At 50.6% G+C, this 144,179-nt stretch overlaps 1 protein-coding gene across 2 annotated transcripts; it reads left to right on the top strand.

Moving 5' to 3' along the window:
- Nucleotides 1-62,868: 62,868 nt before the first annotated feature.
- On the top strand, nt 62,869-139,127 carry LOC138528288 (pepsin A-like). 2 transcript variants are annotated; one of them, XM_069639751.1, is made up of 10 exons: nt 62,869-62,921; nt 66,487-66,643; nt 112,335-112,452; nt 115,379-115,497; nt 115,612-115,808; nt 119,740-119,856; nt 129,633-129,777; nt 132,097-132,195; nt 132,765-132,770; nt 138,919-139,127. In XM_069639751.1, the coding sequence occupies exons 1-10, from the start codon at nt 62,869-62,871 to the stop codon at nt 139,045-139,047; spliced, it is 1,140 nt and encodes a 379-aa protein (XP_069495852.1). In that variant the 3' UTR covers nt 139,048-139,127. The 2 variants fall into 2 exon arrangements, with proteins under 2 accessions (XP_069495852.1, XP_069495851.1); XM_069639750.1 differs by lacking the exon at nt 132,765-132,770.
- Nucleotides 139,128-144,179: the final 5,052 nt, after the last annotated feature.

Below are 144,179 nucleotides of genomic sequence, written 5' to 3'. Positions count from 1 at the left end.
GACGAACAATGTCGATGCCCACCCTCTCAAGCGGTGTGCCAACCACTGGCAATGACTGCAGTGGGGCAATGACACTGCCTCCAGTCTTGCCAGACAACTGACAAGCTGGGCAGGTCCTGCAGTGGGACTCCACTTCTGCTCCCATCCTGAGCCAGTAGAAATGGGCAGAGAGCCTCTGCTTAGTCTTCTTGGTACCAAGATGACCAGCTAAGGGCACCTCATACGCCAACTGCAGCAGGAAGGGCCTGTAAACTTGGGGTACCACCAACCTCTTGAGGGTATCAGGTTCAGGCTTATTGGGCTCACTAACAAGGAGCTCACCCTCCCAATAGATCTGGAATGTCCTAGGCACTTCTCCTTGTGCCTGGGACAGGGCCTGTTTCCTCAGACCCGCGAGGGAGTGGGACTCTATCTGTCCCTTAAAGAAGTCCACCCGGGAGGGTCCCCCTTCAGCCAACAGGGATTGAAGGTCGGGGTGGTCCTCCGGGTTGAGAACCTCTCCCACAGGAGAGTCTTATGTCTCTTCTCCCTCAGGAGTTGAGTTTGAGTTTTCCACTGGACCCCGCCCGTCTGGAACATAGATCCCAATGGGTGCTGTAGGAACAGCAGGAAGAGAAGGAGCCCCCGTCACAGAGGTAGCCTTCTTGGTCTTCCGTCTTCTTGCCTCTTAGTCCTCACCTTTGGCTCGGGTACCTGACTCACAGCCAGATCCAGTGTCACCTGTGACCTAGTGACTGCAGCAGCAGTCATGGGTAGACCGTCCGAGATCAACCTCAACTCTACTAGATCGTTCCCTAACAGAATGCTAGCAGGGACGTTGTCCTGAACCAGGACGGGAAGCTTTGCTGTCTTGTCTCCAATCATGATTGTGATTAAGGTTACAGGTGACAATTTGGGAGGTCCACCAGCTAACCTGTTGGTTCTCAGAGGAGCACCTACATAGTCCTCTGGCTTGAGCAGGGTCCTGTCCACCACTGTCATGCATGCCCCAAGCCAGTAGAAGGCTGGCCATTCAAGAGGACACTTCTCAAAAACCTACGGGTGTTCTGTGGGATAGTCGCCAGTACTTCTGCATACTGGTCCTTGGCCCCAAGGGACAATAAGGAAATCTCTACAGGAGCACCAAATGTGATCCCTGTAGAGGAGGGGACGACAGTGTCCTCCACCTCAGACATGGGGTAAGGGTAGGTCAGGCTAACAGCCTGGACTCCAAGTGCCTTACCTTTACACTTGGGGTCACCCTTCTTGTGATCCAGAGCCCCACATTCCCAAAAAGTGCCAGGAATGCGGGGTATGGTACTGGAACCACTGGGAGCCTGCTTTGCAGCACGTGGACCACTACTCTTATTCCCACCCACAGATGACTTATCCCCACTAGATTTTTGGGTCTTAGGAGAGGTAGGTTTTGGTTTACTCGACTGTGATTGCTTCTGGGACTCCTCAGCTTTCTGAGAGGGCCCCTTTTCTTTGTCCTTGTCATTCCCACTGGAGTCCTTAGGGGACACCCGGTGGGAGACCCACTTGTCAGCCAACCTAGCCAGCTTAAAGGGATCCAAAATGTTCTGGTCAGCAACATACTGACGCAGGCTTCCGAAAAAATACTCAAAAAACAAGAGGTGGGACAATTCAACAAACTTTTTCACTTTGTAACCATCAATCCACCCCATCATGTTCATCTGCGCAGCACTCACCGAGTCAACCCAAGACACATTCTCTCGTTTCATAAAATCCCTGAAACTTTTAATGTATTGGGTAGGTGTCTTGCCAAACTTGGCAATCAAAGCAGACTTCATGCACTCATACTGACCCCGTTCTTCCACACTCAGTTTCAGAATACAGTCATATCCAGTCTGAGGCACTCTGCTTAACAAACACTTAGCCCAATCTCGCTAATCAACATCATGAATTGCACAAGCCATCTCAAATGCTTCAATCCACTGGAGGATATCAGAACCCTCCACAAACACACCAACCACATCTTTCATAAACTTGGTGGCTAGAGACCTGCCACTCTCAACTGGTTTAGCTGAATTCTCCACTCTAGCTTTCTCTAGCTGGATTCTTTGGTGATCGGTGTCCCTATCTTTGAGTATCACTTGGTGTGCCAACTCCTCTTTCTTCAACTCAGCTTCTGTTGCCAACTTTTTGTATTGAAAGTCTAACTGTTCCCGTTGTAGCTCCAATTTTAAAAGTTCAATCTTCAAGGCTTCCCCCTGAAGAGCAGTGCTGGGGTTTGGAACAGAGGCATCAGGAATGGTGGCAGTCCCAGAATCAGATTCAGCAAAAAAACCCAGGGGCAGAGTCATCATTGTTTGCATCCCCCCCTTCAAGAGTTTCACCATCAGTCTGGTAGGGCAGCTATAAGCTCAGCCCTAGACTTATCCACAAAGTCTAACTCCCCGGCTTCACAAGCACTCTGGAGAGCCTCTAAGCTCATCCTACTCAATTTACCATTTGCAATAGACTCCATTGTTTGTAATGCACTTATCATGTACACAACTAAACCTCAGTTTAACAAAGTGCACATATTTTGTAAGTGGCACGGTTATACACTGATTCTTAAAACCATGCGCATCCCACCGCTGCCACCAGTGTAAGGAATGGAGGGGGGGTCTGTACTTCTGCTCTCTATATGGTAGAGGAGAGGCACAGAGGAGCCCAGGCAAGAATCTCTATAAGGTAGCAATGAAGAGCAATCAAGGCCTAGCTTCTCAGGAGGTGATGCAGGCTGGATCTTAAGTACAGTGTAGTCCCCAAGCCCCCACAAAGGAATGCCCACACACTGTATTAGTTGAAACACAGTCTTTATATAATTAATATTCAAGGTTATGTACACTATCACAATAACTCACTTTGTGCTCAGAAAATCCACAATGGCAAATATATACAGTTCTACAGTGGTACCACAAATATTATCAGATCTCATTAAAGTGCATCAACTATACTCTGGTCAAATGTCACACAGATCAAGGAATACAAGTAACCAACAATAGATATAGGACGAAAGCAGTTGGTTAGAACAATTGGCAGAATAATGACCCCTACCAACTGGGCACAATTCTGTGTGGAGATCCCTGCACCTGGGCAACCTGTAAATAAAGATATATCATACAAGCCCAGTCCATATATTGTTCAAAAGAGTCTTATTTCCTTCTAAAATAGTTCTACAACCCCAATGTACTTAGAATAGCAGAGTTTGTTATCGGGTCGTTGACGGATCTTTCTTGAGCGGCTCCCTTTAAGGCAGGAGCCATGGATCATCGAGATCCCATGAGGAAAAAGGGATGAACGACGACGCCGAGGCAGCAGCTTCGTTCCTAGCGGTGCTCGGTGATGAGGGAGCGTTGGCGCCCTGCAATGAAGAGGTGTGCGGAGCACCTAGATGACGATAGTTCAGGACCAAAAAGAGATTGTGAAGAACTGTGGCCCAGCAAGGGCGTCGAGTCGTCCGCCGTCTCTACGGTCATCAGGTGGTGGGAAACCCACCGGCGATGCTCCTCAGCGCGTCGGCGGCCTCGACTTTCTCCGGAGGGACAAATCGGTCGACGGTGCAGGCGAGAGCATCCTTGGATCAAATGTTACTTAGGCAAAGGGAGCACGGTGGCTCCGGTCAGCGACGGCGGTCGTTGACGATGATGGACAACAGTGTCTGGGCGCTTCTCCTTGTGATTCCGCAGCGGACCCGTCTCCGGTCATCAGGCTGTCACTGGTCTGTCTACCAGGGAGCTTTGGCAAATATCAGCTGGTGCACGATGGTCCCTCGTAGCTCGCGAAGAGGGCACCTTACCAGGTCCTCTCTGGGTCAGTCCTTGGAGACACAGAAGCTTTCAGATTGATGAAGTAGCTCAGCATCAAGACTTCTCTTCCACCGGGGCTTCAAGGTTAAGCTTCAGTTTTAACTCCAGTTTCTCTTCAGCTTCTGAACACAAGTTCTAGCAGTGAGAGTCCCCCAGATATACTAGTTGATATCCCATTCATTCTGCTGGGTCACACTCAGACAACCAATCGGTCAGAAGGGCACTCATGCAGGCAGGCATCCAATCAGGTGCATAGTGCATTCAGGCCATTCACTTCCCTCCGGACGCTCACAACAATGTATGTGTATTGCGACAAGTACCCAGCCATTCAACACTCCACACTGCATTCATGCCAGTTTCGGGCAGGGCTTTCTCAGTCATTGGCCCTCATTACGACCCTGGCGGTAAGGGGTTTGCGCCAGCGTTAGCTGCGCCGACCCCTTACCGCCAACTACGAGTTCCCATAGCGCCATGGTCACTTTTCCGCCCGCTTTTTGCGGGCGTAAAAATCCATGGCGCTATGGGACCTTGGTGTTAATTACGCCACCTTAATGTACGGTGGCGTAATTAACGCCTTCCCCACTCCCATTGAGCCCTATGGGGCCGAAATGGGAATGGGGAAGGGTAAATGGGTCAATGGGGACTTACCGCCCCGCCGACCTCGGAATGGGGCGGTAAGTCCGCCATCCGCCATGGCGTAAACGGACTTTACGCCATGGCGGAAAAGTCCGCCGATGGCGGAAAAAATCCGCCAGGGTCGTAATGAGGGCCATTGTGTCAAACACCAGATACTAGACATCCACAACACAGTATTTGTCACACACTCCATTCACCCAGGTCCCACCCACAGGGTGTACCCACAAAATACAGTCACTGGGAAGGCTCCAGCCATAATGGGCTGGACTTCACAACAACATCATATATGGAAATTCCACCCAACAGCCAGTCAGGGGGTTTGGACAGAGTCAGAGCTTCCCATGACTTTGGGAAATCAAGGTAACAGGAAATGGAAAGCAAGAGACGACAGGGGCCATCTTGTTTCCCATCAGGAATCAACTGATTCCAATGGGAGGGTCCCAAAATGGAGGATACTCAGAGCACCTGTCAAATTCAGCATGGATCTGCCACCAGCCCATACCCTGCTCTGTGGGCCACACACAGGTGTCCAAAAAGATACACGAGGGGCACAGGGTTGTACCCCCACCCATGGGTGCCATAAGGGTATCCCATGGGTCTGTACACCAAACCAAAAGAGAGAGCTGCACCGCCAGGAGTCCCACATTAACTCCTGCATGGAAAACACGACAGAACACACAATAAAAAGCAGTTAAGGACAAGGATACGGAGGCCCTGTCCCTCCGATGCATTTCCAGCATCACAGTTACCTCTAATGAGATGACCATCTTCTGGAAGAAGATCAAGGGTCATTCCAGAAAAGTGGGAGGAGACAATGACCAGGCTGACCAGTTTGCCAAAACCAGAGCCATCCATGGGGATCTCCTAGGTATCGAGTCCTTGTTGGGGGAAATCCAAGTCGCTGCTGTCACCAGGTTTCAAACACTTGCCCCAAATGAACTCTCAACTGCTAGTCGGGTAAGGAGAACCATGATGCTTATTTGATCATGGCAAAAAAAGGGGAATCCAATAGTTGGGAAATATTATCAACATGTTGAAGAACCTATGAATGTTCCTCTGACCAAAACCGATTAGATTGGGAAAGAGGATCTGCAGGTGTTGATGAAGTTTCCCAAAATGTTCTGAATCCAAGACAGGAAGTTGGTACGGAGATCCACCTTTGGATGTGACCAGTGGGTAGTACCTACCTCATTTTGCAGCCTGATGCTATGTCTTGCCCATGACGTGGCCACATCTGGTCATCAGGGGTTTCATACTACTTTAGAAATCTTGCTAGAGGTCGCATGCTGGCCACACATGGGTCAGAACCTCGACCAATACTTGAAGGGGTGTATTGTGTGTGTGTGATTTCAGCTAAACTCTCTCACACACTGAGCTCCCCTCCAAAAAAAGGGGGATGACACTGCCTTGGTCAGATTTACAAGTATATTTCATCGGGCCTGTGATTCCCTCCTCTAGAAGAAACAAGTACATGTTAATGGTAACATGCTTGTTTACCAAATTGGGGGAATGTCTCCCAGCCCCAAACTGCAAGGCAGAAACAGCAGCTGCCCTGGTGATCAACCACATCATTTCTCATTTTGGCCTTCCCCAAAGGATTGAGTCGGACCGAGGAAGACACTTCACCAGCGAGGTGATGACAAAGATGTGGGAGATACTTGGGGTAAAGAGGAAACCCCATATTGCCTATCACCCTGCCTCTAGTGGGGAAGTTGACAGGTACAACTAAATGATTGTAGGCATCTTAAAAGAGTTTTGTGGCCGACTCTTGGCCTAGTTGGGACATTTGACTACCGCTTGCCCTGATGGCCATCAGGTCTAACCATCTTCTGCGACCAAAATGTCTCCATTCGGGCTAATGACTGGACGAAAAATGGTGCTACTGCAGCATCTGCTCTACAGAACGCAAGAGCAGACCCTGATTAACGTATCCACGACACATGAATATATTGAGAATCTGAGAAAACACCTTCAGCATGCTTTTGCATATGCTCAACACAATCTGTAATAATTGGCAAAGGTGATGAAAACCCACTAGGATTTAAAGACCACTAAAAAGGAATATCAAGTAGGAGAAAGGGACTACTTGTACAATTTTCAGAGGAACCAGACAAAGGAGCGTAAATTCCTTCCCTCCAGGTGTGGCCCCATTTGAAATTGTAGAGACAGTCTCATCTATCACCTATATGATCTGCATCCCTAAAGGAGAACAAACGGAAGAGAAATGGGTGCACATCAATCAGTTAAAGTGCTGTCATCCCAGGCAGAACTTGCAACTGATTGAAGAACCCAGTCAGGGTAGAGCCCAGGAATCCTCAGAGGAGTACAGGTAAGGAATTTGAACCAAGTTGAAGATAATCATACATTAACAGGGAGTAGAACAATTATTTTTATTTTGAAAATATTATGAAAAGGAAAAATGTGAGGATCGACAATGTGTCGTTGTCATGTGTACTGTATATGTGTCTCTCCTGCTGTTTCGATATCTATTTTCATGTCCCTTCCTGGGAAAATGGTATTGTGTAAAATACTTAATCTCTCAAATCTTTTGGTAGATGCCCTTTTGCCTCTACAGGCCAGAGGAGAGGTGCTGGAAGGGGAGAGGCCCAGGACACAACCTAATAGAGAAATCAAAATCCGAAGAGAGTGGAGGCAAACCAGTGTACGACTCCATCATGGACCAGGAATAGAGCAGACGCACCCAGAGGAGAGTCCTGGAATGAACCCCGGAGCAGGCACACTCTGAAGGGGATCCCTGGGATGAACTCAGGTCCTCACCAAATGAACACCCCACTCTCTCCTAGCTCTTCTCTCTAAATAAAGCACCAAAGAGCTGGGGGGATTTGAGTGGTGAAATAGCCCTGAACACCATAATGAAAGGCCAGAGTCAGTATAAGTGCTCCACATAATGAAAGGTCTACTGTGAATCCACATGGATCTAAGGTCCTGCAATTGTAAAATGGAAAGGAACAAAATTAGGTATCAAAACGTGGAGATGCCTATTAATGTTCATTACCTCATCGAAGGGACAGACACATGGCATAGTTTGCCAAATCATTAGAAAGCTGAAATGATATCCTCCAGAACTACAATCCACAGCACCCTAAATGGGATGGCTGTTACAAGAGGGATTAGAAACCCATGGAGAAGATGGAAGCTACATCAACCACGATATACTCAATGGAATCCTAGATGGCGGCTCCTAGATACTGTTTCTATCAACTAACAAGGCCGGTCTAGTCTTTTTCTTCCACCTTAGTCCTTCCTCTCTTTCCACCATTATTCGTACTTGTACACCGCGAACTTTCAGGTAACTGCGTTGCTACTCTGCTCTTCAGCTCTCCCTTGTAGCTGCTCGCTCGTAAAAACTTGCCTTGCCAGTTTTTTCTCCTCCTGGAGCACCCCCTCGCTCCCTCCTTCCTTTGCCGCTCCGCGGCTTATCTAATTTTCCGCTTGTGTTTCCTCCGGCTACGGTCTCCCATGGCCGGCAGCTTCGTTTACTAACAGCCGCCAGCGGCTTTTCTACGTCTTCCTTTCCACTCGTTCTCGCCTTACTTACCCGTCCTCCTTACCCGATTCTTGCGGTCCTCTGCTCTTTCTCTCCTTTTTCTCCTTCGTCTCCCTTTCTCCTTTCTCCTGGTACTCACCTTTGCCTCCGATTACTAATTCAGTACCATTCCCTCTGTTGGCATCAGTCGGGAATTCTTCTTCATTTCACCTGCCACTACGACTGGAAGTTCCATCCAACACAAGACCTGCAGGATCTGGGTTTTCTTCCCCAAGAGGGTTTCCCAGGGGGCGGCCCCCTGGGAGCACAGAGCACAGATTATCTGGTCTCTGGACCTCTGGGGGGACGCCTCTTACCTCCTCTCATCTATCAAAACCGAAGAGCCGTGAGTACCCCATCTGATCACAGAGATTATAAGAGATAGCAACGCCCGAAGATATTTGGAATAGAAAGGAAGCATGGAACAACAAGTCCAGCAGCTGATGGATGCCGTGCAAGCCTTGAATACTGAAGTACAGGGATTACGAAACGAAAACACCCTGCTTCGCCAAATGGTACACTCCAGGACTGAATTACCGCCCGGACCACTTCCTATGGGGAAGTACGAAGGTAACCCTAGGAAGCTTAAAGAATTCATAGATTCATGTATTGTACAGTTTACGCTCAAACCAATGTTCTTCCCTACTGATCGGTCCAAGGTTAGTTTCATCATAACTAACCTCTCGGGCAGTGCTTTGGCCTGGGCTACTCCTTTAGTGACCACTAATAACCAACTCTTAGACAACTTGGCTGGGTTCCTGAATAGTCTACAGGCCATGTTTGGTCGCAGAGAGTTAGTGGTTACAGCCCAGGAAAACCTTCTTGATTTAAAGCAAGGAACCATGGAATTAATGACTTTTATAACCCAATTTAAACACTTGGCCACTGAGACTGCATGGTCCGATGATGCCCTTTTGACCATATTCAGAAGGAATGTCAATGAAGAATTAAAGGACGAATTATCTCGTGTTCCCCGCCCACATAATCTTGCAGAGATGATCACCCTTGTCCTCCAAATGGATTATCGCATCCAAGAACGAAATTGGGAAAGAAGGAAAGGAAAGGCAAAAGGGATACCAACTTCTTTTAAAAGTGAAACAGTTAAGACATCCCGAGTAGCCGAAGATTAACCTATGCAAGTAGGCACCACCCGAGGCCCTCTCACCATTGAGGAAAGGAACAGGAGACGTACTCAGGGATTGTGCATGTACTGTGGTTCCAACAAACATGTACTTAAGGACTGTAACCTGATACCTCCACGGCGATCGGGAAACGCCGCCACCCGTTCATAAAGGGAACTGTGAATGGGTCCATTTTGAAAAGTTCCCTCAACTGCGTCACAAACGCCCTTCAAATGGTAGTGGTACCATTAACCATTCAATTTCAAGACTCTGTGATCGAAAGGGTACCGGCTCTGGTGGACTGTGGAGCAGCGGGTCTTTTTATGGACATTGATTGGGCATACAAACATAAGATTCCTCATCTAACTAAGACCACCGCTATACCTGTCGAAGGAGTTGATGGAGAACCATTGTCCTCTGGCTTCATAAAAGAAAACACATCTGTCCTTACCATGAAAATAAATACACATAAAGAAGAGGTGATCTTTGACCTTATCAAAGCTGCTCATTATCCTATTATCCTAGGAATGCCTTTGTTGTCTAAACATAACCCCTACATAAACTGGAAGGCCGGAACTATGTTTTTAGGATCTGAATACTGCACTGCTACGTGCTTACCTAACTCTGACAATGGTGTACACATCTCCCAAACTCAATTGCCGCTGCAGAATTCCTCGTCTGTAGTATTGAATCTAAACCTGCTACCGGAGATCTATCATAAATACCATAAAGTGTTTTCCAATGAGGAATTCAAGGAGTTGCCTCCCCACAGAAGAGACGACTGCGCAATTGATCTATTGCCAGATGCACAGATCCCTTTTGGAAGAATGTATACCCTTTCTAACCCAGAGAAGGAAGCCTTACGAGAATATCTACAAACCAATGTACGTAACGGCTTGATTACCGAATCCAAGAGCCCAGCTGGAGCTTCATTATTCTTTATTCCTAAGAAGGATTGTAAAGAACTCCGACCCTGTATTGACTACAGGGGATTAAACAAAGTTACCTATAGAGACAGATACCCCCTGCCTCTTATTCAAGACATTCTAGAAGCAGTCAGAGGTGCCTCAATCTTTTCAAAATTAGACTTACGTGGTGCATATCATTTGATTCGGATAAAGAGCGGAGACGAGTGGAAAACCGCTTTCCGCACACCATTCGGTCACTACGAGTATCGGGTGATGCCATTTGGATTGGCTAACGCTCCTTCTGTATTTCAGAGGTTCGTTGATCATTTGTTCTCAGATCTACTCCTCCATTCATTAATCGTCTATTTGGACGACATATTGATATTCTCAAAAAATCTACAAGAACACATGATTCATGTTTCCGAAGTCCTCCACCGTCTCCAAGACAACCACTTGTTTGCAAAGTTGGAGAAATGCTCATTTCACCAGACGAATATCCCATATTTGGGCTTTATCCTTTCTGCCGAAGGGGCTTCCATGGATCCTCGAAAGGTAGCAGCCATACAGCAATGGAAGGCTCCCCAAGGGGTAAAGGAGGTCCAAAGGTTTTTGGGATTCTCAAACTTTTACCGAAGATTTATCCCTAACTTTTCAAAAACCATCAAACCTTTGACATCTCTTCTCCAAAAAGGAAAAAGGTATGCATGGACTACCGAAGCACAACAAGCCTTTGATAACCTCAAGACGGCCTTTTCCACTGCACCTATCCTTAGATTACCAGATCAAACAAGACCTTTCATTCTCGAAACTGACGCCTCGCATTCTGCCATTGGAGGTGTGTTAAAACAAGCATCCCTGTCTGGCGTTGAACACCCCATAGCCTACATGTCCAAGACTTTACTTCCTTCGGAACAAAACTATACTGTCCTGGAAAAAGAACTACTCGCCATAAAGAAAGCATGCCAAGAATGGAGACATTTGCTGATAGGAACAAGACATCCCATCACCATCAGAACTGACCATAGCAACCTGAAAGTACTACAAAATTATGAATGTCAAAACAGTCGTCAAGCCCGCTGGGCCTATTTCTTTTCTTCCTTTGACTTCAGAATCACTCACATATCTGGAACTAACAATCTATTGGCGGACGCCTTATCACGAAGTCTACAGACAGAAGAACCTTGCATTCAGCAGAAGATATTGCCTCAAGCTACATTCATCTTTTTGATATCCTCTTTTCTTCAGGACATTCGCAAACAGCTCTCTGAAGTCAATGATATAGACACAAAAGAATACCAACTCCAGGAAGAACAAGGCTTGTTCTACCACAATACACAGATATATGTGCCTACCGAAAATCTCAGGAAACAAGTATTGTACATGTGTCATGACCATAAGACTGCAGGACATAGGGGAATTGCCAACACCCTCGAATTGGTCAACCGCCACTTCTGGTGGCCATCTGTTGCCTTAGACGTCAGAGACTATGTCACTGCATGTTCCATTTGTCTTCAAGAAAAGGTACCAAGAAGACTTCCAATCGGAAAGTTAGTGCAACCTCCCCTTCCTAGTCAACCTTGGGAAAGGATTTCGACCGACTTTATAGTGGAGTTGCCTCCTTCCAATCGCAACACCACGATTATGGTGACTATTGATTCTTTTACTAAGATGGCACATTTCATACCCATGGTGAAGCTTCCTACGGCATCTCAAATGGCATCCTGTTTCCTGCATACAATTTTCCGCTTACATGGTTTACCTAAGAACATTGTCTCTGACAGAGGGCCACAATATATTTCAACCTTTTGGAAGAATCTATGCCAAGCCTTAGGCATACACCGGAATCTTACCTCAGGATACCATCCACAGGCCAATGGCCAAACCGAAAGATTAAATCAAACATTGGAACAATACCTCAGATGTTTTGTTTCCGCTACACAGGATAACTGGACTGAGATGTTACCATATGCCGAAATAGCGTACAACAATGCGCAACATTCCGCCATCAAGATGTCACCTTTCTACTGTAACTATGGTTTTCATCCTGAAATATTACCCATCACAGCCACTCGAATAACTAACTCCCCTTCAGTAGTTCTATCAACTAACAAGGCCGGTCTAGTCTTTTTCTTCCACCTTAGTCCTTCCTCTCTTTCCACCATTATTCGTACTTGTACACCGCGAACTTTCAGGTAACTGCGTTGCTACTCTGCTCTTCAGCTCTCCCTTGTAGCTGCTCGCTCGTAAAAACTTGCCTTGCCAGTTTTTTCTCCTCCTGGAGCACCCCCTCGCTCCCTCCTTCCTTTGCCGCTCCGCGGCTTATCTAATTTTCCGCTTGTGTTTCCTCCGGCTACGGTCTCCCATGGCCGGCAGCTTCGTTTACTAACAGCCGCCAGCGGCTTTTCTACGTCTTCCTTTCCACTCGTTCTCGCCTTACTTACCCGTCCTCCTTACCCGATTCTTGCGGTCCTCTGCTCTTTCTCTCCTTTTTCTCCTTCGTCTCCCTTTCTCCTTTCTCCTGGTACTCACCTTTGCCTCCGATTACTAATTCAGTACCATTCCCTCTGTTGGCATCAGTTGGGAATTCTTCTTCATTTCACCTGCCACTACGACTGGAAGTTCCATCCAACACAAGACCTGCAGGATCTGGGTTTTCTTCCCCAAGAGGGTTTCCCAGGGGGCGGCCCCCTGGGAGCACAGAGCACAGATTATCTGGTCTCTGGACCTCTGGGGGGACGCCTCTTACCTCCTCTCATCTATCAAAACCGAAGAGCCGTGAGTACCCCATCTGATCACAGAGATTATAAGAATGGCACAATTTAGAGCTATAGTTATTCTGAAGCAGAATGCATTTCGGCAGAAAGATTAAAGGACTGTTTGTGTGCAGCCATTTTTTCCTTTTCAGTTAAAGACATGCTCCTCAAAATGTGTGCGAAAATGTCAACATAAGAGTTTGGCTACTGTAATGTTGGGAGCCTGATTTGGGTTAAACTGCTGCAGTCAAATGAATGTCTTTTCCACGACTGATACTACAAAAGACATTTTGATTTGTCCTTTAAGTAACACTTTGTAAAACAAGATGTTCATCAAAGCCTTGAAATGAGTATTTATGTTGCCCACATGTAACCTCTGTAAGCCGGGAACAATGTTGCAGTGATCTTTTAATATATTAACGGAGTGCATTTCCAGAGTTCATGTCAAAGTGAAATGCAAGCTCAAAAGGCAATTTCAGCTGAGAAGGAAAGGTTAAGGGAATTGCAAGTCTTAAGTTTCAATTTCCTCCACGAGTGAAACTGGATTTCACAGCTGTGTTGTCAAGGGAATGAGTTGAAGAATTCCCCTGCTCACCAAGTTTTATGACCAAAAGCACTCAGGCCATGGTAAACATGGTCAATTAGCCTTTGAAGCTGTAGGCTAACCTAAACAAAAGTGTCCCTCTTGACGTCAGAGCTAAAAAACAGATTTCTGATATGAGAGGGGGGCAGAGTGAAGGCAGAGCTTCACACCCATGACACACAATAGGAGATAGCTATTTTTACGGATAACCTGGGAAATATTAATCGTACACTATTCATGTTCGGATTTAGGAAAAGCTGTCTGCAAGCTGCATCTGGTGGGGTGAAAACTATTTTTGTGACACCTACACAACACAAGTTATTTGGGAAAATAATATGGGGCATTCTTGAAGTTTCTCTGCGAAATATGAAAAATTGAGGGAATATGAAGAAAGTGATCAATATTCTGCACACCGAATGCCATATTCTTCATGAATATAGTTGGGGAGGAAATCTGGAAAAAACATAACTTTGCCATAGAATAACCTACAAACATCTCGGTAGGATCATTTGATTCACAAAAATATATATATATAGTGTCTGAAAATGCTGGCATATGTGGTGGCATAATCAGATGAGAAAGGGCATTTATCATACTGTGAGATTTCCATGTTTAAAGTCCAGATCCAACCCCCTGTCCCAGTCAGCTGATTGATGGGGTATCCTCCCATGGCTTCTCAAATCACTCCCCTATCCTCTGGACCTACCGGCTCTCAGAAGTGGAGGGACCCCTGACCACTGCCCTATCAGTTGTGTCAGAAGGATGACACATTTGTGATGTTATTTACCTTATAAATAGGCTACTCCTCCTCAAATGAGGATTCTCTCTACAAACCCTGAGGTGTGCAGCTGACCAAAATTTGTATCTATCCTTGCAGGAGTGGGCCTAGTCTTGGAGTGAAGCAGGGAGCTGGAGAAGCTGATTTGGAGGACAGAGAGAGGCCTTGACTGGCCCCTTTGATGGTCCTGCAGTGAAGCCCTGGCACCCATTGATGACCATAAAGCCCTTTTCACTTAAGTATAGACCTCCCCAGCCATAGATTAAACAAGTCTTATCTTTTAAAGCAGTACACTAGAGAGAACCCAGAAGGAACAATCCTCTATCTTATCTGTTTGTGTATGAAATATTCCCCGGGAAGTCATTTCATTGAGAGCTGAAAACCCATTTGTCCATGTGTTAAAGTGTTTTAAAAACAATTCCCCTTTTGCATCTGCCATATTCCACCCCAACCTTTGCCCAAAGTCTCCCGATTATTTTCCTCTGTCATTGTAACTGAAAATTGATTTCCTATGTAAGTTTCCCATTGTTTGAAGCGTGTGTGTAATTTCCAGGCCCAGTAAAATTAGTGTGATTTGCATTTTCCTTTTACTAAAAATGTCTGTTCGCTTCCCCTATCATACTCTGAGCTCGGATTGTGCATTGCCTTTCCTTCATTTGTCATGGCTTAGAGCTTTCCTTTCATTTCCTTGCTCCAGCAAACATGAGAGTGATTTCCATTTTCTTTTATGAAAATTTTTTTTAACCTTTAAAAACTTGTTTTTCCTACTCTATCCTTCTTCCCTTATCATACCCTGGTCACGGATTTGAATTGTATTCCTTTTTACTTATTTTATATTTTTCTTTCTCATGTGTTGCCTGTGTTTAAATCGAATTTCCTATGTGTGCTAGCTAGTCTGATTTCAAGCCCTAATTCTCCACTAGCGTGAGCAGCCCTAAGCAGCCCTAAGGACCCTTGTTCCATAGCAATTGTATTTAATCATTGAAAGCCCATTTTCCCATTGTCACAGGAGGAGCGTTTAACCTTCCTTCAATCAATTGATTTGAATTGTTCTGAACTGTTTTTGTTAAAACAAAATAGGAGTGGCATCACAGTGGGGGTCATTCCGAGTAGGGCGGTAAGGGTTGACGGTCACCGGTAACAAGACTGGTGCCGTTAAACTCTTACCGCCCTATTCCGAGTTCCCTTTGCGGGTTGGTACTTAACGCCTGCTTTTTGCAGGCGTTAAAAAACCAACCCACAAAGGGACCTAGGAGCTAATTACGGCACCGTAATTTACGGTGCCGTAATTAGCGCCTTCCCCATTCCCATTGAGCCCTATGGGGCAAAAATGGGAATGGGGAAGGGCCAATGGTGAATGGGGAATTACCGACCCCGCCAACCTTGGAATGGGGTGGTAATTCCGCCATTCACCATGGCGGAGTCGGAAAAATAACGGCGTCAACCAAGGCGCTAATAGCGCCTTGGTTAACGCCAGGGTGGGAATGAGGCCCAGTACCTCTTAACCTGGTAACCTGGTTACTTTCTAGAAGTCTGTGTATTTGTGTTGCCCCAACACTAGTGGCTGCTGTAATATGTTTGTTCTGATTGGACATTAAAATAATAAATGATTAAAAGTATTTATTGACAACACAACAGCCTCCTTCCTGGTCTAATATGAAGAAAGGGTGAGTGTGGAGGTTGGGTGCGAGGTGTTTTATTGTGTGCCACCTTCATTTGCAAGGGAAGAGACCCCTGACTTGCTGGTGCTGCATAAAAGGAATGAAGCAGAAGCAGCATTGCTCTAAAACTTGGACCAGTTCCTCTTATATGGAGTAGGTGGTGCCCTCTATCTGTTTCATACTGGCCGGCAGTGAAGAATCTAGCTCCCATATCTCAAGTAGCAGGTCATTGTCGTAGAGCCACATTGGACACCCTGTATTTCCATTTCCCATCTAATCATCATGGCCAATGGTTCCATTGCCTGTACGAATAGCAAAGGTGAGAGTGGAAAGCCTGGTCTAGTACTTGTCTCCAGTTCCAAACTTTCGGAAGGCATACTATCATGTTGACCGCAGCGATCGGCTTAGAATACACTAGTGGTATCTACTTTCTTACCTCTAGCCCAAATCCAAAGCATTCCAAAGATGCAGAAAGTAAGTCGCATTCTATCCGATCAATTGTTTTTTTCAGCTTCGAGGGAAAGAGCAGCTTCATCCAACTCCTGCTTCTTACTCTTCAGCCATGTCAAGATCAGTTTTCACATAATGGTAGAAGGATTCCATCACTTTACAAATACTGACTGGTTCCGATCCACAGGTTGCATCAACGCTTTGGCAATTATCGTATTATCTGTGTTTATAAGAGCGATCGGTCTGTAGCGTTCCATGAAAGGTGTGGGTGTGTCCTTTTGTTAACAGCAGAGACATTTAAGTGTGTCTTATTGAACTGGAATACCATTTCTTGCATGATCCTATACAATTCAGTGGGGAGACCATCAGGGCCAGGCCAGTTCCCACCATTCAGACAACTGGTCGCTCTCTTCAAGTCATCCACTGAGAGTGCCGAATCCAAGTTAGTGCTTGTGGAATCTGGCAGACACTGCAAACATCTTTCAAGATATCTCTCTAGGTCCACCATCGCTGGCTTCACATCAACGAATATAAAATGATGTAATAATCAGAGTATTCCCTGTTCATCTCAGCGGTCTTATATGTCCTGTCCCCAGAGGCACGCGTGTTGGTGCTTATGGTTCTTTCACTTTCTTGAATCCTTCGGCGGTGTGCAGGTAACCTATCACATTACTCCCCTCCCTAGTAGTAGCTACATGTTGTCCTAGAGAGGAGGCTGTCTACCCTCTCGGAGAGCCGATTACTCAACTGATAGTTTTTGTGCACAAGATCCTCTTTCATTTCGGTGGAAGGAGTTGCTATGAAGTCACTTTGCAGCTTTTGAATCTCCTCTTTCATGGGTCTCGCATCCCTCTCTTTGGCTTTGTATCTCTTGCTAGAGAGCCCTATCAGGAGGCCAGGCATATAGCACTCAAGGGCTTCCCACAGAGACCTCACACTCACTTCCTGGAACCATTATGTATTCTGCTCACTGTCTCATTATCATCCAACTGCATAGTATTACTTTTCCAATCGTTTGACCGAGGAACGGAGGATACTAATGAGATCTCGATCGAGACGGTGCATGGTCAGATATACGCGTAGAATGGACTTCTGCAAGAAGAACAGGAGCGTGAGTAAACATGGTGGCACCCTGGGTGGAAAGTGGAGCCCTTATCCTCACACGTCTATACATTCAAACTTATCGAACGGTGCATGTCATGGCCTGAGGTTCGCTCCTTTCACTGAGTGAGGAGAACCACTACTCCTGCCCGAGAGCGGGTCCACAGTCTCATTAAAATTCACCACCCAACAGCACATTATTCTGGGAAATTCTCTGAAGGAATTGGACAAGTCACCTGAAAAAAGAGCCATCCCCACTGTCCGTGGCATAAATGTTGCATAACCCAATAACAGAATCATAGATGATCTGACTTTCATTGCCTTTGCGAGCGAACGAATAGACAGAGGCAACCCCTTCCTAACCAAAGTGCCAGACACCTCTTGAATTCGGACAATAGGAGAAAACTGAAGCCACCCATCCTCTTTCCGATTGGTCCTCATTAGCGTCCAATAGAAAGGACTCTTGCAGGGGGGCACACCTGCTTTTAATCCATTCAGAGGGTCCAGAGTCCTTCTTCGTTTGTTTGCGTTGTTGATACCATTTACGCTCCAGGAAGTTACTCTCAAACTTTGCTTAACATTTAAATTGCCTTATTTCCCCAGCCAAACAAACACAACAAGGACGAAAACATACAAACAAAAAAATACCGAAACAGCTGCACATTTCCTGGTGTATTCACAACCTTGATTGCACTCTGAATACTCCAGAGCTCACTCCCCCTGAAACTTACCACCTAAAAACCATCTTAAATCTATCATCATTGTTATAATAACACTATAATTAAATGCAAATGATGTCACTCGAGGATGCCCATTCTTTAATTGGGCTCCTCCGATAAGCCAATAGCAGACAGCGCGAGCTTCCAACCCCAAAATATAACACCATCTCACCATCAGTTACAGGAAACAGGCGAGATATTAAAAGACGACTCTTAATCAGCCCTAAAATGCATTCGTGTGTGCAGCCATCTGTCACGTGATCAAAACGTCCCAAGTCAGAGGACATGTGATAGGTTATTTATAAGGCGCTCACTTAATACCCAGAGGTTTCTAAGCACGGACCGAGGATCAAACCGGTGTTGCTCTGTGTCGTCTTGCTTCCAAGGTGAGCACGTTGCCCCTGAGCTATCCTCCCCAGTCAAAGAGGTGCAGTGCAGCCACATCCCCGTCCGATCCAACGTACTGATAAAAATGTGTCTATGTGTAATGTGGCGTGAGGCCTAATGGGCAATGTTGCACTCCAGGGGTGTTGCTAGGTCTGGAAAAGATCTGGGGCTATGATAAAGTTGTGATTCCGGGTTAGCTAGCCTTTTGGTTGTAGCTCCTGAGCATTTATCCACCCCACCCTCAGCACCCCCCACCCCTAGAGACGCCTCTGCTGCACTCATCAGCTTAGCTTTGCACGTTATGTGTGTTGCAGCGCATAGTACAGTGCAGTGGAGTAATAGCGTCCTTACACTCCAGCCAAAATGTTATGATGAACTGAGCAGCATAATTGTTGTTTGCCATTTTGTAATGTTGTACCACAATTTCTTCATAATGCATTTGAGCTGTGGATGGTGTGTACTTGTGACGAATCAACCTCCGGGGCGCCAGTGGTGCAGGGATGAATATCGGTTTCTAAACCATCAATCAGCCCCACACCTCCAGTACTGTCCAGTCGAGGTTGTATACAAATATCTACTCCATTAATACTACAACAGACAGTTCTAGCACACTACAAACAAAATACAACCCACCCTGTACAGGAACGCAGAGGACAGTTTCACAAAGTAAAAGGATGCACTCTGGATACTGACAGGAGGGTAGTTGGTAAAGTAATCAGTCTTACTGTTCAAGGTTATTTAGTTTCAGCACCAAAGGGGCAAATGGTCGTAACTGTCTCTAGGGGCCTTCGGAGAAGAACCAGGGGGGTAGGACCAAAATGTACCTGGTGCTGAAGAAGTTATTGGTGCTTGACAGCATCAAGGCATTTCCAGGGTGCTTCGCAGTCCTTAAGACAGAGTTGGTGATGGGAGACAGCTGTGGGTACTAGTCGGCAGGCAGTTCAGCAAGCAAGCCTGGACGGACGTCTGCAGGCTGTCCGGCCGGATGACTCGGGGCAAGAATCGTAGACTCTGTGCTCTTTGGCGGATCTAGAATGCTGGTCGAGGTGGCTCTGATAGCTCTTGTGACTGCAGCTTGACAACAGTCAGCGGTGCAGCTGGATGCAGTTTGAGGATTCGGCTGATGTCCTTAAAAGATGGAGACTGGATGATGCGTGTGTGGCACTCCTCCAAGCTTCTTCGCAGGGCTAGTTTCCTTTCAAGGCGGACAGCCCAAAGCTCAGGAAAGTGATTGCAGGAAACATCCTTGTCCTTTGTCCAGAGATTCTCTGGCACTTCCCACCTAGGAAGCTTGCTGGCAGAACCTAGCAGAGCACGCTGTGTGCTGGCTGGTTACTAGTCCTGGAGCTGCTGGATGAGTCCTGTGAGTCCACAATCTCCCCCTGTTCGCTGGGTAATGTTTAAGGGAGGAATCTTGCTTCCCTCTTGGAACTCCTGGACTTCCTTCACTGGTGGAAGATGTAAGGTAGACTGTACCTTCAGCTTGGGTCCTTCTTCTTACTCCTTTCAAAGTCATCTGATGATCTGCTAAGTGGACCCTAGTGATTGGTGCAGGTTAAGCCTACCCTAATGAACCAATCCTTGGTCCCCACCAACAATCTTCTGTTAAGCATGAGGTCAGGGCCAGAGTGCTCTGCAACTGGACAAACAAAGGGTGACAACATATACCTAAGTCCCACCCATCTTCCTGTCTGTTGTAGATCAAAGTGTCGCTCTGACTAACTGAGCCCTCATTGACTCTTGGTCAAAGTGCAGTTTTCCCATGAAGCATGTGGTGAGAGCAGCCTTCTTGTCTGCCCCAAATCCCATACTTCACCCCTCTGAAAGGTGTCAGCTCTGCAGGTTTTTGCCTATGGTAAATAGTGGACTCACAAAATGGTAAATAGGGGACTCAGACATACATTTCACTGCCTTTCATACAGAGGGGTGGGAACAAGCCCTGCCTTTCCTGTTGTCTGTCTGACAACCAAGCCCCTTCGAGCTTGCTTCAATTATCTCGTGAGTATGCACTGCCACCAGCCAGGCTAGACAAAAGAATACAGATCCATGGAGCCTTTGATATTTGAATTAGGCGGCCCATGGCTGGAGGAAAGTGTGCCTTTCCTCCTTCTTGAGATGCTTTGATGTACCCGAGGCTGTCACATTCTAGCTGAATATGACAGGGAAAGACGGCACCTGTAGGCTGTGTCTTCCCAGAGTACACGTGACTATTCGTTTTGTGCAGGAAGCAGATGAAATGTGCATGGAATGGCCTTGCACATTTCTCAGAGGCTGATCTCCCATCATTAATTTTCATTTAAAAATCAAAAAAGCCCAGGTGAGACAATCTCACCATGTGGATGGTCCAATTCCTCACATGCCCCCCAACCTCAACAGGTGAACCACCACCCTACTGAGGGTCTGTTCGTCATCAAGGCGAAAGTACCAGCTGAGGCCATCTGAATTTCCATGCTGGGAGCCTGGCTTCTGCTGGATGTCCATGTCTAATCCCTTTAGGGATATGGACCAACGCAAAAGCTTAGGGTTCTCCCATTGCATGCCCATTAACCATCGCAGAGGCCTGTGTTCCATCTGGTTCGCAAAGTGAGACTCAACGAGGTAGGGTTTTAGCTTCTTTACAGCCCATACAACCGCATACCCATCTTTTTTTTACAACAGCCCAGTTCCTTTCCCATTTTGTCAACTGCCTGCTAATGTAGGCAACAGGTTGCTCACCTCTTCAGAGTTCAGCTGAGCTAACACTGCTGCAATCCCAAAGTCACAGGCGTCTGTCTGGATAATGAATTCCTGACCAAAGTCTGGCACTCTCAGAACTTGGGCCCTGCACAATCTATCCATTTTCATTAAAACAATCATAAAGGCCCAGGTGAGCGCACTCTCCCCTTGTGGATGGTCAAATTCCTCACACCACCACACCTACACTAGCGACCAATGTATTCCCAAAGTGTTACCCACATGCTGAACTTGTATCTACTTGCCCCACCATTGTTAGACCTGTGGTGAAATCCCTTAAAACTTCCTAAAATATCTGCTAATGATCTTGGCATACTGCCTCAAAACACAGTGCACATTCACATCCTCATCACGCCCACAGCGATTGCTTGACATAGGCTTGATATCCTGCCCGCCCTTAGTGCAGTAAACAAACAAACCTGCAATCTTACCAGGAATACCCAATTTGCTCGATTGAGATGTCATCACTGGATAGCAACTTAAATCTAGAAAGCGGATATGTCTGTACCATAGATATACATGGCGGCTAACACACCCTACCATCCCGTTGGTCACCAAATGAAGCCTCTCACCGCTAGCACAAAGAAACTAGCAGGTCGCACCAAGATGCAAGACTATTGCGGCGCAGTTCGTCTGTCTAGAGAGAGAAAGCTCCATTCACAGCTACACCAAACCTGACCACTTCCTTTCAGAGGAAAGGACCACCCAGCCAACACGCCTTCCTGCCGAGTTCCGGCTAGAAAAGGGGACCTGCACCAAAGCACGAGACAGCAGGGATCGAGCAAAACAACACCGAAACACTATGAAATAAAACAGTAATTTCAGAAATAGATTGTGCTACTGTAATATATACATTATTGAATATGATATGATATGGTATGGTATTTGTAACGCGCCTATGCACAAGTGTTTCAAGGGGCGATGGAATCCATGGAATGAGTATGGGAATACATTCCATGGATCACCAGGACATAACTTGACAAAACAAAACATCAAAATTAACAATAAACACATTAACATCAAAACTAAGGCCAGAAGTATAGCTATTCTAGGTCAGTCCTGTAAGGTGTATTGTGGATTTTCAGCACTCCTTATGCCATTGTTGAAAGAATTCTTTAGTATGACTGCCTTCACCAAAAAGGATGATATGTTTTTCTCCCGGGCTATGGTTTTTGCTTCTTTGAAGGTTTTTTTTTTCTTCTCCATGACCCCTTCGGGATAGTCTGGGAATACTGAGAGAGCAGATCCCTCATACATCATTTTCCTTTTGTCCATTCCTGCCTTGAGGATATTTTCCCTGGAACTTGATTTTGATATGTTGGGGTGTGCCACTAACATGTCTGTCAACCATGTAGGTACACATAGGATCAATTAACTGCTAATCAAAAACCTTGCTGAACATTTTAAGGAGCCTGTCCTTTTGATTATTCTCCAATTCAGGGTTTTCAGAAAGGCCCACCGGGTGCAGATGGAGACTCCTGGATGTCATTGCCAATGTCATGTTCTTGGCCTTGAATGAGGACTCCTCTCTCTGTGAGTCCATATGGACCCTAAAGCTCCCATTGACCTCAGATGTCAAGCCTGAAATGCCAGCTTCCACTTTTGACATCCTTGATCCAAGTGGCCAACTTGAGCAGTGAGCTCAGAAAAAGATAGCTTAATGTCCCCAACACCACTGGCCTCCTTCAGGAGAAGGTTGTACATGTCCCAGACTCCATGAGTCTCTTCATCATCTGGTGACTGCTTTGATTTTCTGGGGATGGGGTTCTATGGAACAACTCTTTTCTCTTTTGTCATTATGGGTAAATTCTTCAAGCGGGGAAGGTTGAAATGCTGCCTCGCAGCATTCAAAATAAGCATGTTTCCTCCCTTTAAGTCCCCTCACCCTTTTCAGCCTTGCTCTAATCAATGTGATATACATGTAGAATTTCAAGGCCAACATTAGCAGTCTACAAAGAGGCTACTTCTGTCCTAGTAAAGATACAGGACATTTGTTATCAATAGAATCCGGGAAGGTATGCCGTCTGTAGTATTAATGCAGGACCGTATGTAACAGGTACATGTAACCCAGAATAGACAGAGAACTCACATAAGCTGCCTCACAGAATGCAAAGGTGCTCAAGCATGGATAGAGGAGACCAATTGGAACTAAGGAGAAAGCTACACATACCATAGCATGGATGGTGGGTGCAGATTAGAAGCTACCAGGAAGGTGTCGAAATCCAGACAGATTGAGATTAGAAGTGGTACATGGTTTTCAAATAGTGCTGCCATTAGAGATCAAAGGAACAAGTGCCTGTGGCGTGCAATATATCAATGCTCACTGTTATAGTGGAAGCAACACTATAGCCACTGAAAATATAAGTGAGGCTTTTTTGAAGTTCACACCCTGAGAAGGAAATCACTCTGAAGGGCTGACAATTTTGAATGGTTTAGGGACTGACAATGTTGAGAGGTTAGGCAATATAAGATAAAATGAGATGCCCAGGATCACACATTGGTTTAGGGTTGAAGCTGCAATTTCAGCCTTAGAGACATAAGAAGAAAGATCAAATAATGGTCTAAACGATACCACCAGCATGCGAGAAGGCAAACTTGACAGAAGACAGCAGAGTAATGTACGAGATATTAGATGATATGACAGGAACTCTGTATTGTCTGCTGGATTAAAGCATTAATACTTTGGTTCCAAATGTGGATACTTATTCACCTCTTGGACTAACAGTTTACGCTCATGTTGGAGGTGATTGCCTAGGTTTTACAGCACTCCATCAAAACAAACCAGTTTCTAGACCTTCACCATACAGCTGACATGTTAGTTTTGATAGCAACCCCTTTCTGGTCCAGGTGCATTGCAGATAATTGCACCTGTTGTGCTGCAAAACCAAGTTCATATGCAGGCAGGTTTATAAACATCAGACATAGGAAAGGCTCAGCCAGCCTTACAGGAATGTGTGATTCTAATCTTGCATAGGAACACATATCTCTGCAATGAGTGTGTAACAACACACTGAGCTAACCTCTAAACCATTGTGGCACTAAAAGTATCAATATGCGTTTAAACGTTGACGACTGCACATAATCAACATCATTCCCACATGAAGGAAAGAATACTACAGGGGTTGTGCCATAAGGAAGAACACACAGACTATGTATACCATAGTGAACCCAAAAAGCATTGCATAATGAACTGATCAAGGCAGAATGTACTTGTCAAAACAGACAGGTGCTAGGTTTAGAGCATCGGCAGCACCCCATAAAATATCCTGATGAGTGCTATTTAAGTCTGGTGAACAATTGAGTCTTAGTTCTTTAGATCGGGCAGCCTTTGGGGCCCCCCTCCAAGGTGGGGGCCTGGGGCAAGTGCCTTTTTGCACTCCCATAAAAACGTCTCTAGCTGACATTCCAGAATCCTACATTTCATCCGATTGCTTTTATCCTGCTGCACATTTCAACTGATTCCTTTTATCCTGCTGCACGTTTAAACCTATTGCTTTTTATCCTGCTGCACGTTTCAACTGATTGCTTTGATCCTGCTGCACGTTTGACCCGATAGGTTTTTATCCAGCTGCAAATTTGAATCGATTGCTATCCTGCTGCACGATTCAGCCGATTGCTATTTATCCTGCTGCACGATTCAGCTGATTGCTTTTTAGTCTGCTGCATGTTTCAGCTGATTGCTTTGATCCTCCTGCACATTTTGAGCTGATTGCTTTGATCCTGCTGCACGTTTCAGCTGATTGCTTTGATCCTGCTGCACATTTCAGCTGATTGCTTTGATCCTGCTGCACGTTTCAGCTGATTGCTTTGATCCTCCTGCACATTTGAGCTGATTGCTTCGATCCTGCTGCACGTTTCAGCTGATTGCTTTGATCCTGCTGCACATTTGAGCTGATTGCTTTGATCCTGCTGCACGTTTGAGCTGATTGCTTTGATCCTGCTGCACGTTTCTGCTGATTGCTTTGATCCTGCTTGTTGGGGGTCGGTCGTGGCCCCCATGCGGTCCCATAAGCCCCCGCACTAGACAGACACTCCCACACATGTTTTGCCAGTTTGGGCTTCCCGGTCGCTCTGACGTGGCCGGGAACGCCCCGTTTATTTATGCAGCACGCGGCGGCATGCAACGTCATGCCGCCGCATGCGAATTACATCACAGGGCAGCGCCACACTCCTCCTTTTTCCAGGAGAACACAAAACTACTTTGAACAAACACTGCAAGCCACACAAACACACACTGCTTCACTTAATAACACAACTTGCCCAAACCCCTTTATTGTCAACCACCCGGATCCCCTTACTCAGGTTGGTTAACCAACAGTCCCAAAATATAATCGCTGAGGTAAGCGGGTTTCCCTCGGCCAGCCCTCTGGGGGTACCTCCTGCTCACCTCCGGCACGTGAAGTCTTTCAGCAGGCGTCTCCCGGGCAGGGGACGCAGGGGTGCTGGAGGGACCTCCTCCGTCCTCCGGTATCTCCCCCACGTCCGGTTCCAGCAGCGGTTCAGTTCTTGAGTCACCCAGTTTCTTGAAGAAGCTGACATTCCGGGTGACAGCAGACCTTCCGTCGGTTGCCGTTACCATGGATCCCTTTACAGCCACCACATCCAACAGCTCCAGCTCGTAGGGGAGCGACAGCTTTCCGTGGGGGTGTCAATTACGGATGAGGACCTTGTCCCCCGGTTCCAACCGCTGGGGGCGGAGCCCTCTTCGCAGGTTTTCCTGCTCAGTCCTCACCCGCCGGTCTGCCTCAACCTGTTGACTGTCAATCACCCCGGGTTCCTTCTCTCCGACCTCGGTAGTAGACCCCGGGGGCACTGCTTGAAAAGGGCCTCTGCCGGAGCGACCCCCGTGGATGCTTGAGGGGTGTTGCAGTACACCCTAAGAAACTGATACAGAGCTCGCTGTAGTGACTGTCCTTGTCCCTGGGCAATCCTGAAAGTCTTGTTGAGCGTCCGCATCAGTCTCTCAGCATCTCCGTTTGCCCTGGGCCACAATGGCGATACCTTCCGGTGCTGGACCCAGCAGCTCTCCATGAGTTCCGCAAAACGCTCACTCTGGAACGGCAATCCGTTGTCTGAGCACAAGGTGTGGGGAAACCCATGAGCTGCAAACACCTTCTCCACAGCCACAACCACATGCTCGAAGGCCACCGACCCGACAAACTCCACCTCCAGATATCATGAATATTCGTCCACGATTGCCAGAAAGTGGGTGCCCACAGATGTCGACCCAACGTCTGCATGGACGACCTCCCACAGCCGCGTGCCCCGGGGCATTGCTTCAAATGCAGGCTCTCGCTGTAAGAGAGACGCCGCTTGGCACCATATGCAGGCTGCCACAAAGTCGTCGACCTTGCGCTCCAGTTCAGGAAACCAGACCTTCAGACGCAGCCTGGCCTTAGTCTTGGCGGCACCCTGGTGCCCATGGTGAGCCAGAGCGATCACGTCTTGTACCTTGGACTGGGGAACCATGATCCGGTCACCTCGCAGCAGCAGGCCAGACGCCGAGAACGAGAGTTCTTCCTTAACCTTCCACAGCTGCTCGAGTGCTGTCTTGGCCTCCTGGGTCCGTCCCGCCAGGGATTCTAGGACAGACTTCCAGGAGCTGTGCTGCATGGAGTGCTGGAGGATCTTGAAGCACTCGTCTTCGGCAGCTGCCGCTTCCAGCTCTGAGAGAGGCATTGCGTTAGGCGTGGCTGCCTCCACCACCATCGTCGGCTTCCTCCTCGCAGGTGTCGTACTCGTCTCCCCCACGCACTCCCGGATGTCGTGAGAGATAGTCCGCTGCGTTGTTGGCTCCTGGCCGGTACACGAGTGTCACTCCGTATTCGAGAAGGGCGAGCATCCACCTCTCGATTCTGGCCGGTGGCTTGGAGGATGACCCTGCCAGAATGGGCAGCAGGGGCTTGTGGTCCGTCACCACTGTCACTGGACGGCCAAAGACGTAGAGGCAAAAGTGTCTGAAGCCCCAGAGGACCGCCAGAGCCTCACGCTCAATCTGCGAGTATCTTTGTTCAGTTTCAGAGAGTGCCTTACTGGCGTAGGCCACTGGCCGGATGCTCCCGTCCCAGTCCACCTGAGTTAAGACGGCCCCTAGACCAAATGGACTGGCATCTACAACGATCTCCGAAGTTAGCGCCGGATTGAAAAACGCCATGGTGTCCTCCGCTGTCAGGGCGCCTTTGATGTCTTCAAAGGCCGCCTGCTCAAGCGGGCCCCAGTGCCAGACTGACTCCTTTTTCGTCAGAGCCCTAAGCGGTTCTGGCCTTGAGGCAAGGTTCTGGATGAAGCGCCCACAGTATGTCACCATGCCAAGGAAACTCCTAATGTCCGACGCCGACTCTGGAGGCTGCGCCTTCTTAATGTCCTGGACCTTCCTCTGGTCTGGTGACACACACCCTTCTTTAAAAACAAATCCGAAGAATTCGATGGAAGGGCGCAGGAACTCACACTTGTCCCTGTGAAGGGTGACACCTAGCGATTGCAGTCTCTCAAAGGTCTTCCCCAGCTTTCTCAGATGGTCCACCTCGGTCTTTGCGAACACCAGAATATCATCGCTGATGTTTAAGACGCCCTCCAGATCTGCAAGGGCTCCTCGAATAATATTCTGAAAAACCTCTGCAGCCGATGATACTCCGAAGCTGAGTCTCTTGTATTGGTAGAGCCCCCGGTGAGTGGTGAAGGTGGTGATATACCGAGACTCCGGATGGAGAATGACCTGGTGATATCCCACTCAGAGATCTAGTTTGGAGAAGAACCAAGCCCCTTGCACTTCCGCAATAATGTCATCGATGGTGGCGGTGAGATGCCGCTCCCTCTTAATGGCCTTGTTGGGGAGCCTCATATCTACCCAAATGTGGACAGAGTCAGGTTGCTTGGGTTTCCTAGCCACCACAATTGGGGCTACCCAAGGAGTGGGGCCCTCCACCTTTTCAATAATGTCCAAATTCACCAGATTGTCCAGCTCCTTATCTACCTGCTCCCTGAGATGGAACGGTACCCTCCGGTGTTTCAGGGGAAAGGGCTGCACAGACACATCGATGTGTAGCCACACCAGGTCACCAATCATCCTTCCAATGCCTTTGAAGAGGGCGGCATATTTATCAAGCAAGTCATTGCGCGAAGTTGACAATTCTGAGGGCCTCCACAGCCGCACAGCTTAGCAGAGTGTTGTTGCTCACGGGTGTCACGTAGAACCGGGCTTTGATCTGCGAGCCCTCCTGCTCCACCTTCGCTACGAAGGCACCGTCCAGTGGTATCGGTTCCAGTCCTCCAAACGAAAATATGCGGGCCCTCAGTGTGAGCAGCTTTGGGGGGGTTTCAAGGGTATCATAGTGCCCCCTGGCCATCACATTGACCGAGGCTCCCGTGTCCACCAGCACTGGGACCGGCGAATGATTGATCTCAACCACACACCTCAGCTGCCTTCTGTTCTTTCCTTTTAGGACCTCCACACTGGAGACAAAGAAAATGTTCTCTTCATCCGCCTCTGCCTCCTCCTCCTGGGCATCCTCCCCGCCCTGGTCCACCTGGGCCACATTCGGTGGGCGGTTCTGGCGTGGGACCCAAACTCGAGCCTGTCCTCTCGGAACCAACACGGGCAGCCCTGCATACTCTCGAAAAATGGTCAGCAGGCCACACCTTCCACATGTCTTTCCAGCTGCCGGACACTCTGTCGGGTGAGGGAGGTCGTATCTGCATTTCTGGCATGATTCCCCCGCTCTCCCTGCTCTGTCTGGGGTCCCACCCCAGGTCTTCTCACTCCTCTTCCACCACGCCACATAGCACACACCTCTTCAGACTTTACCGAGCGGTATCCCGTCTCCATCTTAGTTGCTCGAGCTTCTACCACCTCATGGCAGAGGCCCAGTTCCAGGATGTGGGGCAGAGTGATACCCGGCTCTCTCAGGACCTGCCTCCTGAGTTTGCCTGAGGAGCACGCCTGAATTAGCATTGTGCGAATCATGTCCTCCGCGTCTCCCCACGCACAGCCCTGGGAGAGGCGACGCAGGAGTCGATAAAAAGTGTCCAATGTTTCATCGTACTTTTGCTTGGCCGACAGCATGACAAACCTCTCATAGTCCACGTTGGCAAGGGGCAGGAAGTGGGCCAGGAGTGCCGCCTTGGCTGCATCATAGCTGCCATCCCCCGCAGGAAGCGACTCGAAAAATTTCCTGGACCGACGGCCCAGCGGAGTACAGCATCGTGGCCACCCTGCTGTCGTCATCCGTCACCTGGGCGGCCCGGAAGTACATGTCGAGACGACCGACCCACCTCCTCCACCTAGGCCCCATGCTGGACGGCGGGCCCGATGCATCGAATTCTGGGATGGGCTGCAGGGCTGCATGGGCTCGCGCTTGGGCCATGATGGGAGGAACCTGGCTGGGCAACTGGCTGCACGACCGGTGGCCCCTGAGGTGCAGGAACTTGACCACCTACTTGGGGTTGAGGGGGTAGCTGTGGAGCAGACACTGGCTGTAGAGCTGGAATCACTGGAGCCTGAGGAGCTTGTTGTTGACCTCCCGCTTGGCCACCGTCTTGGGGAAGTGGTGCGGCTGCAAGGTGCCCCCCGTCTTGCCCACCAGCGCCACTCATGGGCCTGAGCGCACAGGCACCCCCACACTAGGACCTGGGGGCCGCAACCCAGTCACCCACCACACACCTGGATACCCCTTCCACAGGCACAGCGACAGTCCAACCTGAGGAGGGTATGGTGGAAACTTGCCTTCGGCTTTGATGAATTAGAAAAGATGACTGCCCACTTGAGGATCTGCCACTGCAGTACTCCGCCCTGGTGATGAAGAGGACGAAAAAGAGGCCACAGCAGCCTGATGATGAAGAGGATGAAGAAGCACAGTGCCCCTCCACTGCAGCAACACCAGTGGTGTAAATGTTCCAAAAATTGGCTGAAGGACAGAAGAAGAAAAAAACTGGGCTAGGCAGGCCCTGCCATTTTAGCCCTTCTCCTTGCTCTCACTCGACGTAGGAGGCCCAAATGTGAAGTAAAAATCAAAAATTGGGCATGTATATGCAGGTTAGACTGCCTGCAAGCAGTTTGTCCAAAAATTAGACCTGGATCACCTTCCCCATCCAAACCGGAGCTTGGAGAAGTTCCACGATCGTGTTGACAAAATGGCCGCCAGCCGCGTGTGCGATCCGCAGCAACGGCGTGAAACGAAATGTCATCCGTTCTGTTTCCGTGTAGAAAAAATTGTGACATTTATCACCGCCGGGCCCGGGCCTATGCATCCACTCGTCGCCACTGTTGGGGGTCGGTCGGGGCCCCCATGCGGTCCCGTAAACCCCTGCACTAGACAGACACTCCCACACACGTCTTGCCAGTTCGGGCTTCCCGGTCGCTCTGACGCGGCCGGGAACGCCCCGTTTATTTATGCAGCACGCAGCGGCATGCAACGTCCGCCGCCGCGTGCGAGTTACATCACGGGGCAGCGCCACACTGCTGCACGTTTCAGCTGATTGTTTTGATCCTGCACGTGTCACTGGATTCTTTTGACATCCAGGTTGCGATCATTGGCAAGCGAACGTCCAGAGTAACTGCTGCGAGCGGTGCAGCACACAGGTCTTGTAACTCTGCAGCACTATTGCAGGATGAGACGGCACCACTCTGGAAAGCATTCAAGAAGACTAAATATGTATTAGCAATTGCTTCAAACTGGATGGAAGCTCTGTGTAGTACAGCCAACACCGATATCAATAAACGCAAGACATGAAACCTCAGTGTGCAGCTATTTTTGTCATGAACACTTACTGCCATCTAGTGGCTGAAACGCAAGCAGCAGGCAGGTTAATCAAAGCTTCTCTATCGAAAGCAAACTTCACAGTTCCGTCTTTATTGAAGAGTACCCAAAGTACTATTGCAATTTGCGAAATGATTATCACAGAAAGGTGCTTAAACATGTAAGCATCTATGTTAAAGTGCTCAGAGTGTAAATGAGAAGTTCATGGTAAAAAATATAAATAGTGTACACATGACCTTCTCGTCCTGGCAGGATGGGTGGCAGTGTGGGTGGCAGGATGAGCAATGGGATGGGTGGCAGGGTGGGTGGCAGGATGGGTGACGGGATGGGTGGCAGGGTGGGTGGCAGTGTGGGTGGCAGGATGAGCGATGGGATGAGTACAGGGATGGGTGGCAGGGTGGGTGATGGGATGGGTGGCAGGGTGGATGGCAGGGTGAGTGATGGGATGGGTGGCAGAATGGTTGGCAGGATGCGTGGCAGGATTGGTGATGGGATGAGTACAGGGATGGGTGCAGGGTGGGTGATGGGATGGGTGGCAGTGTGGGTGGTAGGATTGGTGACGGGATGGGTGGCAGGATGGGTGACAGGATGAGTGATAGTGTGGGTGGTAGGATGGGTGACAGGATGAGTGATAGTGTGGGTGGCAGGATGGGTGACAGGATGAGTGACAGAGTGGGTGGCAGGATGGGTGGCAGGCTGGGAAGCAGGTTGGGTGGTAGCACAGGTGACAGGCTGGTTGTTAGAGTGGGTGGCAGGATGGGTGACAGAATGAGTACAGGATGGGTAATGGGATGGGTGGCAGGGTGGGTGATGGGATGAGTACAGTGATGGGTGGCAGGATTGGTGATGGTATGGGTGGCAGGATTGGTGGTAGGATTGGTGACGGGATGGGTGGCAGGATTGGTGATGGGATGGGTGGCAGGGTGGGTAGCAGGATAAATGACAAGCTGGGTGGCAGGTTGGGTGGTAGGATGGGTGATGGGATGAGTACAGGGATGGGTGGCAGGGTTGGTGACGGTGTGGGTGGCAGGGTGGGTAGCAGGATGAGTGATAGAGTGGGTGGCAGGATGGGTGACAGGATGAGTGATAGAGTGGGTGGCAGGATGGGTGACAGGATGGGTGGCAGGCTGGAAAGCGGGTTGGGTGGTAGCACAGGTGACAGGCTGGTTGGTAGAGTGGGTGGCAGGATAGGTGACAGGATGAGTACAGGATGGGTGACGGGATGGGTGGCAGGGTGGGCGATGGGATGAGTACAGGGATTGGTGGCAGGGTGGGTGGCAAGGTAGGCGACGGTATGGGTGCAGGGTGGGTAGCAGGGTGGGCGATGGGATGGGTGATAGAGTGGGTGGCAGGGTGGGTGACAGGATGAGTGATAGGATGAGTGATAGTGTGGGTGGTAGGATGGGTGACAGGCTGGTTGGTAGAGTGGGTGGCAGGATAGGTGACAGGAGGGTTGGTAGCATGGGTGACAGGTTGGGTGATAGAGTGGGTGGCAGGCTGGTTGGTAGAGTGGGTGGCAGGATGGGTGGTAGGATGGGTGATGGGATGGGTACAGGGATGGGTGGCAGAGTTGGTGACGGTGTGGGTGGCAGGGTGGGTAGCAGGATGAGTGATAGAGTGGGTGGCAGGATGGGTGACAGGATGAGTGATAGGATGAGTGATAGTGTGGGTGGTAGGATGGGTGACAGGCTGGTTGGTAGAGTGGGTGGCAGGCTGGTTGGTAGAGTGGGTGGCAGGATAGGTGACAGGAGGGTTGGTAGCATGGGTGACAGGTTGGGTGATAGAGTGGGTGGCAGGCTGGTTGGTAGAGTGGGTGGCAGGATGGGTGGTAGGATAGGTGGTATCTGTCACCATCTGAATTGGAAGATGTTTCATGTGCACTCTTATGCCTGTCTTGACATCATGAGTCAAACGACTGTACTGATTGGGTTTGGTTGCAGTTTGGCAGTATTGAGGGTGGGTCCGGTGGGGGGGTGGGGGGTCTGTTGGGCGTTGCCTGTCTTTAGGCATAATCATCCATGGCTGGGGGCTGGGCCCACCTACTAGAGTTCTGTGGGTGCTAATGTTTCAGTTGCCCTCTCGTGTTCAGCCCCCTGGCCTCTTTCCCACCTCTGACCTGCTCATCCTGTTCCTTCTTAACCCCACTTCTTTCCCCTTTTCCGTGGACTACTTTACAATGACACTTACTGTGGAAGCTGAAACAGTTTGCAAAATGCGCTTGTTTTATTTATTGTGTCCCAAAGGGTTTGATTCTCTATGTAATGTGTTGACTGACGGGCTTATTAAAATGATCGGAAACAATTCAAGTGAGGTAATGAGAACAGTAGGGGTGTGAGTGGGGGGTAGCGGTGGAGAGCCGGTACAGAAATGGCGGAAGTGAGGAAAAGGGGAGATGTTAATGGAAGAGAAGGGAAGAGGTAGAGGAGGAGCCGATAGCTTTTTTCTTATTATTCTGGGTCAGCCAGGCACACTTTTGCTTTTCAGAACATGTCCCTTATTGATTCGTTGACCTTGGCTTTGCGAGGACTGCGTTTGACCTTCAGATATATGTGTTCTGTTTAATGCCAAGGTCAGGGTGAGATTCAGTGCACAAGGCAGCACCAAAGAAGCCAAACAAAACATTGTACTCCAAGCGCTGCCAACACAGACAAGGAGTTCCATGTCTCATGGGCGATCACCAGAAGAGAGAAGGAGGTTGCTTTCAGGTGATTGTATGTCCTTTAGGGTGGTTAGTGGAGGTTGGGCACTGCCAGGCTCAGACCGTCTTATAGGGCATTAGGGAAATGCTTTAAGAGCCAGCCCTACATTATAGTCTGGGTTCGTTTGTTGGGGTCTAAGTGCATACGGTTGATGAGTTTCAGAAGTGTCCATCTGGTAGTTTGGGCCAATGTTACTGAAGAAATGTGTTTTTTGACGTGCAAAGGCAGGGCTATGCCAGTGGCATCCCTCTAAGTCCTTCCCCGCATCCCTGATGGTTGTTAGGACTGTTGCCAGCTTGTAAATCAGGCCAAGGCGTTCATGTCGGTACAGCACATTCTTTCTTTGTCAGAATATGGTGTGTTTAAGAAGTGTGTTGTTCCTGCTTGGAGCAACACATTTCTTTTTTTACACTGACCTCTGAATGGGCCCCCGAGTCATCGAAAGTGAAACATTTGATTTCACGATTGTGGGCAATTATTGCATTGCTGTCTCTGCCTATTGCATGGCCCTGGTCACCAAAGTCCTTGACATCAGAATCACTTTGATAATAGAAAAATGTTATATGTTTAATACAAAATAAGCAGGATTGCTGCTCAGCGGGACGCAATGTTGTTGAAGGACACATGTTTTCGCACTCTGACTGTAGGCGCCCATCAGAGTAATATGCCCAGAGCGAGTGTAAAGCCCCACTGTCCTGGCATGATGGTGAGAGCAGACTAGAGGAATGTTCGTACCCACATGTACTGCTTCTCCAGTGCCTTATCTATCTTATTACCGGTACAGGTATAGTTCCTGCTGGGGACCCTTTAGTAGGTTTATGGGGACGATAAGATGAGTTGTCGCTCCTCAGCACTATGCATGGCCACAGCCCTTAGATACAGGATATTTTCGAAGGGCTGGTACACCTGGGGCAGTGTCAGTCACTTGTTAGGACTGGCAGAGGTCTAGTACTGTCCAGTGTAGCTGCTAAGAGCTGCTCAGTCTCCTGGAGTTTTTTATAAAGATTGGCGTCTTTGCCAACACGTGGCGCTACTGTCACAGCCAGCACATGGCAGCCCCCACTATGAGAAGTGGCACGTGGAAGAAGTAGCTCCCAGTAGGATTGTTCCATGGCGTATTTGTCACTGATCCCCTTTGGGATTTGAAATGTGTCTTGACAACTATGGCGGACAAACAGAACAACACGTGATAAGGTTCAAAAACATTATTCATTCCAATGGATTAACAGAAAATGTGGGGCCCACATCGAGCCGTGTTTAGCCCCCCACAAGCTTGGCAACAAAGCCTGGGCCATGGCACACTCCGGGCTGGCCTGGAGCACCACGCATGCGCACCACAAATGATGATCATGCGGTTTCAGGGGCGTGTGGTGCTCTGCACTAGGTGACAGATGTAAATATGTGTATTAATCAAACCTTAAATCGTTCACCTAGTGTTAAAACAAGGGTGGGTGCGCGGGCTTTGGGCACCCACATGTATCAGTAACTCTCTGCATGGGCAGAAATATTACGCACAGCAATGCTACCAAAAGAAAACCAATACATTGTGGCTCCGCCTGGACAGGCCAGTATCCCTATGGACCCACATTCTCTTGTTGACTTTGCCCTTAATGCCAGTAAATGCTCCCGCCAAGGGAAAAAGAAACAGGTTATTGCTGGCTGCACAAATGCCTCTTCAATTCCCACATAACCATGTAAGAATACTCTTCAAGATGGCTTGGCCCTCCACGCCGGTTCAACATGCAATGCTCCAGTAATGAAAGAAGTCCTTGTTTGGCTGCACAAATGTCTCCACCAACCACGTAAGAACGGAGATCATAGTGGTCATGCGCTTATGTCAATAAAAAATGCCATGCCACGGAAAATATCCAGTCTACCTGCCACCGTGCACTATAAACTACCTACATCAAACCCCTCCCATGTAATAACATTCATGAATTTGACTTTACCCAAAAATGCAGCAAAACATGTAAGCAAACATACATGTTCCAATGTCCATTCCCCTGGCCCAACCACACTGAATGCACACATTCATACCTATTCACCCACCTGTCACTCAACTACTGGCCGCTGCTGAATTATTTAACGGTCATACACATTTCCTGCAAATATCTCGCTGGTGTATCACTCCTTGTAGGCTTCTCTAGCCTCATGTATGTCCCTACCCCCCCAAGTGTTCTTAGGAAGATCGTCTCACTGGGGGACCCGGGATTCCCCCGGTTTATCACTTCTTGCAGGTTTCTCAAGCCTTAGGTATGTCCCCCTTCCTTCCCAAGTGTTCTTAGGAAGATCGTCTCCCTGGGGGACCCGGGATTCCTCCGGTTTATCACTTCTTGCAGGTTTCTCAAGCCTTAGGTATGTCCCCCTTCCTTCCCAAGTGTTCCCAGGAAAATGGCCTTCCTGGGGCACCTGAGATGCCCCTGGTTTATCATTCCGCGCAGGTTTTTCAAGCCTTATGTATGTCTCCTTTCTTCCCAAGTGTTCACAGGCAGGCCGTCTCCCCGGGGCCCCTGAGATTCTGCTGTTGGATCATTCCTTGCAGGCTTCTCATGCCACTCAGCTCTTGCGGGTCACTTTGCTCCCTTGAACTATTCAGCTCTGTTTTGCCGTGCAACCGTCTCAGGCTTCACACACGCACATCTCAGTTTTGTCTGGGCCTCTCACGTCTTACAAGCCTTATATAGCAGAAATGATGCTTTAATCAAATGGGGGGGGGGGCGGGGTGAATCTAGAATGTCCCTGACCTATTTCAGTTAGCCAGGGAAACAGCAGGGCTGTGTTCTGGATCCCCTGTTGTTCTCATGATATACTGGGGTGTCTCGTTATTTGCTGATGTCACAGTTTTAGCATCAGAAATGCCCACTAGGCTCCAGTGTCAATTGAATGCCTTCTCCACATGGTACCAGGTAATATTGTCCCCTTATGTAATGTGGCCATATGTATATATAGTCGCGGGTTAAACAGTATAGGCGACGTTATATAACGAGACAAACTATGGGTAATTGGGACCGAGGGTTGAGGGGATGTCCCCTGCTCCCTTTTTTTAAAAAGGGGTGGTTGCTGGGGTTTCCCCTGCAGGTTCCATATGATAATGTCACTGCAAAAAACTGCTCCATTCTTGCATGGCAACGATTTTGGGGGGACATTGTCACATGGATCCTTCCACACTTTGCAAAGGTAAAGGCCTTATGATTAACATCTCAGAAACCAAAACAATGGCCCTCATTACAAGCTGGGCGCAAAGGGACTTCAGAGCTAATAACGCTACTGCAATTCACAGTACCGTTATTAGCACCTTTCCCATTCCCATTGAGCCCTATGGGGGCTCAAATGGGAATGGGGAATGGTATTTTCAATGGGGACTTACCGGTCCCGCAAAGGTCGGACTAGACCAGTAAGTCCCCATTGAACCAGGGCGGACACGGTACCGGTAATGGTGTTAGTCATGGCGCTAATAGCGCCACGACTAGCACCAACCTCGGAATGAGGGCCAATGATCTGCAAATCACCAAGACGTCATTCCTACCGAAGACTGAGCTTCACTGTTGATGAAAAGTCCCTGCAATCTGTGCAATTATTTGATTATCTAGCGACCCGCTTCCACAGGACCTCCAGCTGGACTGGCCAAACTTAGAAAAAAAGAATTAGTAACCCTAAAAAGAAGGGGAGAGGCAATAAACCAATTTTCAAAATAGTGCAAGGGAAAGACAATGGGGGTCATTACGAGTTTGGAGATAGCCATGCTGCTATTAGCGCCATTGCTGCCTCCAAACCCGTGTCCGGTCTGGCTGAATGGGGACTTACCGGGACATTCTGACCTATGCGGACCCAGTAAGTCCCCATTCAGTTGACCATTCCCCATTCCCATTTGAGCCCCCATAGGGCTCAATGGGGAAGGCGCTAATAACGGGCCTGCAAATTGAGGGCCTGTTATTAGCTCCAAGGTCCCTTAACGGGACCTGCAGAGAACGGCTGGTCAGACCAGCTGTTCCTGCTGGGACCCGCTAAGGGACCTCGGAATAGGGCGGTAAGGGTTTACCGGCACCAGGATCATTACCAGTGACCGTTAACCCTTACTGCCAAACTCGTAATGACCCCCAATATCTCATGCTCTAGAGATATAAAGAGCACAAGTAGTTCCAGCTGAAACCTACGGAGCAGCAGTTTGGGCTTTATGCCACTAAACAAACTGCAGATAAGCAAGAAAAATATTCTTAAACAACTATTGGGCTTGTTGAGGTAGTCAGTAAAGGTCCCCATGATTACGAGGGGTTCCTGTTGCACGCACCATATTTCTAACTGGGAGTGGCGGCTAACTGGGGGTCATGTTGCAATTTCATAGGTATTAAAGTTTAGTTAATTCTGGATGGGATATGTTACTGTAGTGTTATTGTTTTGTTTAGAAATTGATACATATCATAGAAATATGAAATGTAAAAGCCACCAAATGTAAAAACATACCTGCACATTCATACATATACATGGGGAATTCATACATCTCAATATAGTGGGCTTTTGCAAATAAATTGAACCCACAGTAGTTGGTATTGTCTGCAAGGTCGACTTTGACTGTTCTGTGAGGTTTTATAAGCAAGGAGACTGGCCAAGGTAATCACTGATTGCCTTCACTGAGGAAGGTATTTTATGCTTGACTCCAGGGTTGTATCCGATAAGGGAAGCAGCACATTTTCAGAGCTATCGCAGAAACAGCACTATTAGGGGGGTTCCTGTCCATGCAGCATTGTGTCTTTATGGGGTGATGGTTTTGTTGAGTTGGGTTCCCGGGGATCTGAAATCAGGCCTGGCGGGTACCATTTGAGTTTTTATTTCGCCTGATGTGCCATAGGAAGTAATGACAGGCACTATTCTTATGATACTCTTAGAGGCCGTAGTGATCACGAAGGACAGGGTGGTTCTCTGAGGCACAGATGAGGAAGGCGGAGAATGGTGCATCGATCCAACATTGTTGTTAAGGTTGTTAAGGGACGTATCAAATGCATCAATTCATCCTCTGCAATGTCACCTTGTAAATGCTGTGACATTTGTAGCAGAGCCAGTGCAGCCTGAGGATATTGTTCATGAGTGTGCTACATATGAGGGAGAAGAGGAAGAGAGGGTAATGTGAAAGAGTATGCCCTGGAGTGGGGTGAGGTGATTTTTATTGATTGTTCTTTGATCATCAACCAGGAGATGGGTGAGAGGCATACCAGTGCAGCTGTCATGGGTCTTGTGGATGGGGAGTACCGGGTCAGACTGAAGAAGCTGTTGCCTTCTCATTGCTCTGCACAAGCAGCGGAAACAGTGACACTTAAAGAGGCGCTAAAAATGAGTAAGGGGAAGGCAGGCACTGTTCATTCTGATTCCGTGTACATCACCCCCACTGTCCATTCTGGGTAATCAAGATGGCAGAGAAGAGGGTTTAGGAGGTCTGACAGGTCCCCTGTACAGCATGCTGCGCTGATATCCTGGCTAATTGAAGAGTTAACCATGCCAGCAGAGATAGATCTAGTAAAGTACACTGCCCATACTAACTGGACTAATTCAATAGCTCTCAGAAATGAGGCTGCAGACACGGCGGTGAAGGAAGTGGTTTATTTCCCTTTCACAGATTCCCAGAAAATGGAAACTGTGTCCCAACAGGTACAGTTAACAGTTCTTTACACTACAGAGTGCTCCAAATAATAGAAATACAAGTGAAAACCCCTAGAGAATAACAGGAGCTTTGGAAAAAGAGAGGATCTGTTCTCTCACCCACAGATTTGCTTTGGAGACAGGAGGTGATGGGGAAGGTAGGATTGCCTGTAGAGCTGCTTCTTTTAGCTCTAGAGCAACTACATTACCCATTGCATACTTCTGAATGACAAATCACAGCATTGCTCCAGGAGGGCTGGTATATCCTGAACTTCCAACCAAGAACAGGTAAATAGATTTGTAGAGAATTGAGCAGTGTGCCAAGAGTTTGATCCCGAAAATACAATGCGGTTGGTGAGGGGGTCTTGCCCAGCCCATCTGGTCCATTCAATGAGCTCCAAATTAATTCAATTCTGTGGCTATGATTACGAGGTTCAGTAAATTCAGATATCTAATTATTGTAACTTGTCCATTCTCCCGGTGGCTTGAGGTTGGTCCCTGCATACACCCTGAAGCTAAATTGGCAGCAAGATTTCTGGTGAGAGAGGTATTTCCAAGAGGGGGAATTTGTGAAGTCCTAAAATCTGATAATGGAACCCACCTCTTTAATGCCTTGTTCAAAGAAACCACTTTGCTGTGAGGAATAAAGCATAGGTTGTACTCTGTGTACCACTTGCAGGCCAACGGGAACATTGAGAGGATTAATGGGTTCCATAAGGCATATTTAGCTTAAATATGTGAAGAGTTCAATACATTGTGGTATATGTGCCTCTCACTAGCACTGTTTTATTTATGCAGTCAGCCAGGGAGGGTCCACCACTTGAGCCCTCACAAAATTGTGACTGGGCATATACTACATACACCTCTCTCATCTGCACCTATGACCTCAGATGCACACAAGACCGCAGCGGTCCTAGGAGAGGAGTTTAGGGAATACCTCAGGTCGTTAACGAAAAATATTAAGATTATATCTTCACGGGTTGTTCATTCTCACCAACAGAGAACAGGAGAAAATGGCAAGATTACCGATGACAAGCACAAAACACAGCTTCTCCCTTTGGACCATAGCTACATCCACACCTTTGTGCATCGTTCGAACGAGCAGTGTTTCCATCGCTGCATAGAATAATCTATGCGACTCCAACTGCTGTGAAGGTCAAGTGCAACAAGGGTTGGATCCACCTGAGTAACCCTTGAAGGGATACCGACAGCCCTCACCGGAAGAGGAGCAGGCATAGAAGTAAGTATGCCCTCAAAATTCAGTGCAAATGGGGGGTACGAATAGAGATCTGCAATTTAAATCATTTTGATTTAGGAAAAGAAATGTCTAATCTTGTAAATTGTGTGTAATGGAATGTGTTTATGTTTTTTTTGGTCCTTGTCTCATCATATTTAAGGATGACAATCAGTGAATATATAAACAATTCAAAATTGGATATTTTATGAAGTCTGAGGAGAAAATGTTAGGAGGAAAAATAAATGTTGACAATTATCTTTTTGATAATGGAGTTGATGAACTAGGTTCCACTACGAATGCACATAGTTTCAAGCGGATAACATATGGTAGAGCCATATGAACAGGATGGGGTAAGCCAGATCCGTAGGGTATTGCTACATCTGCTCACTCACACCCCCCCATGCTTCTGGGTGTTCCTATGGTATTTATCTCGAGTGAGGTAGAGGTAGCAGAGGTGCTACGTCTGGTTCCCCTAGACCTGTGCAGGGCTCAGGGGCAGATTAAAGGGTAGTCAATTAGGGCATCAATCAAACCAAGTGATGATGATTGTTCAATTGCTCAACGTACGGAAAACACAAATATTAGGTGGGTTCAAAGAGTTCAGTTGACCTTGGAATGAGCTATTGTTTCTAAAAAAAATAGTGGGAGCAAAGGGTGAAAAGATGTAGAGCTGGAGGAATGAGGGGATTTTAAGACGAAGGGATGGCACAAATAATTCAAGAGTGTGGGGCAGTAAGTAGATATTATTTGCAGTATCTGATGTGGCTCAAAGAGCCAGAAAAACCTGTTGAGATACAGGCAAAACCTGTTGAGATACAGGCACCTACCCAATTTTTCTCTGTGTTTTAATGGCGATGGCATGTTGCCCATTGGCACAAATAGGAACAGCAGCCGCATGCTTCGAAGCATATTTCTGGCTGGAAGTAGGGCTGCTCTTGTTGATAATAGTTGGATTTGTGGATCGTATGCTTGTCTCCAGCCTGGCAAGATTTGTGCAGTCCCTGTACTCTTCATGTGCCTGTCCTCGTGATACATGAAGAGCACCTGATTTTGGCCAATGCCCAAGGCTAAATTAATAAAAAACCAGGAAATGCTAGTTTGTGTTATGAGTGAGAGTATGGTGATGGATGCTCGTGTGAATGATACAGTTATTGCTGTGTGTGTGTGTGTGTGTGTGTGTGTGTGTGTGTGTGTGTGTGTGTGTGTGTGTGTGTGTGTGTGTGTGTGTGTGTGTGTGTGTGTGTGTGTGTGTGTGTGTGTGTGTGTGTGTGTGTGTGTGTGTGTGTGTGTGTGTGTGTGTGTGTGTGTGTGTGTGTGTGTGTGTGTGTGTGTGTGTGTGTGTGTGTGTGTGTGTGTGTGTGTGTGTGTGTGTGTGTGTGTGTGTGTGTGTGTGTGTGTGTGTGTGTGTGTGTGTGTGTGTGTGTGTGTGTGTGTGTGTGTGTGTGTGTGTGTGTGTGTGTGTGTGTGTGTGTGTGTGTTAGTTTGTTTTGGTGCATTGAGCTGATTTTGGCAAGTGGTGGATAGAGGGGGAAGGAGGGTTGTACAACAAAGGTATTTTAAAAATGCCTAAATGCCTTTGTTGCAAAAACTACCCACCTGCCAAATTCAGCTCTCCTTCGGAGGTGCTGTGGAGCCAAGGGGACAGGGATGGTATTTTTTACTGGATTTCTATCATAGATGTCCAGTCAAAAATGCCATGCTTTCTCCCTTGGCACCCTAGCGCCTTGTATACGCACATAATCATGGTGATTGTGTTAGGCCCAGTGGGGCCCAGGGGACAGGGATTGTATCTTTTTACTGGATATCTATCATAGATGTCCAGTAAAAAATGTCATGCCTGCCCACTGGGCCCCCCAGCACCAATTGCAAACTCTTTGGCAATTTACTCATTTTTTTTAAAGTATGCTTTACTATGCAACATTTGAACCCAGTATTTCAAAATAGATTCACAGGGGGGGGAAACCCCCCGAACCCCTCTTCATTGATTCGGGCTCCCGTTCTTCGATCGGTCGCTATGTCATTTTTGGGAGGAAATAGTTATGCCCCTCCACTTAAAAAATTCACCAGCCACCACTGGTCCTCAGACTGTGTTGGGAACGGGATGGGGGAGCACAGGAACTGTGGTGGGAGCAGGATGGGCGAGAACCATGGGATAGTGGTGGAAGCCGGGTGTGGAGATCCCAGGGTGTGTGATGGGGTGGTGAGACCCCAGGGACTGGCTAGGAGTGGAATGTGGTAGCCCAGCAACTGTGATGGGAGTAGGTGGGGGAGCCCAGGGACTATAGTTGGATTAGGGGGCGGTGACGGCGCGCAATACATACTGTCCATTTGGCATTTTTGGGGGGGCCCGGCCTGCCCAAATTTTGCTCAGGGGAGCCCAGGCCAAAAAAGTTTGAAGAAAACTGCTCTAGTCAACCTATGATAAAAAAACATCCTTCATTTTCGAAAAATACCTGCATTATCCTGAGGGGAAGCATACAAAGTCTCTGTATAACAGAATGCATCTCAATATTCTCCCTGCTAGTCGCACAGCCTGTTGCGTGGAGAATAGATTGTCGACTTGTCCGCAACGCATGAAGTGGGCTGAGGATATTAAGCATTTTCCATTCTTGTGCCCAGAGAACCAAAGATTCAGAGCTATGTGGCTCAACCAATCCTGATTAAGTAAGGAATTAGGGAGAAGAATAATGCATGTTATTCCTCTACAATCAATCATGCAGACTAGTCACTCCATGACATGTTAACATTGTTAATCAGGTGTAATGCTGTACCTAATACTCAATGATGTCATGATCCTTAGATGTATCATTTACTTTTTTGTTCAGATTTGTTTACTTGAAATTGATAATACTAGCAATTAGCCGACCTCTTAGTGTCATGTGTCTTGGTAGTGATGAATTGTATCTGTATCTGCTCGGCCTAAGCATGTGTTATTATGTTATGATCTCAGTGACATATTATGACCAACTATTTTGTTTCAATGTCTATTCATGCAAAATATTGGCCGAAAATAAAGCACATTTGATGACTCACCAATTTCATTGGTTTTTGAGTCTCTCGGGTACCTTAGGCCACTCAACAATTCAGGACCACTTGACTCTGTCTTTGAACTCTCTTGAGCTTCATACATCGCTTGGCCACTTATCTCTCTTTGGTCACTGCACTTTACCTTGTCCTTTATCTTCTTGCGTCTCTAGGATCGCTTGGATCACTGACCTTTCTTGGGCCTCTCAGTTCTCTTTGGACTCTGAGCTCACTTGGATCACTGAACTTTCTTGGGCTTCTCAGTTCTCTTTGGACTCTGAGCTCACTTGGATCACTGAACTTTCTTGGGCTTCTCAGTTCTCTTTGGACTCTGAGCTCACTTGGATCACTGAACTTTCTTGGGCCTCTCAGTTCTCTTTGGACTCTGAGCTCACTTGGATCACTGAACTTTCTTGGCCCTCTCAGTTCTCTTTGGACTCTGAGCTCACTTGGATCACTGAACTTTCTTGGGCTTCTCAGCTCTTGCTAGTCCCTCAGCTCGCTTGGGCCACATAACTCTCATGGGCCTCTCAGCTCTCTTTGGACTCTCAGCTTGCTTGGATCATTCTTGGTCCGATCCGTGCTCTTTGACTCTGTCAGCTCTTCTGGGCCTCTTATCTTTGTGAGCTTTTGACCTCTTATGGACTTCTCCTTTTTCCTGTCACAGGCTTGCATTCCCTGTTGGCTGGTGCCTAACAAGTGCCACCAGCAAACCAGTTTCTCTCCTCCGTTTTTATGCATGTGTTGGCGGTTTTCCTATGCCCTGTGAAGCTTCTCAATGAGCAGCATGTGCGATGAATTAGGTAATGGTTTTCAGCTGTAGGCCAAGTACCTACCTCTGAGGAGAGGAATCAAATGCGCCAGTGTCTATTTTGGGGTCAGATGCGTTCTCTGCCTTCTTGGTCCTGGCTTTTTGTCTGTTCGGAGTTGGGTTGCTGCCCCTCTACCGTGCTTCATTGCCAATTCACAGGTCCATCTTTCAAAGGAAATGCGGGCTGAGGAGGTAAGCGTTGTCCTGCGGTTATATGGAATGATATTTTATTTATATCGCGCCCATAGACAAGTGTTTCAGGGCGCAACGAGGCAAGGGATGGGAACAAGGGAGGACACAACAGCGATCTTACTAGGCCCAGTGACGTTGAGAATGTGCAATTGAAAGGGAGAGAGAAACGGAAAGTGCAAGGGGCAGGGGAGGAGTGGAAAGTGCTGAACACGTGATAAAACAACAACAGGTAGTGCGGCCAGCCGGTGGTAAGTGCATGAAGAAGGCGCAGACAATGGGGTGTCTAATAAGTGCAGGAGGGGGACTGTAGGGTTGCAGGTACAGACCCAAGTGCAGGGGTTGCCAGGAGGCAGGGTATGCAGCTGGGTGGGCAGAGATCTGGGCCCGAAATCAGAAGGTAGCCAGGTGCCAAGCGCTGAAGCACACAGATCAGCAGGGGAGAGGAAGAGCAAAGGCAGAAGCAAAGAGGAAGGTCTTGAGGTGCTTCTGGAACCAAAGATGGTTCTCCTCAAGTTTCAGAGAAGCAGGGAAGCTGTTCCAGACGGAGGCCCCAGCTGAAGAAAGCGATCTACCACCAACTCATGACTTGGAGAAGTGGCTGACCCTGAGAGAGTTGGAGGTGGAGGAGGGCAGAGCTTGAGTAGTAAGGTATTTACAAAGAGAGAGTTGGAGGTATTGAGGACCCAAGCCCCAGAAGGCCTTGTGGACAATGCAAAGGGTCTTGAACTTAATCCTTGCAGCCACTGGGAACCAATAAAGAGATTTCAGGGCTGGAAAGATATGACCCCTGGTATTGAGGCCAAGCACAAGTCTTGCAGTCCTGTTCTGGATGAGTTGCAGAGGGCGGTGAGTACAAGCAGGCAGATTTAGAAAGAGGCTGTTGCAATAGTCCAGCCTAGAGAGAACCAGAGCTCGATAGACAGTGAGCTTCTGGGGGAAGGAGAGGAAAGGAAGACTACCTCTGAGGAGGTGCAGCTGGTAGTGTGACTTCCTAGAGACGTTGGAGATGTGAGGAGAAAAGGAAAGTGTGGAGTCGAAGATGACCCCGAGGTTCTCAGCCTCACAGGTGGGAGCAGGGAGAGGGCCAAGGGAGGCCCCCCAGAGAGTGAGGGGAAAGATGGGTGCACCATCCTATATTCCTCCTTGATTCCCTTTTTCTTCCGTCGTTCAATGGTTCTTGCTTTCCACCTCAATGTGTTTTCTCCTTTCACTTTCTTTTCCCTCTCTACTTTCTACCGTCTTTCGTTCTTGATCCCTGCCTCATTGGTCCTTGCTTTGCCTCTTCTTCACCCAGTCTTGCCTGCTCTTGGTGTGACTTTTGTTGCTTCGTATGCCTCCAAGGTTTCTTCCTCCTGTATTTGACTACCCTTTGATGTTTCTAGGAATTATCCCCCCGGGTCATTGTTGACCCTTCCTTTGGGGGCTTGCCATGTCATTATCTACCACTAATGCCAGGTAGTGAGAAAGAGGTGCTACATCGTGGGCGTTTGGCACTATCCAACACCTCACCAGCTCTGCGTACGCACTCACTTTCTCTTGGGTGCTGTCTCTCTCTATCTCACAAACCTAGACACAAGATGCCTCATTACGAGTTCGGCCGTGACGCAAAAAAGTGGTTGGAATTCTGTTACTGCCAATTTTGCTGGACCACCGAATACGCAGTTGGACCTTGAAGCGGCGCAAGATGCTGGAGGTAAATCATCCACTTTGATGGATTTACCATGCGGAATTACTGCTTGTGGTAAATCCTGTGAAAATGTTCATGGATTCCTATGGACTCCAAAAATGGAGACTAACATCACCTTGCCAGCACTAGGAATCCTGTGGTAAACCCACAGGTCCAAGTGGCGGTAAATCGGTGGACTTACCACCAAACTCATAATGAGGCCCTATGATCTTTTGCACGCAGTCACTTGCTTGTGCTCTTAATCGGAACATCTCTCTGGCACATTCGTGGTCTCTCTCAACAGTGCATAAGTTGTGGAATGATAACATGTGAAGCATGGGGGGGTCGGCGTTCACCACTGCTCGCTGAGCACAGCGGTGGGGGTAAACGGAGGGCAGGAATCCTGCTGCTTATCTCCAAGGAACACCATGGACCAGGGAAATTCCGCCCTCTTTCTCCTTTCCTGTTACTTTCTTAACCTGCTGCTACCCCCGGGACGAGGCCCGGTCAAACCTGTAGGCAATGGACTCTCAGTTTAAGCCACTCCCTGTTATACAGGAAAGCTGTAACAATTATATTATTGAATTCTACACATCCAGCCCCTCCTTTTCTGCAATCTACCCATTGCTGGTCCTATGACTTTGCTGCACGCCCACACATCTACATACGACTTAGTTTGCAGTGTTGCACGTAACAAAATTAAATAGAACCAATCAAATCCAGGTGCCATTACATCACCAGTCGCATTGTGGATGGTCAAACGAGTGCACCCTGCTTCTTGCCACAAGGTCTCGGCTTCACCCATTCCTGGATCTGAGTGGGAATGGTGACTCATTTGCATGAGAAAGGGCAGTGGGAAGAGACATCTACAAAGCCAGAAGCAGCCCATAGCTACTCCCACTGCCGTCCACAACAGTGCCCGCGGCACAGTGTTCCGTTTGGAGCCAATAGGAAACAGAGGGCAACCAGGTGATTTTGAGCAGTGGAAAGTGTTCCTCTGACCTTGAATGGTATTGGAGAGAAGGGCTGCCAGCTAAATATTTGCAGTTCTTTTCCGGTTATCGTGGACATTGTGCTTGGCCATGGTGTGGAGCTGAGGTGGCATTCATGCCTGTTGACAGACTAGACCCTTCGATACCCTTTGCCAGGACTGTAGATACCGTACAAACATTGCATGCCAGTGCCGAGATGTTCCTAGGCATCGCTGCAAGCCACGACTAGCGGGAGGGTTTCCGCTCCACGAAGACGAAGGTCATGGCGGCCGGTTAGAGACACCGGAATCCTGATTTTACTGGGGATCTAAGGACATGATGCTTCAAAAGAGTAAGCATGGACCCAGTGTGACCACACCCATCATTAAAGATACATGGTCTCGGAGGTCTGGAAACAACTCTGCTTGGGTACTCCTTTTAACTTAAAGGTCTTGCTGAAACACTTCTAAATATTCTTTGGGATGATTTTAACAGTGTTACAAAGGCATGTTAGATGTCTTAAATAGCAAATTGCGAGTTTTAGTTTTTTCTCAGATGTTCGAATTTTGTTGCAAAATTAGTTTAGTTAATAATATTGCATCAGAGTTCCATTTTCAAGCCTTTTATGGGCCTCATCAGCCATGTGTACCTTTGGTCTTTTGGCTCAGCAAGCTCTAGCATTATTATTACTATTTAAGTAATATATTGAGTGTAGACTTAGCTTCGGGGAGCAACAGAGTGCTTTTCAATCATAGGAGGAGGGACCCAGTGAGCTAAGTAGATAAACACGGGGGGCAAGAAGGGGGGGGGGGTTGGGCAATTTGGCAGCAAGGGGTCCACAACCAGGTGAGGAAACGGTGGGAAGCAGATCACCAAGTGTCAGGTGGGGTATAGTGTGGAGGGTGTGTGGACATAGGTGTCAGGGAAGAGGCATTCCTTGAAGAGGAGGGTCTTGGGCTCCTTCCTGAAGTCTAGAGGCGATGGAGTGAGTATGAGGTTGAATGAGAGAAGGGTCCATAGCATTGGGCACAGACAGAGAAGGCCTGCCTTCTGGTTCCTTCCTTCCTGCACCGGTGGAGTTCAAGTCTGCATGAGTCCCTACTTCTGGTGGATCGTAGGCCTTCCAAGATGAGCTAGCTTGGGAACTTCAGGGCAACAGCCTTGTAGATGTTGCAGCAGGATTTGAAGATGATGCATGCTTGCAGAGGAAGTCAGTTGAATAAAATTAGGGTCACTGTGCTAGGTCCGGGTATACTCATCTCACTAGGGCTGACTAATGCAACACTGATGACCGCTGGATGGAGGGATTGCAATCAATAAAAACCCATCAGCAAAACTCTGGGTAACTCTGCAGACCATCTAGTTGGTAATTTCGACAGTAAAGTATTTGTACGGATCTATGTCCACGTGTTGGTGGAATGACGTTGCCAGAATAATCACTGCTTCCTCAGAAATCTGAAGCTAAACACCAGCGAGTCTCTCTGCTCCAGGCGTTGCATTGGAGCGCTTGCTGATTTTGGAGGTTGCCTCATAAACCCTCCTCATGTTCCCCTTTTCTTCATGCCCAGTTCTCCTGATCATGTCCTAAGCTTTTCCCTTCTCTAATCCCCCCACTTCATATACTTCTCTGCGTTGGGGACCCACTTCTTCAACTGTTGTGACAGGTCTTCTGGGTCCGCAGCATTCTCTTTGTGTGCCCACAGGTGCAGCTTTCTTCAGACCGGCATTCTCCTACCAGACTTTCACACGCTGGCATCTTGGCAGGAGTGTGGACACTGGACATGATTTCTCCATAGCTTGCAGGTTTCTTATCTTTCAGGTATTCAGTGTTCAGAGGGGAGAGACTTGAGGGGTCTCAACAGTTGAATTGCTGTGTTCCTCCCTATTGGACCCCGTTTATAGAGCCACCGTAATATTAGGGCACGTATAGGGAAAACACTGTACCCCATTCAACATGATGACACGTTGTGTGATCTATTTCCAGAGCTTCTCCATTGATGGAGGGTGAAACAATACAAGCACAGTCTCTGAGATCGATAACTCTAACCTCAGGAGGTGCCCAATAGACCTGTATAGAAATCCTTGCTGGATCAGGAGATATTTAAGTCTGGGTCATCCTTTTTCTCCTTTGCATGAATAGTCCTTTAGATAGTTTTCTGATTCATTTCACTGTTTCGCTTCAGAGGACAATGACATCATAAGCCAACCAGGCAGAGAAGGTGGCACCTCCGCCACGAATCATCTCTTCTCGAAGAGGGATCCGTGATCATCGATTCGTTCACATTTTTAAATCGTTTCAAATCTCTCCGCCTATGACTGAATTCACGGTGCACATTGAGACGCACTTCATTTTCTGATAGGGTAACATTTGGTCCACTCATGGGAAGAGATTTCCATCCAAACACTCATTGAAAGAGCATTTACAGAGGCTTTGATCTAGAAAGTATGGATAATCAGATCATGTGGTAGTCTTGACAAGATATGCTTCAGGGTGGCCCAATTCTTCAGAAGTTTTTTCGTGGCCAAAAATACTTTCCAACGGGGCTGTGCAGTGATTGCCAATGGGGATGGTATACATTGTATAGGGTGCCCATACAGTATGGTAGATTTTTTATTTCTCCCCATCCCGGTGTGTCAGGAGCCAATGGGAAAAGTTATAACGTCATGTGTTGTGAACTGAAGGAACAGTGACTGGGTTTCTATTCAAACAGGACCTGTGGTCACCAATGAAAACTTTATTCGCAGAGTAGAAGGCTGGCTGACTCTCAGCCAGTCAGGATCCTTGGAATATGGGCACTAACTGCTGGTATTTGACTGCAGCTTCCAGGATCCTTTTGGTTGTCATTGTCAACTGGTGCTCTGGGTCTCTTCTCATTCCAGATCAGCTCCCGTTCTGTTCAGCCAATCAACTCCCCAATGTACCTGTAGTTCCATTTCAGAAACAGTGTTCCCTGGCCGCCACATGTTGCGGATGTGCCTGCCGAGTGCCTCCTCTCTGCACACCCCCCTCCAGGCATTTGCTACACTTGTGAGTCATCTATTACTACAAGGCATCCTCACCATCATTCCATGTCGTCGTCCACCTCCCTTCTGAAGCTTGTTTAACAGCACCCGGGTTGAGGTAAAGTACCGCGGTTTGAGCACTGACCTGACCAGACGACGAGAAACCAGCAATAAGCACCTTCACCACCGCTCCATCCAGCCGCCTCCGTCCGATGCCAAGGTCCACCCGGGAATAGTGCTGGGCAAAATTCCTAGATTCTGCTCCGCCACCCGCGGAAATGAAATCTCTCTGAATTTTATCTGCTTGGCCGTTCTTCGCCATTCGGCCACAGCCGTGTATTTGCCCAAAATATTCATACTCATCCGGCGGGGCGTGAAATGCCAAATAGTCATCGTCGTTTGTTGAACCGTCTCTGAAACCACACCGAAACCCGCCGAAACCGCCGCATGCTGGCCAACACTAGCCTTTGAAAATGTATTTTGTTATCAGTGCGTACCCATGTAGATATATTTTGACGGGCACTGCCAGGCCATGTAGAATTTATTTCATGGTCGCTACAGCTTATTACGATGTGTTTTGCTGGTCACTATTGAGCTATGTAAATTTGATTTTGGTGATCGCTCCAGGATTACTGATCTGTTTGGTTGTCATCACCAGCCTTGCAAATGTATTTTCTTAGTCCTGACAAGTCTGGCGACTACTAACCCTACCTGCACCTGTGCAGCCTTACTTTCTACCCCCAGCCATCATCATGCTTCCAGCTATCCTTAACCTCCTCTTAGTCACTCTATCCCTACCCTTCACCTCACCAAGAGCCTCAGCCGGCCATCTGCATGAGCTCTCCATCCTTTCATCGCCTTCGATGACCATGGGATTACACTGATTATTCTCACTGTAGCCTCATCGATACCTCTCACACTCTTTATTGCATTCAGCCCTCCCCTCTCAGATCATACCCCCCTACACTGAACTTACCACAGAACTCTGGAATTTAACAAGACCCTCACGGACCACTTTCAGACCCACATCGATCATCTCTTTATAAAGACCATTATAGAAACCTGAATCACTCCTCCAACACAGACACGACAGCAGCCCTCCATGCACACTCTGCGACATTCTCTCACTCCTATCACCTATCAAGGAGGGGCGGGTGGGGAGGCCCTTCTATAACACCTTCTCCTTCCCCCACTTCTCTCACTCGACTTCCTCACTCCTGCGCTTCTCTATTACTGCTCCCAACCCACCTTGCTCGACCTCCTCCCTCAATGCAGAAAATCCAGTTCCATCCTAACTCAACGACTCCCAGTCCTGGCCAAGTGAAATCCATTCTCTGGTGGGAGCCTTAATCTCTTGGCAACTTTCTCCGTACACTTTAACACAGCGTGTACTGCGCGCTCTGGGACTACTATCTCACCTGCTTGTTTGCCCACAATCTGTAACTTGTAATTGCATTGCTGCTGCAAAGCTCACTCCCTGGTACTATGTGCCATCTGCAAGGAATTTCTCCTCACGTTGCTCCTGGCTCTTGACACTCCCACATGACACTCCTTGCATCAGCTCACTCCCCCTCAAGCCTTCAAGGATGATCCAGCCCGCGCTACCCCCATGGCACATTGGCCGTTCCCCTTCTTCTATCTGATGAGGACTTTGGCTGCCAAGTCTCTCTACTAAAATCCCAACAACCTGACACTGATTGATGGCCATCTCCCCCCTCCTCTCCTCTCCTCATCCACCTTCAACTCCTCCTCTCTTGCTGGTTTTTCATTCACCACTCTAGCTGAACTGGCACCCATCCTCCACTCCAGCAAGTCTTCCTGTGCTACCGCTCCCATCTCTTCAACCCATTGGTACCTTCTGGGATCTTCCATAACTGCAACAGTATAAGCAACACCCACCTCACTATGCTACTGTCTTTTCTCCTCTCTTCCCAACTATTCCAAAATCCAGGAGGGTTGCATTGGCACCCTCTGGAGCAGCACTTATTTGGAGAACCTTGGGCACAGCAACGGGCATCTAGTCCAGGCTCGGTGCTGAACGGAAACAGTGTTCAGGCATCTCTCGAGCTGTCCAAGCGCCTCGTCCTCATTGATCTACTAATCCATCCTCCTGATTATCTCACACCTTGGCTTCCAGGTCAATGCCCTTCCCTGCATTGCCTCAACATGTCTAGTCACTTCTGCTCCAAGATCTGGAATGCCGTGACCCCTCGGCGTTCCCCGCTTCTCCCATTCTCCTTCGGCCTCTAGAATGATCCACGTGCTGATGGCAACTACATCTTTTCCATGTATCCTCCTTCACCCTGGAGTTTTCTTTCTGGATCATGGATTGCCTGAACATCATTCAATGCTGAATGGTCCTTCTTTGCAGGCTGGTCAATTAAGGACGTATACCTCTCACCTTCGAATGCCTCAATTAATTTCCCTTTTTCTGTGTGCTTTCCCCTCAGGTCATCACCCTGTAGCCTGTGGCCCATAACTTCTAGGTACTACTTCCATCTCTAAAGCAGCCAGGGTCAACTTCCTTAGCATGTGTGAAATCTACAATCTTTCATCTTCCACCAATAAGACTCATATCCAGCCTTGTCGTCACCCTTTTAGGACTCCCGCATCACTCATTTACCCCACTTGACAAGTTACTGATATTAGCCAACCACAAATTGATCCATGGACTGATTTCCATACTCTGCTAACTCCCTCGCTCTCTACCCTCCCCTCAAACGCTCCAATCCTAACCTCAACTTAACTTTGTGTACTTTGTGTTACCTTGCCCACTGCTGTGCTTCCTCTTGCTTCTGTTCCCTTCACTTACTTGTACTCCACCAGTAACACTCCCTACCATCCAACATCAGGCCCAACACCACTGTATTGGTTTGTAAAGGTTGCACTTAACGGGCACCTGCCCTCACTTGAAGGAGCAGCTGAGTTGTAAGCTGGTGTCCCCATACCCATCTAGTTTTGTATGTATGTAAAAGTGTGGGTCCTGCCTGTGCTGCCCTCCCTCTTTCCCATTTCCATCATGCTACATTCAGTTAATATTTCTGCCACTGCATCTCTGTAGTACTGAAGCGACCCTGCACTGGGAATGTCAATGTGCGACCCTGCATTGGGATTTCAATGAGCGACCCTGCTGTGGGATTATCAATGAATGACCCTGATTTAGGAATGTCAATGAATGACCCTGCTGTGGGATTGTCAAAGAGCGACCCTGCATTGGGAATGTCAATGAGTGACCCTGATTTAGGATTGTCAATGATCGACCCTGCTTTGGGAATGTCAATGAATGACCCTGCTGTGGGGTTTCAATGAATGACCCTGCTGTGGGATTGCCAATGAATGACCCTGCTGTGGGATTTCAATGAGTGACCCTGCTGTGGGATTGACAATGAGTCACCCTGCTGTGGGATTGTCAATTAGCGACCCTACATTGGAATTGTAATGAGCGATTCGGCATTGGAACTGTCAATCAGCGACCATGCATTTGGATTGTCAATGAGCGACCCTACATTAGGAATGTCAATGAGCGACTCAGCATTGTCATTGTATTGAGCGACCCTGCAATGGGATTGTCAGTGAGTGACCCTACATTGGGAATGTCAACCCAGACATACATGTATGTGTGTGTACAAAGCTTCTTGCTGTTGCTCTCCTTTCGACTGAAATAATCTCAAATACAAATCGCCCTCTTCTGTCCCATCTGCATTCAGCAGATCTCCCGCCCCACCACGCCCTCCAAGTTGCCAAATCCCCACTTGCCTTGTGTTAACATGGCAGCCATCTTAGCAAAGAGTGTTTCCTGATTGTTTTTCTCGATTTCTCAGCAATATCTTTGCATTCAATGGGCGAACGTGGTACTTTAGTATTCAAAGCTGTCACCTGACCCCATGGCTGACCTCTACTGACGTTAGATGCCGAGAGGTGTGGCCGCAAACAGCACTACATTTCCAGCAGCCCTTATTCATGGAATGTAGTTTGCTTGGAACTGTTCATCTGGTTATCCAGCAAGTAAGCACATTTTGGCCTGCACCCATTGGCCCTCAGGCTAAACTAGACATGGAATATTTTGCACAGTGCAAAAAGACACTTTGCACTGTTCTATGAATCAGGGTGTTGGCAGTGCAAAATCACTTTGCACAGTGAAAAGTACTTTGCACTGTGCAAAATATTCCACGAAGTAGGCCCATAATGTACATTGGCTTCAAAAACTGTGACTTCCCATGAAATGAAGTCCAATCTTATGGAGTAGTTCGTTCACAACAGGAGATCTGACAACAAGCTCGTCTAATATACCCAGTTGAATTTCAGAACACAAGACCCGTTCGGGGTGCCGTGAAATCTTATAGTAAAGTAGAATATGTTATGTTATGTTATGTTATGTTATTTTGCATTTATATAGCGCCTTATATACCATTGGTATGGTGTGAAGGCGCTGGTAGGTTGAACGCCCTTGGGAAACGGAGTTCGTGTCAGTAGAGAAAGTAGAGAGTCCAAAGGTGCGTGTGCGCACCAGGTACGTGTGCAGCTGGTGCGGAAGTAGCCGCTTGATAGCGGTAGGTGTGGTGGTTGAGATCAGGAGTATGTGTTCGCTCTGGCAGGATTTATCCAGACCGAGTGTGGCTGCGTTAGGCCTGAGGAGAACGCCTGGCTGGGGGGTGTGAAACCAGCAGTGTTTACATAGAGTGTTGGGGAGTGAGCGCGATGTTGATATGAGAACAGTTATACCGAATGGTGTCATACTATCTCTGTATTCTAGTTGAGTGGTGATGTAAGGAGAGAGTAAGCGTGGGGTGTGGTATGATGTGATGTATGCTCTTTCAAATGTTCCCTGCATTCCAAGGCATATCATGTATGTCACGCAATTCTATGCGATCAAGTCCGTTCTATGAACTTTTATTCGTTTCAGGCGTTCGAGATCAGACGTTTCACTCTGTACACTCATCTGCTCTGTACGCTCATCCAGTCTACACACTCATCCAATCTACACGCTCATCCAGTCTATACATTCATCCAATCTACACGCTCATCCAGTCTACACGCTCATCCAGTCTACATGCTCATCCAATCAACACGCTCATACAATCTACACGCTCCTCCTGTCTACACGCCCATCCTGTCTACACACTCATCCTGTCTATACACTCATCCATTCTACGTACTCATCTGCTCCGCGTACTCATCCGCTCTGCGTACTCATCCGCTCTACGCACTCATCCGCTCTACATACTCCTCCGGTCTACATACTCATCCGCTCTACACATTCATACATTCATACCCTCTACACACTCATCCCTTCTACACACTCATCCGCTCTACACACTCATCCGCTCTACACATTCATACCCTCTACACACTCATCCCCTCTACACACTCATCCGCTCTACACACTCACCCGCTCTACACACTCATCCGCTCCACATACTCATCCGCTCCACATACTCATCCGCTCTACATACTCATCCTCTCCACATACTCATCCTCTCCACATACTCATCCTCTCTCCACACTCATCTGCTCTCCACACTCATCCGCTTTCCACACTCATCCGCTCTCCACACTCATCCGCTATCCACACTCCTCCACTCTCCACACTCATCCGCTCTACACACTCATCCGCTCTACACACTCATCCGCTCTACACACTCGTCCAAATCTACATATTCGTCCAAATTTACACACTCATCCATATCTACACACTCATCCTAATCTACACAGTCGTCCGGTCCTCACACTCATCGGGTCAACAAGCTACTCATCCACTCTACGTACTCATCCGCTCCACATACTCCTCCGGTCTACATACTCCTCCGCTCTACCCACTCATCCGCTCTACCCACTCATCCGCTCTACGTACTCATCCGCTCTACATACTCATCCGCTCTACGTACTCATCCGCTCTCCACACTCATCCGCTTACACACTCATCCGCTCTGCATCCTCATCTGCTCTGCACCCTCATCCGCACTGCTCCCTCATCGCTCTGCACCCTCATTCGCTCTGCACACTCATCCACTCTGAGCACTCATCCGTTCTGCTCACTCATCCGGTCCAAACGTTCATTTGGTCTATACATTCAATCCTGCGTTCTATTTGCTTCTCTGTATTTACGCAATCATCGGCTCTACACGCTTGTCCGCTCTACACACCTAACCACTCTACACACTCATCTTCCACTCATGCACTCTTTCATTCATCAGTTCGAAGTTCTATACGCTTCATCCATTCTAACTATTTCATCCACGCCATTCACTTCGTTCTCCCTCATTTATTATGTCCATTTCAGCAGTTTAGATCTCCTTACTTTCTCAATTATTTATTCATATTATTCACTTCACTGTTTTGATCTACCTTACTCGTTTAATTCTGTTTGTCTTTCTAGTTTACATTCGAGTTTATTAGCTGTCAATTTCTTGCATCAGGTAGTTTGTTGGGTCGGTGTCATTGTGATGCTGTTAGTTTGGAAAACTGGATGGTTTTAGGGAAAGAGCCAGGTTTTCAGTAGTTTGCGGAAGGACGCTAAATCCTCAGTTAGACGGATGTGGGGTGGGAGCGAGCTCCACAGGGTTGGGGCCAGGGCTGAGAATGATGATCCGCCTAGCCTGACTGAGTTTGTATTGGGAATTACTAGGAGGCTGGCTGAGCTTGATCTTAGGGTGCGAGTGGGATGATAAGGTTTTAGTTTGTCTATTGAGGTCCAGTTATATGCAGTGCTCGATGGGAGAGGCTTAAGGATTTGAAAGCCACCCTATGGGCCACAGGAAGCTAGTGCAGTGTCTTAAGGGCTGGGGAGACGTGGTCTCTTGAACCGAGCGCAAGTAGCCTTTTGGCCGCCGCGTTTTGTGCTCTTTGGAGTTTATTCAGTTGATAGGCGTGGATTCCAAGGTATAGGTTTGCATAGTCTAGTCTTGATATAACGATTGATTGGACCGCGGAGAGTCTGTTGGGAAAGATGCGCCTAAGGGTTTTAAGGTGGTAGTGGCAGGACTTTGAGACATTGTTGACGTGGCGTGAGAGTGTTAGGTCAGAGTCAAGGGTGCATCCAAGATTTTTCACTGAGTTGGAGGGGGTCGGTGAGTTGCCCATGGCGGGTGGCCAGGTTAGTGGGTGCGGAAGAAGTTCGGGGTTGCCGCAAACCATGATTTCTGTTTTGGAGGGGTTTAACAAGAGGTGGCTTTGGGTCATCCAGAGTTCTATGTCAAGGAGGCAGGATGCCAGGTCCGGTCGGGAATTGGGTTTCGAGTTCAGGAGTTTTAGAATTAGTTGAGTGTTGTCGGTGTAGTTGTAACACAGGATGTTGTGTGAACGAATTATTGGTGGGAGGGTGATCAGGTAGAGATTGAACAGGAGGGCGGATAGGCATGCTCATTGTGGGACTCCCGTGTCGACCGGTCGGGCTTGGGAGGTATAGGTGGAGAGTATTGTTATTTGGTGCCTATCTTTGAGGAATGAAGCTATCCATATAAGAGCGGTTCCACAAATTCCTAGGGAGTGGAGGCGGTCAAGGAGGATTGAGTGATTGATTGTGTCAAAGGCGGCGGATAGGTCTAGAAGGATTAGTGCTGCGCATCCCGCAGAGTCTGCTGTCATCTTAAGGTCGTACCAGATTGAGGTTACGGTGGTTTCAGTTCCGTGACGGGCTCTGAAACCTGATTGTCCGGGGTCTAGGAGATTGTTGGCTTCGACAAAGGCATTTAGTGGGGAGTAGGCGGTTTGGTCAATGAGTTTGGCAAGGAACCTGGTGTTTGAGATGGGGCGGTAGTTTTTGGGCTCGAGAGGGTTGAGGGAAGGTTTTTTAATTAGAGGTTTGACATGAACCGTTTTGAATGCGTCGGGAAAGATACCGGAGGAAAAGGAGGCATTTATGATGGATCTTGTGTCTTCTCCTGCGCAGGTTGAAGCGAAAATTTCTTTCAGGGTTGTGGCTGGGCAAGGGTCTAGGGGAGAGCCAGATGGTTTGCGGGCAGATAGAAGTTTGAGAAATAGTTCTGGTGATATTGGACTAAAGGATTCAAACATTGGTTGCGTAGTGGTTGCAGCTGGTCGGCAGGTCGGATTGGGGGGAGTATTGCCTGGTGGATGTAGGAGAGCTACTTTGGTGGCTAGAGTATTTGTTCTTTCGGAAACTGTGGTGTAAAAGTGGAGGGAGAGAGAGTCACATAGTGATTGTGAGGGGGTCGGGACGGTCGTGTTGCAGGCCGGGTTGGTGAATTCAGAGATTGAGTTCTTTGCTCTGGTTTTTTCAGTTTAGGATTCGGGAGTTGTAGTGGGCTTTTTTTGCTTTCCGGATTTCGGCCTTGTACTGATAGAGGTGTCGGGCCAAGGTGGTCCTGCTCTCCTGGGTTTTGTCTTTCTGCCATTTGCGTTCTAGGTATTTATATAGTTGTTTAGTAGTCTTCAACTCGGGAGTGAACTATTTGGGGAAGAGGCCACGACGCTTTGAGGGTTTGCAAGGGGGAGTGAGCCGCATAAGAGGTGCATTGAGCCATGAGTCAAAGGCGTCAGGGGTTACTTGTTTATTGAGTCGGCAGGAGGGTGGAGGAGATTGGAGGAGCGCATCGGCTAGGTCCGGGACGATAGTTTTTTCCAGCATTTGCATAGATTCAGAGGTTCGGATTCAAGTAGGGGAGGGGGGTTGGGTGAGCTAATGGCGAACGAGAGAATGAAGTGATCAGACCAGATGATGGGGGTGGTGGGGTTTAAGTGAATCCGGGTGTTGGAGCTGAAGATGGCATCAAGAGTGTGTCCTTTATAGTGATTCGGGCCATTTATGTGGGGTTGGAGGTTAATTGCGTCTAAACCGTCAACCAGAGAGTGTGTCATAGGGTTGGAGGGAATGTCGAGCCATATGTTGAAGTCTCCAAGAAGTGTGAGGTTGGGGTGGTTTAGTTGAAGGGTGGCAATAGTGTCGCAGAGGTTGTTTGTGAATTCTCTATCGTAGCCAGGCGGCCTGTAGATTATTAGGAAGCTGTGTGAGAGCGACGGAGAGAGGGATAGTTTAACAAGGAGAGATTCGCAGGAAGGAATGGAAGTATGGTTGTCGATGATTAAGGCGTAGAGAGAGACTTGAAGACGAATGCTACTCCCCTTCCTCTGGAGGGACGTTTCAGTGAGATGAGGGAGTAGTCAGGGGGGAAGGCTTCATTAGCGATTGGGACGAAGTCGTCAGAGAACCAAGTTTCGGTGATGAATACTAGGTCTGGTTTGTCAGAGGCGATGAGGTCAAAGATGGAGTGTCGTTTTTTTGCTACGGATCGGGCATTAAATAGGATGCAGTTCACATCAGCAGGCGAGGTTGGTCTCGGAGCTGGAGCGGAAGGGGGCGGTGGCGGAGAGAGTGGAGACTGGCGAGGGAGAGGGGTAGGCTGGGTGATGCTCGATGGGAATAGTGGGCGAGCAGAAAGATTGGCGGGCTTCGGGCGGGATTGGGTGGCAGCGTGTTTTAGGATGATCGGGTTTGGATCGGGTGATTTGAGGGTGGCGTGTGGGCGGTTAGGAGTTTCAGTTGCAGTTGATGAGAAATCGAGGGAGAGGGGTTTCAGGAAGGGTGAAGCCGCGGGGGAAGGAGGTGATTGCGGGAATGAGGTGGTGGGTCGAGACAAGGGAGGCGATGAGTGCTGGTAGATTGAGGGGGGCCAGGTACATTTCCTCTTTAGTTTCTTTGTTGCGATTGGGGTGTGAGAGAGTGTGGGGGGTCAGAGGGGGAGAGGGATGCAGCTAACGTTCTTGCTAGGGCTAGGCGTGCGGTTTTTAGGGAGGGGAAAGGGGGCGGTCGGGCGAAGGTGGCGGGGGTTTGTGGGCAAGGCGGGGGGTTGATGATTGCTGGGCGAGGAGTGCCTGTTATGATATTGAGGGGAGCTGGCATGGTTAACATTGGGCGGTCGGCGGTTGGATTCGGGGGAGGTGTGGTCTTAGGGGGGATGGTTCGCCATCGTGCCCCTCTGGCTTGGTGTTTGGAGAGAGGAATGGCAGGGAATGCGAAAAGGGGAGGAATGATTGGAGCAGGGTGTGACGGGAGGGGGGGCTGATCGGGAAGTGGGGGCGGTCCACGGTGGTCAAATCCGATAAGCTCTGGTGGAGTCGGTGTACTCATGCTTAGTACGAGCTTTTAGGTGGAATTTGGGAGGGCTATGTAATTGCGGTTTTAGATTCAGTGGGGGCACACTTTTAGGCTCACTTCCAAGTTCGATTTGCACAGGGATGATATTAGATTATTAGGTGCACATCTAGATTTGACTGCACATAGAGGTGATATTAGGCTATTAGGTACTATTAGGTAGACTTCTAGATTCAACTGTGCACAGAGATTATATTAGGCTAGAACTAGGTACCATTAGGAATATTTTTACATTCAACTGTATACAGAGATGGTATTAGGTTTACCTCTAGGTTCAATTTTGTATAGATGGGATATTCGACTATTGGACAACTAGGTGCAGTTCTAAATTCAACTTTCACAGCAAGTCTAATGGGCACATTTTTAAATTCAACTTTCAATGAGAGGCTATTGGGCACACGTTAAATTCAACTTTCACAGCGAGGCTATTTGGCGCACTTCTAAATTCAACTTCTAGTGCACGTCTAAATTCAACTATCACAGAGAGTCTATTGGGCACACTTTAAATTCAATTTTCACAGTGAGGCTATTGGGCACACTTTAAGTTCAACTTTCATGGAGAGGCTATTGGGCGCGCATCTACATTCAACTTCAAATGCACTTTTAAATTCAACTTTCACAGAGAGGCTATTGGGCACACTTCCAAATTCAACTTCAAATGCACTTTTAAATTCAACTTTCACGGAGAGGCTATTGGGCATACATCTGAAATGTTGAGTATAGAGAGGTAGGGTAGTATGGCGAGAAGTAATTGCTTCTGTCCCTGCCCTTTCCACACTTACTTGTTGGTGGCTTCTTGCTTTTCCTGCTGATACCTGCAGATACGACCTGGAGCCGTCACTGTGGGGGCCATCCTTTGCCTTGGGGTCCTTAGCCGATGGGGCTGCCGGGCAGGGGCTGCCCTGGGGAGGTTGGCTATGAATGGAAGTCCCCTTGATGTGACCAATGGGAGGGGTGTGGGCGGGAGGCGGGAAGGGCCGGGGAATAAGGAAATGGATGTGGGGAGAGATTGGGAGGCGGATGGGCTACCAAGGGGGCAGGGGGACCACGGATGCCACCGGGAAGGGTGGTTAGGATACTAAATGCACGCGGCTGCACTCACCTGGCTCTGGAGGGAGTGGGACCAGGAAGAGGGCGCGGGGTGGGGAAGGGAAAGCAAACGGGGGATTGAGGGGGCTGGGGGGCCTTGAAAAGTTTTTAGAGAGGGCCCGGAGGGGCTACTCGGACGCTACAGGTGCGTAGGACACTCACCGGCAGTCAGAGGGCAAAGATGGGTGCACTGTTTCTGCGGGCCGTTAGGCCAACACAACACGGTCCAGAGGACCAATCGGAGTGGGGTGGGCGGGTCAGGAGGCGGGAGTCAGCGGGACCAGGAAGAGGGCCTGGGGTGGGGAAGGAAAAGCAAACGGGAGATCGAGGGGCCTGGGGGGCCTTGAAAAGTTTTTAGAGAGAGCCCGGAGGGGCTACTCGAGCGCTACAGGTGCACAGGACGCTCACCGGCAGTCAGATGGCAAAGATGGGCGCACTGTTTCTGCGGGCCGTTAGGCCAACACAACACGGTCCAGAGGACCAATCGGAGGGGGTGGGCGGGTCGGGAGGCGGGAGGGAGTGGGATTAGGAAGAGGGCGCGGGGTGGGGAAGGGAAAGCAAACGGGGGATTGAGGGGACTGGGGGGCCTTGAAAAGTTTTTAGAGAGGAGGAGGAGGAGACCACCCTTCCAACACACCCCCTTACATTTCGACCAATTTTCAAATGCATCACTGAGATCTTTTTTGCTTTGCACCCCTGTTCCATCTTGTACTGTTAGCTATTCAGACCCCCCCCCAGGTTCACACACGCACCCCTTACGCCCAGGACAGATCCACTTTCTGGACTTCAGGAATAGAATTTCACTTTGGGATTTAGTGACTATTTTACATGTTATAGTTGTTTCTGGAGGAAGTAACTTATCTATTCAAGCTTCACGAGCTTGGAGAGAGGCGACCACTGATCCAGCAGCCATTTGCAGTCTGATTCATGTAGAGTGCTATACAGTCCTCTGCTCTCTTCTCTGTTATCAACATGTGGGTAGACATAGGAAGACCATACATGTAGGCAAACACATCACTAAGTCCATGTTGACACATGTACCATCTAACTAGGGGAATTTCCCTAATTCAGCTTTCTCTCCTCACCCCTCACTCATGTCCACCTGGAGTCCTTCCCTCACTACCCTCCATTACCTGATGGCCTAGTACATTGCAGGCCTTTCCTTGGTATTTTGTGATAGTGACTCTTGGAATCCACAATTCTGTTATGATTGGCACGCATTTATTCTATCTAATCTAATGATTATTTCTTAAGAAACAACAATAGGGAAGGTGATTAGGTCTTGTCCAAACCTAGAGAGATTAGTTACATGGAAAAAGTTCTTTCAAAAATCTTGGACTAGATCCTGCTGTCATATCGCAATTTCAAGGTCCTTACCGGCTGCGAAGGTTGCCTGACGGAGGAGAGATGGAACCGTATAAAAAAGGCTGCCACCTTTCCTGGGCACAGCGCGGGTGCTCAGCTTTACAACAGAGTTCTTGAGTGTTTGGGCAGAAAAGAGAACCATGAAGTGGCTGCTGCTTCTCGGGCTGGTGGCCCTGTCCGAGTGCCTGGTCAAGTGAGTCTGTTTGATCTATTGCAGCCTTTCAGGGACCCATGCGGCTAAAGCCGGAATATTCCCAAGCCCAGTGGACATACAAGGGGTGTTCAGAGGTGCAGATGGGAGGGAGGGGACTAAGAAAGAGGGAACCGCAATTTGCTTTATTTCTGTCTGCAGGAATAGGGGGCAGTACAGTGTCGCTGTTGGCCAGTTCTGCACAGCTGGCGGGGGAGAGTTCCAAATGCCAAGGCAATGCAGGGCCCCACAGGAGAGGGGCCTTAGTCTCTGCCTTTCTTTCGACCTTGCTGTCCTTATCCTGAGGAGTGCAGGACTGCATAGCGATGGCTCATGCGGGGCTTTGCAAGTCTGTATTGCTATGCATTACTCATTCTGAAGGAGTGCAAGTCTAACATCCATGCCGCCCACACTGTGAGCTATGGAATCTATGCTCAGAACTGTGTTGCAATCCTGCATCGTGGCAGGCGATGCAGTACAGCCTTGGGCATCGGACTGTCACATATACATCTGATATTCTTTTGGGCAGGCGTTGCTGGAAGAAGATCTCATTACTGCCTGTTCAGTTGGAAGAAAAGTCAAAACTGTGTTGACCCACAATTCCTGTTGCTTCTATTCCTACTAAATCAAGTAGTCCTATAAAAGCTCCTGCTCCACACACCCCCGACCATCCAAAAGGATGTTCACAGCTGAGTCCAGTTTCTAACAACCCTCACATCCCCAGACCTCACCAATCTTGCTCAGGTTCCCACACAGCCTGGCAAAAAAGACCTGTGTTTTGCCCCAAGCGCCACAAAGGTATTCAGGAGTTCTCCCTACTTGCAAGCCCATCTCCGGCCATTTTTATTTCAAATTCCTTCTCTGATCTGGTCTCCAATGTGCACCTATGAGAGCAGGCAAGGTCTTCCTGCTCCCAGCAGGTCATCACGAAAGAGAATTCCAGCACCTGCTCTAGGCGTACCAGGCTTCTGGTAGATCACATGCCCTGGCACATATTTGAGCAACACACAAATCTTTCCCTGGCAAATTTCACAAAAATTGGCTGCGGCCTCCATATACTTCAGAAGGAAAAATTAGACATCCTGTGTTCATGCCCAGCGAATGTCCAGCCTACTACCAATTTTCTACCTTGTCACAAAGATGGCATGCTCAGTAACAGTGACTGAATATAACTAAGTGCCTGCCTCCTACTCAAGTCTATGATTGTGTCTTCTCTGCTAGTATTGTACCTCATCACCAGTGATGTCTTGCTCACTTGCTCACCTTACAATCTCATGCCTTCCTCCAACCAATTCTGGGATGTTCTTCCCCCTTCTAGACACTTACTGGCAGGAAATGTCACGTGTGTGCGGTCTGTCATGCAGTGTGGTCCAGGAATGCACTACTGCATTGCCAGTCACAAAATACTGACCTCTGCGATTTCAATTTCCAACCTCTACCTCAGCTAAATCCTATTGCATTGTTCTACCTGTCTCTTAATAAAATACAATTTACATTTTCTAACTCTCCCTCAATTAAATCGTATTTAATGTCCTACAGCTCAATCAAACTCATTTCTTTTCATATTTCTCCTAACTGCTCCACCAACCTAACCTCCTGCGCTGCATAGTAGACTTGTCATGAACTTCAACCATGTGGCCATTTTATCTAACCTATGAGGCCGAACTCATCATGAAAACTGTGCATGACCTTTCGAAGAAAGGTCTGGACACTTTTGTTCACTTGAATATCCAGAATTTCGGGTGACTTGGGATTTGGCCAAATGCGTTTGCCCAGATATAGTATTGACATTGGACTGTACTCTGAGAGAGATGCAAGCCGGAACTGTACAGCCATTCCATACTCTGGACAAAGCACATTCAAACAAGGCAATGTCAGGCTTATCAGTTCAGGCTTCCCTTTCCTCCTGCTAGAAATACCATTTCAAACAAGTTATTTTAGCCTTGAAACGGTTTCAGGGAACCAATGACAAGTTAGAAGAGACAGGTGTCATTTGGATGAGGTCCAGGTAACATAGATACAGAGGATACATAGAGCAGAGTGTTGAGGGAATGAGAAGGCGTCCTTCAGACTACTTGCAAATCTGGCGAAGAGGGGCGTCGTCCACAGTGCAGGTCTCTGAACAGTGAGGGTACTTCGACCACTCTGGTAAGAGCGGGGGTGGTGGGGGGGGGGGAGAGAGAGAGAGAGAGAGACAGAGAGAGAGAGAGAGAGAGAGAGAGAGGAGAGAGAGAGAGAGAGAGAGAGAGACACAGAGAGAGAGAGAGAGAGAGAGAGGGAGGGAGAGAGAGAGACAGAGAGAGAGAGAGAGAGGAGAGAGAGAGAGACAGAGAGAGAGAGAGAGAGACAGAGAGAGAGAGAGAGAGGAGAGAGAGAGAGAGAGAGAGACTCAGAGGTATCTCTCTCTCTTTCATAATTCCACACATAAGTGTTTTTTAGAAGTATTTTCGTATTTGATTTGTGTTTATTGAGCATAGCATAAAATGTTCTGAACAAAAACACTTTAAAAGGCCACAGAAGGACATCAGGTAATAATGTCCCCATACATAATGTCCCCATACATAATGTCCCCAACATAATGTCCCCATACATAATGTCCCCATACATAATGTCCCCAACATAATGTCCCCAACATAATGTCCCCATACATAATGTCCCCAACATAATGTCCCCAACATAATGTCCCCATACATAATGTCCCCCTAATAATGTCCCCATACATAATGTCCCCATACATAAAGTCCCCAACATAATGTCCCCATACATAATGTCCCCATACATAATGTCCCCAACATAATGTCCCCAACATAATGTCCCCATACATAATGTCGCAGGGAAAAGCCATTGGTGATATTATTAAGTATGGTGACTTTATGAATGGGGACGGAATGCGGGGATGTCAATGGAATAATGTCTCTGCAAAAAGCATACACGTTTTTGACAGTAGACATTTTTGCGGGGACATTATTACATGGAACCAAAGGAAGATGGTTTTCTCTACTTTTCAAATAAGGGATGGAATAGAAACCACAAGGAACTAGATGGTGAGCTATGACACTACAAGGCTAACAATGGCAGACGCTAAGGGGAGAGGGCGGGGTACCAAGAACCGGTGTAAGAGATATGGGGGGGGAGGTGTGAAAACCCAGAACAAGTCCAGGGAAGTGGTAAAATGCAGGGGCAGGAGCACTCAGAACAGCCAGTGGGCGGGGGGTTGTAAGGGGTATAGAGAACCACACAGAGCGAGAAGGTCCAGGGTGTCATGGTACCACATGGTTGACAGTGGGAGTAGCCCAGCGCCATTTTGTCAGTGGTTCCTGGGGAAAGGTGAGACGGCAGCGAGCCTAGCGAACAGGCTTACAGGTGGTGCCCTCTTCCTTGCACCTTTCATCATGGTAGAGGCGACGTGCGCTCACCCAATCTGTCCCCATCGACCCCATCATAGTGGTGCTCTCCGCCGGAGTGGAGACTGTGCTCTTTTTCTCTCGTGTTGATGATGCATTCTTTCTTAAACACATCGGTGTGAAGGTCACTCAGTCTGTCACATGCTCTGCCCTTTGCTTCCTAGGGTCCCCCTGAAACAAGCCAAGACTCTGAGGGATCACCTGAGAGAAACTGGCAAGCTGAAGGAGTTCCTCGAGACCTACAAAGTGGATCCGGGCAGCAAATTCTTCCCCAGACTGGCTGCTCAGATGTCCACTGAGCCGATGACCAACTACATGGATGTGAGTGTCCACTTACCCTGCAGGATAGGGAACGGGCGAGGGCGCCGGTGCCACCCAATCTAACTTGGGCTCCTTACCGAAAGTGCACAAGGAGCACCATGTGCCATTATGCAACAACCGACGCAGCTTCCGTAAGGAGCATCAAGGGATAGAGCCATGGCAATCACGCGCCGGCTCTTCCCACTCGATGTGTTATGTCATGGAAATGTGGGCTGTGGTGAAATGAGGATGGGCAGATGGTCCTCTACTCAGAAAGCGTGTGCATTGTGTATGGACAATTACTCCAGAGCCCTCTGCACATTCAAAGAGAAATGCTGACGAGGCAGGTGTTGGAACCCTATGCACAGTGAGCCTCAGGGAGATGCTGACAGGACAGGTATTGCAACCCTATGCACAGTGAGGCCCAGGGAGATGCTGACAGGACAGGTATTGCAACCCTATGCACAGTGAGCCTCAGGGAGATGCTGACTGGACAGATATTGCAACCCAATGCACAGTGAGACCCAGGGAGATGCTGACAGGACAGGTATTGCAACCCTATGCACAGTGAGCCTCAGGGAGATGCTGACAGGACAGGTATTGCAACCCTATGCACAGTGAGCCTCAGGGAGATGCTGGCTGGACAGGTATTGCAACCCTATGCACAGTGAGCCCCAGGGAGATGCTGACAGGACAGGTACTGCAACCCTATGCACAGTGAGCCCCAGGGAGATGCTGACAGGACAGGTATTGCAACCCTATGCACAGTGAGCCTCAGGGAGATGCTGGCTGGACAGGTATTGCAACCCTATGCACAGTGAGCCCCAGGGAGATGCTGTCAGGACAGGTACTGCAACCCTATGCACAGTGAGCCCCAGGGAGATGCTGACAGGACAGGTATTTCAACCCTATGCACAGTGAGCCTCAGGGAGATGCTGACAGGACAGGTATTGCAACCCTAATCACAGTCAGCCCCAGGGAGATGCTGACAGGACAGGTATTGCAACCTTAATCACAGTCGGCCCCAGGGAGATGCTGGCAGGAAAGGTATTGCAACCCTATGCACAGTGAGCCTCAGGGAGATGCTGACTGGACAGGTATTGCAACCCTATGCACAGAGAGGGCCAGGGAGATGCTGACAGGACAGGTGCTGCAACCCTATGCACAGTGAGCCTCAGGGAGATGCTGACTGGACAGGTATTGCAACCCTATGCACAGTGAGCCTCAGGGAGATGCTGACTGGACAGGTATTGCAACCCTATGCACAGTGAGCCCCAGAGAGATGCTGACAGGACAGGTACTGCAACCCTATGCACAGTGAGCCTCAGGGAGATGCTGACTGGACAGGTATTGCAACCCTATGCACAGTGAGCCCCAGGGAGATGCTGTCAGGACAGGTACTGCAGCCCTATGCACAGTGAGCCCCAGGGAGATGCTGACAGGACAGGTATTGCAACCCTATGCACAGTGAGCCCCAGGGAGATGCTGACAGGACAGGTATTGCAACCCTAATCACAGTCAGCCCCAGGGAGATGCTGACAGGACAGGTATTGCAACCTTAATCACAGTCAGCCCCAGGGAGATGCTGGCAGGACAGGTATTGCAACCCTATGCACAGTGAGCCTCAGGGAGATGCTGACAGGACAGGTATTGCAACCCTATGCACAGAGAGGGCCAGGGAGATGCTGACAGGACAGGTGCTGCAACCCTATGCACAGTGAGCCTCAGGGAGATGCTGACTGGACAGGTATTGCAACCCTATGCACAGTGAGCCTCAGGGAGATGCTGACAGGACAGGTATTGCAACCCTATGCCCAGTGAGCCTCAGGGAGATGCTGACAGGACAGGTATTGAAACCCTATGCAGAGTGAGCCTCAGGGGGATGCTGACTGGACAGGTATTGCAACCCTATGCACAGTGAGCCTCAGGGAGATGCTGACTGGACAGGTATTGCAACCCTATGCACAGTGAGCCTCAGGAGATGCGGACTGGACAGGTATTGCAACCCTATGCAAAGTGAGGCACAGGGAGATGCTGACTGGACAGGTACTGCAACCCTATGCACAGTGAGGCCCAGGGAGATGCTGACTGGACAGGTACTGCAACCCTATGCACAGTGAGGCCCAGGGAGATGCTGACTGGACAGGTACTGCAACCCTATGCACAGTGAGGCCCAGGGAGATGCTGACGGGTTAGGTACTGCAACACTATGCACAGTGAGGCCCAGGGAGATGCTGACTGGACAGGTACTGCAACCCTATGCACAGTGAGGCCCAGGGAGATGCTGACGGGACAGGTACTGCAACCCTATGCACAGTGAGGCCCAGGGAGATGCTGACTGGACAGGTACTGCAATCCTATGCACAGTGAGGCCCAGGGAGATGCTGACTGGACCGGTATTGCAACCCTATGCACAGTGAGCCTCAGGGAGATGTTGACGGGACAGGTATTGCAACCCTATGCAAAGTGAGCTCCAGGGAGATGCTGACTGGACAGGTATTGCAACCCTATGCACAGTGAGCCTCAGGAGATGCGGACTGGACAGGTATTGCAACCTTATGCACAGTGAGGCACAGGGAGATGCTGACTGGACAGGTACTGCAACATTATGCACAGTGAGGCCCAGGGAGATGCTGACTGGACAGGTATTGCAACCCTATGCACAGTGAGCCTCAGGGAGATGCTGACTGGACAGGTATTGCAACCCTATGCACAGTGAGCCTCAGGAGATGCGGACTGGACAGGTATTGCAACCCTATGCACAGTGAGGCACAGGGAGATGCTGACTGGAAAGGTGCTGCAACCATATGCACAGTGAGGCCCTGGGAGATACTGACTGGACAGGTACTGCAACCCTATGCACAGTGAGGCCCAGGGAGATGCTGACTGGACAGGTACTGCAACCCTATGCACAGTGAGGCCCAGGGAGATGCTGATGGGACAGGTACTGCAACCCTATGCACAGTGAGGCCCAGGGAGATGCTGACTGGACAGGTATTGCAACCCTATGCACAGTGAGCCTCAGGGAGATGTTGACGGGACAGGTATTGCAACCCTATGCAAAGTGAGCCCCAGGGAGATGCTGACGGGACAGCTACTGCAACCCTATGCACAGTGAGGCCCAGGGAGATGAGGATGGGACAGGTATTGCAACCCTATGAACAGTGAGGCCCAGGGAGATGCTGACTGGACAGGTACTGCAACCCTATGCACAGTGAGGCCCAGGGAGATGCTGACTGGACAGGTATTACAACCCTATGCACAGTGAGCCTCAGGGAGATGCTGACAGGACACATACTGCAACCCTATGCACAGTGAGGCCCAGGGAGATGCTTACAGGACAGATATTGCAACCCTATGCACTGTGAGGCCCAGGGAGATGCTGACGGGACAGGTATTGCAACCCTATGCACAGTGAGGCCCAGGGAGATGCTGACGGGACAGGTACTGCAACCCTATGCACAGTGAGCCTCAGGGAGATGTTGACGGGACAGGTACTGCAACCCTATGTATGGTGAGGCCCAGGGAGATGCTGACTGGACAGGTATTGCAACCCTATGCACAGTGAGCCTCAGGGAGATGTTGACGGGACAGGTATTGCAACCCTATGCAAAGTGAGCCCCAGGGAGATGCTGACGGGACCGTTACTGCAACCCTATGCACAGTGAGCCCCAGGGAGATGAGGATGGGACAGGTATTGGAACCCTATGCAGAGTGAGCCCCAGGGAGATGCTGACTGGACAGGTATTGCAACCCTATGCACAGTGAGCCTCAGGGAGATACTGACAGGGCACGTACTGCAACCCTATGCACAGTGAGGACCAGGGAGATGCTTACAGGACAGGTATTGCAACTCTATGAACAGTGAGCCTCAGGGAGATGCTGACTGGACAGGTATTGCAACCCTATGCACAGTGAGCCTCAGGGAGATGCTGACAGGACACATACTGCAACCCTATGCACAGTGAGCCCCAGGAATATGCTCACAGGACAGGTATTGCAACCCTATGAACAGTGAGCCTCAGGGAGATGCTGACTGGACAGGTATTGCAACCCTATGCACAGTGAGCCTCAGGGAGATGCTGACAGGACAGGTATTGCAACCCTATGCACAGTGAGGCCCAGGGAGATGCTGACTGGACAGGTATTGCAACCCTATGTACAGTGAGCCTCAGGGAGATGTTGACGGGACAGGTATTGCAAACCTATGCACAGTGAGCCCCAGGGAGATGCTGAAGGGACAGGTATAAGAACCCTATGCACAGGGAGGCCCAGGGAGATGCTGACAGACAGGTATTGCAACCCTAAGCACAGTGAGCACCAGGGAGATGCTGGCGGGACATATATTGGAACCCTATGCACAGTGAGCCCCAGGGAGATGCTGACGGGACAGTATTGGAACCCTATGCACAGTGAGGCCCAGGGAGATGCTGAGGGGACAGGTATTGGAACTCTATGCACAGTGAGCCCCAGGGAGATGCTGACAGGGCAGGTATTGCAACCCTATGCACAATCAGCCCCAGGGAGAAGCTGGTGGGACAGGTATTGCAACCCTATGCACGGTGAGCCCCAGGGAGATGCTGACAGGACAGGTATTGCAACCCTATGCACAGTGAGTCCCAGGGAGATGCTGGTGGGACAGGTATTGGAACCCTATACACAGTGAGCCTCAGGGAGATGCTGACGGGACTGGTATTGGGACCCTATGCACAGTGAGCCCCAGGGAGATGCTGACAGGGCAGGTATTGCAACCCTATGCACAATCAGCCCCAGGGAGATGCTGACAGGGCAGGTATTGCAACCCTATGCACAATCAGCCCCAGGAAGATGCTGACGGGACAGGTATTGCAACCCTATGCACAGTGAGCACCAGGGAGATGTGGATGCGACAGGTATTGGAACCCTATGCACAGTGAGCCCCAGGGAGATGCTGACAGGGCAGGTATTGCAACCCTATGCACAATCAGCCCCAGGGAGATGCTTGTGGGACAGGTATTGCAACCCTATGCACAGTGAGGCCCAGGGATATGTTGACAGGACAAGTATTGGAAACCTATGCAGAGTGAGGCCCAGGGAGATGCTGACAGGGCAGGTATTGCAACCCTATGCACAGTGAGGCCCAGGGAGATGCTGACGGGACAGGTATTGCAACCCTATGCAGAGTGAGCCCCAGGGTGATGCTGACTGGACAGGTACTGCAACCGTATGCACAGTGAGGCCCAGGGAGATGCTGACGGGACAGGTACTGCAACCCTAGGCACAGTGAGGCCCAGGGAGATGCTGACTGTACAGGTGCTGCAACCATATGCACAGTGAGGCCCAGGGAGATGCTGACTGGACAGGTACTGCAACCCTATGCACAGTGAGGCCCAGGGAGATGCTGTCTGGCCATGTACTGCAACCCTATGCACAGTGAGGCCCAGGGAGATGCTGACTGGACAAGTACTACAACCCTATGCACAGTGAGGCCCAGGGAGATGCTGACTGGACAGGTATTGCAACCCTATGCACATTGAGCCTCAGGGAGATGTTGACGGGACAGGTATTGCAACCCTATGCAAAGTGAGCCCCAGGGAGATGCTGACGGGACAGCTACTGCAACCTATGCACAGTGAGCCCCAGGGAGATGAGGATGGGACAGGTATTGCAACCCTATGCACAGTGAGGCCCAGGGAGATGCTTACAGGACAGGTATTGCAACCCTATGCACTTTGAGCCCCAGGGAGATGCTGACGGGACAGGTATTGCAACCCTATGAACAGTGAGGCCCAGGGAGATGCTGACAGGACACATACTGCAACCCTATGCACAGTGAGGCCCAGGGAGATGCTTAGAGGACAGGTATTGCAACCCTATGCACTGTGAGGCCCAGGGAGATGCTGACGGGACAGGTATTGCAACCCTATGCACAGTGAGGCCCAGGGAGATGCTGACGGGACAGGTACTGCAACCCTATGCACAGTGAGGCCCAGGGAGATGCTGACTGGACAGGTACTGCAACCCTATGCACAGTGAGCTTCAGGGGTACGCTGACGGGACAGGTATTGCAACCCTATGCACAGTGAGCACCAGGGAGATGTGGATGGGACAGGTATTGGAACTCTATGCACAGTGAGCCCCAGGGAGATGCTGACAGGGCAGGTATTGCAACCCTATGCACAATCAGCCCCAGGGAGATGCTGGTGGGACAGGTATTGCAACCCTATGCACGGTGAGCCCCAGGGAGATGCTGACAGGACAGGTATTGCAACCCTATGCACAGTGAGGCCCAGGGAGATGCTGGTGGGACAGGTATTGCAACCCTATGCACAGTGAGCCCCAGGGACATGTTTACAGGACAGGTATTGGAACCCTATGCACAGTGAGCCCCAGGGAGATGCTGACAGGGCAGGTATTGCAACCCTATGCACAATCAGCCCCAGGGAGATGCTGGTGGGACAGGTATTGCAACCCAATGCAGAGTGAGGCCCAGGGAGATGCTGACGGGACAGGAATTGCAACCCTATGCAGAGTGAGGCCCAGGGAGATGCTGACTGGACAGGTACTGCAACCCTATGCACAGTGAGGCCCAGGGAGATGCTGACTGGACAGGTATTGCAACCCTATGCACAGTGAGCCTCAGGGAGATGTTGACGGGACAGGTATTGCAACCGTATGCACAGTGAGCCCCAGGGAGATGCTGACGGGACAGCTACTGCAACCTATGCACAGTGAGCCCCAGGGAGATGAGGATGGGACAGGGGACAGGTATTGAAACCCTATGAACAGTGAGGCCCAGGGAGATGCTGACAGGACACATACTGCAACCCTATGCACAGTGAGGCCCAGGGAGATGCTGACGGGACAGGTATTGCAACCCTATGCACAGTGAGGCCCAGGGAGATGTTGACGGGACAGGTACTGCAACCCTATGCACAGTGAGGCCCAGGGAGATGCTGACTGGACAGGTACTGCAACCCTATGCACAGTGAGCTTCAGGGGTATGCTGACGGGACAGGTATTGCAACCCTATGCACAGTGAGCACCAGGGAGATGTGGATGGGACAGGTATTGGAACTCTATGCACAGTGAGCCCCAGGGAGATGTTGACAGGGCAGGTATTGCAACCCTATGAACAATCAGCCCCAGGGAGATGCTGGTGGGACAGGTATTGCAACCCTATGCACGGTGAGCCCCAGGGATATGTTGACAGGACAGGTATTGGAACCCTATGCACAGTGAGCAACAGGGAGATGCTGACAGGGCAGGTATTGCAACCCTGTGCACAATCAGACCCAGGGAGAAGCTGGTGGGACAGGTATTGCAACCCTATGCACAGTGAGCCCCAGGGAGATGCTGACGGGACAGGTATTGCAACCCTATGCACAGTGAGGCCCAGGGAGATGCTGACTGGACAGGTATTGCAACCCTATGCAGAGTGAGCCCCAGGGAGATGCTGACAGGACAGGTATTGCAACCCTATACACAGTGAGCCTCAGGGAGATGCTGACAGGACAGGTATTGCAACCCTATGCACAATCAGCCCCAGGGAGATGCTGGTGGGACAGGTATTGCAACCCTATGCACGGTGAGCCCCAGGGAGATGCTGACAGGACAGGTATTGCAACCCTATGCACAGTGAGGCCCAGGGAGATGCTGGTGGGACAGGTATTGCAACCCTATGCACAGTGAGCCCCAGGGATATGTTTACAGGACAGGTATTGGAACCCTATGCACAGTGAGCCCCAGGGAGATGCTGACAGGGCAGGTATTGCAACCCTATGCACAATCAGCACCAGGGAGATGCTGGTGGGACAGGTATTGCAACCCAATGCAGAGTGAGCCCGAGGGAGATGCTGACGGGACAGGAATTGCAACCCTATGCAGAGTGAGGCCCAGGGAGATGCTGACTGGACAGGTACTGCAACCCTATGCACAGTGAGGCCCAGGGAGATGCTGACTGGACAGGTATTGCAACCCTATGCACCGTGAGCGTCAGGGAGATGTTGACGGGACAGGTATTGCAACCGTATGCACAGTGAGCCCCAGGGAGATGCTGACGGGACAGGTATTGCAACCCTATGCACAGTGAGCCCCAGGGAGATGAGGATGGGACAGGTATTGAAACCCTATGAACAGTGAGGCCCAGGGAGATGCTGACAGGACACATACTGCAACCCTATGCACAGTGAGGCCCAGGGAGATGCTGACGGGACAGGTATTGCAACCCTATGCACAGTGAGGCCCAGGGAGATGCTGACGGGACAGGTACTGCAACCCTATGCACAGTGAGGCCCAGGGAGATGCTGACTGGACAGGTACTGCAACCCTATGCACAGTGAGCTTCAGGGGTATGCTGACGGGACAGGTATTGCAACCCTATGCACAGTGAGCACCAGGGAGATGTGGATGGGACAGGTATTGGAACTCTATGCACAGTGAGCCCCAGGGAGATGTTGACAGGGCAGGTATTGCAACCCTATGAACAATCAGCCCCAGGGAGATGCTGGTGGGACAGGTATTGCAACCCTATGCACGGTGAGCCCCAGGGTTATGTTGACAGGACAGGTATTGGAACCCTATGCACAGTGAGCAACAGGGAGATGCTGACAGGGCAGGTATTGCAACCCTGTGCACAATCAGACCCAGGGAGAAGCTGGTGGGACAGGTATTGCAACCCTATGCACAGTGAGCCCCAGGGAGATGCTGACGGGACAGGTATTGCAACCCTATGCACAGTGAGCCCCAGGGATATGTTTACAGGACAGGTATTGGAACCCTATGCACAGTGAGCCCCAGGGAGATGCTGACAGGGCAGGTATTGCAACCCTATGCACAATCAGCCCCAGGGAGATGCTGGTGGGACAGGTATTGCAACCCTATGCAGAGTGAGCCCGAGGGAGATGCTGACGGGACAGGAATTGCAACCCTATGCAGAGTGAGGCCCAGGGAGATGCTGACGGGGCAGGTATTGGAACCCTATGCACAGTGAGCCTCAGGGAGATGCTGACGGGACAGGTATTGCAACCCTATGCACAGTGAGCTCCAGGGAGATGCTGACAGGACAGGTATTGCAACCCTATGCCCAGTGAGGCCCAGGGAGATGCTGACGGGACAGGTATTGCAACCCTATGCAGAGTGAGCCCCAGGGTGATGCTGACGGGACAGGTATTGCAACCCTATGCAGAGTGAGCCCCAGGGATATGCTGACAGGGCAGGTATTGGAACCCTATGCACAGTGAGCCTCAGGGAGATGCTGGTGGGACAGGTATTGTAACCCTATGCACAGTGAGCACCAGGGAGATGTGGATGGGACCCGTATTGGAGCGCTATGCACAGTGAGCCCCAGGGAGATGCTGACAGGGCAGGTATTGCAACCCTATGCACAGTGAGCCTCAGGGAGATGCTGACAGGACAGGTATTGCAACCCTATGCACAGTGAGGCCCAGGGAGATGCTGGTGGGACAGGTATTGCAACCCTATGCACAGTGAGCCACAGGGAGATGCTGACAGGACAGGTATTGGAACCCTATGCACAGTGAGCCCCAGGGAGATGCTAACAGGGCAGGTACTGCAACCCTATGCACAATCAGCCCCAGGGAGATGCTGGTGGGACAGGTATTGCAACCCTATGCACAGTGAGCCCCAGGGAGATGCTGACGGAACAGTTATTGCAACCCTATGCACAGTGAGGCCCAGGGAGATGCTGACTGTACAGGTATTGCAACCCTATGCAGAGTGAGCCCCAGGGAGATGCTGACGGGACAGGTATTGCAACCCTATGCAGAGTGAGCCCCAGGGAAATGCTGACGGGGCAGGTATTGGAACCCTATGCACAGTGAGCCTCAGGGAGATGCTGATGGGAGAGGTATTGCAACCCTATGCACAGTGAGCCCCAGGGAGATGCTGACAGGACAGGTATTGCAACCCTATGCACATTGGGGCCCAGGGAGATGCTGACGGGACAGGTATTGCAACCCTATGCAGAGTGAGCCCCAGGGGGATGCTGACAGGGCAGGTATTGGAACCCTATGCACAGTGAGCTTCAGGGATATGCTGACAGGACAGGTATTGCAACCCTATGCACAGTGAGCACCAGGGAGATGTGGATGGGACAGGTATTGGAACTCTATGCACAGTGAGCCCCAGGGAGATGCTGACAGGGCAGGTATTGCAACCCTATGCACAATCAGCCCCAGGGAGATTCTGGTGGGATAGGTAGTGCAACCCTATGAACGGTGAGCCCCAGGGAGATGCTGACAGGACAGGTATTGCAACCCTATGCACAGTGAGTCCCAGGGAGATGCTGGTGGGACAGGTATTGCAACCTTATGCACAGTGAGCCCCAAGGAGATGCTGACAGGACAGGTATTGGGACCCTATGCACAGTGAGCCCCAGGGAGATGCTGACAGGGCAGGTATTGCAACCCTATGCACAATCAGCCCCAGGGAGATGCTGGTGGGACAGGTATTGCAACCCTATGAACGGTGAGCCCCAGGGAGATGCTGACAGGACAGGTATTGCAACCCTATGCACAATCAGTCATAGGGAGATGCTGGTGGGACAGGTAATGCAACCCTATGAACGATGAGCCCCAGGGAGATGCTGACAGGACAGGTATTGCAACCGTATGCACAGTGAGTCCCAGGGAGATGCTGGTGGGACAGGTATTGCAACCTTATGCACAGTGAGCCCCAAGGAGATGCTGACAGGACAGGTATTGGGACCCTATGCACAGTGAGCCCCAGGGAGATGCTGACAGGGCAGGTATTGCAACCCTATGCACAATCAGCCCCAGGGAGATGCTGGTGGGACAGGTATTGCAACCCTATGCACAGTGAGCCCCAGGGAGATGCTGACGGGACAGTTATTGGAACCCTATGCACAGTGTGGCCCAGGCAGATGCTGACTGGACAGGTATTGCAACCCTATGCAGAGTGAGCCCCAGGGAGATGCTGACGGGACAGGTATTGCAACCCTATGCAGAATGAGCCCCAGGAAGATGCTGACGGGGCAGGTATTGGAACCCTATGCACAGTGAGCCTCAGGGAGATGCTGACGGGACAGGTATTGCAACCCTATGCAGAGTGAGCCCCAGGGAGATGCTGACGGGGCAGGTATAGCAACCCCATGCACAGTGAGGCCCAGGGAGATGCTGACTGGACAGGTATTGCAACCCTATGCAGAGTGAGCCCCAGGGAGATGCTGACGGGACAGGTATTGCAAGCCAATGCACAGTGAGCACCAACGAGATGCTGACGTGACAGGTATTGCAACCCGATGCACAGTGAGGCCCAGGGAGATGCTTACGGGACAGGTATTGCAACCCTATGCACACTGAGCCCCAGGGAGATGCTGACGGGACAGGTATCGCAACCCTATGCACAGTGAGGCCCAGGGAGATGCTGACAGGGCAGGTATCGCAACCCTATGCACAGTGAGGCCCAGGGAGATGCTGACATGACAGGTATTGCAACCCTATGCACAGTGAGCGCCAAGGAGATGCTGACGGGGCAGGTATTGCAACCTTATGCACAGTGAGCAGCAAGGAGATGCTGACGGGACAGGTATTGCAACCCTATGCACAGTGAGCACCAAGGAGATGCTGACGGGACAGGTATTGCAACCCTATGTACACAGAGGCCCAGGGAGATGCGGATGGGAAAGGTATTGGAGCCCTATGCATAGAGAGCGCCAGGGAGATGCTGACTGGACAGGTATTGCAACCCTATGCAGAGTGATCCCCAGGGAGATGCTGACTGGACAGGTACTGCAACCCTATGCAGAGTGAGCCCCAGGGAGATGCTGACGGGACAGGTATTGCAACCCTATGCAGAATGAGCCCCAGGAAGATGCTGACGGGGCAGGTATTGGAACCCTATGCACAGTGAGCCTCAGGGAGATGCTGACGGGACAGGTATTGCAACCCTATACACAGTGAGCCTCAGGGAGATGCTGACTGGACAGGTATTGCAACCCTATGCACGGTGAGCCCCAGGGAGATGCTGACGGGACAGGTATTGCAACCCTACGCACAGTGAGCCCCAGGTAGATGCTGACGGGACAGGTATTGCAACCCTATGCACAGTGAGCCCCAGGGTGATGCTGACGGGACAGGTATCGCAACCCTATGCACAGTGAGGCCCAGGGAGATGCTGACAGGACAGGTATTGCAATCCTATGCACAGTGAGCGCCAAGGAGATGCTGACGGGACAGGTATTGCAACCCTATGCACAGTGAGGCCAAGGGAGATGCTGACGGGACAGGTATTGCAACCCTATGCACAGTGAGTGCCAAGGAGATGCTGATGGGACAAGTATTGCAACCCTATGCACAGTGAGCCTCAGGGAGATGCTGACGGGACAGGTATTGCAACCCTATGCACAGTGAGCACCAAGGAGATGCTGACGGGACAGGTATTGCAACCCTATGCACACAGAGGCCCAGGGAGATGAGGATGGGACAGGTATTGGAACCCTATGCACAGTGAGGCCCAGGGAGATGCTGACGGGACAGGTATTGCAACCCTATACACAGTGAGCACCAGGGAGATGCTGACGGGACAGGTATTGCAACACTATGCACAGTGAGCCCCAGGAATATGCTTACAAGACAGGTATTGGAACCCTATGCACAGTGAGGCCCAGGGAGATGCTGACAGGGCAGGTATTGCAACCCTATGCACAGTGAGGCCCAGGGAGATGCTGACGGGACAGGTATTGCAACCCTATGCAGAGTGAGCCCCAGGGTGATGCTGACTGGACAGGTACTGCAACCCTATGCACAGTGAGGCCCAGGGAGATGCTGACGGGACAGGTACTGCAACCCTATGCACAGTGAGGCCCAGGGAGATGCTGACTGGACAGGTACTGCAACCCTATGCACAGTGAGGCCCAGGGAGATGCTGACTGGACATGTACTGCAACCCTATGCACAGTGAGGCCCAGGGAGATGCTGACTGGACAGGTACTGCAACCCTATGCACAGTGAGGCCCAGGGAGATGCTGACTGGACAGGTATTGCAACCCTATGCACAGTGAGCCTCAGGGAGATGTTGACGGGACAGGTATTGCAACCGTATGCACAGTGAGCCCCAGGGAGATGCTGACGGGACAGCTACTGCAACCTATGCACAGTGAGCCCCAGGGAGATGAGGATGGGACAGGTATTGAAACCCTATGAACAGTGAGGCCCAGGGAGATGCTGACAGGACCCATACTGCAACCCTATGCACAGTGAGGCCCAGGGAGATGCTGACGGGACAGGTATTGCAACCCTATGCACAGTGAGGCCCAGGGAGATGCTGACGGGACAGGTACTGCAACCCTATGCACAGTGAGGCCCAGGGAGATGCTGACTGGACAGGTACTGCAACCCTATGCACAGTGAGCTTCAGGGGTATGCTGACGGGACAGGTATTGCAACCCTATGCACAGTGAGCACCAGGGAGATGTGGATGGGACAGGTATTGGAACTCTATGCACAGTGAGCCCCAGGGAGATGTTGACAGGGCAGGTATTGCAACCCTATGAACAATCAGCCCCAGGGAGATGCTGGTGGGACAGGTATTGCAACCCTATGCACGGTGAGCCCCAGGGATATGTTGACAGGACAGGTATTGGAACCCTATGCACAGTGAGCAACAGGGAGATGCTGACAGGGCAGGTATTGCAACCCTGTGCACAATCAGACCCAGGGAGATGCTGGTGGGACAGGTATTGCAACCCTATGCACGGTGAGCCCCAGGGAGATGCTGACGGGACAGGTATTGCAACCCTATGCACAGTGAGGCCCAGGGAGATGCTGGTGGGACAGGTATTGCAACCCCATGCACAGTGAGCCCCAGGGATATGTTTACAGGACAGGTATTGGAACCCTATGCACAGTGAGCCCCAGGGAGATGCTGACAGGGCAGGTATTGCAACCCTATGCACAATCAGCCCCAGGGAGATGCTGATGGGACAGGTATTGCAACCCTATGCAGAGTGAGCCCGAGGAAGATGCTGACAGGGCAGGTATTGCAACCCTATGCACAATCAGCCCCAGGGAGATGCTGGTGGGACAGGTATTGCAACCCTATGCAGAGTGAGCCCGAGGGAGATGCTGACGGGACAGGAATTGCAACCCTATGCAGAGTGAGGCCCAGGGAGATGCTGACGGGGCAGGTATTGGAACCCTATGCACAGTGAGCCTCAGGGAGATGCTGACGGGACAGGTATTGCAACCCTATGCACAGTGAGCTCCAGGGAGATGCTGACAGGACAGGTATTGCAACCCTATGCCCAGTGAGGCCCAGGGAGATGCTGACGGGACAGGTATTGCAACCCTATGCAGAGTGAGCCCCAGGGTGATGCTGACGGGACAGGTATTGCAACCCTATGCAGAGTGAGCCCCAGGGATATGCTGACAGGGCAGGTATTGGAACCCTATGCACAGTGAGCCTCAGGGAGATGCTGGTGGGACAGGTATTGTAACCCTATGCACAGTGAGCACCAGGGAGATGTGGATGGGACCCGTATTGGAGCGCTATGCACAGTGAGCCCCAGGGAGATGCTGACAGGGCAGGTATTGCAACCCTATGCACAGTGAGCCTCAGGGAGATGCTGACAGGACAGGTATTGCAACCCTATGCACAGTGAGGCCCAGGGAGATGCTGGTGGGACAGGTATTGCAACCCTATGCACAGTGAGCCACAGGGAGATGCTGACAGGACAGGTATTGGAACCCTATGCACAGTGAGCCCCAGGTAGATGCTAACAGGGCAGGTACTGCAACCCTATGCACAATCAGCCCCAGGGAGATGCTGGTGGGACAGGTATTGCAACCCTATGCACAGTGAGCCCCAGGGAGATGCTGACGGAACAGTTATTGCAACCCTATGCACAGTGAGGCCCAGGGAGATGCTGACTGTACAGGTATTGCAACCCTATGCAGAGTGAGCCCCAGGGAGATGCTGACGGGACAGGTATTGCAACCCTATGCAGAGTGAGCCCCAGGGAAATGCTGACGGGGCAGGTATTGGAACCCTATGCACAGTGAGCCTCAGGGAGATGCTGATGGGAGAGGTATTGCAACCCTATGCACAGTGAGCCCCAGGGAGATGCTGACAGGACAGGTATTGCAACCCTATGCACATTGGGGCCCAGGGAGATGCTTACGGGACAGGTATTGCAACCCTATGCAGAGTGAGCCCCAGGGGGATGCTGACAGGGCAGGTATTGGAACCCTATGCACAGTGAGCTTCAGGGATATGCTGACAGGACAGGTATTGCAACCCTATGCACAGTGAGCACCAGGGAGATGTGGATGGGACAGGTATTGGAACTCTATGCACAGTGAGCCCCAGGGAGATGCTGACAGGGCAGGTATTGCAACCCTATGCACAATCAGCCCCAGGGAGATTCTGGTGGGATAGGTAGTGCAACCCTATGAACGGTGAGCCCCAGGGAGATGCTGACAGGACAGGTATTGCAACCCTATGCACAGTGAGTCCCAGGGAGATGCTGGTGGGACAGGTATTGCAACCTTATGCACAGTGAGCCCCAAGGAGATGCTGACAGGACAGGTATTGGGACCCTATGCACAGTGAGCCCCAGGGAGATGCTGACAGGGCAGGTATTGCAACCCTATGCACAATCAGCCCCAGGGAGATGCTGGTGGGACAGGTATTGCAACCCTATGAACGGTGAGCCCCAGGGAGATGCTGACAGGACAGGTATTGCAACCCTATGCACAATCAGTCATAGGGAGATGCTGGTGGGACAGGTAATGCAACCCTATGAACGATGAGCCCCAGGGAGATGCTGACAGGACAGGTATTGCAACCGTATGCACAGTGAGTCCCAGGGAGATGCTGGTGGGACAGGTATTGCAACCTTATGCACAGTGAGCCCCAAGGAGATGCTGACAGGACAGGTATTGGGACCCTATGCACAGTGAGCCCCAGGGAGATGCTGACAGGGCAGGTATTGCAACCCTATGCACAATCAGCCCCAGGGAGATGCTGGTGGGACAGGTATTGCAACCCTATGCACAGTGAGCCCCAGGGAGATGCTGACGGGACAGTTATTGGAACCCTATGCACAGTGTGGCCCAGGCAGATGCTGACTGGACAGGTATTGCAACCCTATGCAGAGTGAGCCCCAGGGAGATGCTGACGGGACAGGTATTGCAACCCTACGCAGAATGAGCCCCAGGAAGATGCTGACGGGGCAGGTATTGGAACCCTATGCACAGTGAGCCTCAGGGAGATGCTGACGGGACAGGTATTGCAACCCTATGCAGAGTGAGCCCCAGGGAGATGCTGACGGGGCAGGTATAGCAACCCCATGCACAGTGAGGCCCAGGGAGATGCTGACTGGACAGGTATTGCAACCCTATGCAGAGTGAGCCCCAGGGAGATGCTGACGAGACAGGTATTGCAACCCAATGCACAGTGAGCACCAATGAGATGCTGACGTGACAGGTATTGCAACCCGATGCACAGTGAGGCCCAGGGAGATGCTTACGGGACAGGTATTGCAACCCTATGCACACTGAGCCCCAGGGAGATGCTGACGGGACAGGTATCGCAACCCTATGCACAGTGAGGCCCAGGGAGATGCTGACAGGGCAGGTATCGCAACCCTATGCACAGTGAGGCCCAGGGAGATGCTGACATGACAGGTATTGCAACCCTATGCACAGTGAGCGCCAAGGAGATGCTGACGGGGCAGGTATTGCAACCTTATGCACAGTGAGCAGCAAGGAGATGCTGACGGGACAGGTATTGCAACCCTATGCACAGTGAGCACCAAGGAGATGCTGACGGGACAGGTATTGCAACCCTATGTACACAGAGGCCCAGGGAGATGCGGATGGGAAAGGTATTGGAGCCCTATGCATAGAGAGCGCCAGGGAGATGCTGACTGGACAGGTATTGCAACCCTATGCAGAGTGAGCCCCAGGGAGATGCTGACTGGACAGGTACTGCAACCCTATGCAGAGTGAGCCCCAGGGAGATGCTGACGGGACAGGTATTGCAACCCTATGCAGAATGAGCCCCAGGAAGATGCTGACGGGGCAGGTATTGGAACCCTATGCACAGTGAGCCTCAGGGAGATGCTGACGGGACAGGTATTGCAACCCTATACACAGTGAGCCTCAGGGAGATGCTGACTGGACAGGTATTGCAACCCTATGCACGGTGAGCCCCAGGGAGATGCTGACGGGACAGGTATTGCAACCCTACGCACAGTGAGCCCCAGGTAGATGCTGACGGGACAGGTATTGCAACCCTATGCACAGTGAGCCCCAGGGTGATGCTGACGGGACAGGTATTGCAACCCTATGTACAGTGAGCCCCAGGGAGATGCTGACAGGACAGGTATCGCAACCCTATGCACAGTGAGGCCCAGGGAGATGCTGACAGGACAGGTATTGCAATCCTATGCACAGTGAGCGCCAAGGAGATGCTGACGGGACAGGTATTGCAACCCTATGCACAGTGAGGCCAAGGGAGATGCTGACGGGACAGGTATTGCAACCCTATGCACAGTGAGTGCCAAGGAGATGCTGATGGGACAAGTATTGCAACCCTATGCACAGTGAGCCTCAGGGAGATGCTGACGGGACAGGTATTGCAACCCTATGCACAGTGAGCACCAAGGAGATGCTGACGGGACAGGTATTGCAACCCTATGCACACAGAGGCCCAGGGAGATGAGGATGGGACAGGTATTGGAACCCTATGCACAGTGAGGCCCAGGGAGATGCTGACGGGACAGGTATTGCAACCCTATACACAGTGAGCACCAGGGAGATGCTGACGGGACAGGTATTGCAACACTATGCACAGTGAGCCCCAGGAATATGCTTACAAGACATGTATTGGAACCCTATGCACAGTGAGGCCCAGGGAGATGCTGACAGGGCAGGTATTGCAACCCTATGCACAGTGAGGCCCAGGGAGATGCTGACGGGACAGGTATTGCAACCCTATGCAGAGTGAGCCCCAGGGTGATGCTGACTGGACAGGTACTGCAACCCTATGCACAGTGAGGCCCAGGGAGATGCTGACGGGACAGGTACTGCAACCCTATGCACAGTGAGGCCCAGGGAGATGCTGACTGGACAGGTACTGCAACCCTATGCACAGTGAGGCCCAGGGAGATGCTGACTGGACATGTACTGCAACCCTATGCACAGTGAGGCCCAGGGAGATGCTGACTGGACAGGTACTGCAACCCTATGCACAGTGAGGCCCAGGGAGATGCTGACTGGACAGGTATTGCAACCCTATGCACAGTGAGCCTCAGGGAGATGTTGACGGGACAGGTATTGCAACCGTATGCACAGTGAGCCCCAGGGAGATGCTGACGGGACAGCTACTGCAACCTATGCACAGTGAGCCCCAGGGAGATGAGGATGGGACAGGTATTGAAACCCTATGAACAGTGAGGCCCAGGGAGATGCTGACAGGACACATACTGCAACCCTATGCACAGTGAGGCCCAGGGAGATGCTGACGGGACAGGTATTGCAACCCTATGCACAGTGAGGCCCAGGGAGATGCTGACGGGACAGGTACTGCAACCCTATGCACAGTGAGGCCCAGGGAGATGCTGACGGGACAGGTATTGCAACCCTATGCACAGTGAGCACCAGGGAGATGTGGATGGGACAGGTATTGGAACTCTATGCACAGTGAGCCCCAGGGAGATGTTGACAGGGCAGGTATTGCAACCCTATGAACAATCAGCCCCAGGGAGATGCTGGTGGGACAGGTATTGCAACCCTATGCACGGTGAGCCCCAGGGATATGTTGACAGGACAGGTATTGGAACCCTATGCACAGTGAGCAACAGGGAGATGCTGACAGGGCAGGTATTGCAACCCTGTGCACAATCAGACCCAGGGAGATGCTGGTGGGACAGGTATTGCAACCCTATGCACGGTGAGCCCCAGGGAGATGCTGACGGGACAGGTATTGCAACCCTATGCACAGTGAGGCCCAGGGAGATGCTGGTGGGACAGGTATTGCAACCCTATGCACAGTGAGCCCCAGGGATATGTTTACAGGACAGGTATTGGAACCCTATGCACAGTGAGCCCCAGGGAGATGCTGACAGGGCAGGTATTGCAACCCTATGCACAATCAGCCCCAGGGAGATGCTGATGGGACAGGTATTGCAACCCTATGCAGAGTGAGCCCGAGGGAGATGCTGACGGGACAGGAATTGCAACCCTATGCAGAGTGAGGCCCAGGGAGATGCTGACGGGGCAGGTATTGGAACCCTATGCACAGTGAGCTTCAGGGAGATGCTGACGGGACAGGTATTGCAACCCTATGCACAGTGAGCTCCAGGGAGATGCTGACAGGACAGGTATTGCAACCCTATGCCCAGTGAGGCCCAGGGAGATGCTGACGGGACAGGTATTGCAACCCTATGCAGAGTGAGCCCCAGGGTGATGCTGACGGGACAGGTATTGCAACCCTATGCAGAGTGAGCCCCAGGGATATGCTGACAGGGCAGGTATTGGAACCCTATGCACAGTGAGCCTCAGGGAGATGCTGGTGGGACAGGTATTGTAACCCTATGCACAGTGAGCACCAGGGAGATGTGGATGGGACAGGTATTGGAACGCTATGCACAGTGAGCCCCAGGGAGATGCTGACAGGGCAGGTATTGCAACCCAATGCACAGTGAGCCTCAGGGAGATGCTGACAGGACAGGTATTGCAACCCTATGCACAGTGAGGCCCAGGGAGATGCTGGTGGGACAGGTATTGCAACCCTATGCACAGTGAGCCACAGGGAGATGCTGACAGGACAGGTATTGGAACCCTATGCACAGTGAGCCCCAGGGAGATGCTAACAGGGCAGGTACTGCAACCCTATGCACAATCAGCCCCAGGGAGATGCTGGTGGGACAGGTATTGCAACCCTATGCACAGTGAGCCCCAGGGAGATGCTGACGGAACAGTTATTGCAACCCTATGCACAGTGAGGCCCAGGGAGATGCTGACTGGACAGGTATTGCAACCCTATGCAGAGTGAGCCCCAGGGAGATGCTGACGGGACAGGTATTGCAACCCTATGCAGAGTGAGCCCCAGGGAAATGCTGACGGGGCAGGTATTGGAACCCTATGCACAGTGAGCCTCAGGGAGATGCTGACGGGAGAGGTATTGCAACCCTATGCACAGTGAGCCCCAGGGAGATGCTGACAGGACAGGTATTGCAACCCTATGCACATTGGGGCCCAGGGAGATGCTGACGGGACAGGTATTGCAACCCTATGCAGAGTGAGCCCCAGGGAGATGCTGACAGGGCAGGTATTGGAACCCTATGCACAGTGAGCTTCAGGGATATGCTGACAGGACAGGTATTGCAACCCTATGCACAGTGAGCACCAGAGAGATGTGGATGGGACAGGTATTGAAACTCTATGCACAGTGAGCCCCAGGGAGATGCTGACAGGGCAGGTATTGCAACCCTATGCACAATCAGCCCCAGGGAGATGCTGGTGGGATAGGTAGTGCAACCCTATGAACGGTGAGCCCCAGGGAGATGCTGACAGGACAGGTATTGCAACCCTATGCACAGTGAGTCCCAGGGAGATGCTGGTGGGACAGGTATTGCAACCTTATGCACAGTGAGCCCCAAGGAGATGCTGACAGGACAGGTATTGGGACCCTATGCACAGTGAGCCCCAGGGAGATGCTGACAGGGCAGGTATTGCAACCCTATGCACAATCAGCCCCAGGGAGATGCTGGTGGGACAGGTATTGCAACCCTATGATCGGTGAGCCCCAGGGAGATGCTGACAGGACAGGTATTGCAACCCTATGCACAATCAGCCATAGGGAGATGCTGGTGGGACAGGTATTGCAACCCTATGAACGATGAGCCCCAGGGAGATGCTGACAGGACAGGTATTGCAACCGTATGCACAGTGAGTCCCAGGGAGATGCTGGTGGGACAGGTATTGCAACCTTATGCACAGTGAGCCCCAAGGAGATGCTGACAGGACAGGTATTGGGACCCTATGCACAGTGAGCCCCAGGGAGATGCTGACAGGGCAGGTATTGCAACCCTATGCACAATCAGCCCCAGGGAGATGCTGGTGGGACAGGTATTGCAACCCTATGCACAGTGAGCCCCAGGGAGATGCTGACGGGACAGTTATTGCAACCCTATGCACAGTGTGGCCCAGGCAGATGCTGACTGGACAGGTATTGCAACCCTATGCAGAGTGAGCCCCAGGGAGATGCTGACGGGACAGGTATTGCAACCCTATGCAGAATGAGCCCCAGGAAGATGCTGACGGGGCAGGTATTGGAACCCTATGCACAGTGAGCCTCAGGGAGATGCTGACGGGACAGGTATTGCAACCCTATGCAGAGTGAGCCCCAGGGAGATGCTGACGGGGCAGGTATAGCAACCCCATGCACAGTGAGGCCCAGGGAGATGCTGACTGGACAGGTATTGCAACCCTATGCAGAGTGAGCCCCAGGGAGATGCTAACGGGACAGGTATTGCAACCCAATGCACAGTGAGCGCCAAGGAGATGCTGACGGGGCAGGTATTGCAACCTTAGGCACAGTGAGCGCCAAGGAGATGCTGACGGGGCAGGTATTGCAACCTTATGCACAGTGAGCAGCAAGGAGATGCTGACGGGACAGGTATTGCAACCCTATGCACAGTGAGCACCAAGGAGATGCTGACGGGACAGGTATTGCAACCCTATGCACAGTGAGCACCAAGGAGATGCTGACGGGACAGGTATTGCAACCCTATGCAGAATGAGCCCCAGGAAGATGCTGACGGGGCAGGTATTGGAACCCTATGCACAGTGAGCCTCAGGGAGATGCTGACGGGACAGGTATTGCAACCCTATACACAGTGAGCCTCAGGGAGATGCTGACTGGACAGGTATTGCAACCCTATGCACGGTGAGCCCCAGGGAGATGCTGACGGGACAGGTATTGCAACCCTACGCACAGTGAGCCCCAGGTAGATGCTGACGGGACAGGTATTGCAACCCTATGCACAGTGAGCCCCAGGGTGATGCTGACGGGACAGGTATTGCAACCCTATGTACAGTGAGCCCCAGGGAGATGCTGACAGGACAGGTATCGCAACCCTATGCACAGTGAGGCCCAGGGAGATGCTGACAGGACAGGTATTGCAATCCTATGCACAGTGAGCGCCAAGGAGATGCTGACGGGACAGGTATTGCAACCCTATGCACAGTGAGGCCAAGGGAGATGCTGACTGGACAGGTATTGCAACCCTATGCACAGTGAGCCTCAGGGAGATGCTGACAGGACAGGTATTGCAACCCTATGCACAGTGAGGCCCAGGGAGATGCTGGTGGGACAGGTATTGCAACCCTATGCACAGTGAGCCACAGGGAGATGCTGACAGGACAGGTATTGGAACCCTATGCACAGTGAGCCCCAGGGAGATGCTAACAGGGCAGGTACTGCAACCCTATGCACAATCAGCCCCAGGGAGATGCTGGTGGGACAGGTATTGCAACCCTATGCACAGTGAGCCCCAGGGAGATGCTGACGGAACAGTTATTGCAACCCTATGCACAGTGAGGCCCAGGGAGATGCTGACTGTACAGGTATTGCAACCCTATGCAGAGTGAGCCCCAGGGAGATGCTGACGGGACAGGTATTGCAACCCTATGCAGAGTGAGCCCCAGGGAAATGCTGACGGGGCAGGTATTGGAACCCTATGCACAGTGAGCCTCAGGGAGATGCTGATGGGAGAGGTATTGCAACCCTATGCACAGTGAGCCCCAGGGAGATGCTGACAGGACAGGTATTGCAACCCTATGCACATTGGGGCCCAGGGAGATGCTGACGGGACAGGTATTGCAACCCTATGCAGAGTGAGCCCCAGGGGGATGCTGACAGGGCAGGTATTGGAACCCTATGCACAGTGAGCTTCAGGGATATGCTGACAGGACAGGTATTGCAACCCTATGCACAGTGAGCACCAGGGAGATGTGGATGGGACAGGTATTGGAACTCTATGCACAGTGAGCCCCAGGGAGATGCTGACAGGGCAGGTATTGCAACCCTATGCACAATCAGCCCCAGGGAGATTCTGGTGGGATAGGTAGTGCAACCCTATGAACGGTGAGCCCCAGGGAGATGCTGACAGGACAGGTATTGCAACCCTATGCACAGTGAGTCCCAGGGAGATGCTGGTGGGACAGGTATTGCAACCTTATGCACAGTGAGCCCCAAGGAGATGCTGACAGGACAGGTATTGGGACCCTATGCACAGTGAGCCCCAGGGAGATGCTGACAGGGCAGGTATTGCAACCCTATGCACAATCAGCCCCAGGGAGATGCTGGTGGGACAGGTATTGCAACCCTATGAACGGTGAGCCCCAGGGAGATGCTGACAGGACAGGTATTGCAACCCTATGCACAATCAGTCATAGGGAGATGCTGGTGGGACAGGTATTGCAACCCTATGAACGATGAGCCCCAGGGAGATGCTGACAGGACAGGTATTGCAACCGTATGCACAGTGAGTCCCAGGGAGATGCTGGTGGGACAGGTATTGCAACCTTATGCACAGTGAGCCCCAAGGAGATGCTGACAGGACAGGTATTGGGACCCTATGCACAGTGAGCCCCAGGGAGATGCTGACAGGGCAGGTATTGCAACCCTATGCACAATCAGCCCCAGGGAGATGCTGGTGGGACAGGTATTGCAACCCTATGCACAGTGAGCCCCAGGGAGATGCTGACGGGACAGTTATTGGAACCCTATGCACAGTGTGGCCCAGGCAGATGCTGACTGGACAGGTATTGCAACCCTATGCAGAGTGAGCCCCAGGGAGATGCTGACGGGACAGGTATTGCAACCCTATGCAGAATGAGCCCCAGGAAGATGCTGACGGGGCAGGTATTGGAACCCTATGCACAGTGAGCCTCAGGGAGATGCTGACGGGACAGGTATTGCAACCCTATGCAGAGTGAGCCCCAGGGAGATGCTGACGGGGCAGGTATAGCAACCCCATGCACAGTGAGGCCCAGGGAGATGCTGACTGGACAGGTATTGCAACCCTATGCAGAGTGAGCCCCAGGGAGATGCTGACGGGACAGGTATTGCAACCCAATGCACAGTGAGCACCAACGAGATGCTGACGTGACAGGTATTGCAACCCGATGCACAGTGAGGCCCAGGGAGATGCTTACGGGACAGGTATTGCAACCCTATGCACACTGAGCCCCAGGGAGATGCTGACGGGACAGGTATCGCAACCCTATGCACAGTGAGGCCCAGGGAGATGCTGACAGGGCAGGTATCGCAACCCTATGCACAGTGAGGCCCAGGGAGATGCTGACATGACAGGTATTGCAACCCTATGCACAGTGAGCGCCAAGGAGATGCTGACGGGGCAGGTATTGCAACCTTATGCACAGTGAGCAGCAAGGAGATGCTGACGGGACAGGTATTGCAACCCTATGCACAGTGAGCACCAAGGAGATGCTGACGGGACAGGTATTGCAACCCTATGTACACAGAGGCCCAGGGAGATGCGGATGGGAAAGGTATTGGAGCCCTATGCATAGAGAGCGCCAGGGAGATGCTGACTGGACAGGTATTGCAACCCTATGCAGAGTGAGCCCCAGGGAGATGCTGACTGGACAGGTACTGCAACCCTATGCAGAGTGAGCCCCAGGGAGATGCTGACGGGACAGGTATTGCAACCCTATGCAGAATGAGCCCCAGGAAGATGCTGACGGGGCAGGTATTGGAACCCTATGCACAGTGAGCCTCAGGGAGATGCTGACGGGACAGGTATTGCAACCCTATACACAGTGAGCCTCAGGGAGATGCTGACTGGACAGGTATTGCAACCCTATGCACGGTGAGCCCCAGGGAGATGCTGACGGGACAGGTATTGCAACCCTACGCACAGTGAGCCCCAGGTAGATGCTGACGGGACAGGTATTGCAACCCTATGCACAGTGAGCCCCAGGGTGATGCTGACGGGACAGGTATTGCAACCCTATGTACAGTGAGCCCCAGGGAGATGCTGACAGGACAGGTATCGCAACCCTATGCACAGTGAGGCCCAGGGAGATGCTGACAGGACAGGTATTGCAATCCTATGCACAGTGAGCGCCAAGGAGATGCTGACGGGACAGGTATTGCAACCCTATGCACAGTGAGGCCAAGGGAGATGCTGACGGGACAGGTATTGCAACCCTATGCACAGTGAGTGCCAAGGAGATGCTGATGGGACAAGTATTGCAACCCTATGCACAGTGAGCCTCAGGGAGATGCTGACGGGACAGGTATTGCAACCCTATGCACAGTGAGCACCAAGGAGATGCTGACGGGACAGGTATTGCAACCCTATGCACACAGAGGCCCAGGGAGATGAGGATGGGACAGGTATTGGAACCCTATGCACAGTGAGGCCCAGGGAGATGCTGACGGGACAGGTATTGCAACCCTATACACAGTGAGCACCAGGGAGATGCTGACGGGACAGGTATTGCAACACTATGCACAGTGAGCCCCAGGAATATGCTTACAAGACAGGTATTGGAACCCTATGCACAGTGAGGCCCAGGGAGATGCTGACAGGGCAGGTATTGCAACCCTATGCACAGTGAGGCCCAGGGAGATGCTGACGGGACAGGTATTGCAACCCTATGCAGAGTGAGCCCCAGGGTGATGCTGACTGGACAGGTACTGCAACCCTATGCACAGTGAGGCCCAGGGAGATGCTGACGGGACAGGTACTGCAACCCTATGCACAGTGAGGCCCAGGGAGATGCTGACTGGACAGGTACTGCAACCCTATGCACAGTGAGGCCCAGGGAGATGCTGACTGGACATGTACTGCAACCCTATGCACAGTGAGGCCCAGGGAGATGCTGACTGGACAGGTACTGCAACCCTATGCACAGTGAGGCCCAGGGAGATGCTGACTGGACAGGTATTGCAACCCTATGCACAGTGAGCCTCAGGGAGATGTTGACGGGACAGGTATTGCAACCGTATGCACAGTGAGCCCCAGGGAGATGCTGACGGGACAGCTACTGCAACCTATGCACAGTGAGCCCCAGGGAGATGAGGATGGGACAGGTATTGAAACCCTATGAACAGTGAGGCCCAGGGAGATGCTGACAGGACACATACTGCAACCCTATGCACAGTGAGGCCCAGGGAGATGCTGACGGGACAGGTATTGCAACCCTATGCACAGTGAGGCCCAGGGAGATGCTGACGGGACAGGTACTGCAACCCTATGCACAGTGAGGCCCAGGGAGATGCTGACTGGACAGGTACTGCAACCCTATGCACAGTGAGCTTCAGGGGTATGCTGACGGGACAGGTATTGCAACCCTATGCACAGTGAGCACCAGGGAGATGTGGATGGGACAGGTATTGGAACTCTATGCACAGTGAGCCCCAGGGAGATGTTGACAGGGCAGGTATTGCAACCCTATGAACAATCAGCCCCAGGGAGATGCTGGTGGGACAGGTATTGCAACCCTATGCACGGTGAGCCCCAGGGAGATGCTGACGGGACAGGTATTGCAACCCTATGCACAGCGAGGCCCAGGGAGATGCTGGTGGGACAGGTATTGCAACCCTATGCACAGTGAGCCCCAGGGATATGTTTACAGGACAGGTATTGGAACCCTATGCACAGTGAGCCCCAGGGAGATGCTGACAGGGCAGGTATTGCAACCCTATGCACAATCAGCCCCAGGGAGATGCTGATGGGACAGGTATTGCAACCCTATGCAGAGTGAGCCCGAGGGAGATGCTGACGGGACAGGAATTGCAACCCTATGCAGAGTGAGGCCCAGGGAGATGCTGACGGGGCAGGTATTGGAACCCTATGCACAGTGAGCTTCAGGGAGATGCTGACGGGACAGGTATTGCAACCCTATGCACAGTGAGCTCCAGGGAGATGCTGACAGGACAGGTATTGCAACCCTATGCCCAGTGAGGCCCAGGGAGATGCTGACGGGACAGGTATTGCAACCCTATGCAGAGTGAGCCCCAGGGTGATGCTGACGGGACAGGTATTGCAACCCTATGCAGAGTGAGCCCCAGGGATATGCTGACAGGGCAGGTATTGGAACCCTATGCACAGTGAGCCTCAGGGAGATGCTGGTGGGACAGGTATTGTAACCCTATGCACAGTGAGCACCAGGGAGATGTGGATGGGACAGGTATTGGAACGCTATGCACAGTGAGCCCCAGGGAGATGCTGACAGGGCAGGTATTGCAACCCTATGCACAGTGAGCCTCAGGGAGATACTGACAGGACAGGTATTGCAACCCTATGCACAGTGAGGCCCAGGGAGATGCTGGTGGGACAGGTATTGCAACCCTATGCACAGTGAGCCACAGGGAGATGCTGACAGGACAGGTATTGGAACCCTATGCACAGTGAGCCCCAGGGAGATGCTAACAGGGCAGGTACTGCAACCCTATGCACAATCAGCCCCAGGGAGATGCTGGTGGGACAGGTATTGCAACCCTATGCACAGTGAGCCCCAGGGAGATGCTGACGGAACAGTTATTGCAACCCTATGCACAGTGAGGCCCAGGGAGATGCTGACTGGACAGGTATTGCAACCCTATGCAGAGTGAGCCCCAGGGAGATGCTGACGGGACAGGTATTGCAACCCTATGCAGAGTGAGCCCCAGGGAAATGCTGACGGGGCAGGTATTGGAACCCTATGCACAGTGAGCCTCAGGGAGATGCTGACGGGAGAGGTATTGCAACCCTATGCACAGTGAGCCCCAGGGAGATGCTGACAGGACAGGTATTGCAACCCTATGCACATTGGGGCCCAGGGAGATGCTGACGGGACAGGTATTGCAACCCTATGCAGAGTGAGCCCCAGGGAGATGCTGACAGGGCAGGTATTGGAACCCTATGCACAGTGAGCTTCAGGGATATGCTGACAGGACAGGTATTGCAACCCTATGCACAGTGAGCACCAGAGAGATGTGGATGGGACAGGTATTGAAACTCTATGCACAGTGAGCCCCAGGGAGATGCTGACAGGGCAGGTATTGCAACCCTATGCACAATCAGTCCCAGGGAGATGCTGGTGGGATAGGTAGTGCAACCCTATGAACGGTGAGCCCCAGGGAGATGCTGACAGGACAGGTATTGCAACCCTATGCACAGTGAGTCCCAGGGAGATGCTGGTGGGACAGGTATTGCAACCTTATGCACAGTGAGCCCCAAGGAGATGCTGACAGGACAGGTATTGGGACCCTATGCACAGTGAGCCCCAGGGAGATGCTGACAGGGCAGGTATTGCAACCCTATGCACAATCAGCCCCAGGGAGATGCTGGTGGGACAGGTATTGCAACCCTATGATCGGTGAGCCCCAGGGAGATGCTGACAGGACAGGTATTGCAACCCTATGCACAATCAGCCATAGGGAGATGCTGGTGGGACAGGTATTGCAACCCTATGAACGATGAGCCCCAGGGAGATGCTGACAGGACAGGTATTGCAACCGTATGCACAGTGAGTCCCAGGGAGATGCTGGTGGGACAGGTATTGCAACCTTATGCACAGTGAGCCCCAAGGAGATGCTGACAGGACAGGTATTGGGACCCTATGCACAGTGAGCCCCAGGGAGATGCTGACAGGGCAGGTATTGCAACCCTATGCACAATCAGCCCCAGGGAGATGCTGGTGGGACAGGTATTGCAACCCTATGCACAGTGAGCCCCAGGGAGATGCTGACGGGACAGTTATTGCAACCCTATGCACAGTGTGGCCCAGGCAGATGCTGACTGGACAGGTATTGCAACCCTATGCAGAGTGAGCCCCAGGGAGATGCTGACGGGACAGGTATTGCAACCCTATGCAGAATGAGCCCCAGGAAGATGCTGACGGGGCAGGTATTGGAACCCTATGCACAGTGAGCCTCAGGGAGATGCTGACGGGACAGGTATTGCAACCCTATGCAGAGTGAGCCCCAGGGAGATGCTGACGGGGCAGGTATAGCAACCCCATGCACAGTGAGGCCCAGGGAGATGCTGACTGGACAGGTATTGCAACCCTATGCAGAGTGAGCCCCAGGGAGATGCTAACGGGACAGGTATTGCAACCCAATGCACAGTGAGCGCCAAGGAGATGCTGACGGGGCAGGTATTGCAACCTTATGCACAGTGAGCGCCAAGGAGATGCTGACGGGGCAGGTATTGCAACCTTATGCACAGTGAGCAGCAAGGAGATGCTGACGGGACAGGTATTGCAACCCTATGCACAGTGAGCACCAAGGAGATGCTGACGGGACAGGTATTGCAACCCTATGCACAGTGAGCACCAAGGAGATGCTGACGGGACAGGTATTGCAACCCTATGCAGAATGAGCCCCAGGAAGATGCTGACGGGGCAGGTATTGGAACCCTATGCACAGTGAGCCTCAGGGAGATGCTGACGGGACAGGTATTGCAACCCTATACACAGTGAGCCTCAGGGAGATGCTGACTGGACAGGTATTGCAACCCTATGCACGGTGAGCCCCAGGGAGATGCTGACGGGACAGGTATTGCAACCCTACGCACAGTGAGCCCCAGGTAGATGCTGACGGGACAGGTATTGCAACCCTATGCACAGTGAGCCCCAGGGTGATGCTGACGGGACAGGTATTGCAACCCTATGTACAGTGAGCCCCAGGGAGATGCTGACAGGACAGGTATCGCAACCCTATGCACAGTGAGGCCCAGGGAGATGCTGACAGGACAGGTATTGCAATCCTATGCACAGTGAGCGCCAAGGAGATGCTGACGGGACAGGTATTGCAACCCTATGCACAGTGAGGCCAAGGGAGATGCTGACTGGACAGGTATTGCAACCCTATGCACAGTGAGTGCCAAGGAGATGCTGATGGGACAAGTATTGCAACCCTATGCACAGTGAGCCTCAGGGAGATGCTGACGGGACAGGTATTGCAACCCTATGCACAGTGAGCACCAAGGAGATGCTGACGGGACAGGTATTGCAACCCTATGCACACAGAGGCCCAGGGAGATGAGGATGGGACAGGTATTGGAACCCTATGCACAGTGAGGCCCAGGGAGATGCTGACGGGACAGGTATTGCAACCCTATACACAGTGAGCACCAGGGAGATGCTGACGGGACAGGTATTGCAACACTATGCACAGTGAGCCCCAGGAATATGCTTACAAGACAGGTATTGGAACCCTATGCACAGTGAGCCCCAGGGAGATGCTGACAAGACAGGTATTGCAACCCTATGCACAGTGAGCCCCAGGAAGATGCTGATGGGACAGGTATTGCAACCCTATGCACAGTGAGCAGCAAGGAGATGCTGACGGGACAGGTATTGCAACCCTATGCACACAGAGGCCCAGGGAGATGCGGATCGGACATGTATTGGAGCCCCATGCATAGTGACCCCGAATGAGATGCTGACGGGATAGGTATTGCAACACTATGCACAGTGAGCCCCAGGAATATGCTTACAGGACAGGTATTGGAGCCCTATGCACAGTAAGCCCCAGGGAGATGCTGACGGGACAGGTATTACAACCCTATGCACAGTGAGCATCAAGGAGATGCTGACAGGACAGGTATTGGAACCCTATGCACAGTGAGCCTCAGGGAGATGCTGACGGGACAGGTATTGCAACCCTATGCACAGTGAGCACCAGCGAGATGTGGATGGGACAGGTATTGGAACCCTATGCACAGTGAGCCCCAGGGAGATGCTGACAGGGCAGGTATTGCAACCTTATGCACAATCAGCCCTAGGGAGATGCTGGTGGGACAGGTATTGCAACCCTATGCACAGTGAGCCCCAGGGAGATGCTGACAGGACAGGTATTGCAATCCTATGCACAGTGAGGCCCAGGGAGATGCTGACGGGACAGGTATTGCAACCCTATGCAGAGTGAGCCCCGGGAAGATGCTGACGGGACAGGTATTGCAACCCTATGCAGAGTGATCCCCAGGGAGATGCTGACGGGGCAGGTATTGGAACCCTATGCACAGTGAGCCTCAGGGAGATGCTGACGGGACAGGTATTGCAACCCTATGCACATTGAGCACCAGGGAGATGTGGATGGGACAGGTATTGGAACCCTATGCACAGTGAGCCCCAGGGAGATGCTGACAGGACAGGTATTGCAACCGTATGCACAATCAGCCCCAGGGAGATGCTGGTGGGACAGGTATTGCAACCCTATGCACAGTGAGGCCCAGGGATATGTTGACAGGACAGGTATTGGAACCCTATGCAGAGTGAGGCCCAGGGAGATGCTGACAGGGCAGGTATTGCAACCCTATGCACAGTGAGGCCCAGGGAGATGCTGACGGGACAGGTATTGCAACCCTATGCAGAGTGAGCCCCATGGTGATGCTGACTGGACAGGTACTGCAACCCTATGCACAGTGAGGCCAAGGGAGATGCTGACGGGACAGGTACTGCAACCCTATGCACAGTGAGGCCCAGGGAGATGCTGACTGGACAGGTACTGCAACCCTATGCACAGTGAGGCCCAGGGAGATGCTGACTGGACAGGTACTGCAACCCTATGCACTGTGAGGCCCAGGGAGATGCTGACTGGACATGTACTGCAACCCTATGCACAGTGAGGCCCAGGGAGATGCTGACTGGACAGGTACTACAACCCTATGCACAGTGAGGCCCAGGGAGATGCTGACTGGACAGGTATTGCAACCCTATGCACAGTGAGCCTCAGGGAGATGTTGACGGGGCAGGTATTGCAACCCTATGCAAAGTGAGCCCCAGGGAGATGCTGACGGGACAGCTACTGCAACCTATGCACAGTGAGCCCCAGGGAGATGAGGATGGGACAGGTATTGCAACCCTATGAACAGTGAGGCCCAGGGAGATGCTGACTGGACAGGTACTGCAACCCTATGCACAGTCAGGCCCAGGGAGATGCTACCTGGACAGGTATTGCAACCCTATGCACAGTGAGCCTCAGGGAGATGCTGACAGGACATATACTGCAACCCTATGCACAGTGAGCCCCAGGGAGATGCTGGTGGGACAGGTATTGCAACCCTATGCACAGTGAGGCCCAGGGAGATGCTGACAGGACACATACTGCAACCCTATGCACAGTGAGGCCCAGGGAGATGCTTACAGGACAGGTATTGCAACCCTATGCAGAGTGAGCCCCAGGGAGATGCTGACAGGACAGGTATTGCAACGCTATGCACGGTGAGCCTCAGGGAGATGCTGACAGGACACATACTGCAACCCTATGCACAGTGAGGCCCAGGGAGATGCTTACAGGACAGGTATTGCAACCCTATCCACTGTGAGGCCCAGGGAGATGCTGACGGGACAGGTATTGCAACCCTATGCACAGTGAGGCCCAGGGAGATGCTGACGGGACTGGTACTGCAAACCTATGCACAGTGAGGCCCAGGGAGATGCTGACTGGACAGGTACTGCAACCCTATGCACAGTGAGCTTCAGAGGTATGCTGACAGGACAGGTATTGCAACCCTCTGCACAGTGAGCACCAGGGAGATGTGGATGGGACAGGTATTGGAACTCTATGCACAGTGAGCCCCAGAGAGATGCTGACAGGGCAGGTATTGCAACCCTATGCACAATCAGCCCCAGGGAGATGCTGGTGGGACAGGTATTGCAACCCTATGCACGGTGAGCCCCAGGGATATGTTGACAGGACAGGTATTGCAACCCTATGCAGAATGAGCCCCAGGAAGATGCTGACGGGGCAGGTATTGGAACCCTATGCACAGTGAGCCTCAGGGAGATGCTGACGGGACAGGTATTGCAACCCTATGCAGAGTGAGCCCCAGGGAGATGCTGACGGGGCAGGTATAGCAACCCCATGCACAGTGAGGCCCAGGGAGATGCTGACTGGACAGGTATTGCAACCCTATGCAGAGTGAGCCCCAGGGAGATGCTGACGGGACAGGTATTGCAACCCAATGCACAGTGAGCACCAACGAGATGCTGACGTGACAGGTATTGCAACCCGATGCACAGTGAGGCCCAGGGAGATGCTTACGGGACAGGTATTGCAACCCTATGCACACTGAGCCCCAGGGAGATGCTGACGGGACAGGTATCGCAACCCTATGCACAGTGAGGCCCAGGGAGATGCTGACAGGGCAGGTATCGCAACCCTATGCACAGTGAGGCCCAGGGAGATGCTGACATGACAGGTATTGCAACCCTATGCACAGTGAGCGCCAAGGAGATGCTGACGGGGCAGGTATTGCAACCTTATGCACAGTGAGCAGCAAGGAGATGCTGACGGGACAGGTATTGCAACCCTATGCACAGTGAGCACCAAGGAGATGCTGACGGGACAGGTATTGCAACCCTATGTACACAGAGGCCCAGGGAGATGCGGATGGGAAAGGTATTGGAGCCCTATGCATAGAGAGCGCCAGGGAGATGCTGACTGGACAGGTATTGCAACCCTATGCAGAGTGAGCCCCAGGGAGATGCTGACTGGACAGGTACTGCAACCCTATGCAGAGTGAGCCCCAGGGAGATGCTGACGGGACAGGTATTGCAACCCTATGCAGAATGAGCCCCAGGAAGATGCTGACGGGGCAGGTATTGGAACCCTATGCACAGTGAGCCTCAGGGAGATGCTGACGGGACAGGTATTGCAACCCTATACACAGTGAGCCTCAGGGAGATGCTGACTGGACAGGTATTGCAACCCTATGCACGGTGAGCCCCATGGAGATGCTGACGGGACAGGTATTGCAACCCTACGCACAGTGAGCCCCAGGTAGATGCTGACGGGACAGGTATTGCAACCCTATGCACAGTGAGCCCCAGGGTGATGCTGACGGGACAGGTATTGCAACCCTATGTACAGTGAGCCCCAGGGAGATGCTGACAGGACAGGTATCGCAACCCTATGCACAGTGAGGCCCAGGGAGATGCTGACAGGACAGGTATTGCAATCCTATGCACAGTGAGCGCCAAGGAGATGCTGACGGGACAGGTATTGCAACCCTATGCACAGTGAGGCCAAGGGAGATGCTGACGGGACAGGTATTGCAACCCTATGCACAGTGAGTGCCAAGGAGATGCTGATGGGACAAGTATTGCAACCCTATGCACAGTGAGCCTCAGGGAGATGCTGACGGGACAGGTATTGCAACCCTATGCACAGTGAGCACCAAGGAGATGCTGACGGGACAGGTATTGCAACCCTATGCACACAGAGGCCCAGGGAGATGAGGATGGGACAGGTATTGGAACCCTATGCACAGTGAGGCCCAGGGAGATGCTGACGGGACAGGTATTGCAACCCTATACACAGTGAGCACCAGGGAGATGCTGACGGGACAGGTATTGCAACACTATGCACAGTGAGCCCCAGGAATATGCTTACAAGACAGGTATTGGAACCCTATGCACAGTGAGGCCCAGGGAGATGCTGACAGGGCAGGTATTGCAACCCTATGCACAGTGAGGCCCAGGGAGATGCTGACGGGACAGGTATTGCAACCCTATGCAGAGTGAGCCCCAGGGTGATGCTGACTGGACAGGTACTGCAACCCTATGCACAGTGAGGCCCAGGGAGATGCTGACGGGACAGGTACTGCAACCCTATGCACAGTGAGGCCCAGGGAGATGCTGACTGGACAGGTACTGCAACCCTATGCACAGTGAGGCCCAGGGAGATGCTGACTGGACATGTACTGCAACCCTATGCACAGTGAGGCCCAGGGAGATGCTGACTGGACAGGTACTGCAACCCTATGCACAGTGAGGCCCAGGGAGATGCTGACTGGACAGGTATTGCAACCCTATGCACAGTGAGCCTCAGGGAGATGTTGACGGGACAGGTATTGCAACCGTATGCACAGTGAGCCCCAGGGAGATGCTGACGGGACAGCTACTGCAACCTATGCACAGTGAGCCCCAGGGAGATGAGGATGGGACAGGTATTGAAACCCTATGAACAGTGAGGCCCAGGGAGATGCTGACAGGACACATACTGCAACCCTATGCACAGTAAGGCCCAGGGAGATGCTGACGGGACAGGTATTGCAACCCTATGCACAGTGAGGCCCAGGGAGATGCTGACGGGACAGGTACTGCAACCCTATGCACAGTGAGGCCCAGGGAGATGCTGACTGGACAGGTACTGCAACCCTATGCACAGTGAGCTTCAGGGGTATGCTGACGGGACAGGTATTGCAACCCTATGCACAGTGAGCACCAGGGAGATGTGGATGGGACAGGTATTGGAACTCTATGCACAGTGAGCCCCAGGGAGATGTTGACAGGGCAGGTATTGCAACCCTATGAACAATCAGCCCCAGGGAGATGCTGGTGGGACAGGTATTGCAACCCTATGCACGGTGAGCCCCAGGGAGATGCTGACGGGACAGGTATTGCAACCCTATGCACAGTGAGGCCCAGGGAGATGCTGGTGGGACAGGTATTGCAACCCTATGCACAGTGAGCCCCAGGGATATGTTTACAGGACAGGTATTGGAACCCTATGCACAGTGAGCCCCAGGGAGATGCTGACAGGGCAGGTATTGCAACCCTATGCACAATCAGCCCCAGGGAGATGCTGATGGGACAGGTATTGCAACCCTATGCAGAGTGAGCCCGAGGGAGATGCTGACGGGACAGGAATTGCAACCCTATGCAGAGTGAGGCCCAGGGAGATGCTGACGGGGCAGGTATTGGAACCCTATGCACAGTGAGCTTCAGGGAGATGCTGACGGGACAGGTATTGCAACCCTATGCACAGTGAGCTCCAGGGAGATGCTGACAGGACAGGTATTGCAACCCTATGCCCAGTGAGGCCCAGGGAGATGCTGACGGGACAGGTATTGCAACCCTATGCAGAGTGAGCCCCAGGGTGATGCTGACGGGACAGGTATTGCAACCCTATGCAGAGTGAGCCCCAGGGATATGCTGACAGGGCAGGTATTGGAACCCTATGCACAGTGAGCCTCAGGGAGATGCTGGTGGGACAGGTATTGTAACCCTATGCACAGTGAGCACCAGGGAGATGTGGATGGGACAGGTATTGGAACGCTATGCACAGTGAGCCCCAGGGAGATGCTGACAGGGCAGGTATTGCAACCCTATGCACAGTGAGCCTCAGGGAGATACTGACAGGACAGGTATTGCAACCCTATGCACAGTGAGGCCCAGGGAGATGCTGGTGGGACAGGTATTGCAACCCTATGCACAGTGAGCCACAGGGAGATGCTGACAGGACAGGTATTGGAACCCTATGCACAGTGAGCCCCAGGGAGATGCTAACAGGGCAGGTACTGCAACCCTATGCACAATCAGCCCCAGGGAGATGCTGGTGGGACAGGTATTGCAACCCTATGCACAGTGAGCCCCAGGGAGATGCTGACGGAACAGTTATTGCAACCCTATGCACAGTGAGGCCCAGGGAGATGCTGACTGGACAGGTATTGCAACCCTATGCAGAGTGAGCCCCAGGGAGATGCTGACGGGACAGGTATTGCAACCCTATGCAGAGTGAGCCCCAGGGAAATGCTGACGGGGCAGGTATTGGAACCCTATGCACAGTGAGCCTCAGGGAGATGCTGACGGGAGAGGTATTGCAACCCTATGCACAGTGAGCCCCAGGGAGATGCTGACAGGACAGGTATTGCAACCCTATGCACATTGGGGCCCAGGGAGATGCTGACGGGACAGGTATTGCAACCCTATGCAGAGTGAGCCCCAGGGAGATGCTGACAGGGCAGGTATTGGAACCCTATGCACAGTGAGCTTCAGGGATATGCTGACAGGACAGGTATTGCAACCCTATGCACAGTGAGCACCAGAGAGATGTGGATGGGACAGGTATTGAAACTCTATGCACAGTGAGCCCCAGGGAGATGCTGACAGGGCAGGTATTGCAACCCTATGCACAATCAGCCCCAGGGAGATGCTGGTGGGATAGGTAGTGCAACCCTATGAACGGTGAGCCCCAGGGAGATGCTGACAGGACAGGTATTGCAACCCTATGCACAGTGAGTCCCAGGGAGATGCTGGTGGGACAGGTATTGCAACCTTATGCACAGTGAGCCCCAAGGAGATGCTGACAGGACAGGTATTGGGACCCTATGCACAGTGAGCCCCAGGGAGATGCTGACAGGGCAGGTATTGCAACCCTATGCACAATCAGCCCCAGGGAGATGCTGGTGGGACAGGTATTGCAACCCTATGATCGGTGAGCCCCAGGGAGATGCTGACAGGACAGGTATTGCAACCCTATGCACAATCAGCCATAGGGAGATGCTGGTGGGACAGGTATTGCAACCCTATGAACGATGAGCCCCAGGGAGATGCTGACAGGACAGGTATTGCAACCGTATGCACAGTGAGTCCCAGGGAGATGCTGGTGGGACAGGTATTGCAACCTTATGCACAGTGAGCCCCAAGGAGATGCTGACAGGACAGGTATTGGGACCCTATGCACAGTGAGCCCCAGGGAGATGCTGACAGGGCAGGTATTGCAACCCTATGCACAATCAGCCCCAGGGAGATGCTGGTGGGACAGGTATTGCAACCCTATGCACAGTGAGCCCCAGGGAGATGCTGACGGGACAGTTATTGCAACCCTATGCACAGTGTGGCCCAGGCAGATGCTGACTGGACAGGTATTGCAACCCTATGCAGAGTGAGCCCCAGGGAGATGCTGACGGGACAGGTATTGCAACCCTATGCAGAATGAGCCCCAGGAAGATGCTGACGGGGCAGGTATTGGAACCCTATGCACAGTGAGCCTCAGGGAGATGCTGACGGGACAGGTATTGCAACCCTATGCAGAGTGAGCCCCAGGGAGATGCTGACGGGGCAGGTATAGCAACCCCATGCACAGTGAGGCCCAGGGAGATGCTGACTGGACAGGTATTGCAACCCTATGCAGAGTGAGCCCCAGGGAGATGCTAACGGGACAGGTATTGCAACCCAATGCACAGTGAGCGCCAAGGAGATGCTGACGGGGCAGGTATTGCAACCTTATGCACAGTGAGCGCCAAGGAGATGCTGACGGGGCAGGTATTGCAACCTTATGCACAGTGAGCAGCAAGGAGATGCTGACGGGACAGGTATTGCAACCCTATGCACAGTGAGCACCAAGGAGATGCTGACGGGACAGGTATTGCAACCCTATGCACAGTGAGCACCAAGGAGATGCTGACGGGACAGGTATTGCAACCCTATGCAGAATGAGCCCCAGGAAGATGCTGACGGGGCAGGTATTGGAACCCTATGCACAGTGAGCCTCAGGGAGATGCTGACGGGACAGGTATTGCAACCCTATACACAGTGAGCCTCAGGGAGATGCTGACTGGACAGGTATTGCAACCCTATGCACGGTGAGCCCCAGGGAGATGCTGACGGGACAGGTATTGCAACCCTACGCACAGTGAGCCCCAGGTAGATGCTGACGGGACAGGTATTGCAACCCTATGCACAGTGAGCCCCAGGGTGATGCTGACGGGACAGGTATTGCAACCCTATGTACAGTGAGCCCCAGGGAGATGCTGACAGGACAGGTATCGCAACCCTATGCACAGTGAGGCCCAGGGAGATGCTGACAGGACAGGTATTGCAATCCTATGCACAGTGAGCGCCAAGGAGATGCTGACGGGACAGGTATTGCAACCCTATGCACAGTGAGGCCAAGGGAGATGCTGACTGGACAGGTATTGCAACCCTATGCACAGTGAGTGCCAAGGAGATGCTGATGGGACAAGTATTGCAACCCTATGCACAGTGAGCCTCAGGGAGATGCTGACGGGACAGGTATTGCAACCCTATGCACAGTGAGCACCAAGGAGATGCTGACGGGACAGGTATTGCAACCCTATGCACACAGAGGCCCAGGGAGATGAGGATGGGACAGGTATTGGAACCCTATGCACAGTGAGGCCCAGGGAGATGCTGACGGGACAGGTATTGCAACCCTATACACAGTGAGCACCAGGGAGATGCTGACGGGACAGGTATTGCAACACTATGCACAGTGAGCCCCAGGAATATGCTTACAAGACAGGTATTGGAACCCTATGCACAGTGAGCCCCAGGGAGATGCTGACAAGACAGGTATTGCAACCCTATGCACAGTGAGCCCCAGGAAGATGCTGATGGGACAGGTATTGCAACCCTATGCACAGTGAGCAGCAAGGAGATGCTGACGGGACAGGTATTGCAACCCTATGCACACAGAGGCCCAGGGAGATGCGGATCGGACATGTATTGGAGCCCCATGCATAGTGACCCCGAATGAGATGCTGACGGGATAGGTATTGCAACACTATGCACAGTGAGCCCCAGGAATATGCTTACAGGACAGGTATTGGAGCCCTATGCACAGTAAGCCCCAGGGAGATGCTGACGGGACAGGTATTACAACCCTATGCACAGTGAGCATCAAGGAGATGCTGACAGGACAGGTATTGGAACCCTATGCACAGTGAGCCTCAGGGAGATGCTGACGGGACAAGTATTGCAACCCTATGCACAGTGAGCACCAGCGAGATGTGGATGGGACAGGTATTGGAACCCTATGCACAGTGAGCCCCAGGGAGATGCTGACAGGGCAGGTATTGCAACCTTATGCACAATCAGCCCTAGGGAGATGCTGGTGGGACAGGTATTGCAACCCTATGCACAGTGAGCCCCAGGGAGATGCTGACAGGACAGGTATTGCAATCCTATGCACAGTGAGGCCCAGGGAGATGCTGACGGGACAGGTATTGCAACCCTATGCAGAGTGAGCCCCGGGAAGATGCTGACGGGACAGGTATTGCAACCCTATGCAGAGTGATCCCCAGGGAGATGCTGACGGGGCAGGTATTGGAACCCTATGCACAGTGAGCCTCAGGGAGATGCTGACGGGACAGGTATTGCAACCCTATGCACATTGAGCACCAGGGAGATGTGGATGGGACAGGTATTGGAACCCTATGCACAGTGAGCCCCAGGGAGATGCTGACAGGACAGGTATTGCAACCGTATGCACAATCAGCCCCAGGGAGATGCTGGTGGGACAGGTATTGCAACCCTATGCACAGTGAGGCCCAGGGATATGTTGACAGGACAGGTATTGGAACCCTATGCAGAGTGAGGCCCAGGGAGATGCTGACAGGGCAGGTATTGCAACCCTATGCACAGTGAGGCCCAGGGAGATGCTGACGGGACAGGTATTGCAACCCTATGCAGAGTGAGCCCCATGGTGATGCTGACTGGACAGGTACTGCAACCCTATGCACAGTGAGGCCAAGGGAGATGCTGACGGGACAGGTACTGCAACCCTATGCACAGTGAGGCCCAGGGAGATGCTGACTGGACAGGTACTGCAACCCTATGCACAGTGAGGCCCAGGGAGATGCTGACTGGACAGGTACTGCAACCCTATGCACTGTGAGGCCCAGGGAGATGCTGACTGGACATGTACTGCAACCCTATGCACAGTGAGGCCCAGGGAGATGCTGACTGGACAGGTACTACAACCCTATGCACAGTGAGGCCCAGGGAGATGCTGACTGGACAGGTATTGCAACCCTATGCACAGTGAGCCTCAGGGAGATGTTGACGGGGCAGGTATTGCAACCCTATGCAAAGTGAGCCCCAGGGAGATGCTGACGGGACAGCTACTGCAACCTATGCACAGTGAGCCCCAGGGAGATGAGGATGGGACAGGTATTGCAACCCTATGAACAGTGAGGCCCAGGGAGATGCTGACTGGACAGGTACTGCAACCCTATGCACAGTCAGGCCCAGGGAGATGCTACCTGGACAGGTATTGCAACCCTATGCACAGTGAGCCTCAGGGAGATGCTGACAGGACACATACTGCAACCCTATGCACAGTGAGCCCCAGGGAGATGCTGGTGGGACAGGTATTGCAACCCTATGCACAGTGAGGCCCAGGGAGATGCTGACAGGACACATACTGCAACCCTATGCACAGTGAGGCCCAGGGAGATGCTTACAGGACAGGTATTGCAACCCTATGCAGAGTGAGCCCCAGGGAGATGCTGACAGGACAGGTATTGCAACGCTATGCACGGTGAGCCTCAGGGAGATGCTGACAGGACACATACTGCAACCCTATGCACAGTGAGGCCCAGGGAGATGCTTACAGGACAGGTATTGCAACCCTATCCACTGTGAGGCCCAGGGAGATGCTGACGGGACAGGTATTGCAACCCTATGCACAGTGAGGCCCAGGGAGATGCTGACGGGACTGGTACTGCAAACCTATGCACAGTGAGGCCCAGGGAGATGCTGACTGGACAGGTACTGCAACCCTATGCACAGTGAGCTTCAGAGGTATGCTGACAGGACAGGTATTGCAACCCTCTGCACAGTGAGCACCAGGGAGATGTGGATGGGACAGGTATTGGAACTCTATGCACAGTGAGCCCCAGAGAGATGCTGACAGGGCAGGTATTGCAACCCTATGCACAATCAGCCCCAGGGAGATGCTGGTGGGACAGGTATTGCAACCCTATGCACGGTGAGCCCCAGGGATATGTTGACAGGACAGGTATTGGAACCCTCTGCACAGTGAGCCCCAGGGAGATGCTGACAGGGCAGGTATTGCAACCCTATGCACAATCAGCCCCAGGGAGATGCTGGTGGGACAGGTATTGCAACCCTATGCACAGTGAGCCCCAGGGAGATGCTGACGGGACAGGTATTGCAACCCTATGCACAGTGAGGCCCAGGGAGATGCTGACTGGACAGGTATTGCAACCCTATGCAGAGTGAGCCCCAGGGAGATGCTGACGGGACAGGTATTGCAACCCTATGCACAATTAGCCCCAGGGAGATGCTGGTGGGACAGGTATTGCAACCCTATGCATGGTGAGCCCCAGGGAGATGCTGACGGGACAGGTATTGCAACCCTCTGCACAGTGAGGCCCAGGGAGATGCTGGTGGGACAGGTATTGCAACCCTATGCACAGTGAGCCCCAGGGATATGTTGACAGGACAGGTATTGGAACCCTATGCACAGTGAGCCCCAGGGAGATGCTGACAGGGCAGGTATTGCAACACTATGCACAATCAGCCCCAGGGAGATGCTGGTGGGACAGGTATTGCAACCCTATGCACAGTGAGCCCCAGGGAGATGCTGACGGGACAGGTGTTCCAACCCTATGCACAGTGAGGCCCAGGGAGATGCTGACTGGACAGGTATTGCAACCCTATGCACAGTGAGCCCCAGGGAGATGCTGACGGGGCAGGTATTGGAACCCTATGCACAGTGAGCCTCAGGGAGATGCTGACGGGGCAGGTATTGCAACCCTATGCACAGTGAGCCCCAGGGAGATGCTGACAGGACAGGTATTGCAACCCTATGCCCAGTGAGGCCCAGGGAGATGCTGACGGGACAGGTATTGCAACCCTATGCAGAGTGATCCCTAGGGTGATGCTAACGGGACAGGTATTGCAACCCTATGCAGAGTGAGCCCCAGGGATATGCTGACAGGGCAGGTATTGGAACCCTATGCACAGTGAGCCTCAGGGAGATGCTGACGGGACAGGTATTGCAACCCTATGCACAGTGAGCACCAGGGAGATGTGGATGGGACAAGTATTGGAACGCAATGCACAGTGAGCCCCAGGGAGATGCTGACAGGGCAGGTATTGCAACCCTATGCACAATCAGCCCCAGGGAGATGCTGGTGGGACAGGTATTGCAACCTTATGCACAGTGAGCCTCAGGGAGATGCTGACAGGACAGGTATTGCAACCCTATGCACAGTGAGGCCCAGGGAGATGCTGGTCGGACAGGTATTGCAACCCTATGCACAGTGAGCCACAGGGAGATGCTGACAGGACAGGTATTGGAACCCTATGCACAGTGAGCCCCAGGGAGATGCTGACAGGGCAGGTATTGCAACCCTATGCACAATCAGCCCCAGGGAGATGCTGGTGGGACAGGTATTGCAACCCTATGCACAGTGAGCCCCAGGGAGATGCTGACGGAACAGTTATTGCAACCCTATGCACAGTGAGGCCCAGGGAGATGCTGACTGGACAGGTATTGCAACCCTATGGAGAGTGAGCCCCAGGGAGATGCTGACGGGACAGGTATTGCAACCCTATGCAGAGTGAGCCCCAGGGAAATGCTGACGGGGCAGGTATTGGAACCCTATGCACAGTGAGCCTCAGGGAGATGCTGACGGGACAGGTATTGCAACCCTATGCACAGTGAGCACCAGGGAGATGTGGATGGGACAAGTATTGGAACGCAATGCACAGTGAGCCCCAGGGAGATGCTGACAGGGCAGGTATTGCAACCCTATGCACAATCAGCCCCAGGGAGATGCTGGTGGGACAGGTATTGCAACCTTATGCACAGTCAGCCTCAGGGAGATGCTGACAGGACAGGTATTGCAACCCTATGCACAGTGAGGCCCAGGGAGATGCTGGTGGGACAGGTATTGCAACCCTATGCACAGTGAGCCACAGGGAGATGCTGACAGGACAGGTATTGGAACCCTATGCACAGTGAGCCCCAGGGAGATGCTGACAGGGCAGGTATTGCAACCCTATGCACAATCAGCCCCAGGGAGATGCTGGTGGGACAGGTATTGCAACCCTATGCACAGTGAGCCCCAGGGAGATGCTGACGGAACAGTTATTGCAACCCTATGCACAGTGAGGCCCAGGGAGATGCTGACTGGACAGGTATTGCAACCCTATGCAGAGTGAGCCCCAGGGAGATGCTGACGGGACAGGTATTGCAACCCTATGCAGAGTGAGCCCCAGGGAAATGCTGACGGGGCAGGTATTGGAACCCTATGCACAGTGAGCCTCAGGGAGATGCTGACGGGACAGGTATTGCAACCCTATGCACAGTGAGCCCCAGGGAGATGCTGACAGGGCAGGTATTGGAACCCTATGCACAGTGAGCTTCAGGGATCTGCTGACGGGACAGGTATTGCAACCCTATGCAGAGGCAGCCCCAGGGAGTTGTGGATGGGACAGGTATTGGAACTCTATGCACAGTGAGCCCCAGGGAGATGCTGACAGGGCAGGTATTGCAACCCTATGCACAATCAGCCCCAGGGAGATGCTGGTGGGACAGGTATTGCAACCCCATGCACGGTGAGCCCCAGGGAGATGCTGGTGGCACAGGTATTGCAACCTTATGCACAGTGAGCCCCAAGGAGATGCTGACAGGACAGGTATTGGGACCCTATGCACAGTGAGCCCCAGGGAGATGCTGACAGGGCAGGTATTGCAACCCTATTCACAATCAGCCCCAGGGAGATGCCGGTGGGACAGGTATTGCAACCTTATGCACAGTGAGCCCCAGGGAGATGCTGACAGGACAGTTATTGCAACTCTATGCACAGTGAGGCCCAGGGAGATGCTCACTGGACAGGTATTGCAACCCTATGCAGAATGAGCCCCAGGGAGATGCTGACGGGACAGGTATTGCAACCCTATGCAGAGTGAGCCCCAGGAAGATGCTAACGGGGCAGGTATTGGAACCCTATGGACAGTGAGCCTCAGGGAGATGCTGACGGGACAGGTATTGCAACCCTATGCAGAGTGAGCCCCAGGGAGATGCTGATGGGGCAGGTATTGCAACCCTATGCACAGTGAGGCCCAGGGAGATGCTGACTGGACAGGTATTGCAACCCTATGCAGAGTGAGCCCCAGGGAGATGCTGACGGGACAGGTATTGCAACCCTATGCAGAGTGAGCCCCAGGGAGTTGCTGACGGGGCAGGTATTGGAACCCTATGCACAGTGAGCCTCAGGGAGATGCTGACGGGACAGGTATTGCAACCCTATGCAGAGTGAGCACCAGGGCGATGCTGACGGGGCAGGTATTGGAACCCTATGCACAGTGAGACTCAGGGATATGCTGACGGGACAGGTATTGCAACCCTATGCAGAGTGAGCCCCAGGGAGATGCTGACGGGGCAGGTATTGGAACCCTATGCACAGTGAGGCCCAGGGAGTTGTTGACGGGGCAGGTATTGCAACCCTATGCACAGTGAGCCCCAGGTAGATGTTGATGGGACAGGTATTGCAACCCTATGCACAGTGAGCGCCAGGGAGATTTGGATGGGACAGGTATTGCAACCCTAAGCACAGTGAGCACCAGGGAGATGTGGATGGGACAGGTATCGCAGGTTGTCACATAGTAAGGCCCAGGGGGTGCTTACCTGCTTATGCACAATGGTCTCTCGTGTGGGCTGTTCAGACAGGTGTTGCATCTGTATGCATAGTGCCCCTGAGAGGTACATATGAAACGTGTGTTACAACGTGTGCACAATAACACCCACGGAGTGCTCACCTGCTTGTGCACGTTCAGCCTAATGACACAAGAGGTAGATCCCTGTGCACATTGTTCCTGGGGGTGGGGGGTTCATGCACCAGGCATTTGAGGCATGTGCGCAGTGAGGGATGATCAGTGGGCCCCAGTCAGGTCATAAGGAGACAGGTGAAAGCAGATCAGGGGGTCCTCACATGCTATACTCAGTGATAGGTTAGAGACAGAGGTGTAAGATGCCACTGCACTCTGAGACCCATTGAGCTGGTAATGGAACAGTTACTGGAGACCTGTGATAGGTGCACTGTTGTGGTATGGATGAGTGATGAACTAGTGGCAAGGATAATCTGAACCACTGCACAGAATGTAGTGCCTGATTCTTAATGTATTGTTGAATGTATTAATGTTGTATTGTTGAACAGATGTCCTACTACGGAACTATCTCTATTGGGACCCCACCCCAAGACTTTAATGTGATCTTCGACACCGGCTCCTCCAACCTATGGGTGCCCTCCGTCTACTGCTCCAGTGTTTCCTGCTGTGAGTATACTCTGTGGGCCCTCGTTAGAGACTCACACACTAAACCCACATCAACCTTTGTATGATGCTTTCCGTCATGTGCCTTCCCTCATTCACCTCCCTAATAAATATACACTTCTGCCCCAGACATCAGGCTACCTTTCCATCCATTGGTGTACCCCCACCAAACCATTGTCCATTCCATTTATGCATGCTTAAGCACTGGACATCAGGCCCGCTTTCCATGAGAGGACAGCAGCCTCCCCTAAGCACAATCCATTCCAGTCATGGACGCTTAAGCTATGGACATCAGGCTATCTTTCCATCCATTTGTGTAGCAACACCTAACTCTTATCCATTCCAGTCATGCACTGTTCAGCCCCGGACATCAGGTTACCTCTTCCATCCATTTGTGTAGCAACACCTAACTCTTATCCATTCCAGTCATGCACTGTTCAGCCCTGGACATCAGGTTACCTCTTCCATCCATTTGTGTAGCAACACCTAACTCTTATCCATTCCAGTCATGCACTGTTCAGCCCCGGACATCAGGTTACCTCTTCCATCCATTTGTGTAGCAACACCTAACTCTTATCCATTCCAGTGATGCACTCGACAGCACCGGACATCAGGTCAGCTTCCATGAACTTTCCACTGTTGCACCCCCCTAAAATCCATCCATTCCAGTCATGCAGGTTTAAGCCTTAGTCCTCTGCCTCCTGAACACTTTATATGCGGTTCTGGAAGGACCTCCGGCGACCACACCCATTAACCCTAAGATGTGTCCTACATGCTGCAGCACGACTCCTCAATCCCACCACATCACACCTGATCCTCATAGAACTGCACTAGCTCCCACTGCAAGCACACACCCCCATCCATCAAACCCTGCTGTAAGACCTAGAAGGCTGTCACCCAGAAATCCCTATGCTTCTTGCAGAGATGCTCAACGTCTCCAGAAGAGTGTGATCCACCAGACGTAAAGACACGCACAGACTTGAGCTCTGCCAGTGCAAGAAGGAAAGATAAAGAAGACAGGCCTTCTCTCTGTGCACCCCCAAACTCTGAATTCTAACCCCAACCAACACACAATTTGCCCATTCACTTCTGCATTTCGGGAAGGAGCTCAAGAGCCTCCTCTTCAAGGAATGGCTCCTCCCTAACACCTAGGTACACACACCTCCACTCCCCACCTAACCTGAGTGATCTGCTCCCCCATGTTCCATTCCCTGGTTGAACTTAGCGATGTTTCTAGCTCAAAAGTCACCTAAATCCTCATTGTGAGATATAGACGAAAGCTCCCCATTGAGGGTTGAAATGTAAGGGATATGAGGTTTAGTTGAATCTTTATAAGTTCCATGCGGTGTCTGGTGGCAAATCTAGCAATGCCACTGTTTTTCATCTAGCCTGGCCGACCAAACCGTATTAATGCTTTGGAAACTCTACAATAATGCAGAGGTTGGCCATGTAGGCTTTTATTAAAAGAGCAATGTCAAGCATCTGTATTGTTCGTCAAATTTCTTTATAGTTGCGGTGAACTTAAAAGTGGGTGATGCCTTTTGATCCAATACCGAAGACTTATTTATAGATGATGTAAAATAAACACCTAAATAGCTAAAAATATTCCAGAACTTCCGTCATTTTTTCATGCAAATACCATCAAATTACAATGGGCCTCATCAGGAGCTGGGCGGTATCCTGGTGTTAAATCCGCCAGAATACTGCCCAACGCAATTACCATTGCCGCCACTTGGTGCAGCGGTATTACCTCCAGATCACAAGTGGTGCCGGCGGTGCAGATCGCCATTTATTTTTTAGTCCATAGCACTCAATGGGGCATTTTCAGTGCAATTAGCGCAGCGGTAATTGTGCCACAGTAATTGCACCGAAAATGGGTACAAAGTTGGTGCATTCACCTCCAGCTCAGAGGTAGACGTGAATCCTCTGACTTTCCCCAAAACTCGTCAATGCGCAGTGCGGCAATGCGGTGATAATGCTATTACGGCTGCATTTTTACTGCACCGCCAAACTCCTGATGAGGCCCAAGAACTTTTTCTCTTAGATATCTTCACCTCCAATGAGACTCCTGAAGAGAAATGAGCTACTGTATTGCTACTGTAAGTTGTTAATGGAAAACAACTTTTGTGACATCAAACAATACTACGTCATCAGCGTATAAACCAAACTTTGCAGGGACATTTCTGGCTTCAGTGCGTGTGTTTACACTATCAGTAGAATCATTTCTTAAATTCGTATTTATCCGTATGAGAATCTCAAAAGGAGCCGGTATCAGGAACTCACGCTCTACGTCATTTATATTCAGTAAAATACCCCGGGCACTCGTGTCAAGGCTGCACATAAGGGAGACAGGAAATGCACAGGTTTATTTCTCCCTTTCTCTTCATTCCTGTAACCTTAAATCAGAAGCCTGCTGTTTCGCATGCACAGCTAGGCTTCATCAGGGCACATCACTGCATATTGTCACCGTAACTACACTTCCACGTTTCCCTAGCAGCACACAGGTGGGTCACACTTGATCATTTCCATTCTACTTTCCTCTCAAATGCCTACTTTTCTGAATAGACTACAACTCAAACACCCCTTGAAAACAGCATAATCGAAAACAGACAATATCAGCTTATCCTTAAAAACATCATTCATTTTAGAAAAGAGGACCTCTGTGTGGTTCATTATCAACACATTTCAAGTAACCTCACAACTTTACACAACAAATAGCCCTGTGATACATTCTTATTCACATGTGTTCACCATATTCCCTATGGCAGCACACGTCAGAGCATCATATATGTCACATACGTCACATGTCACATGTCTCCGAATACCTTATAGCAACTATCACGTTTCCAGATTAAGCTAGATTGTGATAAGAACTTGGAGGAGACGAATATTTCAAAATATTAAGCAATGGCTGGTCTTGTACCCACAGCGAACCACAACAAATTTAACCCTGCAAGCTCCTCGACCTTCCAATCCACAAACCAACCTTTGGATGTTGCCTACGGCACTGGGAGCATGACAGGAGTCCTGGGATACGACACTGTGCAGGTAAGTGGACCAGACATCCCTTGCTGCGGGATGAACATTGGTGAACTACTCAAGGCTGCGGTTCACAATGCTGAGTAGCGCGAGTGTGACCGGCCCTGTGCTTCTTCCCCTTAGGTCGGCAGCATCGTGGACACTAGACAGGAGTTCGGCCTGGCCTACACCGAGGCCAATTTTTTCTACTATATGCACTTCGACGGCATCCTGGGGCTGGGGTACCCGAGCATTGCTTCCGATGGAGCCACCCCAGTCTTTGACAACATGTGGAGCCAGGGTCTGCTCTCGCAGGATCTCTTCTCCGTCTACCTGAGCGCGTGAGTCACAGCTGTCCACCTTATGGTCACGGGTAAGCATGGGAGATAATATGAACAAGGGTGCTGAGAAGAGTTTGATGAATTGTAATGGGGCACAAAGTTCTGAACTGTTCAGCAAAAGTCTGGCCTCCTTTCTGGCACCAGGAAGCCACACTTCAAAGGAATGACATGAACAGGGGACTTGTTCAACAAGACACAACATTCAGACACTAAAGCCATTGGGGACATGTAGACATACTAAACTAAGCACAGCTCTGAGTGAAACTGATTCACAGCTTAGTGTCCTTTAATACTTGGAAATACACAAGGGCATTGCCCCGGCACAAGGTCGAGCGATGGCCGTGGGATGCCAGACCTCACCATGGACAATCTGTGCCTGCCCTGGGAGAAGCAGACCTGGGACGACCGTCCATGGTGCTCTACTCTAGGTGTAATACAACTCCCATCAGCCCTACCCTGCAGAGTCAATGGTGAGGGATCAAGGGGGTCGTAGTCCAAAATATATGAGTGCCACAGTCTGCAGGCCCCTACCATGTTCAATTGAGCTGCAGAGGTAGGTCAAGGCAGGGCAGCACAGGGGATATATCCAATTGAAGACACTCTTAATTGGAAAAAACATTCGTTTTTCCATTTTCATTAAAGTTTTAAAGAACAGAGGTGAAAAAGAAAGAAAAAATAGCTCACAAGGTGAGAGGAAACTGGATCATCCTGTAAATACAGTAACATAGAGCAGGTCTGGTGACGTAATACACAGTATCTGCATCATCTAAACACAGAGAGACACATAGACAATATGTCAGGAGTCACCAGAATAAGCTAAAATGAGCGGTCACTGCAGGTTCCAATAGTTGGCCCCTAATGAAACAGACAGACATAAGTTACTGAAATTGCATATGCTGTCTAAGATGGCAAAGCACATGACACCCCAAGGGAGGCAACAGTCCAAACGCAAGCAAAATGCCCCAGGGGCGAGAGATTGGGCTTGGGGACAGGTAGTAGAGGGAGGAAATAAATGGGAGTGAGATACTAAGTCAAGTGCATCTCGGGAGGATAGCTCAGGGGCTACGTGCTCGTCTTGGAAGCAAGACGACGTGGAGCAACACAGGTTTGATCCCCGGGTCTGTGCCTCTGGGTATTAAGCATGTTATAAATAACCAGTTACAACTGTAGGATGTACCCCACGGAAGAGTTTGTATTCATGGATAACCTTCTCCCTCGTCGAGTGCATAACAAGGCTCCCGTTCCAGTCTTCGCATCGTGGCTTTCTTGCTGTTTTGCAAACTTTGAGTATTTCCTTTTTATCTCTGAGCAAGGAATGATAGCCCCACAATAGAAAACATCAAGAGGAACGATGACATCATGAGGGAGGCTCACCGATCGGTAATGTCCCCCACAACCGGCAAGACGGAGTCCTTTGGGATCAAACAATCAGAGATCAAATTAAATGTGAGATGGCACACGATTTTAAGTTTTGAATTAAGATAGCCGCATGGTCTTTCCATGCCACTGAGTGCGGTTTGTAAAATAGCAATTGGTAAGTTGTACTGGGAGATGGCCAGACTGGTAATGACCAGTGTAGGACCAGGATCCTCCGTTCTTGTGATCTCCTTTCTGGATGTCATATAGTGGACGGGCCAGTCATGCACTAAGTGTCCTTTGCTGCTGGTTCCAGAGCCTGAAGGTCAAGAAGAGGTTCATCTTCTTACACTGGATGCCCCTCTTCCAGACTGGCCATCCCTGTGGGCAATTCTTGTCTCTTCATGACACTGGGTCCATTCACACGCAACCGCCAACACACCATTGAACTTTGAAAGTGTGAGCCCGGGACACCATGTCTAAGATTGTTTCATTTATCTCTGTGTTGGGTCCCTGAGTGGAGTGTTGCCAACCTGGCCTCTGTGTTCTAACTTTTACCCAAAATGGGCCCTTTGGTCCCTCTAATAGTTCCAGAGAACTAGATCTAGGAAATTGGAGATTGGAGTGGGCATTGGGGATCCACTCTCCTGCTATCTCCAGTGCAGCACTCACTCCGCAATTGACCACCAATGGGACAGCCTTTACACTGCACAATATATGAGGGACAGGAGCCTATGGCAATAGTCTGGCAGAGCTCCATAAGGGTCTTTTTGCAGCCTTTGGGTTTTTAATCCATGCGAGACTCTGCGTTCCAATCCCGAATGTGACCCCCTCCATAACAGGATCTCTTTAAGAGTCATAGTATGATGGCAAACTGAAAGACATCGCCAAATGACCTGGGTTGCACTCGTGTTGCTGCTGCACCTCTTCACATGGTTCACATCATTGGTTTCGAATGACTCCTTCATCAGGTCATAGCGTGTAGACATCCAGCTTAGAAAGCCCGCCATCAAAGCTGTCCATGTTCGTGGAGTTTCGAGCAGGGCTTTCAAACTCGTGGTGAGCCCACTTCAGGCAGAGTGGAGATGCCGCGCTTCGGGGTCCAATTCGGTCAATTAATCGTTGCTAAATGTGCATAGATAACTTGCTCCTTCTTGCGCGTGAGTCAGTTCCCCTTATGCAAGAAACTCATTGCATAACATGAGAGCTGGCTTACATAGTACAATCGCAAATTCTGAAGTGGCCACCCTTACAGGATTACCCTGAGCCGACAAGCTCAGTGAGTAGCCTAGCTCCCCTCTCACTAGGGTAAGTGGCTTGGTGCTTTGTACTCGTGATCACTCACAGCTATCATCAGAAGTATAACACACATACATGTTGAAGGTCCTGTGCAGTATCACTCATGCCAAGGGTCATTCCACTATCGTATTTCATTGCCAATTTGCAGTTCTAATGGCTCTTCACTTTAAACGCTGACATTATACAGTGTGTAAGGGAGGCACTGTTCAGAACACGATGAGCTCAGAGTTCTGTATCACACTGGTCCTCCATACCACCTCCCGGGACCTGCCCTGCCCTCCATCATGGAGATCGGTCTCTCAGTACAGCACTCTGCGCATGCCTGGGAGTTACCATGTCATTTTCATCCCAACAACCTCTTCACCACCAGCCGCACAATGGGCATTACAATGAACATAGAGAGTAAAATGTTGTGAAACCAAAATGTGGTGTTATTTACTATAGTGGCTTTGCAACACTTTAGCAGCCACTGTGCAGAACACACATGTTTGTTAGACAGTTACACCGGTCTGGGATAGTTGTGACACTGCAGCAACTAAGTAACTGGAACCAAACTAGGATAAAAGATAATCTGCCCACATTGCAGTCTTCATCAAGCGTCGACATGTGTTTCGGGATAACGTTTGAGCTTCTTCAGGGTTTAAGTATATAAAAGCAGCTTCTCATCTGAGATTCCATAGTGCGCCACTTACTCAGGTGGTGTTATCTGCAACAGTGTTTTCTACTAAAAAGTCTAAAGACGCAGTACAATAATAAATTGTTGTTTCCCCCAATTGTTTCAAATTAACAGGGATCGTGTATAAATCAGGTGCAGCTCTTTTAATATATGTATGGGTTTGTACTGAGAGATAGGGGGTTTAACACTGGTGATCATATAACCCTCACTCCCACTTCAGCTATGTGCAAAAAAAACAGCAGCATGACAGCCATGCTATTTACGCAGAGACTCACAGTGCTGACCACATATCCACCTCCGTGCACCTTCTATGACCGGTTTCCTTCCATGACCCTGATCGGTTGTCAAGCTCTGTTGATCTTGCGTTCCTCCTCCTTCCTGCATGTCGTGGTGTCCCTTCCCTCATTGCTCCAGCTCACATCACCCACCTCGCCTGCCAGGTTTCCATCCTCCACCCATCCCTTCCCGCACTGAGTGACGCACTAGTGTGACAGGGCTCTCGTACTCTAGCCATACGCATTGATGGATGTGTACTGTGTTGGTTGTCTCCATTGTATACCTGTATTACACCAAACTATGCTCTCTCTTCTCTTCAAAAAGCAATGGAGCCAGTGGAAGTGTGGTGATCTTCGGAGGCTATGACACGTCTTACTACACCGGAAACCTCAACTGGGTGCCTCTCTCTTCCAAGGGGTACTGGCAGATCAACATGGATAGGTATGTTCCGCCTACTACACTGCGCCCAGAATAGCCGTGGTTGGCATGGAGAGGTAGAAGGCTCCTAAAACATGTACATGGCGAAGGCAGATGTGCTGTGGGCGGGGCTGGCCATGGCATGCAGAATGTGTGTAAGGTGTACAGATGCTCAATTCCACAAGAGAAGAGGAAGAGTTTGGCAACAGCTGTGCAGCAGTCACACCATGTGGGTGTTTAGGACCCTCTTAATTTACACACTTTACAGACAGTGCTGCTGCCACGACTGAGCTACTTGGACACATCGGATTAGAATTCCCCTCGAAAATTCGATACTTGTGATTTATGAGGCAAAGAATGTTGACATGTGTAGTTTGATGGGAACATCTCGACTTCTAGTGTTAACACAGAGCGCTATTCGGTGTCACTTAATAAAAGCGACGCAGTGCATAGACCATTTTCTTTTCTGGCCTAACCAATATTCATAACAACCAGCTATCTGCCCCTCCCCCACGAAGTCTTAACTGAGGTCACCCACACCTGTGTCCTCCATTTCACCCATGCGACCCTCTCAAACTGAATTACTCTGAAATGTTTGCCCCTCCCAACTCTAGAAGGTGAATGCCAGCCTGCCTACATAAAGGAAACCTCAGCATCCTTACACTGCCTCTATCACACCTCGTCAACACTTCCTCACCTAAAGCACTGCACTCTCCCATTCACACCCTCCATAGACCAGTACACGCTTCCTTAACTACAACACCCTCTGCAGCTTTGACCCTGGAAGAGAGCTCCACGCAATGTCCATTGGAAGTCAATGAGCTTTATTGTAAGTCATCAAGCACAGACCCGCAGCATAACCATGCATCACGCAGGCCATGCCTTCTGCTTGGAACTATATCACACAGTGGTGTTCCACATGGAAAATAGCTATTTACATCTATCAAGACAACTTCACAACAGACCCATTTTGAAAACATTATGGATGGTGAGGCGTCCCCTGACTCAAAGACTTCCAAAAGTTTGCAACTACCGAGAGTCTACCAGACATCTCACCCCAATCACATACTGTCTTCAACTCAGTCTGGCGTCATATCCTTCCCGAATCTAGTCTCATCCCAGATCTGTGGTCTCCCTTCTACATTATCCCCTACTATATCCCGGCAGCGATATCTCTGTAGCACCAGCAGCCCCCATCATGTAATCAACTGGGTCAGCTCCAAAGAGAAGCTGGACACATCCATTTTGATACCTGTAGAAGCTCTACCTTTTCCCACCCATCCTACCATTTGCATGACCCAAGGTCTGCACCACTGCTGTGGCTCTGGCCTCCTGCTGAACTCCTGCACAATTACAAACAGATATATCTCAAGGTCAGTGGTATTCATGGCTTAGTCCCTACCGTGTCCTCCTTATTAACTGCCTGTAAGAGTAGGAGAGTATAAGTGACATTTGCACCTGGGGAAGGGTGCGAGCCAATCAGGTGGCTGCAACAGCGGGCGATAATACACATTCTCTGCACACTGCTTCAAGACCCCCTGAGGCCCTCCCCACGGTGGTGCCATTTTAAAAAAGTGTTTAATGTGGGTAGCCAACAGACTGGGGCCTACCTAGGCTAGGGCTGGCGGCCCATTACTGGCCCTATCTGCCCCCCCCCCCACAGCGGGGGTGAAAACCATATTAATCACAGAAGATCACAAGATCCTCCTTGGTCCCTGCTCCCCTTCAATGCCCCATTTCCTCAACCAACTAGTTGCATCCTTCACTCACACCCTCAAACATACACTGCCACCTCCAGTGCAACTTCAGCATTTCCTCCTAAGCAGTTGGTGCTGATGAAATATTATGTGGTCGGCCCCCGTCCCCTCGAAGATCCTCCCTTCATCTCTTGCAGCCATCAACTGGCACCTTCAAACAGTCATGCATGGGTGAGGCCTACCCCGTGCGCTTACCTGAAGGAGCACCAGCCCCCTCTCTTATCAAGAACCCAGCTGGCACTCTCCTGGTCAAAATCCAGTGGTTCAGACTTAGGGTCATGCAAATGGTAGGGTGGGTGTGAGATTCCCTTGCTCTCACTGAAACCCCGAGTTTTCCCATATCCACACCACAGCCAGGCAAGGGAACTGGTGGGTTTGACGAGGATCAGAGAAGGCTGAGCATTACTGGGGCAGAGGGTAAGTATAGAGGACATGCGCTAGCGGGCAGAGAGACAGAACACCCGGCATGGAAGTGGGGGAATGGGATGTGTACGTGTGGAAAACTGGCAGGTATTGGGAGAGTGGGAGGACTTAGCAAAAACAACCCATTGATGACATTAACATCATCACTAAAGGAGAACATTCCAGTAATGTTGCTCCTTTTGAGTCAAAATTAATGCATAACCACCAGGACAATACTACCCACCATTAAACTAACATTGAGACTTTAAACTGCCTATTCAGAAGGGCACCGTGACATCATGTGCACATCCTGCCCTGTGTCAACTCCCATTTTCTCCAGAAAATCAGGTCATATCCGGGTGAGCTTCATGGAGCTGAGACAGTAAACCCATGTAGCCGGGGTTAAGAGTGTGACCATGGGATGTGTGAGCCTAGCACAGACCACAGTTCTGCCAGGAGGGGGTGTAGGTGTTCTTTCCACTTATGAGGCTGCAGAGGACGTGGGGGGGGGGCACCATCATTCAGTTCACCTCCAGCTGGATAACGTGTAGCTTTGCACCTCCCAGAATGCAACATCGATCTGCACCAGGAGAGGGAGTCAATGAGCACTGGCGAAGCCATTAAGCATAGGCTTGCATAATAGCCTGGCACTTAAGGGGTTAAGAGGCCGGGTACACATGATGCTGACGGTCTGTCCCCTGATGCCCAGTGCTTTGGCTGTGACTGGCATCTCTGCACATGGGCTCCAAGGCACAGCCAGTGGGACGGATTCTTGAGGCCTGCAGGAGAGGTTGTTTTTTTCGACTTTGAGGAAGTGGACATTGTGAGTGCATGAGGGTTTTGGAGGGTCCTTGCTAGCAGTAGCAAGGACCCTTTTTATGGCTGTCCGTCACTGTGTGTTAAAAGCCGAGATCCACAAAGGGTTTGCAGAGAGCAGTACATGAGAGCTCTACCAAGTAGGCTCATGCCAGGGACCTGAGCAGAGACATATAGTGTTTAAGTGAGGGTTTAGGAGACAGCATGCATCAAGTGCAACGGCCCGAGGCTTCCACTCAAAGCTAGGGTACTGTTCAAGGCTGCATCTATTATCTACAAAGTGGTCCTGAGTAGAACCTCAGCCTACCTGGAGGCTGACACCTATCCGGAGGCACACGCTTCTTTTGCAGCAAATCGACCAACCAGCTTGAATCACAACTCGTCCACCAAGAGGGGACCTGCCAACCAGCCTTCTCTTGTCGTGCACCCTCCCTCCCTCCCTCGATCCCAGCTCAGAATGTCCCATAATTCTCCAACTTTTTATTTTTTTTTTTATTTTATTGTTGTATGGTTAGTTTACATAAAACCTTATACAACATAAAGTACATTCCAAACAAGTAGAAAAATACATTTCATTTTATGAGCAAAACATTTTTAACACTTTTATCAACTTTTCAAATTGTTCCCAGACATAAAATCAAATTCCATATGTATTATATACAGTTTACATTTCATATACCGTATATCATTTCATATATCATTTCATATACCATAGGATCAATCTAGTCTCTACTCATTGAATTCCTTATTTTTTTGCTTCCAGTTCCTCCTGAATATTAAGTAGGAGTGAATTCAATGCGAGGATTAGGGAGATATTTGCACCCCACATGCAGCGACTCTAGAACAGATTCTTCGACATTTCCCAATCCCCCTCAAATCTATCTGTAAAGTAGAGAGATATTTTATTCCCAAAATGGGTGCATGTCAGGAGAAGGTGCCTAAGTGTTTCTGTCATGTCAGTCGCTCCACAAAATCGACATGCGAGATTTTTAGAATTATCCTTCGACCCTTTTTCTGTTTGGGTCCAATGGTAAATTCTTTCTAGAATTGACTATCTGATATAGTCTGAAACGCATAAATGTAGTTCTCGCCCTCTGGCAAGGAAATCTTTGAATATATAGGGGAATCGATTCCCTTGCATGCAAACATTTAGCATACTCCTTGTAGGTAACATGGGACTCAATATCATTTACTGTGTCTACCCAGTCTGACCTAAATAAAGATTTTTTGACTAGTCCCGGTCGTTGAATCAGATCGTCTAAGCAAAGTCCCAGCGATTCCAACAACAAGAGCATTCTCTCGCTAAAACTCTTAATGGATAGTACCGTCCCCGTTTTGACTACCTTATTCAACAACTCATATAAAGTGTTTATCGGAGGATCATATATTTTTCTAAAAGAGGAGAGTTGCCTCCACAAGTATCTGGCTTCAAGTGATATGAGACATAGCTCGTGCCGAATAATGGAATTGGGGATTGCCCTAGAAAGGCCCATCGCTTCCTTCCACAGTTTCCCCTGGATCACATTTAGGTATGAACTCAAGTCCTTTGTACAAATATCCAAACCGTACAAAAGAACCGGTTCACATTTCGCAAGGTAGAATCGTCTAATAGGCAGAAGCGAAAATTTACAGACCTTTCCCCTCAGAATCTTCATCTGATTCTTTAGTTTAGCTGTTTTATCCCCAAGATTCAGTTTCCACATCTTTAAGCTAGATTGGTTGGAAAAATTATAACCTAAATAGGTTATGGCCTGAACCTGTTCCACCGAGTTATCTCCCATCTTCCAGATACAGGGTTTGGCAACTCTTTTCCTAGAAATTACAATCGTTTGGGATTTCGGAGCGTTGGGGGAGAGATTATTAGCCAGTGCATATTGATAAAAAATATCCATCCTTCTGCGAAGGCCTCTCGGGGTACGATCAAAAAGGATAAAGTCATCTGCGAAGGCCATCCACTCGATAGCCAAGCTACCCAACCTGACCGGAGCAATGGAAGGGCCCTGCCACATGTCCTCCACATCGCTAACGTATAGGTTAAAGAGCGTGGGTGCAAGGGAGCAGCCCTGCTTGACCCCAACCTCAGTATCAACTGCATCGGATAGGGAGCCTTCTTGTGATAAACGTACCCTAACGGAGGTATTCCTATGTAGAAGAGCCAAGATTTGGACAATCTTGCGTGGAACATTCATAGCTAACAATTTTGTCCACAATCTTGCTCTAATAACCCCATCAAAGGCATTAGAGAGGTCCAGAAAAGCCATGTATACATCTCCCATTTTAGTTTGGTGAACTGTATCTCTTAGATGAGCCAAAATCATCCCATTCAGGTCAGTTCCCAACCCCTCTCTGAAACCAACCTGGAATTTACTATAGCAGGCCTTCCCTCTAATAACCTTATTAAGGTCCCTCAAAAGCAGAATACCAAAGACTTTGCTCGCTGCATCTAACAGTGCTATAGGCCTGTAGTTCTGTGGATTTAGGACATCCCCTTTTTTGTAAATAGGAATTATAATGCTCTGCGACCAGGTTTTAGGGATGGAATGATATTTAAATACATCATCAAATATGGGTTTGAGTAACTTAGCCCACATTTCCGGGGCCGCCTTTATAACAAAGGGGGGAATACCATCGGGGCCCGGTGCTCTAGAAGGTTTGAGCTTATTGATGGCCCATTTGATATCCTCTATATCCCACAAAAACTCACTTACAACCGGAGGGCCCAAGTTAACATCCTGTTCCCTAGAGAGATTAGCGGGTAGAGCAAACTTTGCCTTATAAAAGAGAGTCCACACATCCGCTTGAATGGGGCAGTCTAATTTATCTTTAGCAGGCGTGAGTATGGAGTTGATGGTAGACCAAAATTTAACCTCTCTGCCCTTGCATAGATTATACATCATCAGTTGATGTGTTTCGTGATATTGATCCATTCTAAGAGACTTGATAAAGTTTTTATAGTTCTGAATTATTTTTTTCTTTTTCAGCCTAAATTCCGCGAAAGGAATAGATGCTTTCTTCAAGACTTTAATTTCCCTATATTTAGTATGCTTGGCTTTTTGAATTCTGGGATCAGCCGCCCGCACCCTCGGTGTCGGCACCCCCAGATCTCTGGCCATACTAATTTTATAGACACATAACAAAATAATATTATAATAGGAACCCCCCAACTCAAGGTCATCCCCCCTGATATTTTGAAGCTGCACCTGAGACAGATTTTCCAACACCAAGGTATTAAATTTCTTAATTATTTTCTTATTCCAAGTAACCCTTCTCCCATTGTTTCCCACCTCTAAACCCTGCAACATGGGATTGATATAAATACCCTTGTCGGGGATGAAGAGAGAAAAACATAAGGGAACGTGATCACTGAACTCGACCTCCATATGTGACAGTTTTCCACAGGCTTGCTTCCAGATACATAGAAGAAATCCATTCTAGAGCTCTTACTTCCTCTTTTCCAAGTATGTTTAGGAAGATTCCAATCTAAGGCATGGTCTAAAAGACCCAAATCCCAGTTATCTAAATAATTATCCCACCTTATACCTCTTTTTGTAGTCGTACTAAGAAGTCTAGGTAATACCCCTTTTTCATTAAGCACCGAACCATCGGCACAAGCTGAGTTAAAATCCCCTCCCAAAATAATGCGATTTCCAAACCCTTTCTCAAACCAATTTCCCAAGATTATATCTAGAGAGTCCTCCACTTCCTTAATGTCTACTTTTAGCGGATTCCAATAGAGGTTCAAAAGGAGTATCGGCTCTAAATTATTCTCCCTAGATAGCATAATAGCCAGAAGCCAGTTACTCCTAAATATCACCTCACCTACGAACCCCAAGTTACGATCGATGGCAATAATCAGGCCACCGCTGGGTCTGCCCAGCTGACCCCTGGTAGCTACTGAAGAAAAAGTGTAGAAACCTTCTATGTGCATATCTGAAAGCATCATAGTTTCCTGTAAGAAATAGATACGGGGGCGTACATCATTTTCCCTTTTATTCAAAAACGTGTTGAGATTGATTCCCCCACAAGAATTCCAAGAGATCACCTCAATCTCTATATAGTTAGGAACACCCCTTGTCTTGTCTAAATGTTTCCAAGGTTTTGAGTGCCGGTTGTAGCCATGACCAATCCTGATTATTATTCAGGAGGCTTGAAATCAGTGCCAACCCTGGGCCCAAATTTTCTAATTTATTATTATCAAGTTGAATAATTTGTTTGATTTGACTGTTATTCGGTTCCTGATATTCAAGAAAATTATTGGCCTCTTTCTTATCTGCTAATGAGAGTAGATCATAGCCCAAAGAATTAAGGTTTTTTTCTTGGGCATGCACCATATCTGCCACCATTTCCGAATGAAAGCAACTTACCATTCTGTGGTTGTTGCAGTTAGGAAGAGATATGGCATCTATATCATCTGTTGTTATAGCTCGTAGCACAGGGATCTTTTTAAACAGATTTAAAAGATGAGTTCTGTTCAAGTTAACCTGAGAGTCTGTTATATTATTGTTAATCCAACCCACTATTTTCCCTGTACAGAGCTTAATAGGTGCCTGAATCACAGTAGATTGCTTCTTTGTATGATCTACTCCAGAAAGGATTATAGCATCATCTTCCGGATCTTGTAGTTTTGGTGGTTCTATATTTTGGGGGTTTCTTTCCATAATATTAGTGGTAGAACCACTATCCCTCCCACACAATTCGGTCAACCCCTTAACGGGATGGGTAGTATTACTTATAGCTGGCAGAGATTCTTGGGAAACCTTAGGGAATTTAACTTGTTGTGTGCCTACAGATGTTCTGGCGTGTTTAGTGCTAGTTATTGTGCCAAAAGCCGTCATCTTTGTTTGTTTGGTTTGAATAAGCTCAAATCCACGTTTCAGCAAGTTATTCTTTTCCTTATTAGCGTCTATAATAGTTTCCCCACAAGCCAGCGGGCCTTTATTATTCTCGCCCTAAACTGGATTCTCTTCCTTATGAGCATTCTTGGGACCCCCCCTAACTTCCGTCTCTTCCTGAAGCGCGATGTTTCTAATACCTTTAAGGTTGGCATTTCTACCTTTAATTTTTGTATTGGGCATGTTTTTGCTTTTTTTAAGTGTCCTCCCCTGCTTTTTAGATTTATTACGCTTACCCACTGGGGAATGGGGCACCTCATTTATATTATAGTCGGAAATATTTACATGCACTCTTCCATCATTGTTACTCTTTGCCTCCAATTCCAGCTCTTGATTTGATGATTTTTTCTCTCTATGTTTGGTCTTATGTTTGCTTTTTAGCCCTTTAATTGGTGTGGTGTGTTGAGGGGATCTTGTATCTTCACTACTGATGTTCAAAAGTTCTATGTCATTAAGGGATACTCTCGTATGCATCTGTGTACTGTGATTATCCAACTCCTGATCTTCGGAGCACCCTTCAGTTGCCATCATTATGACATCTACGAGGGTTGAAGGACTATCGGGAGAAACCATTTTCTTTCCGTAATTATTATTGTTGTCCTCATTATCTTTTTGGCCCTGGGAATTGCGTTCCCCTAGCTCTCTCTTAGATGAAGTGGGGCGGTCTCCTGAAAGCATAACTTCCAACAGAGTGGTAATTTTTGCATCCATGGTAGTTAATTCTCCAACTTTGCAAATCTCTCAAATCATAGCTCTTTCAACAACACCTGACGGAGGGCTAATTCCAATGTATGCACAGACCTCACTGTACTGCACTACTGTTAAAAGATGGCAGCCCAATTGCAGGCTACCCACACTCTGTACAGCACTCCGCTGCTCTCGAGCTAGGTCTTTGCTTTAAACAATACAATAAAATAAGAGGGGTCCCTTTCTGAGGGGGTTGCAGAAGAAGTCGTAGTAGCAGGAGCACCGCTATGCTGACCCGGGAGAAGGTGGGGAGTGACCAGTGCTATTTGGTTTGTTATTAGGCTTTTGTGGGACAAGGAATGACTTGGATCATTTTTAAGAGGTTAGAGTTATGGTTCTCCATGAACTGTGACGCAGCACTGTCCCCATTTCTTTGTTCCCAATCAGCAGCACTGTCGTAGGAACGCGCTCAGGAGCTGGTGGGCTTGCAAGTGAGACCCAGTTCAGTGGAGCGGGAGGAGTCCTGCATACTCCTTGCACTCACTGCGTGATTGGGCTGCGTGCTGTGTGTGCCTCTGGCTTTGAGAGCGTGTCCTCTGTCATACTATGCTCAATGTAAAGACTGCGCACCCCGCCAGTGCTGAAGGTCGATGGGGAGGCGGGGTGCTGCAGGAGGAGTTCGCCATCTGCTAAATTGGGCAGGGGAAGAACTTACATATGGCGTGAGGGCTCAGGTAGGTATCACGGTGATGGCAGGGTGTGCTAGTTGTAGATGTGTGCTCCAGTTCACGTACCCGTCACAAGGCACTGCAGGCTTCAAAGCACTGCAGTGCTTTGAAGCCCCCTCCTTTACTTTATCTCCCCATGGCCAACCCTTATGTCTAAAGGTTTGCATTGGTCCAGACTAGGTTTATATCTGTGCCCCTTTAAGTGACCTTGGGATTTCTTTCGATTAAGCCCCCAATGCACGTGAAGTTCTAAGGCCCAAGACAAGGGCAAATGTGCAGCACCCCTGAGATGCTCCGGAGCACCTGTTTGTGAATGGCATTTGCACACGAGCATCTCAAAGGCGCTCCTGGCCTTCTCCAGGAAGTCCTGGGGGCCACTCCTGATTTACTCCGGCGCAAAGCTTGTTAATCTGACCCGTTGGGTTCTTCAGTTTAAGGACTGGCGTATAAATGACATCAGGGGACTGCACTCCAAGGCATTCTTCAGGACTAAAACATTTGCTCTCTGCCTGTCTCAGCGTCACCATGAACGGAAACGTCATCGCCTGCAATGGCGGCTGCCAGGCCATCGTGGACACTGGGACGTCTCTGATCGCCGGCCCGTCCTCTGGAATCGCAAACATCCAGAGCGCTATCGGAGCTTCTCAGAACTCTAACGGGGAGGTAAGTGCCATTGGAAGACAGTATTGGGCCCCACACATGACATAAGACCACATCCATGAAATACACGGCATTGAATGTAGAAATCCAAGGTCACCAGGCACTGCAATGATTAAGTCGCTACTGGCTTCGTTAGCATCATGGTTGTCATGGAAACGGACCGCTGCAGGGCGGGGGACGTCCAGTGATATTTTGATAGTGGGTGCATTGAGTGAGCACTGTATGAAGTGCTGAGCAAATGAGTGCACATATTCTAGCGCCAAGATGCCTTTCGGGTGAACGCTGCGCTTTAGAAATATACATAACATAACATATTCAGTGCAAAAGCTTGCAGCCCCATTACCTGCATGAACCTAAAGCCCAGATAGCTCGAGGCTACCTACCACAGATCAGCAAGACACACACTCTGCGCTCAGTTCCATCTGCGCTCACAAAACAAGCACACTTCGATCGAGTGTGTGCAAATGGTTACTGTCTTGAATGGGCAAGAGTTGGGGTGCACAAGCACTGACACCAATCTGCATATTCAAAAGACTGCGTCTGGGGGATGCCCGTGGACAAAGGAAATGAGAGGCCCACCTGTAACTGGTAATGGGGGTTCACAAGCGGGACACTATTTGCCGAAGGTCGAACACGTGCAGTTTGGGGGTCAGGCAAGTCTGTATGATGTCTTCGCGTAGAAATGCTGGAATAGACGCACAGTTTACCCCAGTTGCAGGAAAACAACAAGATTTTGTATTTCATATTTCCGTTAACACATTCAAGTTATCTTCAAGGAATTCACAGCCGGGGATTTGCTCCGCGTTTGTCAGAATCAAGTGCCATTTGCATGCGCAAAGTGCAGTAGCCTGTATTTGTGGGTTGGTTGCATGGACAGCTTTGTGAATCACCATGTGCGTAAGCGCAGCAGCAAAGTGCAGGTATTCTAACATGGATTCTCTGTTGTGTTGAATCAAAGCAAAGATTTTTAGTTGAGCTCTTAGGTGGCACTTGAGCGCCACCAATAAACCAAATGGCATATGAGAAGGGACAAAAAGCTTGTAGGGGTTGTTTGGTTATTTCCGCACCCATTGACTGCCTATGGCCATTCCCTGCCACTCCCTGCCCTCCCCGCCCAAAACACCTCCCTGTGGGAACTCTCTGAGCTTGCTTTATTGAAGCCAAACCATTGAACTTTGCACCCAAAGTTTCTGCCAGTGTTTTCTCAAAGCAGTCATCTGAGAGTTAATGACTAAGGGCCCAATTCATGGAACTTTATGCACAGCTCAATGTGCCTTTGCAGGGCTGAAAAGTGATTTTGCCCTGCGGCCACGAACCCTGATTCCTGGAATTGTGCAAAGTGTATTTTTGCAGTGCAAAGTCCTTGTGTATCGTGCAAAAAATGTCATGAATCTGGCCCTTAAGTGGAGTTGAAAACCTGCTACTGGTGTAATAAAAATGTCTTATCCTGGTCTGCCTTCAGCCTCTCAATTGATAGGCACTGTGTGTGTCCTTCACTGTAGTCCTGTTAAAACAAGCATTGGCAAAGCCATCAATGTTGGCTTGTGTCTCAGTATTGGAGATTTGTTCGTTTCTGCTATTAGATGTCCAGGTACTGGAATCATTGTGCACCTGCTACCATCATTAGCCATTTAATACCACTAAGGAAGCTCCTGGCAGGTTCCTCTCCCATGCGGACAAAAACGCCCACATTGTTGGCATTGCCAATGCTTGTGTTTCAGAGAGGACACAGCACTCTTCAGCCTGGGCTATATCCAATCCTGAATCACAGACCTACACATTGACCCAGAGTCTGTGGGACATGAGTCATAAAGAGAACCTCTGATCCGATTCCAAAGCCAAGTCCACGAGGGGCCCTGTTCCACGTGGCCTCTCGCCCTTCATAACTATGTTAGTTTGTGTCCCAGAACTCGCCCTTACCCTTCGGACCCCAGTGGGCTTCTGCTCAAGTGATGGATCTCCTGGCTGTTCTCTAACCCGCACATTCTACAATAGGGGTCCACAAGCTTCGACTCTTCAAGGTGTTGGACTACTACTTCCCTGTTTCCACACCGCCGGCACTGCTGGCTAGGACTGATGGGAGTTGTAGTACTCAACATATGTTGAGAACACGGTTGCAGATCCTCGCCCTACACTAGGGTGGGCATACAGAAGATGACACATATGTTGGGTCTGGATGTGTTTAGGCCCCAAAGGGCAGAGATTGTTCAAGTACTGCAGGCTAATCTCCAGGGGGGTTGGAAGGTACTGGAAATCAATAAAACTCCATGTAATGTATGGCTTGTGATTCTAACCTTCCCTGCACTTCTCTCACTCTTTCAGTACGCAGTCAACTGCAACACCATGGGCTCGCTCCAGAACATAGTGTTCACCATCAATGGAATTCAGTACCCAGTACCCGCCAGCGCCTACATCAACCAGGTGAGCACCCCACCCCCTTTATCTTGCAACAGTGGCCCTGCAGTCCATGCATGGGTGGTATAGCTCAGTGGCAACGTGCCGTTCTTGGAAGCAAGTCAACGCAGAGCAACACAGGTTCTAACCCCAGTCTGCTCTTAGAAACCTCTTCGGTATTAAGCGCTTTATAAATAACCAATTCTACCATTATACATACAATCATGGTGTGCAGGAGAGGCGCTAGGGCTCAGGGCTTGCATAATGTGCAGCTGTGTCTGAGCTGCAAGTCCATCAGACGGGAGAGGCCAATTATACTGCTGGCAGACATCGTGTCTCTATGATACATGGCAGCCTGCAATACCTCCCACATAGCCTGGAAACAATGTTCGTATTACAGGAGAGTTGTGACATCACAACTAGCCTGTAATAAGACAATGGCATCACAACCCCTCTGTAAACAGTTATTACACCTCGTTGTGACATCACGATGGCCGCTGCTTGTGCCACCAGAATGCAGAACAGAATTCCAGCTGTCACTGCAGCACTTAATTAAAGTTGTGACAAACTTTTCAAATTCCCTGCTTGTACAGTAGTTTACTGTGACACATCACAGTAACTAAAAGCAATGAAACCGTTTATGGTAGAAGGTTTAATGTGAGCACTGCTGAGGTTTAATGTGAGCACAAATCTGCATGTTATTACTAATCTTACAGCACATGGGAGCACGAATCTGCATGTTATTACTAATCTTACAGCACATGGGAGCACGAATCTGCATGTTACTACTAATCTTACAGCACACAGGAGCACGAATCTACATGTTACTACTAATCTTACAGCACACGGGAGCACGAATCGGCATGTTATTACTAATCTTACAGCACACGGGAGCAGGAATCTGCATGTTATTACTAATCTTACAGCACATGGGAGCACGAATCTACATCTTACTACTAATCTTACAGCACACGGGAGCACGAATCTACATGTTACTACTAATCTTATAGCACACGGGAGCACGAATCGGCATGTTACTACTAATCTTACAGCACACGGGAGCACGAATCGGCATGTTACTACTAATCTTACAGCACACGTGAGCACTAATCTGCATGTTACTACTAATCTTACAGCACACGTGAGCATGAATCTGCATGTTACTACTAATCTTACAGCACACGTGAGCACGAATCGGCATGTTACTACTAATCTTACAGCACACGTGAGCACGAATCTGCATGTTATTACTAATCTTACAGCACAGAATGAAAACCGTGATGATGCATGTTATTAAAGTGCTTAAACTCCTTTTCTGCAACACATTAGGAGCTGCATATTAGCGGTTATTAATCTACCAGATTCTGCATTGATAATATGTATCAGTGACTGGAAGACCTCCTGCATTAAATTAAGTAAGAGATCCGTTATTAAAAGGGGTGGCACCGAGTGCCCCTGTATTATAAGGAATAGAACACCCCCTAGCATAACTTGGGCCACGTGCTTCTGTTTGGTCATGGAACTCCTCGGTGACTTGCAGTACCCTTATAGTGTGATGCAGCGTGTACTTTATCCAATATATAATGCCTGTGAGTTCTAAGACGCATCATAAAAGGTGACTCCATGGGTGATCAGTGGTCAGGAGCAGACTATCTGCTTGGGCCAGAAATGTCCACCGTAGAATTGATAAACTCCTTACAGGCTCTTGCATCAATTCCTGTATTCCCAGTTCCCCCACTCCCATCTGCGCCCCAGTTGTCGCTCAGAAAACTCTACGAATGGACAATAAAAGAGAAAATATTGTTAATTCAGCATACTAGTGCTTACATGCATCAATGTATTCTGTAAAGTCCATTACTCAGAGATCCCCGCTGTAAGATCAGGAGTGCTTATCCAGAGAATCTCCATGACGTCACTTTGGACACGGCCATGGATGATGCAGCTGTATGAGGTAGCTCAGTATGTTTGCATGAGGTGGAGCGGAGACAGCCGTGCACTCAGGCTGACCACGGCGGAGTTGCGGGACATGATATGCACCCTGGAGTACCTGATCTGGGGCGCATGTGCTTGCAGTGCCTCCCTCTGTGCAGTCACAGGGACTCTCCCAGCCTTGACAAGCTCTCTGAAAAATACAATCAACTTGACGAGACAGACCCCCGGGGGACTCCACTCCAAACGAATGGCAAAACAGAAGTCATGCGTCTAAAAAACCTATCAAGGAGGGAAGAGGCATCCAGCCAAAACCAACGCAACCACGAACCATATATAGGGTATCCCGGAGCCATGGGGTGTATACTGCTCTATAAGGGACGGAAGGCCCTCTAGATCCAGCCAAAACCAATGCAACCACGAACCATATATAGGGTGTCCCAGAGCCATGGGGTGTATACTGCTCTATAAGGGACGGAAGGCCCTCTAGAGCCAGCCAAAACCAATGCAACCACAAACCATATATAGGGTGTCCCGGAGCCATGGGGTGTACGGAAGGCCCTCTAGAGCCAGCCAAAACCAACGCAACCACGAACCATATATAGGGTATCCCGGAGCCATGGGGTGTATACTGCTCTATAAGGGACGGAAGGCCCTCTAGATCCAGCCAAAACCAATGCAACCACGAACCATATATAGGGTGTCCCGGAGCCATGGGGTGTATACTGCTCTATAAGGGAAGGAAGGCCCTCTAGAGCCAGCCAAAACCAATGCAACCACAAACCATATATAGGGTGTCCCGGAGCCATGGGGTGTATACTGCTCTATAAGGGACGGAAGGCCCTCTAGAGCCAGCCAAAACCAATGCAACCGCGAACCATATATAGGGTGTCCTGGAGCCATGGGGTGTATACTGCTCTATAAGGGACGGAAGGCCCTCTAGAGCCAGCCAAAACCAACGCAACCGCGATCCATATATAGGGTGTCCCAGAGCCATGGGGTGTATACTGCTCTATAAGGGATGGAAGGCCCTCTAGAGCCAGCCAAAACCAATGCAACCGCAAACCATATATAGGGTGTCCCAAAGCCATGGGGTGTATACTGCTCTATAAGGGACGGAAGGCCCTCTAGAGCCAGCCAAAACCAATGCAACCGCAATCCATATATAGGGTGTCCCAGAGCGATGCGGTGTATACTGCTCTATAAGGGACAGAAGGCCCTGCAGACCCAGCCAAAACCAATGCAACCACAAACCATATATAGGGTGTCCCGGAGCCACGGGGTTTATACTGCTCTATAAGGGATGGAAGGCCCTCTAGAGCCAGCCAAAACCAATGCAAACATGAACCATACATAGGGTGTCCCGGAGCCATGGGGTGTATACTGCTCTATAAGGGACAGAAGGCCCTGCAGACCCAGCCAAAACCAATGCAACCGCGAACCATATATAGGGTGCCCCGGAGCCATGGGGTGTATACTGCTCTATAAGGGACGGAAGGCCCTGCAGAGCCAGCCAAATCCAATGCAAACATGAACCATACATAGGGTGTCCCGGAGCCATGGGGTGTATACTGCTCTATAAGGGACGGAAGGCCCTGCAGACCCAGCCAAAACCAATGCAACCACAAACCATATATAGGGTGTCCCGGAGCCATGGGGTGTACGGAAGGCCCTCTAGAGCCAGCCAAAACCAATGCAAACATGAACCATACATAGGGTGTCCCGGAGCCATGGGGTGTATACTGCTCTATAAGGGACGGAAGGCCCTCTAGAGCCAGCCAAAACCAATGCAACCACGAACCATATATAGGGTGTCCCGGAGCCATGGGGTGTACGGAAGTCCCTCTAGAGCCAGCCAAAACCAATGCAACCACGAACCATATATAGGGTGTCCCGGAGCCATGGGGTGTATACTGCTCTATAAGGGACGGAAGGCCCTCTAGAGCCAGCCAAAACCAATGCAACCACGAACCATATATAGGGTGTCCCGGAGCCATGGGGTGTATACTGCTCTATAAGGGACGGAAGGCCCTCTAGAGCCAGCCAAAACCAATGCAACCACGAACCATATATAGGGTGTCCCGGAGCCATGGGGTGTATACTGCTCTATAAGGGACGGAAGGCCCTCTAGAGCCAGCCAAAACCAATGCAAACATGAACCATATATAGGGTGTCCCAGAGCCATGGGGTGTATACTGCTCTATAAGGGACGGAAGGCCCTCTAGAGCCAGCCAAAACCAATGCAAACATGAACCATATATAGGGTGTCCCGGAGCCATGGGGTGTATACTGTTCTATAAGGGACGGAAGGCCCTCTAGAGCCAGCCAAAACCAATGCAAACATGAACCATATATAGGGTGTCCTGGAGCCTGGGGTGTATACTGCTCTATAAGGGACGGAAGGCCCTGCAGAGCCAGCCAAAACCAATGCAACCACGAACCATATATAGGGTGTCCCGGAGCCATGGGGTGTATACTGCTCTATAAGGGACAGAAGGCCCTGCAGACCCAGCCACAACCAGTGCAACCACAAACCATATATAGGGTGTCCCGGAGCCATGGGGTGCACGGAAGGCCCTCTAGAGCCAGCCAAAACCAATGCAACCACAAACCATACATAGGGTGTCCCGGAGCCACGGGGTGTATACTGCTCTAGAAGGGACGGAAGGCCCTCTAGAGCCAGCCAAAACCAATGCAACCACGAACCATATATAGGGTGTCCCAGAGACATGGGGTGTATACTGCTCTATAAGGGACGGAAGGCCCTCTAGAGCCAGCCAAAACCAATGCAACCACGAACCATATATAGGGTGTCCCGGGGCCATGGGGTGTATACTGCTCTATAAGGGACGGAAGGCCCTCTAGAGCCAGCCAAAACCAATGCAACCGCGATCCATATATAGGGTGTCCCAGAGCGATGGGGTGTATACTGCTCTATAAGGGACAGAAGGCCCTGCAGACCCAGCCACAACCAATGCAACCACAAACCATATATAGGGTGTCCCGGAGCCATGGGGTGCACGGAAGGCCCTCTAGAGCCAGCCAAAACCAATGCAACCACAAACCATACATAGGGTGTCCCGGAGCCATGGGGTGTAAACTGCTCTATAAGGGACGGAAGGCCCTCTAGAGCCAGCCAAAACCAATGCAACCACAAACCATATATAGGGTGTCCCGGAGCCATGGGGTGTATACTGCTCTATAAGGGACGGAAGGCCCTCTAGAGCCAGCCAAAACCAATGCAACCACAAACCATATATAGGGTGTCCCGGAGCCATGGGGTGTATACTGCTCTATAAGGGACGGAAGGCCCTCTAGAGCCAGCCAAAACCAATGCAACCGCGATCCATATATAGGGTGTCCTAGAGCGATGGGGTGTATACTGCTCTATACGGGACAGAAGGCCCTGCAGACCCAGCCAAAACCAATGCAACCACGAACCATATATAGGGTGTCCCGGAGCCATGGGGTGTATACTGCTCTATAAGGGACGGAAGGCCCTGCAGAGCCAGCCAAAACCAATGCAAACATGAACCATACATAGGGTGTCCCGGAGCCATGGGGTGTATACTGCTCTATAAGGGACGGAAGGCCCTGCAGACCCAGCCAAAACCAATGCAACCACGAACCATACATAGGGTGTCCCGGAGACATGGGGTGTATACTGCTCTATAAGGGTTCGGAAAGCCCTGCAGAGCCAGCCAAAACCAATGCAACCACGAACCATACATAGGGTGTCCCGGAGCCATGGGGTGTATACTGCTCTATAAGGGACGGAAGGCCCTGCAGACCCAGCCAAAACCAATGCAAACATGAACCATACATAGGGTGTCCCGGAGCCATGGGGTGTACGGAAGGCCCTCTAGAGCCAGCCAAAACCAATGCAAACATGAACCATATATAGGGTGTCCCGGAGCCATGGGGTGTATACTGCTCTATAAGGGACGGAAGGCCCTCTAGAGCCAGCCAAAACCAATGCAAACATGAACCATATATAGGGTGTCCCGGAGCCATGGGGTGTACGGAAGGTCAGTGTGTGATCTGAAGGTCACAGGTCAGAAACTCAGCCAGGCCAACTGGGTCCTTCGTCCTCCCGAGGTCGCTAAATGAGCATCGTCATGGGACAGCTAATATTACTGCCATAAACACAGGTTTGTGTGCAGCACTTTGGGGAAGGGGCTGCTATAAATAACACACTGCTCTTATTGAGGGTGTCCCTGAAGACACTGGCAGGGGTGGGGGTGGGGGCGGGGGATTCTGTCCACCAGAACTGGAATTGCAAATATTTTCATTTTCAACAAATACATTCGGTTTAGTGATAAAAAGTAAAACTTTTCCGTGCTAAATAGTTTTTTTCATAAATTAAATTGTTTGGTCATACATTTACTTATTTGAAACCTAATTTGCCCTAAACTGATCTCCATGGCATTCCTTGTTTGTCAGCATTGGGGGCCTGGGCGCTGACCCACTTTTCAGAAGCAGGAAATGGCCGCCCCTTGTGTCACACTCACTGATGTTCGAGTCCCTGTTAGACAACAGTGTGTCCTTAACTGTAAAAGAGGGGGACTGATTCCCAAGACACCGAGCATCAAGAGAACATGTACTCCACAGCCGCTACTGCTGGAGTCTCCCACCACAAGGCGTGGGGGGGGTAGAGGCCGTGTGGGGCCGACACTCCAATAGGACGAAACCCCTGGACATGCCCCATGGGTGTTAGACCGTGAGCAATGGGGAACCCCGGGGGTTCGTGCAGTCTGAGCCGCTGAGCGCAGGGGTGTAATTGGGGGCGTCTCTGATTGTGCACCTTGCTTCTCTCCTCAGCAACACTGCACCAGCAACTTCCAGGACACCTCGGCCGGCCTCTGGATCCTGGGCGACGTCTTCATCCGGGAATACTACGTGGTGTTTGACAGAGCTGGGGACTACATCGGCCTCGCCCCCGTCGCCTGAAGAGGACACCTCCAAAGAGTGAAAGTCCTCCTCTCTCCTTAATGTACAGAGTGCTCGTGCGTGCGTGCGTGCATGCGTGCGTGTGAGTGAAAACCATTGCATTCCCTCAACCTTGAGAGCTGATCAATAAAGAGAGGCATTGAAGCATGACACCCTCTGCATGGACTCATTCATACATGTGTAGGAGGCTCAGATCTATGCTGTGACATGCACTGGTATTGCACCCCTGATCAGGTAGGAGACCTACCATGCACCGGGGGGAGGGGAGGGGTCCCCTCCAGAGGTGGGGCTTACTTGCTCGACACAAATCTGGGTGAAGTTGGACAACAATCAATAAAAAAGAATTACACACAGATCAGGTGACAACATTACAAATACACCCTTCACGAGAAAGCACGAGCCGCCAACTGATTCTATGGGGGATCAGGGCCTGTGAGTCTGCACAACTGTATTCTGAATGCAAAAGGACTGACTTTACTTTTCAGTCATTTAGGCAAACAGGCATTCAAGGTTAACCCCTCCTCATTCCATGCCCCTCTCTGCCGTCTCCCTCTCAGATGTCTGGCAGACATGCTAACAGCAAGCCACTTGTTTATTTTTTTATTTTTTATTCTATCTAAAAGTATGTGTGTTTCTTATGGGTAGGGAGGTATATGGGCTGAGTGCTGCCTCCTGAAATGCAGGGGTGGGCGACTGAGCAGCCTATCGTTCAGTCACTATAGGTGTTGTGGGGGTAGTGTCCCTCCTCCCTCTCCAGCACCGCTGCGGTCCAAGGAGTTACATGTGAGTAGTGTCAGGAGCCCAGAGGCTCCCCTGTAGAAAGCTGGGAGATGATCCCACCCTGTAGGTGATTTTGTGCGGTCACACAAGGACCACTGCTCCTACATCTACCCACACTTGGGTACAGGGGAGGCCTACACCCTTAAATAGTACCCAAGGGTGATGGCGCTTCTAAGCCGATGTGGTACAAGACCTTCCAAATCCCCACACACGCCTTCACATGGCAGTTCAGACAGGTGAGTTGTATCGTGCACCGGGATTTCAGAAGCAGCAAAGCGCACCCTAGAAGGTTGCTGTGGTGCTCATGAGGGCTCTTCTTGCATATTTAAGAGAGAAATCCCAGGAATGCCACCCAGGTTGGCCTCAAGATTCCAGGAGAAAGGAGAGGAACCAAGGGGTCGAGGGGTAAGAAGTCTGCGCCTACCCAAGATTACTGAGCTGAGTCCACAGTCTGGTGACCACTGAGACTGCAACACAAGACGCTGGGATGAGGTCCCATGTAAGCAATATAGGCCTCATACTGGAGGGCTTCTAGAGCGCTGTCCTAATAGGGTGAGCTGAGGCTTTATGAGGTCCCATGTGAGCATTATAGACCCCATATTGGAGGCTTCTAGAGCTCTGTCCTAGTACGGAGAGGGGTGGGGGGGTTTCATGAGGTCACACGTGAGAATTATAGACCACATACTGGAGGGCTCCTAGAGCACTATTTTAGTAGGGTGAGAGGGGACTTCATGAGGTCCCATGTAACCATTCTAGACCCCATATTGGAGGCTTCTAGAGCGCTGTCCTAGTAGGGTGAGAGGGGGCTCCATGAGGTCCCATGTAACAATTCTAGACCACATATTGAAGGGCTTCTAGAGCACTGTCATAATAGGGTGAGAGGGGGGCTTTGTGAGGTCCCATGTGAGCATTATAGACCACATATTGGAGGGTTCTAGACCTCTGTCCTAGTAGGGTGAGTGGGCGGGGGGTATTCATGAGGTCCAATGTGAGCATTATAGACCACATACTCGTGGGCTTCTAGAGCTCTGTCCTATTAGGGAGAGTGAGGGGGTGGGGGCTTCATGAGGTCCCATGTGAGCATTATAGACCACATATTGGAGGCTTATAGAGCACTGTCATAATAGGGTGAGCGGGGGGGGCTTCATGAGGTCCCATGTGAGCATTATAGACCACATATTGTGGGCTTCTAGAGCCCTGTCCTAGTATGGTGAGCGGGGGGCTTCATGAGGTCCCATGTGAGCATTATAGACCACATATTGTGGGCTTCTAGAGCCCTGTCCTAGTATGGTGAGCGGGGGGCTTCATGAGGTCCCATGTGAGCATTATAGACCACATATTGGGGGCTTCTAAAGCCCTGTCCTAGTATGGTGAGCGGGGGGCTTCATGAGGTCCCATGTGAGCATTATAGACCACATGTTGGAGGCTTCTAGAGCCCTGTCCTAGTAGGGCGGGTGGGGGTGGTCCCTGGAGGTGCGCACCTTTTCCTGACTGCAACTCTTTGTTCCGCTGAAGACATGTTTAGAAGTAGGAGCACGACAATAAGACAGGGTATATCTAACTGCGCCTGCCACCACCCACCCATAAGCAAAGTCACGTCCTTTTCAAGTAACGCAACAGGGTCCAGATATACAGTAGTCAGCACTTCATGGAGAACTTTTTATTCAGAGTACGAGACCCTTCCTATAGCGCCTCTTTCCTGACTGTTTACATGTAGTGTCTACACAGGAATCTTCGTAAAGCTCTTACCCCGTTGGCATGGAGCTGTGTACCCGAGGAGCACCTCCCTAAGCTTTGAATTCTCACGCATGTTGCGTTATTTGTACTCGTGTGCAATGTAAATACGACACAGCAACAGGTCGAGGCGATCATGAAAGATCCAAGATACACAGCATTAATCATGTGAACACATACGTCTATGATACTGGGTACAGAGGAGGGCCAGTGGCATGACTCCTAGTGCTGAAGGAAAGCGCATCTCTAGCACCTACAGGTTGACACCATGCTCACACGTGCTGCATGTGGGTGTGGGGGGTGAGGGGGGGCGGGGTGGGGTGATGCAGGAGCCCACTGGTGCTCGGTGAAGGGGGATCCCTGCTATTCACAGGTCGGAGGACCTCCCCGGCCTCAGAGACTGACTCCACATGAACTTCTAACTCCAAGAAAGGGGCTGCACAAGTCTGAGCTCAGGAGGAAGGAGGCCTCGGATAGAAGGAACTCAGGGGAAGACCGTCTCCCGACACAGCTGTGTTTCCTGAGTAATAGCAAAGGAATCACATGCACGTGCCTGGAGAACACGTGAACACATTCCTTTCTCCAGGAGCCACCCCCGCCGCTGCCTCATGCTCTGCAAGGACCCCCATCTCATGATAGATGCGAGAATGAGGCTCAAAGCCACTGCACTGTCAGACCCCCCAGAATAAATGCACTGCACCTATTGAGCAGCAGGCATGGCCATGATGAGGGCAGCTGATGGAACACACACGAGCATGATGAGGGCAGGTGACGGTGCACACAAATGGGACTCATGAGGGCAGGTGACGGTGCACACAAATGGGACTCATGAGGGCAGGTGACGGTGCACACAAATGGGACTCATGAGGGCAGGTGACGTGCACACATGGGTATGATGAGGGCAGGTGACGGTGCACACATGGGCATGATGAGGGCAGGTGATGGTGCACACATGGGCATGATGAGGGCAGGTGATGGTGCACACATGGGAATGAATAGGGCAGGTGATGGTGCACACTTGGGCATGATGAGGGCAGGTGACGGTGCACACATGGGCATGATAGGAGCAAGTGATGGTGCACACATGGGCATGATGAGGGCAGTTGATGGTGCACATATGGGCATGATGAGGGCAGGTGATGGTGCACACATGGGTATGATGAGGGCAGATGATAATGCACACATGGGCATGATGAAGGCAGGTGATGGTGCACACATGTGAATGATGAGGGAAGGTAATGGTCCACACATGGGCATGATGAGGTAAGGTGATGGTGCACACATGGGAATGATGAGGGCAGGTGATGGTGCACACATGGGCATGATGAGGGCAGGTGATGGTGCATACATGGGCATGATGAGGGCAGGTGATGGTGCACACATGGGCATGATAGGAGCAGGTGATGGTGCACACATGGGTATGCTGAGGGCAGGTGATGGTGCACACATGGGCATGATGAGGGAAGGTGATGGTGCACACATGGGAATGATGAGGGCAGGTGATGGTGCACACATGGGCATGATGAGGGAAGGTGATGGTGCACACATGGGAATGATGAGGGCAGGTGATGGTGCACACATGGGCATGATGAGGGCAGGTGATGGTGCACACATGGGCATGATAGGAGCAGGTGATGGTGCACACATGGGTATGCAGAGGGCAGGTGATGGTAAACACATGGGCATGATGTGGGCAGGTGATGATGCACACGTGGGCATGATGAGGGAAGGTGATGGTGCACACATGGGCATGATGAGGGAAGGTGATGGTAAACACATGGGCATGATGAGGGCAGGTGATGGTGCACACATAGGCATGATGAGGGCAGGTGATGGTGCACACATGGGAATGATGAGGGCAGGTGATGGTGCACACATGGGCATGATGAGGGCATGTGATGGTGCACACATAGGCATAATGAGGGCAGGTGATGGTGCACACATGGGCATGATGAGGGCAGGGGATGGGCCACACATGGGAATGATGAGGGCAGGTGATGGTTCACACATGGGCATGATGAGGGCAGGTGATGGTGCACACATGGGCATGATGAGGGCAGGTGATGGTGCACACATGGGAATGATGAGGGCAGGTGATGGTTCACACATGGGCATGATGAGGGCAGGTGATGGTGCACACATGGGCATGATGAGGGCAGGTGATGGTGCATACATGGGAATGATGAGGGCAGGTGATGGTTCACACACGGGCATGATGAGGGCAGGTGATGGTGCAGACATGGGCATGATGAGGGCAGGTGATGGTGCACACATGGGCATGATGAGGGCAGGTGATGGGCCACACATGGGAATGATGAGGGAAGGTGATGGTGCACACATGGGAATGATGAGGGCAGGTAATGGTGCACACATGGGCATGATGAGGGCAGGTGATGGTGCACACATGGGAATGTTGAGGGCAGGTGATGAGGCACACATGGGAATGACGAGGGCAGGTGATGGTGCACACATGGGCATGATAGGAGCAGGTGATGGTGCACACATGGGAATGATCAGGGCAGGTGATGGTGAACACATGGGCATGATGAGGGCAGGTGATGGTGCACACATGGGCATGATGAGGGCAGGTGATGGTGCACACATGGGCATGATGAGGG

This window comes from Ambystoma mexicanum, chromosome 7q (assembly GCF_040938575.1).
Source record: "Ambystoma mexicanum isolate Mex_15411 chromosome 7q, UKY_AmexF1_1, whole genome shotgun sequence".
NCBI lineage: Eukaryota > Metazoa > Chordata > Amphibia > Caudata > Ambystomatidae > Ambystoma > Ambystoma mexicanum.
The sequence above is the reverse complement of the archived record's forward strand: the minus strand, read 5'-3'. Positions and strand labels throughout refer to the sequence as shown.

Bases quoted from the DNA above. Each gene is read 5' to 3' on its own strand.
- LOC138528288 (XM_069639751.1), top strand. From the start codon at position 62,869: ATGAAGTGGCTGCTGCTTCTCGGGCTGGTGGCCCTGTCCGAGTGCCTG. The intron at 66,644-112,334 runs GTGAGTGTCCAC...ATTGTTGAACAG, and splicing joins CGATGACCAACTACATGGAT to ATGTCCTACTACGGAACTAT. The intron at 115,809-119,739 runs GTGAGTCACAGC...CTCTTCAAAAAG, and splicing joins TTCTCCGTCTACCTGAGCGC to CAATGGAGCCAGTGGAAGTG.